This window comes from Perca fluviatilis, chromosome 18, assembly GCF_010015445.1.
Source record: "Perca fluviatilis chromosome 18, GENO_Pfluv_1.0, whole genome shotgun sequence".
Classification (NCBI taxonomy): Eukaryota; Metazoa; Chordata; class Actinopteri; order Perciformes; family Percidae; genus Perca; species Perca fluviatilis.
Window position 1 is genome coordinate 17880192 of NC_053129.1, and position 139126 is coordinate 18019317.

The 139126-nt window shown below is 38.7% G+C and overlaps 6 protein-coding genes across 12 annotated transcripts; all 6 read left to right on the forward strand.

Annotated features, from left to right (window-relative positions):
• The first annotated feature begins 8449 nt into the window (after positions 1-8449).
• mtmr9 (myotubularin related protein 9) lies at positions 8450-24322 on the forward strand. Of its 3 annotated transcripts, none has more exons than XM_039781823.1 (11): positions 8450-8511; positions 8882-9071; positions 10923-11031; positions 11191-11316; positions 11425-11598; positions 11744-11961; positions 12171-12332; positions 12540-12681; positions 13411-13631; positions 13959-14110; positions 21497-24322. In XM_039781823.1, the coding sequence occupies exons 2-11, from the start codon at positions 8890-8892 to the stop codon at positions 21658-21660; spliced, it is 1650 nt and encodes a 549-aa protein (XP_039637757.1). In that variant the 5' UTR covers positions 8450-8511; positions 8882-8889; the 3' UTR covers positions 21661-24322. The 3 variants fall into 3 exon arrangements, with proteins under 3 accessions (XP_039637757.1, XP_039637755.1, XP_039637756.1); XM_039781821.1 differs by having other exon boundaries at positions 8454-8511; positions 8863-9071; XM_039781822.1 differs by lacking the exon at positions 8450-8511 and adding an exon at positions 8666-8737 and having other exon boundaries at positions 8863-9071.
• A 2227-nt stretch (positions 24323-26549) lies between these two features.
• Positions 26550-32839, forward strand: tdh (L-threonine dehydrogenase). 2 transcript variants are annotated; one of them, XM_039781825.1, is made up of 9 exons: positions 26550-26703; positions 28454-28648; positions 29009-29051; positions 29276-29346; positions 29985-30134; positions 30240-30412; positions 30625-30715; positions 31079-31348; positions 31726-32839. In XM_039781825.1, the coding sequence occupies exons 2-9, from the start codon at positions 28462-28464 to the stop codon at positions 31863-31865; spliced, it is 1125 nt and encodes a 374-aa protein (XP_039637759.1). In that variant the 5' UTR covers positions 26550-26703; positions 28454-28461; the 3' UTR covers positions 31866-32839. The 2 variants fall into 2 exon arrangements, with proteins under 2 accessions (XP_039637759.1, XP_039637760.1); XM_039781826.1 differs by lacking the exon at positions 26550-26703 and adding an exon at positions 27496-27641.
• A 6547-nt stretch (positions 32840-39386) lies between these two features.
• pinx1 (PIN2 (TERF1) interacting telomerase inhibitor 1) lies at positions 39387-69254 on the forward strand. Of its 3 annotated transcripts, none has more exons than XM_039782197.1 (7): positions 39387-39518; positions 40280-40389; positions 40480-40572; positions 44045-44126; positions 45646-45738; positions 50300-50382; positions 67883-69254. In XM_039782197.1, exons 1-7 carry the CDS (start codon positions 39500-39502, stop codon positions 68588-68590), a joined length of 1188 nt encoding a protein of 395 aa, XP_039638131.1. In that variant the 5' UTR covers positions 39387-39499; the 3' UTR covers positions 68591-69254. The 3 variants fall into 3 exon arrangements, with proteins under 3 accessions (XP_039638131.1, XP_039638132.1, XP_039638130.1); XM_039782198.1 differs by lacking the exon at positions 39387-39518 and adding an exon at positions 39528-39646; XM_039782196.1 differs by lacking the exon at positions 39387-39518 and adding an exon at positions 39861-40008.
• Positions 69255-72367: 3113 nt separating this feature from the next.
• sox7 (SRY-box transcription factor 7) lies at positions 72368-75407 on the forward strand. Its single transcript, XM_039782812.1, has 2 exons — positions 72368-72599; positions 73668-75407. The coding sequence occupies exons 1-2, from the start codon at positions 72368-72370 to the stop codon at positions 74642-74644; spliced, it is 1209 nt and encodes a 402-aa protein (XP_039638746.1). The 3' UTR covers positions 74645-75407.
• Positions 75408-95921: 20514 nt separating this feature from the next.
• Positions 95922-113807, forward strand: LOC120546768 (mucin-19). 2 transcript variants are annotated; one of them, XM_039781950.1, is made up of 6 exons: positions 95922-96081; positions 97337-97381; positions 98322-98952; positions 102126-102291; positions 102490-106463; positions 108021-113807. In XM_039781950.1, the coding sequence occupies exons 3-6, from the start codon at positions 98458-98460 to the stop codon at positions 113805-113807; spliced, it is 10422 nt and encodes a 3473-aa protein (XP_039637884.1). In that variant the 5' UTR covers positions 95922-96081; positions 97337-97381; positions 98322-98457. The 2 variants fall into 2 exon arrangements, with proteins under 2 accessions (XP_039637884.1, XP_039637882.1); XM_039781948.1 differs by having other exon boundaries at positions 95928-96081; positions 102490-113807.
• An 8071-nt stretch (positions 113808-121878) lies between these two features.
• On the forward strand, positions 121879-131760 carry blk (BLK proto-oncogene, Src family tyrosine kinase). Its single transcript, XM_039782801.1, has 14 exons — positions 121879-122250; positions 123489-123575; positions 123744-123837; positions 123983-124013; positions 125618-125711; positions 125811-125909; positions 126028-126131; positions 126233-126382; positions 126866-127018; positions 127114-127293; positions 128219-128295; positions 129164-129314; positions 130617-130748; positions 130935-131760. Exons 3-14 carry the CDS (start codon positions 123745-123747, stop codon positions 131135-131137), a joined length of 1467 nt encoding a protein of 488 aa, XP_039638735.1. The 5' UTR covers positions 121879-122250; positions 123489-123575; position 123744; the 3' UTR covers positions 131138-131760.
• Positions 131761-139126: the final 7366 nt, after the last annotated feature.

Genomic DNA, 139126 nt, shown 5'->3' on the forward strand with positions numbered 1-139126 from the left:
ACGTGGTTGCCATCTAGTGTCTCTTTTGAAGCCCCAAAATTTGCAGGAGAGGACTGCATGATATAATGCAGCATGCCTCATCACCACCAAATGAAGTCTTTCCTGTTGTTTGAACATTTGAATCAGTCACAGTGACACAGTGTGGGGTCATTTTTGTAGGATAAAGGCGGAACAAAAACACAGGCCTTCCTATTGATGAAAAACAAGCATCCCACAACGACTTTATTGCTCTATAAAGAGTTTATAGTGGCCTTACTGTGCTTTTTAGTATTTGTATCACCTGGTATAAGTGTAATGGCCCTCTGTGATATTGTCAGTATGGTTGTAAAATTATACTATACGTATATTTTTCGAAAGAGAATAGGCATTTCTACCTGCATCAACAAACAATTGGAAGTTAAAATTGGAAGTTTTTCTGTATACAGTAGTAATGGCATTACAAAAGAGTCCATGTCCTCCGGGTAAAAGACCTAATGGATCTATAGATTAATCTATAGATGTCTAGAATGGTTGCTAAGAGACATGTTGGGATTTTTCTCCTTTATGCAGCATTTTATTTCGTAAACATTTGCTGAAAAGTGACGTTTCCCCCTTCGGTAACATGTGCGAACAAAGAGCTGGTGAGTCTGCGGCATGCTCAACAACACCGTGATTAGACTGAACCCACAGAGCTGCCATGCAGGGTCATATCCAGTGTGAGATTGATCGGATCATGTCTGTTTTCACCCACTACTGCTCTGCTCACTTGTTTGGATGCTGGATTTGATGGGAGCTGTCCAGTGCTGAAATAGTGCTGAACCCACACACTCTTTTTTTTCTCCCTCTCTATCTCTCTCTGAGGACCCTCATTGATACATTTAATTACATTTAATTTATAATGTCAAATCACAACAGGAGTTATCTCAGGACACTTTACAGATAGAGTAGGTCTAGGCCACATTCTATAATTTACAAAGACCCAACAATTTCCCCCCCAAGTGCAAGCATTTGGGGCGACAGTGGCGAGGAAGAACTTCCTTTAAACAGGCAGAAACCTCTGACTGACCCGGTTGAGACACAGAAAACACTGTAACAGGTAAACAGAGATGGAGAAATATGATTCATAATAATTATAGTAGTTTGTATGATGAGTACCGATAAAGATAATATAACTATGACTAGAAGTAATAGTAGTAGCAGTGCAGGGAGTAGCAGGGCATCGAGCAGGATCATGGCAGTAGCTGCAACCACCACGATTTAGATGGAAAACTGTAAGGCGAGAAAACATAGGGACTCTGGGGAATAAGTTAGTAACAAGCATTACTGGGACATGTATGCACACACATGGAAATGGAATGCATTCCCTAAACCTCCAGGTGAAGTAACATGGAGCAAAACACATTTTTGAGAGGAGTGAGACTTTAATATTTTCATCATGTTCACCTCTGCTGGTCTTGTGACTAATGACAAATCACATTGGATCAAAATGTCAACACATTACGGAGAGGAAAAGCATGACTAGTTTGCAGGCTTTTCTCTCTCTGTGTGTACTGCCAGGGTATGAGATGCCATTGGACCAGTGAGACGGAGCCCAGAGCTACATTAACTCACTTAATTATTTCTGATTGGGTTCATTGGACCAGGTCTTGTCTGGTTTCACACTAAAACACCCATATGTTTACTCACATTCATAACCTTACAAGCCATCAAAAACACTTTTTGTGTGTACTTAATATGATCCGTTAAAATAAATATTTTTATTTTATAATATATATATTTTTTATATATTTTTTTCTTTTTAGTTATTGTTAAAAGCTATCACAGAAATGACCACAATCTACATACATGTGTTATGTCCTAGCATGTATGATACAAATACATTCTCTAAGATTAGATAGTTTTCAGTTTAAGGCTACTACCTGTCATTGTGAATTATTACTATCTATCAAGATAACTGTATAGCTGTTGCTCCGGGCCAGATAACCAGGGGAAAAAAATATTTGCACACATGAGAGTAAGGTATCATCAAATCTGTCTCACCTGAGTAGCCTTCCTTTCTTCTCCTTCCTCAGGTCTGTTAGGTCTCTTCAAAATTCCCTTTTGAGCAGCACACCAGATGCACACTCAGCTCTAATATCCACAGGAGATGGTAGGCAGTTTAATGCAACAAAGGCCTTGCAGCAATAAAAAACAATCAAATCAGATGACATCAGTTCAAATTATAAAGCACTTTTTAACCAATTTGCCACAAACTGCATTACAGGGCAACAAACAGGCATTAGTCATTTTAAATAAAAAAAATAGAAGAAGCGGCAAACAGGCCTCACATGAGTGTGTGTGAGACAGAGAGAGTGGGTGAAAATAAAAGCAGAAAAACTCAGATGCCTCTCGAGGAAGAGATCAGGATGAACGATGGTCAGGGCGGCGTAGGCTAAATAAATCAGACAATGTTTGTGTGATTTCCACACATGGAACAGGGATCCGCAGAGGAAGGGAGCAGTAATACTTTCTAGCCAGCTATACTTCAAATGTAAATCTAGCATCCTGTGAGCAAAATATTCAGGTGGAGAAAATCAATGATGCACTGTGTGCAAGACTGTTTTATGTTTTGTACTTCAGATGTGTGACTGTGTAATCAATACAAGTAGCAATAAAAGGCTGATGACAAGTCTATGGTTGTTTTTTTCCAGTTTGTCTGAGTGTCCCTTCTGCTGAGGCTTATTTGTTCAGGTCAGTATGTCATACAAAGACTTACCACAACACATGTAATGTATAAAACAAGCAATGTATTGTGTGCTCACTTCTGTGTAGAGTCATGTCAAAGAGGGGCGGCGATGCTGTACTATATAACATTTATCAGGTTAGTGCTCATGTGAAATCTCATCAGAGAGCACAAATTTACATTTGTGCATCTACAAGTGATACATTGAATGATTTTAACCCAATGAATTATGAAGTGAGTATATTGCAAAAGACTAAAAACTAACTAGGCTTTTGAAAAAAAAAACTTAATGCACTTTTCAATATGGTGCAAGACATCCTAAATATTTTTATCCAGAGATAAATAACAAATAACTACTAACAGTAAGCAAGGTATAGCTGGGGGCTATAGTTATCAGTTTAATCTCAGTTCTTTTATTTGAATGTGCAAATCTAAGGCAACAAATAGGTACCCTGCTCTTTTTTTATAAATGCTCTCTGCATATAAAATACTATGAACAAGGGGTGCTTCTTGAAAAGAAAGAAAGAAAGAAAGAAAGAAAGAAAGGAATAAATAAAAAAAAGGACAAAAGGTAAAAAAAGGAAAAAATTAAAGGTGCCGTAGGTAGGATTGTGAAGATCCAGGACTTAGACAAAGAATTTGAACATCAACAACTTATCAGTCCCTCCCCCACTTTCTGCTGAAGCCCAAACGGTCTCCTAAGCCCCTCCCCCACAAGGGAAAATGAATGCGTGTGCATGAGCAGTGACTGACACCCAGTTAGACACCCCCCCTGGCCTGTGCAAATCGCACTACAGGCTGTAGGTGGTGCCAGATGATCCGGATTATTTTTTAAATTACCTGCCTAATGTAGTTCTACTTAAACATAGGGTCAGTTTCAGCAAATATGACAGAAAGTTAGTTTTATAAGTCTTACCTACTGCATCTTTAACATGACATGAAAAGAAACTAGCTCACAAAACATATGAAAATTTGATGAAAGCTAACAGGAAAGCATATTGTTCATGCTTACAAGGTTATCAGCAGCATACATGTGCCATATGTAGTAAATAATGCAAATAAGTAAGTAAGTAATTAGTGATGAATCCTTCAGGAGCTTTTACACGTTTTCACAGTTTCTTTCTCTTTTAGGTGTGAGATGATAACTGTAGCCTGTAGTACATGTACATGTCTTAATGCAAATCTCCTTCAGGTGACTCAGACAACAAACCTGGCCTAGCAATGACTTAAATTTACAACACAAAAAGAAAAGTATTACCAGTTCCACAGCCAATACAGCTACATTCAAATAAAAATCTGAACAAAAACAAACAAATATTATTGTTACTATTCATTTCATTAGCTTGACAAGATATAAAATACCATTTCTAAACTTTCAGCAGCAGTAGGGCTATTGATGGAGCTATGAGTGAATAAATGAAGACGTTTCTCACAGAGTTTACACAACTAATTTTGGTAGTAGACTGTGCACCCACGTTTAAGACATCATTATCTGCCATGACACGCCATTTTGATTCACTGGATAAGCCCAAAATACCATCACAAAACAGAACAAACACCAAGCATTTAGAACAGAAGGTTGGATGAGATATTGTCTTTATGGTGAGTAATGGTGTAGGTTTGTGTTGGCACAAACTGTTAATCCCTAAAATTTGCCAGATGATGTTCCATAATGCTCAGAGCACGTCAAGAAATGTCCAAATCTGATCTGTGTGACGTAAGTGAGCATTCAGGTTTGGAAACAATGTGATGACAGTTTGACAGTTACTGGTTGTAGTTACTCATCCAGCTCAATCAATCCGTCCAGTCCTTTTAATGGAACATTTAGTTTTGTGTTTGATATATTTATTAAATATTTTTCCGTAAATTCCTCCAAGGCACACTGAGCAAAGTGTGTTTCATAAAGTGTTATGTCTTCAAAAATTCATCTGCTGACATAAAAGTTAACATATTATGACTGAACCTTTTATAACAGATGCTAAAGTAAATCATCTCCTCCTGCACCAACACATTTGTCTAAGCATCCTGTTAAATAAAACATAGAGGTTAGGCTTCTCTATTGTATCCTGCATAGGGCTGTGAAGTGAATATTTGCTTTGAAAGCTATTTTTTATCAGCCCATCTTCTTTTAAAAAAAAAAAGCCACAGCAAAGCATCTTTTCCTCAGAGGAGGAGCAGTTATTTGGTTTGTAAAGCAACACCAGGTTTCACTTTCAATTGAGCTCTGGCATCTGTACAATGGATTCTCTATGATGTGGGCTGGAAAGGCCCAGAGCAAACCATCTATTGTGAAGCACAGACAGGCTGCAACTGAAGCAAATACTGTGCTGATTTACAATACATCTCACACACACACACACACACACACACACACACACACACACACACACACACACACACACACACAAAAACACACACAACACACACACACACACACACACACACCACACACACACACACACATACTGACAAAGATGCATTTGAAACAAACAGGCCTACTCCAGCCTTTGAAAAGCCATCTGCTCAAAGAGGCAAGAGTGACCCCACTACTCAAAAAACCAACACTCGACTCGTCTGAGATAAATAACTACAGACCTGTCTCCCTTCTACCATTTCGATCCAAAACTCTTGCGCGTGCCATTTATAATCAACTCTCTACCTATCTCCATCTGAACAACCTTCTTGATCCCCACTAGTCTGGCTTCAAGGCTGGCCACTCAACAGAAACTGCCCTCCTTGCTGTCACGTAGCAGCTTCACGTCAGTAGAGCAACCTCTCTCTCTTCCGTCATCATCCTTCTGGACCTTTCTGCTGCCTTTGACACAGTAAACCACCAGATCCTCATTTTGATACTCCAGGATCTGATTGTCTCAGGCTCTGCGCTCTCTTTGCTCACATCTTACCTGACAGACCGAACCTACCGGGTAACTGAGGATCTACCTCAGAACCTTGCCCACTCAAAACTGGGATTCCTCAGGGATCAGTCCTGGGTCCCCTCCTCTTTTCTCTGTACACCAACTCTCTCGGGTCTGTCATTCACTTACACAGCTTTTCTTATCACAGCTACACAGATGACACCCAACTAATTCTCTCCTTTCCGTAGTCTGAAACTCAAGTAGCAGCACGTATCTCGGCCTATCTGACTGACATTTCTTCTTGGATGTCCATACACCATCTGAAACGTGTGAGAATGAGTTTATTTATCTTTTTTTTTTAAACTAACCCCAAAAAACAAAAAAAAAAAAAAAAAAAAAAAAAAAAAAAAAAAAAAATAAAAAAAAAAAAAAAAAAAAAAAAAAAAAAAAAAAATAAGAAAATCTTACTAAAACACCCCCACCTTCTTTCCTCCAAAAAAAAAAAAAAAAAAAAAAAAAAAAAAAAAAAAAAAAAAAAAAAAAAAAAAAAAAACTTTAAAGAGAGGAGGGTTTTTTTTTTTTTTTTTTACTTTATAATCATAACTTCTTCTCTTTCCCCCTTCTTTTCCTTTTTCTTTCTCCCTCTTCCTAAAACAAAAAAAAAAAAAAAAATTTTTTTTTTTTTTTTTTTTCTCCTTTTTTCCATTTTCCCTCCCTCCCCTCTTTTTCTTTCTTTTTTTTTTTTTTTTTTCTTCTTCACTTATACAAAAAAGAATTAATTGTAGCTTAAACGAAAAACCACAACCCTTATAAATAAAAAAAAAAAAAAAAAAAAAAAAAAAAAAAAAACACCCTTCCCTTTTTCTTCAACCAACCTTCTTTTTTTTTCCTTTTAAAAAAAAAAAAAAAAAAAAAAAAAAAAATAAAATTGTTTTTTTTTCTGGCTCCTAAATAGTGGAATGAGTTCCCTATTGACATCAGGATGGCTGAAAGCCTATGCATCTTTCACTGAAAGCTAAAAACACATCTCTTCTGACAAAAAAATTATATATATTTCTTGAAGCTGCACTTTCATATAGCTCTTTGTAGTTTTGCTTATTTAAAGCAAATATACTTGCACTTACTTCTTGTTGTTTGCACCTTCAGGGTTGAAAGCACTTAATTGGAAGTCGCTTTGGATAAAAGTGTCAGCTAAATGACATGTAATGTAATGTAAAAAGCTTAACTCAAATTGTTCTTATTATCTCTTTTCTATAGATTTTATTTTTACCTGAGATTGATCCAATAATTACTTGGGTTTCTATAATGCATAGAAGTGCCATTTACACTAAGCCTTGTCAGTAGCTAGGCAATAGTGGAGTCTAGTTGATGGAGTGCATTGTCCCGCTGTTGGGATTCTACATGATTCACTGCTAAGGTCATTCTTCTTCTCCTTCCTTTCTGGGGGCATATGTGTGTCAGGATACTAAAGTCTGCTCTGTCTGGTCAGCCATTGTGTTAGGTTTTGGATCTAGGATTCTGTACTTCATCATGTCCTCCATCTTTCAAGTTATCCTGCCCTCTGCCTCACCAAACTGCCCAATCTGTCATCCTCCAAGGGATTCCATCCACTGACCTCCCGCTTAACCCCACACTACACCACCCTGGCACCGTCTGCTTGGAACGACGTGAAGAGCGGACACTGGACTTGTTTCATTGGACTTATTTTATTGGACATCTTAACATTAGATTAACTGTTAAAACTCTGTTCATTTCATCCCCAGCCATTCAAGAAGGGATGGGTCTCTCTTTGAAGTCTCCCTCAAGGTTTGTTTCTTTTCCCCCTTATGTTGCTCTGCAATTGCTTGTTAGTCTAGTAATACTGTAAATACACTACAGATGGCAATTTATTGTCAAAGTAGCCTGATGTTGTGCCTTCTAGTGTCCAGTCTGTTCATGTACCTGGATGCTGTTTTTATTATATTTAGGCCACCTGGTTTGCTGTCTGTCAGTTATTTACAGGTCAGAATCACCAGGTAGCCAGTCTGTCTAAAGAGTCTGCTTTTGAGTCTGGGGCCTATTTACTCTCCTTATAATCTATGATTTGTTTATCAAAGCAACACATACACACACACACACACACACACACACACACACACACACACACACACACACACACACACACACACACACACACACACACACACACACACACACACACACACACTGTTCTTACTATAGTCCTATAATAATAATAATTAATTTTTCATGATCATGCAGAATGCACCTTTAAGGCATCTCAAATCTATGTTATTGAAGTATGGGTCCATGCAGATAAGTATCACAATGTCTTTCAAAACTCTTAAAATGTCACCACCTAGTGTCCCTTTTTGATATTGTTAGGTGTTCCATACAACAGGGGATGAATAGATGATACATGGATGAGCCCTAAAAAAAATAAAAGCAGCTTCACATACAACATGAATGTGGAAAATGTGGCAATGCCATGGAAGAATGTAGGCCTAGGCTAGTTTTTCATTTTATTTCATAGCAAATCTTAAACAAATATTTCCTTAAACTGAAGCAACTGAAATTAATAAGTTACCAGATTATTGATGAAAAGTATTCAACTCTTTAAGTAAGTCCAGTGGGTAGTTTCATTTTGACTTTACTATGCTTACCACCTGGATGAATGACATGAACCTTTATTATAGGCCTACATTTATATGTAATCCCATATGTTTTGTCCCATTGATTTCCAAGTTGGCGTTATAAAGTCACATTTAACTGTAAAGTCAATGTTCAATATCATTGGAAAGCACAGAATAAATTATTTTTCATTTTCAAAGAAGAAATTGGTAATTTTCTATGCAAAAAGTCCTGAGCCGAATTTCACAACTCAGTTGTTTCCAGTCGGCTTGTTTATGTGAACGTACCAGTCTCGCCCAACAACAAATAAAACGGAAAGATAATCAGGTAATTGTACGATAAATAATTTTATGTCAATGAAAAACGTAAATTTTTGTTCTGTACTTTTACAGTATGTATTTTGTTAACATATTGACGTAGATGTTAAAATGACGGGCAGTTTATGCGGCCTGTCACGGTTATCTTCTTGCTAGCTAACGTCAGCCACTTCATTTCCTGAGTCAAGCTAACTTTAGCTAGCTGACATATTGTTGCAGAATTTATTGGTTTCAAGGTAATCGACTTGCACGATATCTTTATTTAAAAGCAGCATAGCAGGGCTTCAGTTACTCTGTCTTAGTAGTAGCACTTTAGCTAACCAACAGCGTTGTCCATATGCTTTCTCCTGCATCTGGGCAGTTTGTTGTCTTTTCTTCAGGTCAGGTCATGGAGTTTGCAGAGTTGATAAAGACACCCAGGGTGGATGGAGTTGTCCTACATCGGCCTTTCATGCCCACTGTGGAGGGGACCCTGTGTTTGACTGGTCATCACCTGATTCTCTCCTCCAGACAGGATAACACAGAGGAACTGTGGCTGCTTCATTCAAACATTGACTCAATAGAGAAAAGGTGATGAGATTCTTAATAACTGTTATGGGGGATTTTACACCTCTTTTTGTCGTTTTTCAAGTCAGTGTCACTGTCACTTTGCAGTTTCTTTAGTTATGTTAAAAATACAATGACACATGAAAAGGGTATGTTGTGCAGTGTATTTTTGCATTGGGTGCCCTTTTTATGAAACCTATTATGAACATAGAGGCAGATCAGCAGGATGTGTGTTTGGTGAAATCATTTTGAGGTGAAATAATTTAGAATATCAAGGGAGGAAACACACAGTTACGGCAGAGTTGTGTTTGATTGTGGTTACAATTGTCTTTTCATTGCACGTCTGTGATTGCATGCAACGGATTTGAGCATTTCACTGCTATTATTTTCTTTAGTACGCTTTCGCCTGACTTTTACAGTGGAGTGAGGATCTGAAACTACCGCGACAGGAAGTCACACAGTGTTTTCCACAGGTTGAGCATTTATTTTGTGTGGTTGAGAAGGGTGGTGAGCTGTAAACAGCATTGAGGATTAAATGTTGGCTGTAAAAAAATCACAAGCAAACAAACTAATATTTGCACATGAATGCACTCGGCACAAAGTAAGTGTTAGGTAAAACTCAGGAGCACCTTGACTCTGTACATGTAAAGGACTTTGATGACTTGCACAAAAGCATTTAATAAATTACGATCAAGGAGATTTAGGATTAAGCAGTACAGTTTAACCACAATCTTGTGTCATGTCGTGCCATCATAACTCTGAGGATTTCCGCCTTACCACTGAGTATTTAACTCATGCTGGAGGTGTTCAGTTGAGCTGTTTACCGAATACGCGCTTTCTCCAACATTCAATTCAAACAAAGTTATTACTGGTGCCGTAAACACATTTGCTTACCTAAACTATTAACCCAAACACTTCAGCATGGACTTAAAACAATGTCAGCCTGACCATACTGCAGTAGAGCCTAGTGTGTGCAATCTCTCAACTGTGTCTTCCCTGTGTGTGTTGGCGTTATCTAATTCCAGGGACCTTGGGAGACAGATGCACATTTTGTTATTCAGCTGCTCAGTGTTTTCGGAACATGTTGGGTTTTAACCTGTGACTTGACTGTGACCTGGAGTAATACTTTTCAGCAGAGCTTTTGGCTGATTACTTACCCATTACCCATTTCCTTGTCCTTTTGTTGTTTCTTTTAGTTTTAATATTTTTTTCTCCCTAGCATTTATCCGTTATTTCTTATGTAGCCCTTTGAGATTTTTCAAAGGTTATTTTTTTTTTTTTTTTTTTTTTTTTTTTTTTTTTTTTTTTTTTTTTTTTTTTTTTTTTTTTTTTTTTTTTTTTTTTTTTTTTTTTTTTTTTTTCTTTTTTTTTTTTTTTTTTTTTTTTTTTTTTTTTTTTTTTTTTTTTTTTTTTTTTTTTTTTTTTTTTTTTTTTTTTTTTTTTTTTTTTTTTTTTTTTTTTTTTTTTTTTTTTTTTTTTTTTTTTTTTTTTTTTTTTTTTTTTTTTTTTATTTTTTTTTTTAGCTGAAGTGCATTACAAATACAATGTTTTTATAATTACTAGTCTCAATTTAGCACTATGAGTGTGTAAGCTCTACCACAGTTAGCCCAGACTTATTGTGGACATTTTTTCTTTGCATTTTCCCATCATAACTAAGTAGCAGCTACTGGATCTGTGAGTAGAGCAGGCACACATATACTTGGAGGTTTATGCCTTGACGCAGAGGTCCAGGGTTCAAATCCGACCTGTGACAATTTTCTGCATGTCTTCCCCCTCTCTCTCTCCCCTTTCTCACCTAGCTGTCCTATCAAAAAATAAAGGCTGAAAAGCCTAAAAAATAATCCAGAATAAAAAATTCTTCCACTTCCTTCTCAGATTTGTGGGATCTCTGGGAAGCATCATAGTCAAATGCAAAGACCTGAGGGTGATCCAGCTCGACATCCCTGGCATGGAGGAGTGTCTCAACATTGCCAGCTCTATTGAGGTAAAAAAGAAAAGAAAAAAAAGAAGTCAAATAGCCTACACTTAACTGATTTTAACGGCAAAATGTTCCCTTTTACCATCAGAAAGGTTGTCCTATTTTGTATGTCAAATGAAATCTACATATGATTTACTAATATATATATACTTTATTCCTCTCTAGGCTCTGTCCACGCTTGATTTACTCTCCCTGATGTACCCTTTCTTTTACCGGCCCATGTTTGAAGTCATAGAAGATGGCTGGAATTCATTTCTTCCAGAGGATGCATTTAAAGATTTGGAGTCCATGGTATGGACTTGATTACTGACAAATAACGATGCCACTTAATATTCTCCCAGCCCTCTGTTGTACATGCCTAACACCCCTTTTTTAACATGTCACCATCCCTTTTATCAGACAGATGAGTGGAGACTGAGTGAAGTCAACAAGGACTTCAGTGTGTGTCCATCATACCCCCCTCTAGTGGCAGTGCCCAAATATGTTGATGATGACACGCTGAGGAAAGCCGCTACTTTCCGTCACGGTGGCCGTTTTCCAGTACTTAGCTACTACCACAAGAAGAATGGCATGGTGATTACCTGGGGAATGGAGTTTATATGATATATGCCGCAGAATATTCTTTGTAGATTTACTGTCTGTCTGTAGGCAGTGGTTTAGTTTTATTTAAATGGACTGTTTATTTTTAGAAAATCCAACAAATCCCTTCCACTTTCAGGTGATGATGCGAGCAGGGCAGCCTCTGACAGGCACCAACGGGCGCCGGTGTAAGGAAGACGAGAAGCTGATCAATGCCACCCTGCGACCAGGCAAACGTGGCTACATCATCGACACACGCACCATCAATGTTGCCCAGCAGGCCAAAGCTCGAGGAGGAGGATTTGAGTCTGAAGCTAACTACCCCCAGTGGAGGAGGATCCACAAGGCAATCGAAAGGTGAGTGGTCAGTAAGGGCTTCAGTGGATCCATAACGCAATAACTAATCTTTGTGCTATCTTTTGATAGAATGTAATACTGATACTATGTGTCAGAAGATTTGTTTTTCAACTTGTATTTGTATGAATGAAATGTATACTCAATATATATGAATAAACCCAAATTATTTTTTTTTTTTGTGTGTGTTGTGGCAAATCTGTCATTTCCAGGTCAAACATCCTCCAGGAGAGCTTGATAAAGCTGGTAGAGGCGTGTAACGACCAGTCGCACAGTATGGACCGCTGGTTAAGCAAGCTAGAGGCTTCCAACTGGCAGACTCATGTCAAAGAGATCCTCACCACTGCCTGCCTGGCTGCCCAGTGTATCGACAGGTCAGGGAACAATGTTTGATTTGCTTGTCATACTAATCCTGGATCAGTACATAATAAGCAATATAAGCAATACGTTCACAATTCATCTGCTCAGTACATACTGCATTAATAAAATGACAGTGTTCACAGTGGATCTGTGTTACTTGTCTGTGTACAGTAGTAGCTGGTGACACACTGATAAATTGTAATCATGTGTGTTTGTCTCAGGGAGGGAGCGTCGGTGCTTGTTCACGGTACAGAAGGGACAGACTCCACCCTGCAGGTGACCTCGTTGGCTCAGATCATCCTTGATCCGGCCTGCAGGACCATCAGAGGCTTCCAGGGCCTGGTGGAGCGAGAGTGGCTCCAGGTAAGCTTCTCTAACCTTTGAAGCACAGTCTTATGCTGTGTCTCACTTGCAAAAACGTACGCTTGCTAGTTTGAGTACATAGTGCGTTCACACTGACGAAGTGTGGTCACATGCACTGCACTACGAGTACCTGGATGCTGCATTCAAAGCAGTCCAAATTGTCAGTGTATAGCTGGACGCTACTCGCACTCAGCGGTCGCCATCTTTGCTATGGAGCAGAAGCAGACAGGTCCACCAACGTATTTTCAAACTTGTGAATGTGGCACGAACACAAACTATACAAATGTAATATGTGTTTTTTCTGATAAGTACTGCTATACTGCTGCCAGTTAGTGAGAAAACCGGTATATGTTTTGGCGGATGACAATAGGTGGCGGTAATGCTACGCCCGACTTCAATTTTCCAATTAAACAGAAGAAGAAGAAGAGCCATTTCCGGTCAGTGCATAATTCTACCTTGTAGAAATGTACGCACTACACAAGTGAATACATAGTGTAACAGACACTTTGTTTTTAACATACAGTTAAGTATTTATATGTTGGTCATACAAGGAACAATGTGGACACAAATTAGGTTACAAAAACATTTATAACCTCATATTAGCTGATGTTAATAACATTTCCATGCAGGTACAGTTATCAGTTCCAGTAAGCATTTCAATATAATGATGGACATGGTCTTTGCATTTCTCCTCATGACACCTCTCACATCTTTGACCATCTGTCCCAGGCGGGTCACCCGTTCCAGCAGCGCTGCGCCCAGTCAGCCTACTCCAACAGCAAGCCTCGTCAAGAGGCTCCTTCCTTCCTGCTCTTCTTGGACTGTGTGTGGCAGATCCTTCGCCAGTTTCCATGCTCCTTTGAATTCAGCGAGGGCTTCCTGGTGCTGGTCTTTGAACACGCCTATGCTTCTCAGTTTGGTACATTTTTGGGCAACAGTACAGCTGAGAGGTGAGTCTGAAGTCTGAGTGTTGATTTTGTTTTGCGTTGGTCTGTAATACACACGTATAATGTACAATCATATAATCTAATACAATCAAATACAATATCCCCACAATACAGTGTTCCTGAACATTTTTATAGTATGCCATTACCTGGTATTAGTATGGTAATGTCCCAGTAATGACTTTGTTGTCAAGAGTTCCAAATGTTCCAAGATTTTCCTTGTTTATTCCGCTAGTGTGTCATTGTACAAGTTACAATGTCCACTTTGACAAACAATGTTAGGCAACCACTGTTTTTATTGGATTACCTTACACCCTCGTACCCTTTTGATAGAACCAAACTATCTCTACCTGAGAAGACTGTGTCCCTTTGGTCATGGGTTAATCGGCCCCAAGAACTGGAACGTCTGACCAACCCGCTCTACGAGGCTAACAGTCTTGTGATCTGGCCCTCCGTTGCCCCTCAGAGTCTGCTGCTGTGGGAAGGTAAGAAACTAACAGAAAGACATGCAATAACTGAGATTATATACAGTAGGTGACCTGAAAGGTTCTGTCTGTTGGAGAGAAGCTAATGTCAGTCCATTACATTTGTAACACCCCGCAATAAACAATGTGTCTCTCTACACTGAATATAATTTTACAAAGCAACCACATTGGGTTTGTGTCATACTGGATAAGGAAAGTAAACTGTTAGCAGTACATTGAAGAACAGACTAAGCAAAAGCAGACTTGACTTGTCTTTGTAATGAAAATGTTGAATACTGATCACAATAATCCCATAATGTCACACATACAGTGCCTTGCGAAAGTATTCGGCCCCCTTGAACGTTTCGACCTTTTGCCACATTTCAGGCCTCAAACATAAAGATATAAAACTGTAATTTTTTGTGAAGAATCAACAACAAGTGGGTCCCAATTATGAAGTGGAACGAAATTTATTGGCTATTTCAAACTTTTTTAACAAATAAAAAACTGAAAAATTGGCGTGGCAAAATTATTCAGCCCCTTTACTTTCAGTGCAGCAAACTCTCTCCAGAAGTTCAGTGAGGATCTCTGAATGATCCAATGTTGACCTAAATGACTAATGATGATAAATAGAATCCAGCTGTGTGTAATCAAGTCTCCGTATAAATGCACCTGCTCTGTGATAGTCTCAGAGGTCCGTGTAAAGCGCAGAGAGCATCATGAAGAACAAGGAACACACCAGGCAGGTCCGAGATACTGTTGTGGAGAAGTTTAAAGCCGGATTTGGAGACAAAAAGATTTCCGCAAGCTTTAAACATCCCAAGGAGCACTGTCAAGCGATAATATTGAAATGGAAGGAGTATCAGACCACTACAAATCTACGAAGCCCGGCCGTCCATAAAAATCAAAATTTCAGCTCGTATAATGAATGATCGGGAGGGGGGTGAAAAAACGGGGGGGGGAAAAAAGGTGGGGGGGGGGGGTGTGGTCAGAAACCAAAATCGAACTTTTTGGCAACAATGCAAAACGTTATGTTTGGCGTAAAAGCAACACAGCTCATCACCCTGAACACACCATCCCCACTGTCAAACATGGTGGTGGCAGCATCATGGTTTGGGCCTGCTTTTCTTCAGCAGGGACAGGGAAGATGGTTAAAATTGATGGGAAGATGGATGGAGCCAAATACAGGACCATTCTGGAAGAAAACCTGATGGAGTCTGCAAAAGACCTGAGACTGGGGGACGGAGAGATTTGTCTTCCAACAAGACAATGATCCAAAACATAAAGCAAAATCTACAATGGAATGGTTCACAAATAAACATATCCAGGTGTTAGAATGGCCAAGTCAAAGTCCAGACCTGAATCCAATCGAGAATCTGTGGAAAGAACTGAAAACTGCTGTTCACAAACGCTCCTCCAACCTCACTGAGCTTGAGCTGTTTTGCAAGGAGGAATGGGCAAAAATGTCAGTCTCTAGTGTGCAAAACTGATAGAGACATACCCCAAGCGACTTACAGCTGTAATCGCGCGCAAAGGTGGCGCTACAAAGTATTAACTTAAGGGGGCTGAATAATTTTGCACGCCCAATATTTCAGTTTTTTATTTGTTTAAAAGGTTTGAAATATCCAATAAATTTCGTTCCACTTCATGATTGTGTCCCACTTGTTGTTGATTCTTCACAAAAAAATTACAGTTTTATATCTTTATGTTTGAGGCCTGAAATGTGGCAAAAGGTCGAAAAGTTCAAGGGGGCCGAATACTTTCGCAAGGCACTGTATTTGATAGGTGAGCAGACCTAGAAGTGAAAACACCCACAAAGGTTTTAGGCAGAAACTGGCAGCCGGTCACACGGCTTAAGCTTTTGTCACCTTTGCATGACAAAAAAAGGTGTTGGGTTAAACGGTAAATGTGTAAGCTAGGCTTCTTGTATTCTTGTTTGACACGGAAAGCCAGTTTCTGTGTGCATCAACCAGTGATCCTGCAATCAAAGCATTAGCATTCATGACAATGTTGGTTTGACTTATGCTGTTGTTAAATGCTCGGGCTGAAGACCAAAAACCTTGGCCAAAAACCAAGTTTGACTAAGATAACCGCTGAAACCCATGACTAAAGCCTAAAACAGGTACTGCTGTTGTAGCCTGCAGCTGCCATACATTGTTCAGTTTCCTCCCTTGTAACATTTTTACTCATTCTGTAATCCCACCAGAAGGGGGCGCCGTAGATTTCACTATTTGCACCGCTGATAAACTGAGTGACACTGTGAGCCACTAGTCAATTCATTAATGCAGGCATGCATATATTATATTTTAAAGGGGAATCTGTCACAGCCACTTGAGATGCAATTATCAACATGACAGGCCATCATATTCCTCTCATCCAATTACAGGACCTTTTGACACAATATGACATAACCACTGGCAACACCTCCCTCTGTGAAAATAAACCTTCAGTAAATAACATACTTTATCTACAGTTCAAGTAATATTGTAAAGTGCAAAGCTATAATCAAATAATGTGCATATGAATATCAACAACTTTAAAAAAATAAAAATGTGGTAGTTAGTCTGAAATACTGTGCAACCAAACCTTTCAACATGACCTCTCAGCAGTGAAGGTCCACCTCAGATAACCCGCCTTATGAACCATGTTACAGGAAGAGGTCACACTCTGCATGTGGCCATTAAGCTCATATGACTTTTTCTCCGTCATTTAGCTTTCAGCACAACACATTTCCGACATCGCTCAGATTGCTTCGCAGGCATCTGGATGATGTGTGCGGCTTGCGTGTTTGTCTTATTATAGGTGGCGCAGAAGGTACACTCACTGACATCTGAGCCCAGTGACGCTGGACAGTGGCGGTCACTGGTGGAATGTAAATAAGTACATTTACTCAAGTACTTAAGTACACATTTAAGGGTACTGTACTTTACTTAAGTATTTTCTTTTCATGCCACTTTCTACTTCTACTCCACTACATTTCAGAAAGAAATATTGTATTTTTTACTCCACTATATTAATCTGACAGCTTTAGTTATTTTACAAATTAAGATTTTTGCTCACAAAACACATATAGTTACATTTAGTATAAAATAGATGTTTTATTATAAATTAAACTACCCAACAATATATAGGCCCACAAGTACAGCTGAAATGATAAGATGATTAAACATTTAATGATAGAACTGTCTTGATCGTTTCCAGTTTCTAAAATGTGAGGCTTTTTCTGCATTGAGTACTTTTACTTTTTATACTTTAAGTACATTTTCCTGATGATACTAACATACTTTTACTTAAGTAACATTTATACTGCAGGACTTTTACTTGTAACACAGTATTTTCACAGTGTGGTATTAGTACTTTTACTTAAGTAAAAGATCTGAATACTTCTTCCACCGCTGGTGGCGGTTTACTACTACGTAGTTATCAATTAGCAGTCACATGCACGCTAATCCACTCACTTTTCTACTTGTCTGTAGCAACAATCTCAAATAGATCACATATGAATTTAAGGCTTTTATTGAACCACAAAATATCAATTAGAATGACTTGTTAACTGATTTCAGAATGTTACAGATACTGCATAAAACTACTTGATCCCTTCTTCATTTGAACAGATTAAGAAGCTTTTTTTATTTAAACGGCAAATTTGATGTCTGAATTATTTTTTAAACACTTCTGCCACCTTGTTAACTTTTTTACATTTCAAAGCACCAAATGATGGTAAACAAGATGAGCAGTGATACAGTAATGCTTAAGAAAATGTGTGTGGGTGCAGTGAATGCATTCTGTGCTTTTCTTTCTCAGTGCCCTTGAGCATGAAACTTAACCTCCGTATAACAGTGTGAGACTGAGATTGGATCAGGCTGCTGTCTTTCCCAAACCCAGCCACTCTCTAAAGACTTGAGATTGTTTTCTTGTGATTTATGGTCATTGTGAATCAAGGATTAAATGGAATAAATTAGATGCCACCTTAAGTATCTACTGCTGAAAATGCATTTTCATTCATTTAGGGATACAACATGATTTTGTTACATGCAACAAACATGTTAAATAATTCTGAATGAGTAAGTACTTTTTCTTTCTAAGTGACTATATTTTAAGGACCTTGGTTTGGAATATGGTAGACTTTTTTTTTTCTTCTTTTCAGCACAAACTTAATGATTGGGATAAAAATGTAGTTGTTTTTCTTTTAAATTGTTTCAAATAACAAGGATTAAGTTGATTTCAATAATTATGGGTTCAATATCGTAAACTCCAAAAATGTCCCAGGGAGGTCCATGCTTAAAATTGCTGAATCTCGAATCCACTCAAAACGAACGCCATTCATGAAGAAAGTAATGGGAGGGGGTCTATAGACAGAAGAGGGGTCAGTAGGTTCAGGCGAACCTGTTTGAGGGGCCCCTTTCCTGACTAAGGCCTCAGAGCCACTCCCTCGTTCTATATGAGAACTACTGAAGCATGTGAAATGCAACAGACATTTTGCTTACTCAACCCTTTTATAGAGAATCAGGCGCACTCCTGGGCCAATGTAAAAAGACCCCATGGATGTCCAAATCTGTAGCTATTGTAGAAAATGTAAAAAATATTTGGGGGACAATTTTTACTTTCTAAAAAAATGGGGTATTTACATAATCTTGGGGGCACTTTATCCAATAGTAATTAGTGCATAAAGATGCTGTTTTTATGTAAAATGATTGCAGATATAAAAAGCATATACTATTGCTATTATCAGTGCATTTATATATAGTAATGCTGTTTGTGTGAGTGTATGTTAGAGAAAGAAATGGAAATTAAATGAATTGAATGAAAATACAATGATGGCTTAATGTAGGATTAGGATATTGGCCTACGTTGGTAAATATCATTTGTTTTCGAAATCTTGAGGGCAGTTTTTGCCCTTGGATGATGCTTTTTCGGGGCATTCTAAGATTAATCTTATTAATTAATTAGAAAAAAGATTAATTTATATCTCATAAAAGTGAATTGTTTAAAGGTTGCGAGAACAAGAAGAGGAAGTTGCACCAGACAGAGGACCCAACCATGTGCGTGTGTGTTTGTGTATGCGGCAACAGAAGATTCTGCCCGTTGACAGGAGGATTACTGACCTATCGGGTTACATTCCTTTACAGTTGTCTCCTAATGGGTTTAGATACTTGGGAATTAATATCTGTTGTAATTTCGATGATATGGTAAAAATGAATTTAGACCCAGTGGTGAAGGAAATTCGCAAAAATCTTCAAAGATGGAGCCCTTTGTTAATATCATTACTTGGTGGAGTTGCCATCATTAAGATGAATGTCTTACCCAGGCTATTATATCCATTGTAGATGCTACCCAATTATGTTCCAGTTAAGTTTTTTAAATCACTACATAGTTTGATAAGTAAATTTATATGGAAAAGGGCAAGTGCCCAAGATTTAAATTGGAGAAACTGCAGTTACCAAGGGACAAAGGGGGGTTAGCACTGCCAAATATAATGTATTATCAATCTCACTACAGGGAATGAAAGATAATTTTATTGTTAGAAAAACCCTTAAAACATGGAATGAAGTACGTAGACACTTTGAGATTAAAAATAAACTCTCTGTTCTGCCGCCTATTGTTTGCAATCCTGATTTTGAGTTGTCTTGTTTAGATGTGGGTTTTAAAACATTGAATGATGCTCTTTGTATCTTTCAAATACAAGACCAGACAGAGGACCCAACCCTGTGAGTGTGTGTATGTGGCAACAGAAGATTCTGCCCGTAGGCAGGAGGATTACACCCACCTAGGAAAAGGATAAAGGTTGAGGGATATTGCAGAACGGGGCTCACAACTTGACAGAGACTTTGCTAGCCTGAGCTCCGACTCCTTTGTCTGAAGCTAGAGATACTCAGTGTCTTTTGTGAACCCACATATGTGATTGTAACTTATCTGCTGGACTCAGTAAACTTTTCTTAACCTGAATCTATCGTATCAGAGTTGATCCTTGAGTTTTGGTAACCATACGTCCTATCAACGAATACGCGGGAATTAGAGTAATTGAATTCAGATATCTCGGCCTTTGGGCCTGTGTCTTTTTCGCCGAAATTCCCTTTCTTCACTTTATAGAACACCAATTACATACTATTTCTGAGGGCACACTTGTTGTGCTTCAACATAAGTTTTTGTGTCATTTGTTTAGATTTGGAATAAAGTTTGATGAGTTTTTACTAAAAATGCAGAGCAGTGTTGATTGGATAAACCATCTGTCTATCACCTATGTTGGTGATAGACGGGCCAAATCAACCAATCAGATCCACGAAGCGTATGAAAATACAACCACAAGCCCGCCCCTGCTGCTGCAGGCAAAGCATAGCTCGTTAGCTCAGCAAGCAAGCAACATGTCGGTAAGGGATATTTGCCGTTTGTGTAACGAGAATTTAGGAATAAAAGGCACCATTTCAGGTTCCCGGTCCATATTCCAAAAGAAGGATCCAAGAGAAAAAAGCATTAGCGAGCGGCTAACAGAATTAGGGCTACCGCTGTCTGAAAATCCTGGTTAGCTGATTGGATAAACCATCTGTCTATCACCACCTAACCTGCCTCAAAACCAACGCTGATCGGCCCGTTCGTTTGGCGAACTGCTCCAAATTTTCTCTATCTCAAGATGCCAGACTGATCTGCGAGTGGAAAACTGGAGCTCACGAGATCAGGATGGTCTCACGAGGCTAAGTCTCCCTGCCCTCAATTTATAGTATGTGTATTCTGCTCCTCCTAACAGGTTAATAGGTTTATTAATTCCAACAGGAATTTGAAGGTACTTTTCTATTAATTTATGTTGCCATAAACTATCATCTACACACATATAAATATATAACGTAACAAAATAATTGAGATCTCATTCCCTGTTATGTGCAGGTGTTTTACTGTCTTGTCACAGTGCTTCGTTTTAAAAAAGCTCCGGTAACTGCCGCACTCTCTGTCATCATGACCGGCAAGTCACCTCCTTCCTGTGTTGTACATTCCAGTCTTCTGTTTCCAGTATATCGGTTCCACAAGTTCATCTACAGTACCAAAGTCCCCCACCTCCATCATAGAGAAAGTATAGAAGAGGAAGGTTTTGCAGTCAGCTCATGAATCAGTGCTCTGCTTTGAGTCTACTGATATGACATTGAGCCTCAAGAACGTCTGTGTGTTTATTACTCACTGCCAACATGCTAAACCATAATGGTGAACATGGTAAATGTTATACATGGTAAACATCAGCATGTTAGTATTGTGACTGTGATCATTTTAGCATTTAGCTCAAAACCTTGCTGTGCCTCAGTTTCACAGAGCCACTAGTAGGCTGTAGACTGTAGAGCATAAAAGGAAAAACTGCTTCCTTGTAATATGTTTTGTTCCGTATAAATTACTCACAGTGTTCTACCCCATCTTCTATTACAGGAGTGTTCCTTCGTTGGAACCGCTCCTCCAAGTGTTTGGACGAGGCCTATGAGGAAATGGTACATATAATTGCTTACAACAAGGAGCTTCAGAACAAAGTAAACAGCCTGCGCAGGCAGCTGGCCCAGCTGGAAACTGAAGATCCTCTGCTGCAGACGCCATAGAGAGAGAGAGAGATGAGAAAGGAAGCGAGATGGAAGAAAGAGGTAGAAAATGTGAAAAAATACATAACTAAATACAAAAACAGATCAATGTCAACCCAGTTTTAGGCTTCGGTTAGGTTTAAATTCCTTTCAGATGTTTGAGAATATATGATTCTAACAATTATAATTTGGGATTTTGTACCTGATTGATGATGACACATTTTTGAAGATAAAAATTGAAATAGAACGGCCCTAAGCGCAGAACAACTTTAAAATCAGCCTCTTTTCGATCTTCCATTCACGCAGTTGTCTTTCACACAGTTTACATGACCGAATGGACTAAACCAGTGATAGCAATGCCATGTTGTGTCATTGAAACTAAGCAGGAGTGAGTGGGAAAGACAGCTACTTATTTCTCAGAGTGCTGCTAAAAGCCCAACACTTACTCAACACAACATCTCCTAGTTCTCCAGTATAGATCGTCCAAAAAAATAATTGACAGTGATGTACATAATTCAATTAATCAATCATTTAGGTAATTTTTCAAGCAAACATGCCTCTGTCTCTCATGTGAGAATTTGCTACTTTTCTTTATGATAAATCACTGTAGATTTAATATCTTTGTGTTTTGGGACTGTTGGCCAGACAAAACGACCAATTTGAAAATGTCCTCTTGAGCTGTTGGACATTAGGATGGACATTTTTTCACAATTCTTTGACATTTCATAAACTGAACGAATAAAAATAGTCGTTACATTAAATGATCATTCAAATAATTGTTAATTGCATCCTTATTGTAGTATTAGTGTGCACGTGTGTGCAGAAAGAAAACTGTTCAGTTCCTCAAATTACACTTTGGCATTCTTCAACTGATTTCACAGCTGCGAAGCCTCATCAAACCCCCACGTCTCACACTCGCTGACTCTCATTTACATACGCAGATATCTAACCATGCAGTGAGAGAGTCCATTTTCATGTGTTTTCATAGATTCCTATGTATTTTTGGGCATTGATCTTGTTCACTAGGGAATATTGGATGTTCATTTACTACAGGGTACACGTTTTCACCAATCATCCTGCTGAATGTATATATACCACTGAAGCACTGCAGAGTAACTATGGCAACATATAGGCTACTATAAGGCAGCATGTGACTTTGCTGCACGACGAGATGATATAATAAGCGTAGGTAGGGTCAGCACCTACTGTACTGTACTGTACAATGAGAGGGGAGGCTTGTCTAATGGGGATCTGACCAAAATATCTTGTATGTTTATTACTTGACATTCCAGTAAGGAGGTATTAAGAAAGACTTATTTAACAAAACTTTACAAAATGTTAGCTTGCCTCGTTATGTTTGGTCAGTATTTCTTTTTCAAACTCACTATGAATAATCAAATATGTTTGAGTGTATGATGCAGAAAAAATAAGGTCTTGTTGCTACAGTAATGTTCGCCATGTAATTATTAGACTTTACAGAGTTGATGGAGGTTTGAAAATAGAATGTTAATTTAAAGACCAATATATATTTTGGTTATTAAACTTGTATAATAACTGTTGTTCAAGTACATTATGAAACAAAAAGCATATCTGCTGTTGTAGTTTAAGATCCAAAACTAATGCACTGTGTGAAAGGCATATACAATATCAGAAACATATAATTATAATTCCTATAATTAGCTTAATGTTGTTGTCAGTACTCACCAGCTGTCTTCATATTAGACAATAAATGTCTTTATATTAAATGTGAAAACATGCCAATTTATCAACAAACGTAAAGCTATTAGACTTAATGCTGTGCAGGTGACACAGATGTTTTTGTCATGTGGACATTCACTTTAGTATCAATGTCTTGCATCCAAAGTGATCATTTTCTCACCAATGCAGGACTCATGTAGTAAGTCCATTACCAGGAAGGTCACAAAAACCATTACACACCTGTAATTTCACTTCATGTCGTTAAGGAAGCAGCTAAATGTGTTTAATACAACATGACCTAAATTCAGTTGGCATAGTGACATTGAAGCTCATCTTTCAATCCTATTCATGGGCAAAGGTAGCTCCCATTATCATAATATTGTAAAGAAAGCTTAATGCTGCACTTTAAATACAAAAAGAAATGGTAGTTGTGGGGTTAAATTAAATCCGTTGTGGTCATCCATAGCCAGTTTTGTTTGTTTTGCCAGTAGGAAATATCATTTTCTCTGCTTGTGTCCATGTCGTCTTCATACATTGAATCTATTTTACTTCAAGAATGATGTAATAATCACACTAAACTCAACTGATTCCAGCCACTACATTAAACTGCTTTATAAAGGGAAAGTTGTTTATAGCTGCACTATATACACGTTTTCCTTTGCAAGAAATAGAGACACCTTACCAAGCGTTGCTTTGTGTGTGCATGAATGGAACAATCCATTCAATCAAGGTAATGGCGTGATTTACAATTGTGCAAATGTCCTATACTTGCATTATGAATAATGTTATCCTTAAAATGACCGTTGCTTTGTCAAAGTCAACAAAACTCTACTGTGTTGTGCAATGCCTTGCTGCAAAATCTGAATTCAAAATAATCATTGTACTTTTATCCCTGCTGATCAGATGTTTGTAAAATTATTATTATTGTTCATAATATGAAATGTTTTTTTTAAGTTTTCAAGCCATTAAAATGTATAGCACAGAAGATGTTTGATTTTGTAATTATTTAATGAGGTTTTGTTCTTACAAGATTTGTGTAAGTCCCAGTTTGATTTTTTTTCAGTCTTAACATTTCATCAGCTATAAACACATTATTAGATTTACTTTGCTAATGTTATAGTGTTAAAACCCCTAACTTACTTGTTTTAACCCAGTTTCTATTCGCAGCATGCAGCTGTTCTTATGATAAAGCTCTAAATAACCCACGCTACCTGCCCAGCACCAAGCGGCAGCAGACAGTTAGTGATTACCTGGTGAAACATTGTGGAGCATTTCACAGCTAATGAGCTAGGTATGCTAAAACTTTCATCATAACAACTCTATATAAGGTGTTGATATGTCTATAACTTCAAATTTGATTTCTCATACCATCCCCTTGTCCAAGAATTGGTAAACAGCAATCTAACCACCTCACTAAATATGTTGCCATCGCTGTGACAAAATGATCATCTGATGAGGCGAAGGGGGAATAAATAGCCAGGGATCAGCTGCTTCGTGGAGGCATGTGATGGCAGCCAGTGTTTACAGTGCTACTGTCCAGCCGTCACTCTTCTCTCCATATCAATGTGGCCTTGGGTCTGTCACCACTCTAATTTCACGGTTGGAAGCCTTGGTAGCCTCTTGGAACAAAAGGAGGACTGTGTGTGCCCTCACTTAGGTGTCAAGTGGAACCCATGTGGTTTTTTTGTCTTTGCTGCCCAGATGTTCTTAGCCGGGGTTTGGCCTTACTTCACCATACTAACACTAAAAACAAACAAACTGTGTCATCTCACAGTCATCAGGTATCATTTCCTTCTCCTGTTCCCTGGGAATAAAGAGTTTTGTTTTTAGCAAAAGTGTGTCCGTTTACACATTAGCTTGTTTGTCTTCCTGGTGATGACAGGCGTGGGGGTGTGCACCCGTCGACCACTCACATGCCAGCACAGATCTAAATCCCACCCATCGCTCGCTCCCCTAGGAGACGTTGTCAACCTCTTTGGCCCTCATCTTTCTACTGCAAACACAAAGTCAAACAGACTGTGTGTACACATCATATCTTTCCCTTGATAAACGTGAATGGATTCTGTTACATTCAAATCAAAGATGCTGTAGAGTTTCACCCCTCCCTTTTCCTGTATGGTCACAAAACCCTGCAGTTGCAGCCACAATGATTCAGTGTTAAGTCCTTTTACAAACACTATAATCTGCCAATCATGTATAGTGTTTCATGCATTAGGTTAATCTTTTCTTTTGCTTCATGTCCAGATACTTTTAAATTACTCATTGACTTGTGTCAGTATTTGTACAGACCTTTTATATCTGCAGCATAGCGAGGTGAGGTAATATGATCTATATGACAAAAGAAAGTTTGGCTAGCTGGCTCAACCGCGACCAAGAAAATGATAGCTCAGTGCTGGCTCCCCCCCCCCCACACACACTCGCTTTGTATATAACAGTGGTTGGCATATTTTCTAGAAAGAGTTATTCTTGAGCTCTCTACAGCAAGCATTAACAAAGCCAAATCATCGGCTATAGACCTATGGAAAAACGCAGCAGCACAAATATTGCATAAATATAAAATTCTGTTTTTGTTTATTTGTTTGTTTTTATTTTCCTTGAGACCATGGAGGGTGGGAGAGGGTTTTTGTTCTAGTTCAGTTGTATTTATATGTTCTATATGTTCTAAATCTAAAAAAAAAAAAATTGATCTAAAATGCAATACATTCTTTGCATTCAGCATGACAAATGTGAACATTTGCTGGTTTTCTAGTATAGGAAACTGTTTGGGTTTTAGACGGTTGATCTGATTAAACAAGCTATTTAAATAGGTATATTCGGGCTCTTGGCAATTGTGACGTCACTTTTTCCTGACATAGGCTAATAATCGAAAAAGTAAAGGGGCGGCTGAATAATGAAACAATCAATCATATATCATAGAATATAGCCTAACTTAATCCTCTCCCTCTCCACCAGTTTTATATCAGGGTATACATCACTGATAACCTACACTTAAGTGCAAATCACTGCGCTCACATGTCTCCACATGTGTAGTGTTTGGAGACATTGCGTAAAACAGCACTCGTGGCCTCAGACTTGACCGCCAGTGAATGGATGCACAAAAAGGATTTGCAGCCATGCTGAGGGCGGGGTCTGTGAGGGGGACCGCACCTTCGGGCCTCCACCAATCGGAGAGAAAGCCGGCATCCCCTGAAACCAGATGGTCGCTGATATATAGCTTGAAGACGAAGCTGATGCAACACCGGCCGGAGTTAACACGGACATCGCGTCAGAGCGCTGAAGCTCAAAGGAGGAAGCCGCATCTTATCTTATTCTCAGAAAGCCAGTCAGACAGGAGTTTGCGCAGCTTATAGTCCTGAAGATTAACTGGTAAGTAAACTGGTTCCATTGAATTGTATATATTAGCTAGCCTTGTCCGCTCAGATTTAGAAACTGAAATGTGTTTAAATAATTTGAATCTGGGTTACCAATATGTAGCCTACAATCCTGTATTTAATTTGTCTACTGCGTCAACGCGTTGTCTCTATTATTGTGCTTCTTTTTTATATATTTTATACAATTTGCTTTTCTGGTCAAAGCAAAGACCCCTTCTTAATTATATTGTCAGGCTGTAACAGTGACGTATTGAGCTAAAGGCCGTGTGCCAAGAGACGGCTTCACTCCGGCGCACTGGCCTTGTTTCATTTGACTGGATTGCTGACTGCGTCTCACCGATCCCCATTTATAAAGATATGTTATATGTAAAGTAGTATAGTAGACTGCTCACCACCACCACAGTCCACGTGGAAAAGCAGCCACACTAAAAGTAGATCAGCAACCCTTTCCTCAAGGAATTAAATTATAAGATCCACCACAACGCGCCGCAGCAGGTGCCAGAGAGGGGGACAGCTCTGAGCCCCCTGTTACACAACTGCCTTACAGGCACGTAACCATGTTGGCACAACAGTGGATAACATGCTGTGAGTAGGGCAAAGGGTCAGTGCCACATGCAAGATGGAACAAGAGCGCACGTTTTTTTTTCTCCGCGAAAAAGAGTCTAAAACTTCAGCTGTTAATGATGCTTATCTATGATCGCCCTTTAAATAAGAATAGGCTACTCTTCAAATGAGATTTAAAAAGATCCCAAAAAAGTTCCAAAGATATTTAAATGCTGTCCCATTAACGGTCAACCTGTTCTTGGCACTAGTTGTTTTCGTCTGCTTCTGTACGCCCTCTTTCCCTCATTGGCTCTCCCTGAAGGCAGGGTCGTATATATACTCTCAAGTTGCGCTCTTCCTTCCTTTTTTTGGAAGCTCGCAGCTGTCTCGGTAAGTAGGCTACACTTCTGAAATGATGCGTTACGCTAAAGTCGAGGCGACTCAGTGAGGGACGAATCAACAAAGGCTGCTTTTCATTAGATTAATGCTGCTGCGCTGTTCTTTAAATTATGCACATGCCGTTTTGAGAGCTGCTTTCATTGTGCTGACTCAGTTTTCCATCTTTTGCGTAGTCGTGTGCGTTTCTACTTAATGAAATGCATGATGGAATATATATCTAGAGTAATGTCCCATAAGAAATAAATGTAAAAGCTAACGGGCTGTGAGTGGGGTTGCTAAACGCCGTTGCGCCTCTTTGGAAACAGCCTGCCGTTATCATTTGCATTTAGCTGAAGCCTACGTGTCTTCTGTGCTGGCACATTTTCTCGCGTCTCAGACCGTTTTTCAATGTTAATTTTCTGTAGATGTGTAACTCTTGCGAGTTCCACCATTTGGCCGCAGGTACATTTATAACAGTAAATTAAATCGTCTCACTCAGTGCCAGTTTTGTCGTCTAGTCCTCAGACTGTCTGTCTCTCGGCGCCTGGGGTCTGGAGAGGAGCCAGAATCTCTTGACACAGAACTTAATGCCTTGACCAAAAAATGTACTGAAAGAGGCCACCAGATGATGGCAGTCAAACATATTAAAAATATCTAGGTCTAAAGTGGCTTTCAATAGATTGGTGGGGAAAAAAAGGCAAATTTCCCTGCTCTTTAAAGAAAAAAAAAAAAAAAAAACCTCATGACACATTGAATTTCACTCATGCCTGTGGAATTTGACAGATTTTACCCTAACATGTGATCATACTTTTTTTCCTCCGCAGGTACCAGCATGCCTGTCATCAGAACCCTCAGTAAGGTGGCCAAGCAGGCCCTGCTCAGCACCCCGGGGTGCAGCTGCCAACCCCTAACAGTGGCTGTACGCAACATCAGCTTCTCCCCCCGGCAGGTGACTTCTGATGCCAGCTTCCACTCAGTGTCCTTCTCAGAAACAGACCACCCCAAGGTGCTTATCACAGGTACGCAGCATCTGCTTTTTGGTATTTAACAACCCTGTTAAACAAAGTAGAGCACAGTCCTTTTTGACAAAAGGTCCAACAGCATTTTTTTTTAGAAAAGTTGTGAGCTGGTAAAGATTCAAAGCCAGTAGGATTTTTAACACATTTGGCAATGAAAGCAGAATGGGATGACAGTTAAAAACAAAGTGTAGGCGTCAAGTGCTATGAACTTTTTTTTTCTTATGGCGCACTCTCCTTCTTAGTTACTTCAGTCTCCATGGAAACGGGTACTGATGATTATTAACTGTTGCTGATTTGCTGAAGTGTGCAGAGTCCTCTGATGACACCTAGTGCTTCTGTCTCTCTCTCTGTCTAATGCAGGTGGCCTTGGGCAGCTCGGGGTGGGGCTCGCCAAATTGTTGAGGTAAGATTTCGAATTACAGTTTAATAATAATAATAATAATAATAATTTATACTTTATTAATCCCGCAAGGGGAAATTCCAATGTTTTTCACTCTGTTGTTTTTACACACATTACACACAGGTCCGAATTACACACACATGCTCAGAACAACTGTTTTGATACACTGCAACAATGTGAGAACTGGTATTTTTCAAGTTGTATAACATTGACTTCTTGCTTCACAGAAAGAGGTTTGGAAAGAACAACGTCATTCTGTCTGACATCAGGAAACCTCCAAGCAACGTTTTCCACAGCGGTGAGTCAACTCATATACTGTACTGTATAAGAACTGAGTTCAGCAGTCTGGAATTATTCAGATTCTGACTTTTCAGGTTCTGAAATTTTGGGAAAGAGACTTAAGATACAGTTTTAGGGACCACTAAGGCTTATATAAAGCATCCAAAAAGGAGCATGTCATAGGACCTTTAAAAATTCAGACATTTGGCAATGAAGGTTGTTAATGTGTTACAAATGTACCACAGCTGTATTGCCAAATAGAACAACAGTCTTATCAAATAAAGCCTATTTAGTTCTTATTGATTAGATTTCATTGAAGCGCAAGAGGAAGACACATTTTCCTGACAATGTTGGTAATAAATTCCGCCGAATCAATATGTGACGTACGGTGACGCATGTTCTACCAATGTCCAGGAATGAGCTGTCCAAAGACATAATTAATGTAACAGCTTTGCGTTGCAAACAAAATTAAACTGGAATACATGTAACAGAAAAGAAACATACATACATACAACAAATTAAGAGCTAGTTAACTGCTGTTTGAAGGAAGGGGAAGGACAGATAATCAGTTTATTACAAGCTGGTATTGACCCTGAGACACACAGATGAATTGAGCAGTTGATTTATAAAATCTTTAATCCTCTCTTTCACCATCAGGCCCCTTCATCTACTCAGACATCCTGGACTACAAGAACCTACGGGAGATTGTGGTGAACAACCGCATCACTTGGCTGGTTCACTACAGCGCCCTCCTCAGTGCTGTTGGAGAGGCTAACGTGGCCCTGGCGCGCTCTGTAAACATCAACGGTGAGCACTTGCTAACTTCATCTCATTGGGTCTAAAGATTGACGTCCCCTCAAATGTGGGTGAAGTGTGGTGTCCTAATGGTATGGTTCTTTGTCTGTTTCTTAGGGCTTCACAACATCTTAGACATCGCCGCAGAGCACGGATTGCGTCTGTTTGTCCCGAGCACCATCGGTGCCTTTGGTCCCACTTCTCCCCGCAACCCTACGCCAGATCTCTGTGTGCAGAGACCTCGCACCATCTATGGTGTTTCAAAAGTCCATGCTGAGCTGATGGGAGAGGTTAGAGTTCAGATTTCTTTCTTTTTGTCATTCCAAAACCAGACCCCACATAAACCATACACTGGATATATTGGCAGTTTAACATTACATTATTCTTCTCTTCTTATATTTAAGTTGTAACATGTAAAGTAGCATATTGGTATAGGCTATAAAAACCCATTGACATTTTTCAATGTGTTATCAATAATGGATTCCTGTCTGTTCTTTGACAGTACTACCACCATCGTTATGGCCTGGACTTCCGCTGTCTCCGCTACCCTGGAATCATTTCTGCTGACTCCATGCCCGGGGGTGGCACAACAGGTGAGAGAGATGAAATTCAGATCCTATACCAGCACAAGGTTTCAATTTTAATGGACATCTATTCCTGTACCTCTCCTGTCATGTCACAAGTTTGTTATGTAACTGACTTACTGCAGAGAGCTGTCGTGGCCTGTTGTATTTTTAGGCCAGCAGATAACTCAATGCAATATTGCCATGTTTTCACTTGTTTAAAAAGCTAACACACCCAAAATCACTGTCATAACAGCAGTTTCGTTGAATATTTTGAAATTCAAATACTTCTGCAGTGTTGCACTTGTTCCTTTTTTTATTTTATAGTTCATCAGAGAGGGCTTATTTCAGAATTTGTTGAACCATAATGTTTTTATTTCTGCCTCTGACCAGACTATGCTGTCCAGATTTTCCACGATGCAATCAAAAGTGGCAAGTTTGAGTGCAACTTGAGACCCGACACACGGCTGCCCATGATGTACATTGACGACTGCCTGCGTGCCACGCTGGAGGTGATGGAGGCGCCAATTGACACGCTGAGCATGAGGACCTACAACATCAACGCCATGAGCTTCACCCCCGAGGAACTGGCCCAGGAGCTCCAGAAGCAGATGCCCGAGCTGGAGGTCACGTATGACGTTGACCACGTACGGCAGGCCATTGGTAAGTCCCCTTTTTGATGCATACTGACCGATGTGGCCACAACTGCTAAATACTAGACAATTAAACATTTTTACCTTGATTTCCTAAGATTCTCTTGAGTCAGCCGCTTTACAGACATCATCGTTTATCTGACATGCTAAAATATAGAGAACGAAGTTAACCGTAAGCAAGTGAGCAAAACCTCTGGGTGTATTAAGCTGAGCAAGGGTGCATTTTATTTCTCATAAATTGTTGTGTTCATTTGCAAGAGGAAGAGTGTGTTGTTTCTTATTTCAAAAGTTGCATAGTCTTGCTTTAAGGCTATTGGCAAACACAGATCTGAAGTTAGTTAACTTTTTAAGTTAAATTCTGTGTCTCGCTTATGTGTTTCTTACCAGCTGACAGTTGGCCAATGAACTTCGACGACTCCAATGCACGGAAGGACTGGGGCTGGAAGCACGATTATGATCTTCCAGAGCTCGTCCAGACGATGCTTAACTTCTTCGGCGCCGAGACGCTCATGGCTCGTGCTAACTGATGGCGGACAGCGTTTGTTCTTTGTACATAATGTAAAGACTGACCAAAGAGAATAGAGTAACATGGCCTGTACATAGTCGTTCTCTCACTACTCTGTAAAATAAGAAGGGCTGTGCTTGCCTGGCATAAGGCTACCATTTCTCCAGAATGTAAAGGTCAGTGCAGGCTAGACAATCCTGCCTGCTCCTGTCTATCTACCCCTGATTTGCTCTTTTTGCTCATCCTTCTGCTTGGAGATTTGGGCAAAGAGCAGTCTGTCAGCAGTATCGGGGATAACAAGTGGCCTGTGAAAACTTGTTTGGATGTAATACAAGATGACTTGCATGTAGATCAATTGTGCAAAATTGTGCACTGTTGCAAAAATCAATTTAACAAAGTAAGAATGTTGCATTGTGTATTTGTGACCAGTTTTCCTTTGGAGATCCAAAGTTTTCTGCTACATTTCAAAAGGTTGTCCTGGGGCTTAAATCAAGTAACTTTGTATTGAGAGGTGTACAAACACACAAGTTGGGTCCTTGGATGCACTTTAGACAGATTCATATCTTAAAAGTACTGACAGGTAAATGAGTCTAATTACCTGTGTGGCGATTTCTGATACGGTGCATCTGTATTTCGAGCAGTGCAGAGCGATAATTCTTAAGAATTGTTCTTCTCTTTATTCCACGTTAACATTATTTATTCTGTCTGTTGGTGTTAAAACATGTGGGAGCTTCATCAAGTGAAAGCATTTCTTAACACTTTTGTTTCTAAGCGTTCCTCTCCACTTTTATGTTATTTTATTTTTTCATCAACTCTAGTGGGATTATTTTTAACACAAAAGGAAAATGTGAAGCTGTATGCCACATTTATGTTTGGCCACATTTGGCGGTTTCTGTATGTCAACATTTTGTATAAGAAATGCTGAAAGTGGTTTCTATGTGAAAGTCTGTCCTTCAATAACACAATAAGCTTTGACAATAAAATATTTTCCACATACCTCTGCCAGTTTCTGTTGTCCTTTTCACACCCTCACAACATGAAGATAATTTAATCTAAACGGTTCATGCAGACTCTCTTTCATTAATATACCGCATAGCAAGTTACCTTAGTTGTTACCCTTTGAGTGGTGGAGAATGCGTCGTGGCAAATATTTGAATACAAAATGTCCTCACTGTAGACCCTTCACTCCTGTTAACAGGGGTCTGTCTGTCTTCACTTAAAGAGTAACATTTTGAAAGAATGAACTTCCATTTGTTTTAAAGCATAGTATAGCGAAGCCAAGCAGTCTTTCCAGGTTGTGAGTTACGCAAGCTTTCGAGCATTAGCTAGATATCACTTACAGCATTACTGGCAGTGTGTAACCCACAGCAGATAATATGCAGAGCATGCATTTAGTGATCTTGATGGGCATTCTGTAGAGTAAAGCTTACATCTAGTGACATGCAGGATCCCTCTAATATGTGATACTGCATCTAATGCGAAAATACCATGTTACGCAAAGTGAACACGCTTTCCTTGTCTTTCTCTTAAACTGTGCAGCTGTAAATATACACGTACTGCCATTTAAGGTTAAAGCTTTGTCTTGTGCAATTTTACAGTTGGCCTCAAACTGAAATTGCTATTTTGTGAAACATCAATACTCAGAATCATTGTGCAGCTGCAGCCATAATTGTGACTGTGTTGTTGAGTACAGATTAAATTACATTGGCGATTTTAATGATATATTTGTGGACTGTTTTAGCATGGAGTGTAAAAAGGAAAGTTAATGTTTTAATACTGGATGTGGATAAACCGTGAATATGAGTAACAATATTTATAGGGTACACCATACAACACTGGGTAAAACAAATCTTACCCTATGCATATTTTATATTTATAACAAAGTGAGGCGCACATGAGCGGTAAGACAGACTGAAAATGTAGCATGAAGTTTCACTGAACTGTCTGCTTTTGGTTTATATTTTCTCCTGTGTGTGTCTAACTGATACAAATATCCAAATGTATTTCCCCAAAACGACTGAGTAGAGGGCAGTAGGGTTAATATTGCAGGCATATTGATATTCAACCATACTCTAGTTAAACTGACCCAGATGAGAAAAGTGTCCTTCTAAGCACATCAATAAATGCACTAAAGCGAAGCTTTATTTTCTTCACCGAATGGGATCATAAACTGTAACCCTGAGGACAGCAATGTCCTTCACTACACGCTTGATAGCCTTTCTTCAATTTCTCTGTGTCAGTAATTGGAGCTGTTCCGGGTGACCTTGGTTGGTTTTGTTATGCAGTTGTGCTGCAGAGAGAAAAGAGTACAGCGGGAAGATAGACTGAGTGCAACGAGATTTGCTTCATTCAGCTGAAATAAATGATTAAGTAAGGTGAGGTGCATTTTTCCATTTGATCTCAATCACGAACAATTCAGACTGAAGAGCACTCAGGCTTTCATTTCTACCAAACACTACACAAACTCTCATCAATAATTAGCACCTCTCCTCTGTGAATGTGGGTCAATAAAACTGCAGGTGTGCTCTCCGGTTTGGATTGAAAAATTATAATTTTATTCATAATTATTAACAAGTGTATGCAGACATTTATTTACACACCTCCTTGTAAGTAGGAATGATTTCACACCGTTCTCACTTCCAACAGAAGTTCTACAAATAATATTATCTTTGTTTTCCTAAGATTTTGCAGCTCGTATAACGGGGGAAGACAAAACCATGGAATTGGACTCCAAAGTATCTCAATCATACTTACTGGCATGCCTACAAAAGTGCATCATCTTCCTTTGAATGCAAAATAGATCAATAAATCATAAAAGGGATTAAGTTCACAAAGAAAGATGAGACAACAAACAGGGAACTTATTTAGCCATTCCAAATGTTAAAGTCCTTTTTAAATAAGACTATGTAATTTCTGTCCTCCCTCATATGAAAGATTGCAATTAGTATACCTTCAGGAGTTTGGTAGCAATGTGGAATTGCAAATAAAAGTCAATATTTGCATTGGATTTGCTATGTTCCAATGTACTGCTATATTTCAATTTCTGCCATCAGGAACAGAGTGTCTTTTTCCAGACATAATAGCGTAGAGTGTGAGATGGTCTTTAAGAACTGAGAGTAGCCTACAGTGGACTAATGCAGGAAAATAAACATACATCTTTTAGGATTTACAGCACACACAGGCACATGTGCAAGCAAATGTAATGCATACATGCAGACCTGTTTCAGAGGAAACACATTCCTACATGCAAACTTTGTTTGTTTTGCAAGCCTGTGAATGTGACTCAACATGTGTGCCTCCCAGACAAAGCTTTCCATTGGAGGGTGGTGGAGGAAGGTGTTTTGAAACAGAAATAAAGAGGCACTTGTAGGCACATTCTACTGTTTGTTCTCTTTCTAGTAAGGGAAACCAGCATCTTATGTAACAGTCTCCCTGGGTGTGCACATACACCGGCAGGCCCACCTCCCGCCAGCCAATCAGGAGGCTTCCTCGGTCCCCCGGGCCCCTCAGTGTTTTTTCCGTTATCAGTTTAATACGATTCACACAGTATAGCATCTAATGTTGGACCGGAGCAGAAAGTGAAGGACGAAAACATAAAGAAGGCCAGGGGAGGGAGCTGCTGGGCAGTGGGCCAGAAACGCCATAACACTCTGTGCCACAGCTGTTATTCCACATTGAGACCTGTTGCCATGGTAATATAGCCCAAGGTCCCGCCACCACCACCACCTTCCTCTCTCCCTCTCTCCCTCTCTCCCTCTCTCCCTCTAGCCTCAAGAGAAATGTCAAAGTGTATTTGTACAGTAGCTACTGTATACATGTTCGTTCTACAGTCATTTAATTACAGACGGACAGAAGTGACTTCATCAAGAAGCAAAAATCTTTTGGCACTTACAGTGCCTTGCGAAAGTATTCGGCCCCCTTGAACGTTTCGACCTTTTGCCACATTTCAGGCCTCAAACATAAAGATATAAAACTGTAATTTTTTGTGAAGAATCAACAACAAGTGGGTCCCAATTATGAAGTGGAACGAAATTCATTGGCTATTTCAAACTTTTTTAACAAATAAAAAACTGAAAAAGTGGTGAGTGCAAAATTATTCAGCCCCTTTACTTTCAGTGCAGCAAACTCTCTCCAGAAGTTCAGTGAGGATCTCTGAATGATCCAATGTTGACCTAAATGACTAATGATGATAAATAGAATCCAGCTGTGTGTAATCAAGTCTCCGTATAAATGCACCTGCTCTGTGATAGTGTCAGAGGTCCGTGTAAAGCGCAGAGAGCATCATGAAGAACAAGGAACACACCAGGCAGGTCCGAGATACTGTTGCGGAGAAGTTTAAAGCCGGATTTGGATACAAAAAGATTTCCCAAGCTTTAAACATCCCAAGGAGCACTGTGCAAGCGATAATATTGAAATGGAAGGAGTATCAGACCACTACAAATCTACGAAGACCCGGCCGTCCCTCTAAACTTTCAGCTCATACAATGAGAAGACTGATCAGAGATGCAGCCAAGAGGCCCATGATCACTCTGGATGAACTGCGGAGATCTACAGCTGAGGTGGTAGACTCTGTCCATAGGACAACAATCAGTCGTATACTGCACAAATCTGGCCTTTATGGAAGAGTGGCAAGAAGAAAGCCATTTCTTAAAGATATCCATAAAAAGTGTCGTTTAAAGTTTGCCAAAAGCCACCTGGGAGACACACCAAACATGTGGAAGAAGGTGCTGTGGTCAGATGAAACCAAAATCGAACTTTTTGGCAACAATGCAAAACGTTATGTTTGGCGTAAAAGCAACACAGCTCATCACCCTGAACACACCATCCCCACTGTCAAACATGGTGGTGGCAGCATCATGGTTTGGGCCTGCTTTTCTTCAGCAGGGACAGGGAAGATGGTTAAAATTGATGGGAAGATGGATGGAGCCAAATACAGGACCATTCTGGAAGAAAACCTGATGGAGTCTGCAAAAGACCTGAGACTGGGACGGAGATTTGTCTTCCAACAAGACAATGATCCAAAACATAAAGTAAAATCTACAATGGAATGGTTCACAAATAAACATATCCAGGTGTTAGAATGGCCAAGTCAAAGTCCAGACCTGAATCCAATCGAGAATCTGTGGAAAGAACTGAAAACTGCTGTTCACAAACGCTCTCCATCCAACCTCACTGAGCTCGAGCTGTTTTGCAAGGAGGAATGGGCAAAAATGTCAGTCTCTCGATGTGCAAAACTGATAGAGACATACCTCGCGACTTACAGCTGTAATCGCAACGCAAAGGTGGCGCTACAAAGTATTAACTTAAGGGGGCTGAATAATTTTGCCGCCCAATATTTCAGTTTTTATTTGTTTAAAAGGTTTGAAATATCCAATAAATGTCGTTCCACTTCATGATTGTGTCCCACTTGTTGTTGATTCTTCACAAAAAATTACAGTTTTATATCTTTATGTTTCAGGCCTGAAATGTGGCAAAAGGTCGAAAAGTTCAAGGGGGCCGAATACTTTCGCAAGGCACTGTATTACAGTCTCACTGGGTTTTATGCTCTTTATGTTTATCATTTTGTGTTTTTATGCTGCCTTGATACGAAAAAGAACATCCTCTTGTGAGACAATAAAGAACTGAAATCCTTTTTTGTTGTAGAGGAAATGCGTTTGCAAACCATTTTAATGGCTGTTTCTCTGCTCCAGCAGTCTGGAACAGGACTACGATGGTCAGAAAATCAATTTTGCCATTGGGATCATGGTCACATTTATGCGCTCTATGATTCAATGATCCCTGAACTGTACATTTTGAATGACGTTTCTGACCTGATCTGACCTTTTCATAGCGAGTGCCAGAGTGATAGAGAAATGGCTCTGGCGAGTGCATAGTAAAGTGTTTTTTTATCCTTTTAAATCAGGACAAAATGGCTGTAACATACAGAGAACTTTCTCAGGCTCTGTTGAAAAAAAGAAGGAAAAAAACAGGAATGACAAGGTCAAATGCAGCGATATCGCACGGTATCAGGATTCCTTTTGTTAGCTCCTTGTAGCACACAGTCAGGTTGACAATATTCACTGTCACTGACCCCTTTCAGGCTTCTCACCCTGTTACACAACCACACCTTAATCCCATGCTTCAAGTGGTAATTTTAACCACAGATTTGGGGGCAGATTAGAGCTTCACAGTACTAAACAAACTAATTATGTCTGTCAAACTGTCTGACTCTTCCGCAACAGCTGATATGATCTTGCTCACTTTATTAAAGATGTGCAATAGGATGAGATGTTGTGTCATTTAAGATTGTCATTCCCATGGAACTAAAAGTTTGTTTAGTAACATAAACATTTTAAACAGTGGTTCCTTCCTGAGGAAAACAACTCCTGGAGGTGACCCAAGTTGACCCTTTTTCAAAGAACTACACGCACAACTTATTCCTGGGGATTCTAAGTATGAATAAATATTATGCATATGTGTTGTATCCTTAGGCACACAAGATATGTAAACACACCCTCATATCAAGACTAAAGCTTTTCCCTTTGACAGGGCTGATAAGTGTTCCCAGAAAGCTTTTATAACCCAGAAGTTGCTCAAGGACACTCATTTTTACAGTGTTTAATTGTAATCAGTTAACTTTAACACATTATAACATCCTAACAGCTACTTTAAGGTGAGACTAAAGCAACCACCCAGTAACATCCACTACCACTGTCCACTTATGATTCTGATGCTACTATCTGGTAGCTATAGCTTTCTACTAATGCCTTGGTTACTGGTTGTTTATTTAGGTTAGTATGTTGTCTTATATCAGAAGGCAAGTGTTTTTGTTGGCAGTAAAATAAGATTTAGTTCAAATTAGTATTTGGTGCCATGTTCAGAGAGGACAAACTGATGCTTATCTACTTATTTGTTCCCTTCAAAGTAGCTTCATAGCTTTTTGCACTGTATTGAGATGTTCATGATCGCGTGTGATTGTGATATTTGTCTCAGTACAAAAAGAAGCTCAAACACTGTGATCTTGTACAGCTGAGACTTATGTGCATCACATGCATCAGCAAAAACATTACGACATTGGCTGTTGTAGCAAGAACACGTTAAGCAATGGTTTGTTTGAGTTGGGCAGATCATAGCTAAGTTTTGGGTGGAGCTTGCAAATAAATTAGTGGACTGATATCAGCTGATTGGTTGATCAAAAATACATATGTTGGTATTGCATAAAGCTATTGAAAAATATGTTAATATTGTTTCAAGGATAATATATGTTTATTTTATACAATGTTATTTGGAATTGTTACATTTCTGTTGAATGCTAATATTATATTTTCAATATAATATACTGTATGTACAGTAATATTATTGGGCTGTCGTTTTGGGTTCATTGAACTTGCGTGACCCAGCACACGTAGCATGTTTTATGCTGTGGCTGTGGCTGTGGCGCTCTCTGTTGGCGAAGATAATCATTTGCAGTGATATAACTTTAATAATAATTGTTAGAATAATATACAAATCAACATACTTTCATCCGTATGGATTACGACACAGGAAAATATTTTATAGGGATATGTTTACGACATACACAACCAGCGTGGTCATATTATCCATGGGTCATATTGTCTTCAGGCATTTTCTGGGATACCCTACGCAACTTGCGTCAAGCTGTTTAAGGACCACAGAATGTCCATGCTTGCTGAACGTACGTACATTTCTTTTAGAGTTTTGACGGATATTTCCCTGTTTTTTTCACTGTAACAATGTTAATTTATATGTTTTGTGTTCGCTAAAACCCGCCGCAACCAGCTATCGAGAGGCTTTCTTCCGAAAGTATTCCGTATTTCGTACTTATTAAACTATTCGGGTAGCTAGCATTAGCATTGATACAGCAGTCTGTGTAAACACGTGCTTTCTCTGCATCTCACTGCAGTAACATTTCATTAACTCAGTTTAGCTAACTTTATTGTGCTTAATTGCCTAACATTTGTATTTATGTATTTACTATTTTTTAAATACATTTGATGTAAGCTATGGCACATTGTTCTCAGTTGTTCTCAACATGAGTTTAAAACATTGCTTCTGCTCTGATTTCCGTAATATTGACAGTTGTCAGCCGTTGTTTTTACATGCACACGACACCTCATTGTCATGTGCACCCCGATGTTTTGACCAAGTGACCATATCACTATACTGTAAGGTTTTGAAATATGTGTATTTAAATGATTAAATGCTCAGGACAGTACCTCACTGTGATAGGGCTAAGTTATATCTGATATATGTGTGTTATAAAATACGTTTCATAAACGCATTATCTGTCATATTTCGATACTGCGTTGTAACAAGTTGTGTGTGTACACAAGGTCTAGTCGGCGTCGCATTGAAGTGCGAGTTGCTTGTCCTGCTTGTTTATGTCATGTTTTGTTGGATGACTTTGATGTTATGATTTTGCTGCTCTCTATCCAGCCCGGAGGAAACAGAAGTGGTCTGTTGACCCCAGGAACAGCGCCTGGAGTAAGGATGACTCCAAATTCGGTCAGAAGATGCTGGAGCGAATGGGCTGGTCCAAGGGCAAGGTGAGCTGGATCTTCCTGGCTGGGTCAACAGTGTATGAATGAGTTGGTGAACATCTGTGTCAATGTTATGTCCTTTCTTTTCATGTCAAGGGCCTGGGCAGAAGTGAGCAAGGCTCCACTGACCATATCAAAGTAAAACTTAAAAACAACAACTATGGTCTTGGAACCAGTGCCAGCTATGAGGTGAGCACACACTTTGTAACTTAACACTAACATTCAACATCATTTTGTGTCTCTGTTTTTTTTTCAAATTTTTTTTTCACAATTTGTTAATTTTAAAGGGTAACTACTGTTTTTTTTTCCAACCAAGACCATATTTCCCTAATTTTTTGTGTGTAAGTGACTGATAGGAACAACAATCTTTGAAATTGGTCCAGTAATATGAACACTGTAACTGGTAGCCACAGAAAGGGCTGCAGTGTAACCCTGTGGGGCAAATGTGCATCGTCAATTTGGTCTAGAGCTTGGCAATATATCAATATTATATTGATATCGTGATATGAGGGTAGATATCGTCTTAGATTTTGGATATTTTAATATCGTAATATGACACAAGTATTGTCTTTTCCTGGTTTTAAAGGCTGCATTACAGCAAAGTGATGTACTTTTCTGAACTTACCAGACTGTTGTAACTGTTCTATTATTTGCCTTTACCCACTTAGTCATTATATCCACATTACAGATGATTATTTATCAAAAATCTCATTGTGTAAATATTATGTGAAAGCACCAAAAGTCAACATTACAATATCGTTGCTGTATCGATATCGAGGTATTTGGTCAAAAATATTGTGATATTTGATTTTCTCCATATCGCCCATAATTTGGTCCACTAAAAGTAGGGCTGGGACGATTCGTCGACGTAATCGATTACGTAAATGCGTTGACACAAATAATTTGCGTTTAGAAATCTAAAAATAACATGGCTTCCTCCAGCAACAGCGCAAGTATGGATTCCTTGCAAGTTCAACAACACGTTGAGAAAAGGGCTCGCACACGGTTCTTCTAAAGAGTATTTTACTCTTAATGCCAACAGTAACGTGGTAGTCTTTTAGACTTTGTAAAATGCATCCCTGAGTCAGGATAACAGCAGCAAAACACCGTAAGTTCTGCTCACCTTTTTGTCCCTTTCCCTCCCAAGTAGAGTTTAGATTCTCTGCCCGAACTTGACCCACGGGCCGGGTCGGGCCGATATTTCCCGCCACTATCCTCGGGCCGAGCCTGACACTTGATCAAGCATTTGTGTTTTTTTAATCATTACTTTATTAGCCTAATTGGGTGGGGAGAAAGCTATACCTCTCCAGCTTCTCTCGTAACTCTAGATATGTCCTGCACTGACTTGAGTGTGAGGTAAACTGTGCTAAATCGTGTCTCCGCCATCTGTAGCACGTAGTCTTCGATAATTGCACAACCAGGCCAGATTGTTTCAGATATCTCACGAGTCCTTTATAACATCAGTTATAATGGCCCACGTATTAAAAAAATTGTCGGGTTTAAATCGGGCTTGGGCTCATAATTCCAGTTAATGTATCGGGCCGGGCTTGGACACAATGTGCACGGGCTCGGGTAGGGTTGGGCTTGATTTTTTTTTTGGGCCTGATGTAAGCTTTACTCCCAAGCATGTGCGATTATCAACATAGTGACATGGAATGTGTTCCCAGTAGTAGCCAAACGGTATGTTAGTCCGTTGATTCTTTTTAATTCCCCGCTGTGATTTAACATTAAGCATCATCAAATGCTTCAGTCAGTCGGCAGTGTTATTTTTTTGGTTTACCACCATCATGAATGACCCAATCGATTACAGACTGTTATATTAGACACTCTTCAACTTATGTTGGATTTATTTGATACATCTGATTTCATGTTGCTAAAATTGCACTTTTTTACTGTAAGATTAAAGGGACGAGCTTGGATGTTAAACAAGAGCTTATTCATTATTTTACCTACTACTGTTAAAAAAAGCAAATACAGGCTACTCTTTGCAATTGTTCTGTTTACTTTAAGTTTTTATTTTTGTATTCCTCCTGAAAGTGATTTTATTTTGTTGTTGGATTGATAGCCTACATCGGACTTCAGGTTGCACTACAAATTCATTTTACTTGAACAGTGTAGTGTTAAACAATTTTAATAGAGATTTGAACCTTACTGAAATTTGTTTTGTGTAAATTGTTAATAATTGAGCAATGGGAAAATAATCGATAATTGAAAGATTAATCGTTAGACGAAAAATGTATTGTTATATTAGTCGACTAATTGAAAAAATAATCGCTAGATTAATCATTAAAAAGTAATCGTTTGGGACCGCCCTAACTAATAGTGCTTTTTGTGCCGCTGAAAGGCTCAGATTAAGTGTCTAAGTGATGGTATCTGACAACATTATGTAAAGGATCCCTACAGAGAGAGGCCTTTTTAAACCCTATTCAAGACCTTTCTGTTTAAAAAAAAAAAAAAAAAGAAACGAGGAAGAAAACAAAAAAAAAAAAAAAAACAACAAAAAAAAAAAAAAAAAAGAGGCAACATATTTTCACATGTAAATCGGTAAACTATGTGTTTATTTCAACCAAAACTAGAGTTGCGATTGTTGCAAAAGGGGAAAGACGACCCAAAACAGCTTTACATAGTTGTATTTTGTTTCTGTCGACTTTGAATGAAGTGTATTTTCGATGCTAAAATAACTGTTTATGGCTTTAGCGAATGTAATTTTGCGGATGTTTTTATGTTTAAAAAAAGGATCTTACCCTTTAACAGAAAGGTCGTCCTCCTCCTTAAAAATCCTTTCTATAATGTTGTCAGACACTTAGAATATTAATCTGAGCCTGTCAATGGCAAAACAAGCCCTTTTGTGAACGTAAATACAAGCTGCACAATTGCCCTATTAACTTACATTGCAGCTTGTTTTTGCCGCTGCCAACTGCAGCAATCTTGCTTAATACTGGACCAATGTCAAAGATTGTTGTTCCCATCGGTCACTTAGACACAAACACCTAGGAAGATTGTTTCCAGGTTGAAAAAAACAGTAGTTAGCCTTTAACACGTACAAAAAACAAATGAGTCTCTTTTTGAGTGATTTTTCCAAGAGAACCTAAATGTTATTAGAAGAAAAGATGTTATTAGATCATCATAATGATTACATCACTCACAAGGCTGTTTGTAGATGTAGGTTTCAATGCATGGGAGCAGTGTATTTTTATGTGCCTTGAGGGGGTTTATGTAAACTACTTTAATTTATCATTTATCTTTCTTGAGGAATATTAGTCTCTAAAATTACATTTATTTCAGTTTAAATTTAAATGACTACACAAATACTTAGTCTTACCCCTTAATACTGGAAAAAAAACAACATAATATCATTGCATTATACAGAGAAGTTTCTGCTATAAGACTACCTTCTTTCATATAAATGGGCTGTAAAAAATAAACACCTGTCCGTATTACATCCTCCAAAATGGTCATACAGTTAAAATAACACCTAAACCATTATAGCCTTCATGAAAGGAGGATTTATGGCAGGGCGGTTGTATTAGATTGCATTAGTTTTAGCTAGGTGTACCTAATAATAAACTGGCAACTGAGTATACAAATCCATAATTATCTCCTGTATTACTTTTGTAGTTAATTGACGGTTCTGTTGTGTTGACATCTGGTGTGTTCACAGGATAACTGGATTGCCCACCAAGATGATTTTAATGAGCTGCTTGCTCAACTGAACAACTGCCATGGTCAAAACAGCGGCACTGGTATGTACTGTTTGTAATTAGAGATGTTCCGATGCTGCCTAAAACACTGGTATCTGGAAGTACTGGAGTTTATGCACCGATCTGATACCACGTAATAAAGCCCCAAAGAAAATCTACGTTAAAGTAGTTTATGTTCTTTTCCGTTATAACTGACTGTCAAACTAGATAATAAAAGAAAGTTCTGTGGCATTCATTGTTTGTGTTTGTTCATGTTTTACAAAGAGTTTTTCCTGAGCCGACAGAGAACAAAGATAGAAATAATATCACATCCGTACAGGGATAGTGGTATACAGTTGTTAAAATATATGACACACTGGGATCGGTACTTGGTATCGGCCGATACGCAAGTTCAGGTATCAGAATCGATATCGGGAAGCAAAAAATGGTATTAGGCCATCTCTATTCATAATGTGCATATATTGCACGGTTTACTAACGGGTTGAGAATTTATTTGTTGTGGTCCAGTTCTGTGTACTGTTCAAACCAGTGTCCCTTGTTCTTCACCTACCAATTACATTAAAGAATTTTTTTTTAATTGATTTCAGTATGAAAACAAAAACAACGTCCTTAAAGGAATACGCCACCGTTTGTTGAAGTAGTGCTTATCACCGTCTACCCTGGCTGTAGATAGGTGGGCCAACGCATTTTTTTGTCTCAGTGCAAGTAATTCCTTTTTTTTTTTTGTCTTTTGTTGGCTCACTTTTACTCACAACATGCTAACCGGCAACATAGGATTCCATTCACTATGCTAAGCTAACTAGCGGCGGCGCTGCCAGTGTTGCACCGGACTAAAACAATGCATGCACAAAAAATGCGTTGGCCCACCTATCTACAGCTAGGGGAGACCGCGATAAGCCCTATTTCAACAAACGGTGGTATATCCCTTTAAAGTTTACTGCCCCTGCAACACCACAATGTAATCATGCACTTTGTTGGCTCTGGTTGTGTAAAAATGTGACTTTAAATAGTTGATTAGATCTGGCCAAAGGATATTGCCTATTTTATATGTATTTGTGATTACATTTCTATTTCTCTTCAACTAGTGGGTAGTAATATAGAAATGTATGTACTGACACTGACATGTGATACATACATATGATATGACTGACACTACATTATCTAAAGTTGATACATCAATGTATACTTAACTCCAGCAAGCATTGAGTGACCCATCACATGTAATATGCAATATATCTATACTCTTCTATACTTACTTTCAGTAGTAACCTTCTCAACACTGTGGCTCTGTATTAAACTACACAACTACACCAAATTACAGTGCAGTTATTTCCGGTTGGTTGGTCCATCTATTGGACAGTAGAGGGTGCTGCACTGCAACATTTAGAAGAGAAAACGGTCACTGTCATACAATAAACATCTTTATCACTGTTCTGGGAAACCAAGCATATATAGAATACTGTTTTGTTCGAGTTGGTAAAGATGTGCAATAATGCTGAACATGAATCGGTAATTACACGTGGCCATATTTTATTTTTTATTTTTTTGTAATTATCTATAGAACCTCCACCACCAGAGGAGCCGAAAGGATTCAGCTTGGAAGAGAAGTCCAAGACCTCCAAAAAGAGGGTCCATTACATGAAGTTCACTAAGGGTGAGTTGATCTTTACAGCAGGAGATCAGAGGGGATAAACCTAGCTCAGGACAAATATGCACGCAGGGTTTTCCTTTTCTCATTCTCAAGTCATTACATTGATTAACTTTAGTATCATGTAACAAACTCTGAATTACATGTTCAGCGTGTAGACAAAATTTCACATTTCAACCCCCCCCACAGCAACAACTTAAAGCAACACCAAAGATTCTTTTGTACCTTTTTAAAATAATGTTTCCAAAATCATTTCGGTGGTTCATCAACTCGTAACAGGGTGAACGGCACTTCTGCATTCGCTTTGCGGCCCTCTATCTGCTACAACCAGACTTTACTGTAAGGTCACACTATTGATATCTTCCTTTGTATTTTGGTAGTATGTGTGCGTGGATGTCATATGTCTGTGTGCCTATGTGTGTGTATGTTGTGTATAAGCTATTGGACACCTTAATTTCCTTCGGGATAAATAAAGTATCTCTATCTAAAACGAGTGCAAGTTTGCCAGATCGGGTAGCCGATCTGTAGTTTGAATGAGAATGGTAATGGACAATTCCGCTTCCAACCTGTAGGGCGACCGAAGAGGAAAAGTGCTTTGGTGTTGCTTTAAGTGCGTGCCTCTACTTTTTTAGTTTTCTACCTTTCATACAATCAACCCAGACAGACAAAAAGCCTCCTTAACCCCTCGTTGAGCCTTGTGCACTTGGCTCAGACCACAGATGCTGATCAGAGCTCTGTCAGCCCGTGCTGGGTCACTTGGCCCGGTCAGTTCTCGGGGAGGTTATTAATAACTCTTCTTTCTACTTTCATTACTCCTTTACACGTCAGGAAGTCAAGATTTGCTGGTCAAGGCCAGTACACTGAAAGGCACGAGGAGGAATTTGGTGTTCAGGACCACTGGAAACCAAAATGAATAACCAGTAGCCCATATTTTACTGCTGAACTGCTTTACTTGAGCATGGGGCATAGTTGAGCGATATACAATTTCTTAAGATTAAGAAAATTGTCAGTTTTCATTAATAATTAGTGCTTTGTGTTATATTTGCAAACTTGCAATATGTAGTAATATTAGTTAATGTGAGTTCTTTTTATTACAGTAATTCCGAATGCAAGAATAGAGGTGCAAGCTCATCAAATATTGTGTTAAAGTAATTCCTATATAATGGTTTTTGTTATTGAGTTCAGATGTACTTCATCAGGTCAACATACATGGGAAAACAAAATATCTCAACTTTTGCCTCACCTGGAAGAGCCTTTAATATTTTACGTCATTCAATAGCAACTTCCTGTTTCCTGTTTGGGGCATCTGGCATGTCCATTTACTGGCCCCCCAAAACACCTCCCAGAGGCGTTAGATGACCCTGCCAGATAAAACCTGGCCTCAGTCTCTTCCCCAGACCCTCTCACCCTGTTTTTGTGATCTTAATTTTGCAGAAGCCAGAAAAAGTAAAAAAAAATAAATAAAAAATTAAGACATGAAGCAGGAACATTAGGGGTGCGATGATTATCCTCCAGATGCTCTCCTTTCTGCCCTCACTCTCTATACATACTTTATTGAAGTCATACAACTTGGTGTAACAGCAAATTTGTGCAAAAGTTGAGACTTTTCTGACTCGTGAGGAGGAATGTTGCCTCAGTTGATGTCCCATATTGGGGGTCTGCATACGTTTGCTGCTTTGATTATGAATGCATCCCTTATGAATGCATCCCTGCCCCCTCTAACTATTACTAGTTTATAGTTTCTTAATGACAGATTAGCATAATGAGAATGTAAGATGCATTATTAGCATTTTGCACTGAAATCTTTTTAGTAACATTTCATCAATATCTCTAGTACTGTGAATCCCACCAAACTGTGAGCCTATTGAAATGCTACACTATTTGGACCTCTGTATTCTTACAGCTATATTCCCCTCCAAAAAAATAAAAAAATTGACCCCATTTAAAAGTGAAAACAATACCTTGCTCAGGTGTTGTTTATCAGTGGAAATTACTGTTGACTCTGAACTTGGGACTCTTTTCAGAAACAACCCAACTTGTCGTCATCTAATAAAGTCTGATCCCGTATGACTTTAAGTTCTAATCCATTTGAGAAAATCCTTTCCATTATCACCACCAAATGTTTATAAATGTCATGGGGAAGCTAAAGAGCAGGTAGCACCTGACACTGCTACTGTTTGTTACATTAAGACATTTGACACCCATTCTCTTTCACTATCTTTATTTTCTCAGGCTGTCAGAAAACAGCAGGAGGCAGTTTAGGGCAAAGTGTGTTTACACTGGAATTCAATCTTGAGCCAGTTTGTGGCTCTGTAGGTAGTAGACCCGTTTTTGGCAACTTAACACCACTTATACTCAAAAGAGGCGGCAACCGTTGTCGTGCAACAGACGGGACGCTGACGCTACTTGTTTGTCCATAAACGATTCATAACTTGATTGGAAACTTGAGAGTTGAGTGCCCCTCCTGCCTTAAGTGGTCTGACAGGCATAAACTATCATAAACTGTGCGTTGACTGTTAAACTGTCATTTTTAAAATGGATGTCTATATGCAGGAAATATGTATGGTCCTTTCGCCATGATATTAGACAGCTACAATCTTGTTTTATTAATGAATTTTTACTTTTTCTAATCATCTCCTTCTGTTGGCATTGCCTTGTGGTCTGGATTGGCATGGGCAACCAAATGGTTACCTGGCAACATATAACCAGCCTCGCCTGTTTGCATGCTTCCACTGACTGCTTCGATGCCAGCTCCCCTCCCTGCGAAGCTGTTGCCAAGTTAAGGCTTAGTAATAGATTTAGTGTTGCTAAGCATGTTACATGAGAGGTTGAAATGTCAGATACTACTTATAGTTCTGGATGTGCAGAGATCAGGCAAAGGTCAACCATTGAATTTACCATTTTTTTAAAACCTGATTTCATATCCAGTCATAACAAAATATAAGATACATAATTAGCTTAGTCTATAATTTGTTAATTCCATGCATTCCTGCTTAAGTACTAGTCTTGTCTAGTAATTTATTATTAATTAATTTGTATATTTGATATAATATCTGTAAAATCATTGATGCAAAAAATGCTGTGGCTACATAAGCATCTAAGAACCTCCCAAACATCTCCCTCTCTGTCTCAGCGCAGGCCTCCTCCTTACTCTCTCCTACTTTTTTATTGATATCCTGTTCAGGCTGGTTCCCTCACTGCCAGCGCTGAGGATTGATGTCCTTTGTTTGTGGGGAAAGGCACCAAAATCTCCACTGATGAGGTCTGTGGCCCACAGCATAAACTGGTAACCCAGTTTTAATTGCTACCTCCATCTAGCCCCTGTCACGGCAGCAAGGGTGGTTGATGCAGAATTTAACTACAGCTCTCCATCCGTTGCTCTGTGCGGTTGGCTTTAACGTAGTCTTCGGGCTTTTAACAAAACAAATATTTGCATTTCAGACCGTATGGGTCTGAAAGGTTTGAGGAAAAAATGACAGACCGTATGAACTATAGCATATCATCAGGCTAAAGAGCTCAGGGCCACAGGTAGTAAGTTGTGTTATTTGTTTCCTTAGAAACATCACATGTACCTCCAGTACATGACTGGACGCCATCAATCAATTTTATTTTTTAAGTTTGTGGATTTCTCTGTAGAGCCTCAGTGATCTGTTGGTCTGGTTTGACTAGTTATCTGTACTGACAGTTGTTGCCATTTCAACCGTGTCCTTGGAAACCAGCATGTATTCACTAACACTTTCCAATGCACCACAGCAGTGCACATGCTTCATCCTGCGTAATGGCATTTAGCCACCTTTCAATGTTTTAACTCCTTTTTTATCAGAACATTGTTATTTGCACTTTCACCTAAAAGCCTGAGAATTTTGACAGGTACTTCCTCATCCAAACAGCGAAAGGTCAGATTGGGCATAATTTTACATTTGACCTGAGTTCACCAGATGACAAACAGCACAGGCACACCCCTCCCCTCCTCCCATTTATTTTAGTTTTCAACATACTTTCTTGGTTTTACTTCTTAGACCTGCATATGCAGTGACTTTCAAAGCTAAGAGTAGGGGAGATAGAGGTTTAAAAGCAATAAATAACCAAATGTTATCGGAGCCCCGCTGAAGGAAGAGGATGCAGCTGTACGAACAGGACCTGGTCTTGAGACAGACGACTGTGTGCTCCAGGAGTCTTTGAGGCCCGACTTGAAAATGGGAATCCGGAGGTGTGGCGTGGCAGACCTTGTCGTCTATTTATTTTTCTTTACCGTTTTATCCCTGGAGCAAAAAGCAAACAACGCAAATCTCCCCTTTCTTTGCTCAAAAGACCACCTCTCCCTACCTTTTTAGCCCCAACACACACACACAGATTTAGATGTCTGCATTTCTAAATAAATAATTTTGCAAATGTAAAAACTCACTAGTTTATGCCGTTAATACTTTGCCTTGTGAATTGGTGATTGTGTCATTTTATCTTGTTTTAATTAGTCTTGTTTTATATATGCCAAACATTTCTATAGTTTTAATGATTTTTGAATTGCAATTGCTGTATGATTTTGAAATATTTTGTTCCCCCTTTTTAGGAAAGGACCTGTCCTCCCGCAGTGAAACAGACCTTAACTGTATCTTTGGGAAAAGAGGAAGATCTGCCAATGACAAAGAGCAGGTAAGAGGCATCAAATTTACTTACATTATCCACACTGAGAAAATACTGTCTGGCCTTATAATTTAGGCAGATATTTCCTCTTTTGACATGATTACATTTTCTTTTTTTTTTTAAAGATTTTTTTTGTTTGGCCTTTATTTAATACGACAGCTTAAGACTTGAAAGGGGAGAGAGAGGGGGAATGACATGCAGCAAAGGGCCGTGGGTGGGAATTGAACCTACAACCGCTGCGATAAGGACTGAGTTGCTGTACATGGGGGCACACACTCAACCAAGTGAACTAACCAGGTGCCCCAACATAATTTAATTTATCCTGAAAACAAAGGTGCGTACAACCATTTTAAAAATCCAAACAAAAGCCTGTCGATCACTTTACAACTTCGGAATTAATGTTTGGTTTGGCTTGCTTTCATTCTGTCATAAAACGACCTAGATATAAAACGTCCAAATATTCACCAAAAAAAACATGTATCCAAAATGAAACATGGACCCACAGAAACACAAAACAAACTATAAACAGCATAAACAAGTGCAAGTAGTGCATATAATTGAAGCATGACACATAAAATAAAAGTGAAAATAGCTTATTTCCATAGTTCCAAAGTGTGTTCAAGTGATCGACTTTCATCGTCTTTCACAGGCAGTTTATGATCAGATGCACTTGTCTCTAGGACTTTCTTGTGTAGTAATTATATCCAAAGTAGGAAATACGGTATGACTAATGCCTGTAATATATGATTATTCATTAGATCCAGTAAGTCTCTTAAGTGCACAATATCCAGGTTCAAAAGATCGGTAGAGAATACTCCTAATCCAAACTGTAAATTACTATTTTTGCAGTGAATCTAGTTTTCTAAACCAAGGCCTGTGATCTCTGTTAACCCAGTCAATGTCAAGTATGCACTGGGGGAGGAGATGGCATACCTCTGGCCAGGTGGCTCGAGCTTATCCGCCTCTGTCTTGGTAATTAAGGGTGACCACTGGTGCTGATGCCTCCATCAGTCGCTGCAGTATCATGTGATCCTTGTGCTTCTACAGCGCCAAGTTCCTGAGCAGCCTGTGGCCCTAGATTACCAATGTCACATCGTGCAGCTTTAACACTGCCAACAGGCCACTGATGCCGGCAAGAGCACCTAAATCCAGTTAAAGGATTTGCACTCTTACCCCCTACTCCTCTCTCTGCACTTCCCCTCTTCTCTACTTCTGTCTTGGAGCGCTCACATCAGGTAGTTATAATGCCAGGGGGCATTATTAAAGGCAAATCAAAATTGGGGTGATGTGTGCAGAAATCTGAAATAATGACGCTTGCAAAAAAGTTTTTTTTTTTGCTTCTGGCATTGGTGTTAGGTCACATCAAACGTCACTTTACCATTTGGTGTTATGCTGGCTCTCGTGCTTTTTGAAATGTAGCTTTCAGGCTTAGACAGGTGCAAATTGCATTTCAGTCCTAGTAAGTTCCTTTGGCTTATTTATCTAAAACAAAACCTTAAATACATTTTCAGATATTACATGTTTTGGATACTAACAAATGGGACTTTTTTCTGACTTTCCATTAACATAAACTGTGATTGTCATTGTAAAAACATGAGTAGTGATACAGGCAGACCCAGAACTTTCAAGTCTTTTGTTATAAATTAATAAATCTTCATTCAATAAACTGGTACTTTTCGTTCTGCTGACTCCATACAGAGCCAAAAGGACAATGACAAATGTAGCTTTTGGACTCAGACAGAGAAAAGCCTCTTGTTGGCTTCCACCTGTTTATCTCAAGCATTTGGCTTGAAGAAATTGGCATCTTAAAATCCATAAATTGCACGAGAAAAACCTTTTCTATTCCCCCGCAGGTGTCGAGCCATAACATCACAATGGCTACTGCTCCCTGGCTGATTAACATTGGAAATGCAAGCAATACACACCATCATTTTCTCCCTAATCGTTTGGTTATGGGTTGTTATTTTTCAGCCAGGAGGGACACCATTGACCATATCGAAAACACTGAACACAATTACAATGGCATCCCATGAGGCCTTGTGTTGAAGCCCAGCAACATCTGAGGTTACTGGGAAGAGGTAAAGAGGGTGATGTACCAATCAAGCTCTAGGCATTGTGCAGAATCTCCTGTGAGTGTGTCAGTGACACTGCAAGTGACCCTCAGCGCACCCTGATCTGTGCTTACAGTAGTCCACCATCACTATTACAGCACAAATTATGCTCTACTGTGTACATGCATAGAATAATCTCAGTACCCTAAAGGGTTATACTCCTAACTAGTGACTATTTGAACATTAGGGGCTTTGGTTTAATGGTGAGGCCAGGGGACCCAACCAAATCTGGATAGGCTAATCCAGAACTGCCCTCCTTCCCACTCATGAATCTTCCAGTACCTCACCCACCACCTACTGCTGTCTCTCCAGCCTCCCTTCCACCAGTCCCCCACTGCTGGGGTTTTCCTTCCTCTGCAGTGATGTGCTTCCTGCTCGCCTCTTATCGCTGCTCACAACGCTCCCTGAAACGCAGACAGGCACACACACACACACACACACACACACACACACACACACACACACACACACACACACACACACACACACACACACTCAAGCTGTCCCTGTTTGTCAAAGGCAGGACTAGATGTGTTTAAAAAGACCAAATGAGCACATTGCACAGATTAACTCCCTTCATAATAATTGGTTGTGTTCAATTAGCCATCTGTGTTCAGTTTCATGTGTCTTTTTAAATTATGTGTTTGTTTAATCATTCTGGCCTGACAGTGGAGTTGTTTTTTGGTTTAAAATCACCCTCTTTTCTTTTCCTTTTTTTTTTTTTTTTTTACTTTCAAATTTGTAAAATGTTTTCATGATTTATTTTGTATAAAAATATATTTGGGTGTTAAAACTAAAATGTAGAAAGAGAGCTTTTGATGTTTTTCAAACAAACCACAGATGCACTTGGATGCACAAGGGGAAAAAAATGTCTAAGACCACAGTACAGTAGGTGTGTGACAACAAAACAAGCCCATGTCCCATAAGTCCCATAATGCCATAAGTCCCTCAAAAGGGACTTATGGCATTTATTGAGAACATTTTTAGGATGTCATCATTAGATATCTGATAAGATAGAATAATTGAGCAAGCGTATCACTGTCAACTTTAGATAATTGACACTTTTTAATCATCAATGATAGACAAATTTCAGACTTTATTTAAAATGTATTGAGGTTCAATATCCAACCCTACTTAAAAATGGAAGAGTAGGTACTGAAGTAGTAAAAGCATACCAAACGTACACTTAGTGTCCACTTTAGTAGGTACTCCTGTACAATCTAATGCAATCCAAAACAACTGTTCTGCCATAAAGTTTACTTTTATGATGCCTATCTATCATGTTCAGTTTTTTCTTGAAACTTGTCATAGACGTGTTAAGTACGACACGACCGCTATGACCTTAGTGATAAACATAATTGAAATTACACGTTTTCGAACAAATTAGTTTTTAAATGCAAACCATGATCTACAGGATAAATGGATGACCACCATTTCACCCACAACCTCAGTCCACCTTACTGCGTAGCCACCTGCAAATGTATGTTTAAAACCCTTATTTACACTCCCTGACCAGTGAGGGTTTATCAAGTTGTTGTGGAGCACCTGTCCATCTACGTGGCTCTCGGTTATCCATCACCCATCCCACGCTTTCAAGCCCCCTCCATCTCCTGCTTCCTCTTGCGCCCCTCAACACAATTACTCACAGTATGACAAACGACAGGCTCTCTCTGCCGAGATATCAAAAAGCCCCGGCCACTTCTAAATGAAGGCACTTTGGCAGCCCTGTGCTCCCTGTGCTTATCGGCGGGCGAGCAGTGCCCCTGGCCGTCCTGCGTCCCCATCTCCTTCCTTCTCCTTCTCCACCACTGTGCCCTTCTCAGGGGGTTTAGTTAGGGGAGCCACATGGAGGGCCAGCCCGGCTTGATTTATCTCCCTTGCCCCTCTGCCCGGCCACTCAGGCAGGCCGAAAGAGCCGACGAGGCTCCAACGGGCCTCAGCTCGAAAGCCCGGCATTAGCTGAAATAAACCATTCTGCCGCCCAGTGAAAAATGTCCTCTGATTGGCTAATTAATCAGTCAAAGGGGAGCGACGCGGCTTGTGACTTGAGGGACCCAAGCGGGCGACCGCAAAGGGCCTGCTGATAAATAGACTCCTCGCCGATTCATACATCAACAAAAGTTAGTCATTTTTTAAAGCTGCCAGCTCAGATGAAAGGTGGAAACAAGCCATAGTTTTTATTTTTCCACCTACATTTGCTTCTGTGTTTCTTTTAGGGAGTGGGGGTGTTTAAAAAAAAAAAGAAGACAAAATTCAGTTTTTCTTTTTTTTTTTTTTTTTCCTTTTACTGCTATTTAAAAAAAACTATTTCTAATAAAGTATATTTACTATAAAATGGCCATGCCTTAGGTACAGACATTATAATAAATGTTAAAGAAAATGTTAGATTTCAGTATTTCAGTTTTTTGATTTAATCTACCAGATATTGATTTTGTTATTTTATAATCAGCAAAATTTTATTTTAAGCTTACTAATTCAGCCTCTTAATCCGTACAGTAAAACAATTACATTCATATCTATAAATAATTAAGTTTTACAGTCGACAGATACGATATTAGAAGCATCGAAATTGTTACAACATCAACCCGTTTGTTAGTTCTGTACTCCCTAAAAATGTCAGGGAAGAATAATGGTTGAGTATAATTTGGTACAAGGCTTGTTTTGACGTCTGAACCCTCCAGTCAGAAAGTCGGTATGGCTCACCCCGCTCTCGGGTCAGCATGACCCCTGCGGCCTCTCCCACTCCCACTACTGCTCAGGCACAAAGGGCCGAGGATCAGGCCTCATCGGGTGGCACCTGTTGCACGTTTTGCCTGCCCACGCGTCTTCCACATGAAAGATCGCACGTCAGCGGGTGCTCCCCTGATACCACCGTCTTAAGGAATATGGGGCAGGGGCGCCGCGGGTTGGGGGCTCGAGCGTTTGGCAGATGCGTCTGCAAGGCGCCAGGGAGTCGATGGGCGGAGTCGGCAGTGAAACTTTGCTGACAGCGCAGAGCCAAAATGTCTTTTCAGTAAAGAAATGGTCTTCAACTCTAGAAAGTGTTTCACAGGTTGCTGCTGAAGTCTGTGAACAGTGAAGTGAGGTAGCGATGAATTATTTTGAAAGTTTAAAATTATTAGTAACCGGGCTGGTTTGTCGTAGATGAGGCAATGGTTCCATTAACATATCTTTAGTTGCTATGATCATTTGATTAAAAAATCTGTTTTATTACATCTTGACTTCATGCGAGTAAGCAGTCTGTTTTTTTTTTATTTTTTATCTTCCATTACTGTTAATTTAAGTATCTGTTTCATCATTGGGGCGTAAACTAGTAAAGGCTGGCATAGATGGCTTTACATATGGCAAGTACTGTATGTATTTGAGTATGTTTGTATCAAGCAGTTTTATTATTAACTTATTAACCTATTCTTCACAGGGTTAAGTGTCTGACCTGTTGGTTTACACTTACAGGAGTATTCTTTACTTACTGCTGACAGTGTGAATAGGAATACGGCACTAAAGCAGAGATTTTCTTTTTTGCTCAGTTGTCCCATCAACCTCAGCATTGATCTGTTAAAAGGGGATGCCGGTGTAAACGTGCGTTGTCGCAGTTTGAATGGGCCAGTGCACTCATGCAGGGAGCTAAGCTTATTGTGAAGCCGAAGAGCTCTAATGCGTTCTCAGATAACATCTAATTGCCTCAAGCAAAAGCTCTCCCTTTCTTGAGCATGTTTGTTGACGGGCCCGTTTGCTTCTACCGCTGAAAATATCGAGACCCGCCAAGCGACCCCCCCCCCCCTCCCAGCCCCTGATGCGACACACACACACACACACACACACACACACACACACACACACACACACACACTTACCACCTACCTCCCTGGCAGTTCTGTGGACTGCTCCCTCCTGGCCATGCCAGCTCGCTGACACTTACAGATTAGCACAGAGAAAAAAGAAAAAGAGGGTGTCCGTCTCTTAGTTACGGGCCTAAGCTAGAATACATGGGGCCGGGGTAATTACCGCCTGGTGAAGCTAACCGCCCAAAGATTTCCAGCCCTCTCGGCTGTTTACAGCAGCCGACTACCGTTTAATCACTGACTCTTAAATCTAATAAATCACAGCTGGGGAAAAAATAATCACTATCTTCCCTCTCTGGGGTTGGGGTGAGGGGACCCTATGCTCTTGAGGGGGGCATTGTCGGCAAGCGTTTGCGATGTTGAACAAGCACAGGGCAGTCATGCTGCATGCATAATGTTGTCTTCATTTGTTACTTATGATAAACGTTCTCGCACTGGGCACAAAGTGCAATTTTTCAAATCCCATTTTTTTTGTTTTGTCTTAACTACACACAAAAAGTGTGCCTTTAGCAAAAGTATTGCTTTATGGAAGCTTCCATGTGTGGCGTTTAATGTACTTACAGTACACAATTTTATAGTTTTGAACTGTTACCTTGTGTAAATATAATTTCTGCAGAAAAGGAGAAACATTTTACAATCACATTGGAGGCAGTGACATTACTTAAAAAATTGATGTTCAACCGAAGGGTTTGCTTATTTACCAGGGAATAAGGTATCCACCTGTTTTTCTGTCCACCCACATCATGCTCATGAAGGATGGCCTGCTCGACTTGTGTGCTCATCAGGGAGAGACAGCTGGCTAATCAGGGCCTGATCCATAGACCTTGAGTATCGCCAAATTTATTATTGTGGCAGGACAATGAGGGCACACTCATGCAATTACAGACCCAACCAGTATTGGCTAGAAATTATTGGAAAAACAGCAAATAATGCAAACAGGCAGTTTTAAGAAAATAAATGGGCAACTGCAGCTTTGCCAAATGCTAATTAACATTTGAGCCAGAAGGTGACTTTATACTCTTTTGAAAAGCTGATCAGTAAGACATAGTTGTTTTCATAACTTTTAATAAATACAATGGAACTACCACCAGTCACCATTTTTCATAATTTTTTAGAGGGTCTAAAGGGCTGGTTGTTCGAGGAAATGCTGGCCTGGTTACAGTTTGTTTTGGAGCTACCATGAAATGCCCAATTAAAAAAAAAAAAGGTCAACGAGAAGTATCACCTTCTTTTAGTGGGTGGGGTATTAGCCAGGTTTTAATATGAAATGTTAACAAATTAATTATTTGACTTCTTTTCCCTTCAAGGGTTAACAAAACATGTTTTACGTGTAAGTTGTCTTATGCATAAAAACATTACATGTCATTTAGCTGACGCTTTTATCCAAAGCGACTTCCAATTAATTGCTTTCAACCTTGAAGGTGCAAACTACAGACAAGTAGTAAGTGCAAGTACATTAGCTTTAAATAAGCAAAACTACAAAGAGCCATATGAAAGTGCAGCTTTATATATATATATATATATATATATATATATATATATATATATATATATATATATATAATCTCCGAGGTGCAGTCGGAAGAGATGTGTTTTTAGCCTTCGGCGGAAGATGTGTATGCTTTTGGCCGTCCTGATGTCAATGGGGAGCTCATTCCACCATTTAGGAGCCAGGACAGCAAACAGTTAGGATTTCGTCGAATGATTAGTAGGGTTTGACCATGTCCTGGATGTAAGCTGGGGCTCATCCGTTCGTGGCCCTGTTTGCAAGTACTAGTGTCTTGAAGCGGATGCGGGAAGCAGTTGGTAGCCAGTGAAGAGAGCGGAGGAGCGGTGTAGTGTGAGAGAATTTGGGGAGGTTGAAGAGAAGTCGAGTTTCTGCCTTCTGAATGAGCTGCAGGGGCCGGATGGCACATGCAGGCAGGCCAGCCAGGAGGGAGTTGCAGTAGTCTAGATGTGAGATGACTAGAGCCCTAACCAGAACCTGAGCCGCCTTCTGCGTTAGAAGGGGACGTATCCTTCTGATGTTATGCAGCATGTATCTACACGATCGGGTAGTTGCAGCAATGTTGATAGTGAAGAAGAGTTGGTCGTCAAGTGTCACAACCAGGTTTCTAGCGGTCTGGGTGGGGATTAGCACAATGTTGTCAGTTGTTATAGTAAGGTCCTGGGTAGGAGAGCCCTCCTCTGGAAGGAAAAGGAGCTCAGTCTTGTCAAGGTTGAGGTAGGTCAAAACCTACTGCAACAACATTCACTGGTTTGAATTGTTTCATCATGGAAACAGAGGTGCCAAATGACCTTTGTGGTCATGATAACAATTGGAAGGAATGTGATTGTTAAATTGGTAATACCTATAGGGCTGCTCGATTATGGAAAAAATAATAATCACGATTATTTTGGTCAATATTGAAATCACGATTATTTAACACAATTACTCATTAACATTTGGATATAATGGATAGTGTCCAGGGTATAATCTGTTAGTGTCCTTTATCTCACAGAAAGAGTCTTTGGATCAGAATAACATCTGTTTTACTACTGTTACAGATATCACACATAACGTTACACAGCTAATGAACAGTTCCACAGACATAACACAGTGTGCATCTCACATCACATGTTCACTCACAATGACCACTACTACTGTCATTACTTAACATTGTGCCAAAATATCAACAATAATGTCGCCGTCAGTGGGCTTATTTGCTAGCTAACCTTAGGAAAAATCCAGCACATAGACGGTACCTTAGAGTAACGTTACGTGAAACAGGTGATTTAACGTCCTTGCTCATTTACATACAGTTTAACAACAAAACTAAATGCTGAGGGAACATGACTGTTTTTTCATGTTGTTTTTGAGCAGTATGCCTATGCACCCCCACTAAGCTGGAACAAGTTTTAAACAGTAAGTGAATACAGCGTGTCGGGGGAATACAACGTCTATAGACAGTATACTACAGCGGGGGGGGGGGGGGTCAAAGGCAGAGGGACCGCAGGGTTAGCTAACGTTAGCTGTTCCCAGACAACTGAGTTGGTTTTGCCTTTTTTTGCTCACCAAACGCTGCTGCCATCTTTACTCGAGCGGAGTTTTTAAATTCCAGCGGATGATATGCACACGACTTGCCTCCCTGACTGGCTTCGGGAGGGGCGGATGTGCGCGTGCAGATGTGCGCATGCACGTGTCATTCAGAACACAAGACAAAATAAGAGTGTTCTTGCAAAACAGAACATGGAAAAATAATCGTTTTTTCGCGATTTATACTATTTTGGTGATCGTTGGGCGCCGAAATTGAAATCGAAATTCAATTAATTGCACAGCCCTAATACCTAGAGCTGCAACTAACCATGTAGTCCATAAAAGTCATGACAAATGCTCATCATGACTAAGATGGATGTCTTCAGATTCCCCATTTTGTCTTAACAGTTAGAAAACGCAGATACATAATGTGATTTGAAATATAGAAAAGAATTAACCCTTTGAAAAGCTGTAACCAGCAAATGTTTAATGTTGAGCCGATATAACGTCCACTCGTTAGCATTAAGTATAGGGCAAATGAAAATACGAGGCAGCCACCATGAAATCCACCCTAACTGCAAGGGTCACTAAGTTGTTATATTTTGCTATATTTCAGGGACATGTTGCAGGTTAAACTCCTGTCCAAACAATCCTGCCACAAGGGCTCCATACCACTGCTTATCTCTACAGATAATATATGAAACTATAGAAACACTATAGGAATCTACTCAATGGCGATGTTTTCTAAATGCAGAGCAGTTAAGCTGTCCCAAAATCCGAATTGTTTACTGATTTACTACTTAGGACTACTTTCCTGTAGTCTAGTACTTAATTGTGCCCTATGCAAGGTTATTATAGTTTAGCATTTTTCATTAGTTTTCTTTTTTGACTTTTTGTTTTCAAATTCAGTTTAGTTTTAATTTAGTTTTAGTTTTTTTGGGGGGTTATTTGTCGGGGGCAAGATTCAAAAAGGTCAGAAAAAAGTGTTGTGTAACTCAACAAAAACATCATACAATTTTAGACATATGTATTCAACAATAACACCAGTACATAAAATGTATATATGATGATGAGCACAAATATGTAAACAGTCTACACAAGATGCCGCAGTAAGTGCAAAATGTGTTAGTAACTGTGCCAGGAAAAAACCTAAATAGCCAACAGACTAAAGAAGACATACATCAACGGGTGTTTTGAACTTTGGTTCGAGTAAAGTGGCGAACGTTTTGAAGTCAATCGACTCACATTGTTGTGTAGACATCCCAGTATCAATCCACATATTAACCCACGCTCCCCCTCTTGTGTTCCTGCATATTTACTAACCAGCAGCTATCGGGTCGCTGGTGAAAGCCCTCCTGTAGTGTTCTCTGTCCTGCCTTTGTCGTCGTCATGCTGCCTGGCCCTGTATCCATACACCCATGCCCTGTACCGTGGTTATTTTCTGTTTCAGGGGAAGGGGGCTTTGCGTTCTCCTTTACCTTGTTAAGGTAATCTATGTTAGCCTCCTTGTGTGTGCTTCTCAAATGTACTTTCAAATTTGTGGGATTTTTCCCTGTAATAAATTGTCCACCTATTTTACCACCTTCCACTGCAAGACACTTGCTTTTATCTGACACAGTCATAATCAAATAGGACTCTGCCGCATTCTTCCGACTTTAGGTACTGCCATGATGCCATGCGAGGGGCATGGACTATGTTGTGTTTAATTCAACATGGAATGTCGGAATTTCTGGGTTCTCAGTCGGAAACTATGTACGTCTACGGCATAGACTGAATAAAAAAGGTCTATGGTCGGAAATGTCAACTCTGAAAGATATAACGTTGTTTGCTCTGTGAAAGACATCAACAAAAAGAAAACGTAAAACTATTGACTGCCTGACCGTTGACAGAAAACCCCGCGATATGATCAGTCGTGGTCCCCGAGGTCCAAAAACTGCCACAGAACAGATCAAAAGACGAGAGGAGACGGAGAGGTTAATTACATCTCTATAACAGCAGGCGGCGCTAATCTGTAATGTTGCCCAAGAAATGAAAACCGGCATCTGATTGGACGAACGCGTCACATGGGGGGTTTTTTTCACCGGAAATTCAAAGCCTGACTGTCATGGCGGCCGTTCAGAATACGATCTCATATTGTACTAAAATAGTTCACTGAAACATGTTTCTGAAAACATTTTAAGCGAGAAATAGGCCGTGCAGTTGCTGAATCTGTCTTCATTTCAGCTCAACAAAGGTCAGTTTAAAAGATTTTCGTCAGATTTTGAGAGACTCTAGTCACCTCATTCTGCTCCCCATTTCCGGGTGAGTCCCGACTGCCCTGCCGCCGACCAAACATGTCAGGTCGGCCAAAATGAACGCCGACAGCCCCTCAGAAGGACGACGGCACGGGACACACCGAACAGATTTGAGTCACTGACCTCGCCAGACTGTCCCACGGCCGATAATCGGTCTTGTGTGTCAGCGCCCTTACTTATCGTTCTTTTGTAATGCCTCGTTTTATTTTTATTTCAGTTAACGACAATGATTTTTCCCACCTAGTTTTCGTTAACTATTATTACCTTGGCCCTATGTAGCTCAACAGTGTATGGGAAGATTAATAGAATATTGCTCTGTATTAGCAAAGTCTGTTAAAAAACATTAGGACATGCCTAAAATTATTGATAATGGTTTCTCTGCTGATCCTGTTGGGTCAAAAAAGTTTCACATGCACTCTAGTGAATCTTTTCCACCATCCCTCTGCTGGCTTGATTGACTCTCCTCCTGAATATGTTGGCCTCAGTATCTTGGCACCTTGGCACATGTCTTACCATTGGCTTTCCATGGGTTACATTAGCAGGGAGAGATAGAACTGGAGTGTCTTGAAGGAGGCGGCCTGTTGAATGTCTTCCCACCCTCTCCTTTTCTCTGGGACCCTCTGCGGGGCCCTCCCTGTGTTCCCTGCCCAGCCCCAGCCCCCGCCTGGGGAGAGCGCGTAGCAGGAAGGGCCCGATAGCCAGCCAGGCCGCTCCTCTGCCGAAGGAGCCTTATCTCAGAACTGCACACAGTGCACTGAGCGCATCCTTTTCCTGGGGTTCTGGGCGAGGGTCGAGGAGGAGGAGGAGGAGAGAGGAGGAGGAGGGAGGAGGAGGAGGAGGAGGAGGAGGAGGAGGAGGAGGAGGAGGAGGAGGACACGACACGACACGGCTAGATATAGGTGTGTTCTCCAACCCCACTGTGTTGTATCCTGGGACTGCCTTTTTCAATCATTCTTCTCTAGTTCCAGCAATTATGTTAACTGATTTTATAAATTATAAACTGGTTGTGTCCCTTCTTGAGCTGGAGCTGTTGGTTTCATGCAAATTCCTTTTGTACATTGTAGGACAAAAATTCAAAATTTGGTTGAGCGTTTAAATAGCAAAACGCGTTGTTAAATTTTATTTTTCTCTTTAAGGATTGGCATTACACGAAGAAAAAAGCTAAATCACTATGGCATTATTATCTTATGGCATGAGAAAGTTTTACGTGCCTTCATTATGCAAATGTATATTGACATTTTAGTATTTTGCTGCAAGGGCTTCACCTAATAGTTCAATGAGTAAAAGTAGTGACTGACAAACTAAGGTCTGCAGTCCATTCTTTTTTTAATTTTAAAACTAAATGTAGCTACCACTGACTACAACGTAAGACTTTCTGTAGTAATTTGACTGTCCATTATTCATCCATTCAAACCCATTTTTTTTAATTATTATGTAATAAGCATTTTCAAATTCTTAAAGAAGAAAATGTCATTGGTCTTGAGGAAAAGTGTACATTTTTGTTATTAATACTGCACACAAAAAAAATAATTTTTGTAATGACAGGTTTAGAAAGGAAATTAGGAATCTTAAAGTTGTGATACTGCAGTGCTTACATTTTGGTATTATAAATTTGACTGGCCTTGTGTGATTGCTATTTTGTGTCGTTAAAATATTTTATGATAAAGCTTGTACATGTATTCTGGTTTGAGGGTTTGTTTCATGCTGTACACTATATACTATGGCATTAATAGAAATTGTGACTGATAATATCCAGAGAAAATACACATTCCTGGAAATAGGGAAAGAAGATCTCAAACGTTACTGCCGAGTCGTTTCTTAGTAACATGTTGCCCTCAACACTCGGCAACAAAAATCTCCAGGGCTGCCAGTAATGCTGACTGGATCTGGTTTATATCCATACTGTACACATATGTGTCCTGTCGGATCAGGGTCTAATGGAGATCCCCAGGCAGTGAGGACGAACCACGGACCAAGTTCCAGCCACTTCCCTGATGAAGGAGATGTTTCTCTCTCATCACTCTCCTCTCTTTTTTCCCCTCGCTCATTCTCCCATTCCCTCTCTTGAGAGTAATTTCACAGGCAGTTCTAAAGTGGCCCCCAGCCATCTTCCCAAATCCCAGTTACATGTTGTTTGGCGCTGTCAGCTCTAAGCCCCATCTCCTCTCTCCCAAGCAGAGAGGATGCCATTGTGCAGTAACAGGGAGTATAGATTTTCTCTTGGAAGTTGGAAAGTTTTGTTTAATGGCACCTCACCTGAAATTGTTAGAAGTTGGGGTTCTTGCTGCTCGAGGTCTGAGGTGACGGAAAACTTTGTAGTCCGTTTAAACACATGCCTTGTCATATAGCCTCAATCATGTGCTTCATGACTTTGTGAAGCTTCTGAATCCATCCTTTTTAGATGGAGTACAGTCAACAGAATATGCAGTAACTCATGTTATGTTAAATAATGATTGTACACGTATGTCATTTATACAATTTAGAACCTTAAAAAAAGTATTGAACCCGGGGTAATTTACGGAGCAATCATTTGTTATATTAATCAATATTTTAGGCCACAAAACAACGCTCCTATGAAAATATATGATGAAGAGCCTTTTAGCGGGTTAAGACTAATAGCTTGTAGGGTTTCACTGAAGTCCCCGGTGGCTAGTTTGGCACTTTTGGTAATCCTAAGAAACCAAATATAGATACAATGTACGAGGAAGCCCACCATATGTAGTAACGTCACTTCACATTTTTAGGTCCCACAAGACCTGTTTGGATCTACATTAATATTGTTTTACCAGCCTATCAGTTAGGTTGTCTATCTCAATCAGTGTTAAGGGTCAAATAATTGTAATCTGAATGTAAAAGCTTTAAGGCCAAACCATGAGGTGACTCGACACAACACTGTTTTCAATTCATCTCTAATCTGTTAGGGTTTGAAAAATGTCGTCCACTTCACCATCTCTGAGGCAGGTAATACACAGAGCTGCATTGTTTAGTGTGATTCTCAAGAGGAGCTCTTGTATTCTTCTGGACAAATCATTATGCATTGAGTAGGCCATTAGGAAAATGAAGACGAATGGGTGGCAGGGGTGAGGTGACAAATTGTTCATGCTGTAGAGTTAAAAACTAGACCGTGTTGTACCTCACAGTTGTAAAGTAGTCCCTGTTTAATAATGTCAGTGACCAGGCTGACTCACGTCCCCAAATTGGAAACCTTTGAACCTAAACAAATAAAGGAGTACTGCTCTTTTCTCCTTTTTATAACTATTTTCAGTGTTTTTATAGCAAAGGGATCACCTTCTGACTGCTTCTCTGGAATCAGTTGAAGCCTTTTTTTGCTCCAAGCCAACATGGCATCATGACTTTGTGTAAACATGCACGCCACTTTCCTAAAGCCAAATGGCGTGTTATCTGTACGCATTTTGAGCTATCCACATGTATGTCTACGCTGTATACAGCGGATGTAAACATACACACTGCGTGGCGTCGCGAGAATGTGCCGTGCTATCGCGAGAACGTCACCCGTCTGTTTAAAAAAAAAAATAAATAAATTAGGAAAAGAACATTGGGAAAGGCTTTAGTAACAAAAAAACATGACGTGACCAACGTCACATGCTCAGGAAAACAAACGGTTGGGTTTAGGAAAGAAACATTGGGGAAGGCTTAAAAAAAAAGAAACTAAAAAAAGTTGAAAAATGCCACACGTGGGACGCGATCCCGGCTCTCCTGGGTGAAAGTCCTGTGCTTTACCCATCCACCACTTCAACCAACCTCCCTCTGCAGACTTACGTCCTTTCATACTACTCGCTACGGCAAAAATTCACACGTAATTTAGGTCAATGGCGACTGAACAGTGTTGATAAACACGCTAAAAAGCGATTATGCGTCTTTATAACGCCAAAATGGCATACGAATTGGCGTGTCATACATGCCATGCCACTTTATGAGATCAGTCTGTCCGAGCAGCTTCAACTTTGATCCCAAAATGGGTCGTTCTCTGACAGAAATCTGTGTATCTGATGCTGCTATACTTTTTGACAGACGCACGCCGAGGAGGTTCACAAATTAACAAACACTGCCTACATTGTTGCACAAACATTGCACAGTTATGTCATGTTGCAGGGGGAAAAGTCTTGTCTCAGGATCAAGATGACATTATGCCAAACACCAGAAACCTGCATTAGCCAAGAATAGTGGTCACAGATACTGTAAATCAGGCGTCTGCAACCTTAGGCATGCGTTCCACCATGGGCATGCGGGACCTTAACTAATGGCACGCTGGCAATATGTGTGCAAGAGAGTTATTGATGTTGAAATCATGGTTGAAATGCTGAAGCACTCTCTCATCCGCATGCCAAATTACAACGTTCACAGTTGCGCGACCTGTTATTTACAGTAGTTTGATTGACTCATATCTCTGACTGGGAACAATACAAAGAGGATTACCAATGGCCGCTGTGGCAGATGAACTAACGCTAGTCTTGTTACTGTAAGTAGGCTACATTGAAACCTTCATGAGTTAAAAGCCAATACTTATCAATGCACTCACCTGTGTAGACCGGCATAACATGTAGAAAGTGATATTTCAATATGCTCTGGCTGCTCAGTACACTCTTGTCCACTGCGCTGTTTTACGTAAACACCGCTCTACTCTGCAAATAGCAAATTTTTACAAAACAAGCTAAAACAAAAGCTGTCGGTTTGTAGTCCGTTTGTCTTAGTTTGCAGGGAATCTTGAAATTTGGAAAAATTCTTATAAACTTAAGCTGGCTGAAGAAACCATCCTCTCCGCTGGAGCGGTAAATATGGACGCATTATAAGACGAAAACAAATACATGTGGCTACTTAATATGCACATGAATGACTCAATCGTTATGTTTGTGTTCTTCATTCTTGATAATGATGCTGGTTGTGTTATTGTTTTTGCCATAGCATCCTTTCATTGAAAATGAGGCATACAGGACCTGCTTATTCCCATGCTTATACCATTCATCATTAAAGCTGGGCTTTTCCACTCAACTTTTCGCTTCAGGCTCTTTGACGGTGATATTTTTGTCAGCCCATTTTCCACCAATCAGGACGCTGCATACTAAAACCGTGTTTCCATAATCATAATAATATACAATAATAATAATTACAAGGTCCTGATTATGAGAAATAAATGTTATGAAATGTTGCTATGGAATAAAATGACAGATTCCCTGGATATTACATTTTGAAGTGATGTCATAATTAAACTTAATGTTGACATGGCACACTAATAAACAAGAAATTTTGAAAAGGGCACTTCATATCAAAAAGGTTGCCAACCCCTGCTGTAAATTATTGCCACAGTTGCCTGACAGATATTTGAGACAATAGCTTAACAACTCTACAAAACAGTGTCCTGGCTTCCTAGGGTTTATTATCACACGTCCTACCATCTCTTGCTCTACATTTTCTGTCTGTATCTACAGTGCCACTGTCTATACAGGCAGAATGCCAAAAACGTGATCTTTTAGAGAGAGAAAAATTAACATTGAATTAAATAAACACATGACAGTTTCATCAAAAACTAAAATCACCAGAGCTATTAACTGCACATTTATTGTATGTTGTGTAATTACATTTTAGTGTGAAAGAAGCGTAGTTACTTCAAGCTAACTATAAGCATGTCTAAGTATGTAATGTAACTGTCCGATTTTATAAAAAGCAGCTTTAAGTCACATTTTTCAGCTTTGATTCACACATTGAACTTGCAATGTAAATATTTCTTAACCATCTAAAATGATTTCCGAAAGTGGTATGCTTTATATTTGATGTGAACGCAGTTCTATAGTGTTGCAATGTGAACTGAAAAAATACATCCTGTACACTGTCAACCCTTAATGGTTTATTTATTAAAGAAGGTATGTTTTGGGTCAGGCTGAGAGATGGCTGTTATTAAGGACCTGATTGTGCAAGGACACACAGCTGGATGTGTGGAGCTACATTGTGTTGTAAGAAGATGATGATAAATGTCACACGTGTGACAATTGGATCCAGTGATGCTTATTTTAAGATGATCCTTTAACACCTATTGTTACCGCAACATCCTATTTGGGGCTCTTTTCACTCACTAAATCTTAAAAAATCTGCCTGGTTAATCTCTGCACGATGATTGACGATCACTTAAGCTCCTAGGTCCACCATTGTGTGTCTGTCTATTTCTGTGTAGATCCCCTAAATGCTGCATTATATCCTAACTGTGTCTTCTCATGTGTGTTTTTGGTCCAGGAGAGCAACAGCAATGATTCTCAGGGTGAGACAGAGAGTTTTACTCCTGCTGCCTTTGAACTGGATACAGAGTCAATCACCAATACTGTGAAAAGTACTCTAACTATGCAGGAGTATTTTGCACAGCGAATGGCTCAGTTGAAAAAGGCTCGTGGACAGGACCAGAGTACAGCTCCCTCAGTGGAGACCAACGAGACATCTGGTCCATCTGAGGAACCCAGTCCCATCCTCATCAGCGACAATGAGTCGGAAGAGTCCAAAAAGAAAAAGAAGAAAAAGAAGAGCAAAAAGTCATCTTATGAGCTGGAAGTGATTGAAGAGAACAGTACTGCTGCTCCTATCATAATAGTGGACGATGAGGACGAACAGCAGGAGCGTTCGGGGAAAAAGAAGAAAAAGAGGAAAATTGTAGAAAGCGAAGGAGCTACAAATGAGAACTGTAGCTCCACCTCTGGTGTGGAGCAGAACTGTGAGGAGTTGCCTCCGTCGAAGAAGAAGAAGAAGAAGCTTAAAAAACACCATAAGGAAACTGAGCTTCTAAATGGACACGGACCAGCTGAGGATCAAACTGTAGAATCTGAGGTTGTTCACAAAAAGAAGAAGAAACAACGAGAGGAGGTGAACGATGTAGTTAAAGAGAATGAGGAGGAGCTGGTACAGAAAAAATCCAAAAAGGACAAGAAAAAGAAAAAGAAATGTCATGAATAGGATGAAATTAATAGAATGGCATCTAATGCCACCCATGATCATGGGGGCACATGTGTACCAAGTGATTGCCTTAAATGTCTTGTATACATATAGTCTAATAACCTTAGACATTTGATCACATAAAAAAAAACTGTCTACAATGTATTCATACAGACATAAGTTGGCATTCTTTCTTAAATGATTCCGTTTTCCATGAAATTTAGAAATAATTGGATGAGTGCTGCCATGTGTCTCTTAATGAATAAAATGTATCCAAATTGCTTAATTATTTTTGTTGTTTTGAAAACTATATTTTTTTTTTCTTCAAATGCCATCATTTATGTCTTACCACCTTATATGCATCATCATTACTATTTATTTAGCATTCAAAGTGGATTTTACTTTCTTGCCAGCAATTAGTTTAACCATCTTATTCCAGTTCTTCAGACAATGGATATCTCCTATAATGAAAGTGACCCAGAGACAGTTTTGTTAGTTTTGCAAAAACAACAGAAGCCCACAGACATTAGTGGTCTTCTTGATGCGATAAAACTTGACAAATATGAACAGATGTCATTTCTTTGTCTGACAAATTTATGAGCCGTTTGAAAACTGACAAACTCTGGTGCTTTAAATCAAATCCCTTCTTTTTTTTTTTTTTAAATAAATCCAAAATTTCAATGCATGTATGTTTGATTGTTGTTTGTTCCCTTCATATGTAGGTTAATTTTTAAGGAAAACAGATTGTTGATGAGAAATAGATTTACCTTTTGTTGAGCAGTAAGTACCGAGTCTGAGCTGTAAAAGTAATCTAAAAACGTATACCGATTTATGCCTTCAAAAATGGATGGCTTTAACAACAGTCACCCTTTCCACTTCTAAGGTTATGAAATCTTTTCTTTGACCTAACAAATGAATTCTCAACAAGCCAGTTTTGTTCAGCGAGGTGGCATGAGGAAAAAGGAAACTACAGATGTCACACCGTACGCCTCAAAGCAACATAGCATTCCTCGTAAATATTTGGGGTTTGTAAGTTACGAGAAAACTGCAATTTGATTGGTTCATTTGTAATACTATGATGTAAACAGAATCTGCCTAATACTGTAGGTATGATGCACAGGTGTCTTTTTTTTCTTCAGTCTGCTTTTACTGTAAAATCATGAGATTAAATTAAGTTTATTACAAAGCCCATTAGTCTATACGGTTCAAATTTCTTTTTTAAATTAAAGATCCCTTGTTACAAAAAAGAATTTGGCTCTAACAGATGAGGCTATCATGTTTTATGTTAAATAAAACAATGTTTTTCCTTTTTAAAAGTCACATCAGTCACTATGAATATATTGTAGTTGTTAAACCACCATTTACTGACACGTTTGCACATAATAGTAAGTAAAATGTATTTATAACGTGCCTTTCACAGACATAAGTCACAATTCTTTAAAGGGGCAAACACGAGAAACCGAATGAGAACACGATACAAAATTGGTATTACATTAAAATATTGAAAGTGTATACTGGTCAACCAAACGCCTATCTGAACAGTTTTGTCTTATCCGATTTTATTTTTAAAGAATCCACTGAAACGGCAGACCGCAAGGGAGGAGGCAGAGCATTCCATAGTTTAGGTGCTATGGACTCAAAAGCTCTATCACCTCAAATCTTAAGTTGGGTTCGTGGGACAGACAGTACATTTAGCATATTAGACCTAAATGAGCTAGCTAAGGGTGACAAATAAGGGTGCAGTAGCTAAGCCACGTGCAGGAGAGGACAGTGCAATGCTCTGCACATAAGCATAAGAATTTTAAACTGAATTCTATATGCAACAGGGAGCCAGTGAAAAAACTTAAGTACCAGGGTAATGTGAGATTGTCTACTTGAGTTAGTGAGTAGTCTTGCAGCAGCATTCTAGACTGACTAAAGACAATCCAGAGCAGACATACAAAGTGAGGAGAAAAGTGGGTAACACTCAAATCTTCAGTAGCCACATGTCTTTTACACTGACAGGGTGAACAACAGCAGGCTGATACAGCTCTCACCCACACCTCGGTTACCACATAGAGCTATTAGTCATTTCAGAAACCCCTAACTCAGAGTTTCATGTGCTTAAGTCCAAATTGCAATTATGAAAAACCTTTGTCTTTCACATTACTGTCTGGTTGTACTGTACATGCACTCTCACTCACTTATTTGCCTCCATCAGCTTACACTTGTTATGACTTTTACTGGCACACTGACTTCACATCAATGTGGCCCATGTCAGAACAGCACGGCCCTATGTATCACTAATGTGCCTGCTCTACGCACTCACATCTCCATGCACTATCTATGGCTTCATGTGCCATATCCTGTTCCTGGGGGGGGGGGCTGACACTTCAATTGGATTTATGGTTGGAGAGGCACGACTGACCAAAAGATGTGTATTACAACTTAAAATACATGTTGCCTGTGGATTAGCTCAGTAGGATGGAAGTTAAAGAATAGTTAAAACCACAGTATCTGTGGTGAGTTTATCCCTACTCCATAAAATACAGTATTACAAACTAATATACTATCTGACCTGTGATCAATATCTGTATTAGGTGTGTGTGTGTGTGTGTGGGGGTCCTTGTGTTTGGGTCCTTGTGTGTGAGTTTCTCCATGGCTGCAGCCCAAGAGTATCCTGTCAACAGGAACTCCTGGATTTGATATGCACCCGCCTCTGGCCACAGAAGGAAACTGATTTGTTTGTAGTGTGTGTTCAGTGGTTTTATCTCTTCTGTCACCCACAGATGTGCTCAGAGGCCCCACATTGATTTTCACCCAAAGTTTATAAAAAAAGAGGGCCTTTTTTTTGTCCACTGAGGGAATGTAATTTTAATATTGGCATCTGCATTTAGATGTTTAACAGGAAGTCTGTGAAAAATATATTTATAAAGCTAGAACATTTCTGTCAAATGCAGCTGATTATAAAAACATGGGAAAAAAGTTATTTTCTTTTTCTTTAAAAAACATAGTAGTGCTTTGATTTGCAGGACCCATGACACCCTGGCACACTTAGGAGTTCAGTGGAAATCTAAAAATGCCACTTCAGTTTGTAATGTTGAGTATACTGCTGAACAGGTTAGATGAGTTTGTCAGGTGAGTGTTTCCTTGCTGGCTAGTCACAGCACTATTACAATTTATTACATTATAATGTAAAATTTTAGAAATTGGTATTCTCTAATGGTTGCAAATTATTTAAGCCCCCGTTTGACAAACTTTGGTCCCATATGTGATGCAACTGTTAAAAACAAATAATCATAACCTGGACAGTGACTTTTAGAACCATTGTGGGATTAGTTTGTTCGTTATCTGTCAGTGGAAAGTGTTTTTTGTTGAGACCAGTTTAAGTAGTTAGTAGTGTTGAAATGCTGCGCTCTCTCTCTCTCTTTCCTTTCACGGGGCTCAACTTGCAATCGAGGAGGAGCCGAGAGTCCTCCGGGGCTTCTTCTGGAACCTGCTCTTCAAATATAAAGCGCTCCCCCATCCACCAGGAAAGACTGAATCATAACTCACAAGGAGGAGCCGCTGCTTGAGCATATCTGTGCTTTCTCCTAAAACCAGCACTGACATCTGTAGCCTGTAGCTCTAGAAAATCTAGTCAGTGTGAACACCGCGGGGTTTATTTAAAAAAAACTATATATATATATATATGTAAAGAGCAGTTTCTGTAGTTGTTTAGCTTTTTAATCAGCCTCCAGTGTACCTCCACAGAGAACGCAACTTGTCAGAGAGACAGTGAGAAGCGCATCTTAAGTTTGGAGAGGAGAGAGCGCGCAGATGGCCGCCCTCATCAGCGCGTACTCGTCGTGGCCAGAGTCCTTCGAGTGTCCTCCAGGAGACGGGGACGTGCCCGACGGACATGGCCCGCACAGGACCCCCGTGGACAAGGCGCCGGAGCCGCGGATCAGACGGCCCATGAACGCGTTCATGGTGTGGGCCAAAGATGAGCGCAAACGGCTGGCCGTTCAAAATCCAGACCTGCACAATGCCGAGCTCAGCAAAATGTTGGGTGAGATTAAGTTATTTAAAGTTTTATTCATTTTATTGTTTTAATAGCCTATATTTTATTATTATTATTGTTATTATTAGTGCTACGTTTTAACTGTCCACACACTTATAATCCCCCAGGCCTCGGCTGTTTTACTAAAGTTTTAGGTTGTTTCCGACACCAAAATGATAAGTAAATTAAATTCTAAAAAAACGTCTGAAGGTATTAAAGAAAAGACAACAAATCAATGCGTTTAATCGCAATTGGTCATAAATTAGACCAAGTAAATTACTCACGTATTTTCACAGCCATTTTAGTAATAGTCTATGAAGCGCGTCGCCAGAATCCCCTGAATTTAAAAGTTGATGTCTCTGTAAAACCGTAAAATTCGTTAAGACTATGGACAGAATGTATGATTTTGCGTTGCATTTAGGCTACTTGGATTAGTGCTTAATGTTAAGCTCAAAATCTGGCACTCTCGCACACGGGAATCATCTTAAGCCAGTTCCAGAACAGCAAAACCTCATGTAAAATATGCTTTAATAAATAAAAATAAAATTGGCCCTTGTGTTTATCTTAAAATAGGGTATGCATTAATTGAAAGAAAGACCCTTAAAACAAATACAAACTTGAAAGGAAGCCAGTGAAAGTTTTAATATACGGTAGATGTTTTTCTTTCATTTAAAAAAAACCCCTGATAAGTAAATGCCGTTATGAGTTGTTTTAAAGTAAAGAAAGACTTATTTTATTATTCCTCTGAAGACTTTTTATAGTGCTATTTATTTAACTATAGTTTAATTTTGGAAAACATGTTGTATTCCCATTATTATCATTATTACCATTATTCACATGAACTCAATATCTTAATTATCCAATAAAGGAGTATACGCCATACGTCTAAAACGGATTGAGAACATATGGACGTTTTACTAATTGTACAAATTGCTAGTGTGTGAGAAAATACATTCAATCATTTTAATATTGTATAGTTTTAACAGACTTTAAACATGAAATAAATTGCAAACTAATTTGTTGAAGCCTATGATTTGTAGTTAAAATTAAAAAAATAAATCTGTCTTTTCTTTGCAGGAAAGTCATGGAAGGCCCTAACTCCCCCTGATAAGAGGCCCTATGTGGAGGAAGCAGAAAGGCTTCGGGTGCAGCACATGCAGGACTACCCCAACTATAAGTATCGGCCTCGCCGCAAGAAACAGCTGAAACGCATCTGCAAACGAGTGGACCCTGGCTTCCTCCTGAGCGGGCTGGCCCCTGATCAGAACGCCCTGCCCGAACAGCGAGTCCTCTGTCACCCCCTCGACAAAGACGAGGGCAGCCCTAACGGTATCAGAAGTGGCTTCTCCAGCCCCAGCCCTGCTCTGCCCAGCGTCAGAAGCTTCAGGGACCCAGCCGGTTCCAACAGCAGCTTTGACACCTACCCCTACGGCCTGCCCACTCCCCCTGAGATGTCCCCATTAGATGCCATGGACCACGAACATGTACCCCCCTCTTATTATTCAACATCTGGTAGCTCCTCCTGCTCTTCCTCCTGCCCAGATGAGCACCACCAGAATCAGACACACATGGGCAGCCCACCCCCTTACCACACTGACTACACTCAGACCCAAATTCACTGTGGGGGCGCACACATAGGTCACATCTCTCACATGTCCCAAACTGGTGGCGCTGGACTGATCCATGGCCCTCCGCTGTCTTACTACAGTACCTCATCTTTCCACCAGATTCACCACGGGCTCCACCAGGGCCACCTGGGTCAGCTGTCCCCCCCACCAGAGACACAGGGTCAACTGGAGACTCTAGACCAGCTGAGCCAGGCAGAGCTTCTGGGTGAGGTGGACCGCGATGAGTTTGACCAGTACCTGAACTCCACTGGGACTGGGTTCCATCCTGAGCAGGGCAGCAGTATGACCGTTACAGGACACATCCAGGTGGCGTCGGCCGCCACTGCTTCTGCCACTGCCTGTCCAACCAGCACCACAGAAACCAGCCTCATTTCTGTGCTAGCGGACGCAACGGCGGCCTACTACAACAACTATGGCATCTCGTAAGCTTGGTCACAGCACCCGTTATACTTGTGGCTGATCAGAGACACTACAGGGGTTAAAATGGGTGAAGAAATTTGGGATAATTTTGCACTTGGGTGCCAGTAAGGGAAAGATTTCTGTGCTCTCATCTGTAATTTTTAAAATCCTGTATTAGCATCTATGAGCAACATCATCCCACCATGATTAAAACCTGAACTGATTACGGAGCAATGTGATTGTCTGGAGCCGAGGAAAAAACAAAGAGCAATTGGAGGAATACGAAGAAAGGGAGATGGACACCTCAGGGATGCAGACACAAATACTATAGTATGCCACCTCCAGTTGACATGACGCTTCTAAACCAGAAGAACAATCGTAAAGACTTGTTGTCCACTTGTAAATGTCACCAGTTACTGTTGCCACTGCGGCATGTACAGATGCTCTTTAGAAACTAATTTAAGTCCTTTGATGTTTCGCATAAATGCTAACTGTAATGCTATTATCGACGCTTTCCATTCGAATGTTTGTATTCTATGTTCTCGCTCTCATTAGCTTGGGAGTCTTACCTCAGTAGTTGTAATTGAATGAGGTTTTAGTTGGACATTTCTTATGCAAATTAACAAAATGGTGTATAATGAAGAAAAAAGGCGTTTATACTTCTTCTCAAGTACTTAATAATATATAATCATAACCTCTACGATGAAAATAATAATGGTAACTATAACTGTATGCTGATTTAGGTTTGTGAAAGACAATAATTTAAAATAAAGTTCAATTTTTATATTAACGCAGTTGCTACTTAATGTGCCCACAGACAACATACCACAACAAAAGAATTATGGAGTATGAGGTATTGGTAATAACTGATACACTTAAAGCTATTGTGCAGTAGACTTTCACATTTCTACTTATCTATACATACCATCTAATTATTATAATCAGATTCCTGAATTAAAACAATAAAAGAAATAAGGACTCCACTACAAGTGTTCATACGCCAATGGGAGAAAATGGTGTGTGCTATTTGTCCATCTTTGAATTGAGTGTCGCGCCACATGTTCTTCTATTTATGGGCTCTGTCTAGCTGTTGTACTGCATGTGGCCCATTCTGACACCCACTCCCCTGCTTGCTTTTTCCACCCTCCATCACATCATCCTTCTCCATCCGTCTCCTCTCGCTTTCATTTCATCCCGGTTCAGAGGATTAGTGTACAACAGGCACAGCCGCCTCCATCTCAACCGTCCTTTGTTTTCCCGGAGTCTTATTCTGGGTGCCATTCTTAGGCACTCCGGACCCCACGTCCACCCCCACCCCCTCACCCCGTGTTCTATCTTGCTGATGCAGACCTTTCGTAATCTGTGCAGAATAAATAAAAAAATAAATCCCAGGGCTATGTTGACTGTTTTACACCCTCCTCATTTTTTTTTTACCCCCCTCTCCTCGACACTCCTCCTCTCTCTGTTGTCTTGAATTTTCTATTTTTTTTCTTTTTAAAGGAATTCAGGGGGCTTTTGACAAATCCTGGAGTCTGGCTGGTCTTCCTGCATTTTTTTGGGAACGGTTGAGTCGTGCTTCTTGTAAAGAGGATGTGGCGGAGGAGCGGTGTTTCCTGACTGATAAGGGAAAAGCCTCTCTCTGTCAGGATGTTTGGACCTGGCTGGGCCCGGCATTAAAGAGCCAGAGAGAGGGAAGAGAACCCGCTGTTCAGCAAGCGGGAGGAAACACTGCCGTGCTGATTAGCATCTTACTTACTCGTCTTTACTTACCCGCCATTTTTCAGGAGAGGCTTGGTCAACCTGGTACCTTGACCACAGACACACCACAAACATCCACATAGCAATGAGCAGTTTTCTTACTCTGACACCAGAAAACAACACTTGTGGTGAACATATGTACTTAAAATGACATTTTTCTGTACCCATATTCAACTGTGATCGTGTGGTTTTGACACACCTTGCTGAGAATATGATTAAACTGACCAGAATGACAACATTCATCAAGCACCAGTGTTTGCAGCTGGCCGATGTCATGTTCATTTCTTTGGGGTTAGATCATTACCCTTTGTGCCTGCAGGGGTTCAAAACTCTGCGGAGGGTCCATTTTAGTGCGACCATATTTTGGATGTGGGAGCCAGATGGGTGTTGCCCCAGGCATACGGGGTGAGAAAGTAGTAGTCTTTGGTGCGCCATCAGCCCCAGAGTTGTCAGGGTCAGGCCAGCTCAGGGTGCTGCTGCAGACTCCCTTGGTAAAGACGCCCTGCAATGTCTCAACAATCACATCCACCACCTCAGGGTAGGACAGTGTAACACGGACAAGGACAAAGACTTGAGCGTCAACAAAGCATCAACACATTAGATTATAGTGCAAACAAGAAGACGATACTTGAGCATAAATTGCAGAATAAAGCAGTACTTACATCATTATATCATATTGTTCCCATACGCTTTGATATTTTAATAGTGTTTCACGTCCAAATGACTCAGAAAATCATTGAAGCCTCTACAGAGATTAAGGAGAGAAATACAAATATAAACAAGATAAACTAAGAAACATAGTCCTCCTGTTTTCAGCTTGCTATAGCTTTGCATTTTCCAAATAATCCAATGTTCCTTTTTAACGTTTTTTTTTTTTTAGCTGATGGAGGAGAAGTATTTTCTAAAAACCGTAAAGGAACACTTACATTTTCAAAATCAAAATTAGAGGTAGATTTGGTTTTCACTGGAAAGCAGGGCCTCACATTTAAATTGTACACATTTACACAGTGGCTACTCCAATAAGCTATTATATATGCATTTCCTACTAACATTATATATAATGGTGGTTGTCTTTTAAAAGTAAACGTGATCAACATGCAGGTGCCTTTGCAGTGATAAGTAAACAATATTTTGAGTCTAACCCAACAAATACATAGTTTACAATGGAACAAAGCACTGACCACTTCATATCTCTTGTAGATAAAAAACACTTATCTTCGATTCATTATTACACCTACATCCCTTCTGGGAAATGCCCAGAAGAGATCTACAGGAGTTTTTACCGAGATATGTAGAGCCTGTGACTTTTAAATTTTCAGGAAGTGAGGGCAAAACACTCAACTTGTCAGCCACAATCCTTTCCTCCTTAGAAGTAGACTCATTGTCATTGTAACCTTTAGTCAGAAGCTTCTGCTGAAAACCTGATACAGCCATTGATGCTGTTTTAGCTGCAATAAATCAACAGGAAAGAAAAGAGCAAATAACGTGTCAGCAAACACTGGCATGACATTGTTGTGAACAGCATAAACTTTACACTTTATACACATAGGCGATTGCAGGAATTATCTGTAAAGACCCTCCTTCTGTGAGAATGATCTCTTTAATTTCACTAATTGGATCTTTCACACATTTGCAGGATCACAAGATTTACAATATTTGTTAATATAAGGATATAGGCTGAACAAACAAAAGCGCCTCTTCTTGTTATTTCTCTCTGATTGCTGACTGGCTCAGTTCCAGTCTCAGGTCAAGCCTGTGGAATGAGTCTGTCAGGTAGTCTGTTATGTTTCCTATTTCCTCCTCTGCCGTCATGTCACTTCCCTGGGCAAACAAACAACTCGGTGGTCTAACTTAACACCAACTGTCAAGGTAACAACATAGGGCTTGGTGTGTGTGGACGGGGCGCAGAGCTTGCACAGCTGTGTAAAGTATTATCCATCTGTTGGGACCAAGGTAAGCAGTGATCACTTTAAATATCGTGTCCTCCGGAGCCACGGAGGAGGCTCACTGTCTGGTTGGTCCAGCATCCATTGTGTAGCCGGCGAGGGAACGTCCAATTACGTCACATTTGGAGGTCAACCATTTATCCTATGTGACGTTATTTGCCTATTAACTGTTGGTCAAAAGGAAGTGGCTGATTTGAACTACGTGACTAAGGCATATCAATGTTCGAGACTGAGATGGCCTTTAAACCTACATACTATAATTCTGTATGTTATGCTGTGTCTGAGTTGCTTTTGTATTGTCGCTGCATGAAGAGAGTGGGCTTACTCTATTATTTTAAAACCTCATATGCATCTGCACATATCACAAGTAGTTATTTGCATTTGAAGAAAAGCTATTATTCCAAGGGATTCTGGGGTGATAGTCATGTCTTTCCTGTTAAGCCTTTCAAATAGAAAACAACAAACCCAATGTAACATCGTCATCGCAGTAAATGCAGTGAACTTTACACCAAATGAAACTACTCTGTGCGACGGATAAAGACACACTTACATCAGTAAACACTAAATGTTGTCGGAGTGCATTTCCAGTTGGAGTGTGTTACAGCAGCATAATAACCTGTTTACAATTTGTTCTTGGCCCTAAATCTGGCCAAAGGACGAAAAAACAACACACACACACACACACATCTCACAGCAAGGGATTATGGGTGCAGCTATTCTTCATCTCATTGTGGCTCAACAACAGGCAGAGTGTGGGGTGGCAGGCAGGCGTGTACGTCGCCGGACGAAGAATGGACCAGACTCGTCGAGGGACAGGTGCCATGTGGCAGAGGATGCGCAGGGACACAGATGGGGACCCCTGGAAAACTTGGGGGACTGTACGAGCAGCCAAGGGCCTCCCACCCGTACCTGTGCTGTGAATGCTGCAGCTGAACGGGATCCGGCACCTGTTCTAAGCAGATACAGGCGACCAGCAAAAGCACAGAGGGAGGCCAGCACATGGCTGCCAACCCAGGGAAGGAGAAGGCTAGATTTCCATTTACCCATAAACGTGGCCTGATTACCACATCGGTATAGGCGGTAAAGCTTGTGCAGGATGTACAAAAAAGGATTGAGAAATGTCTTCCAAAACTATGTGCATTTAAGTAAACTCCACACTTTAATAAGAGCTTTGTCGTTGTGTATTAAAACGTTTCACTCAAAGTAGAGTCAGCATTTTTAAGTCAAGAGGTTTAAAAACGTATACAATACTAGCACATACAGTATGTAATATTTTTTTTAAACAAGTGATGCAAAATTGCAGTGTATGTCCTATTTTTACCACCTGGCCCGCATTGGTCTCTCTCTCTCTCTCTCTCTCTCTCTCTCTCTCTCTCTCTCTCTTCTATCTCTCTCTCTCTCTATCTCTCTCTCTCATGGCTTGCACTGGTGTATGTATGCTGCTGCGCTATCTGGCTTGTTTTTGACTGCTGCAGATTCTCCCAGGGGTGGTGTAACTCTTCACCTCAATGTGGAGGAGGATGTTCCTATTGTGCTTCCTAATTGCAATGTGGTTGTTCCATTTAAGAGATAGAACATCCTTATCTGTTCCGTGTGTGATCCTGTATTGTGGGAATAACTGGAAGAGGCATTACATATTTTTGATTCATATTTTAATTGGGATAATTATAATATTTTGTGCAGTGTTTTCATTTTCTGACAACTTTGTTTAATCAAGACTGCGATGAGACATACAGTTAAACTGTAAGGGGTATGGCTAATTCCTGCAAAGTTTTGGAACGCTTAAAATTGGTCATCGTTTGAAATGTTGCTGTTTTCTCTTTACATATTTCACAGATAACATAAGCTAATACCATGTCCTGTCATGAAGGGAATTTGGACATTGCTCTTGTAAAGGGCAAGGACTACATGGCTTTGATCTTAAGTCACTCCCCATCTTTTCCATTTTAGTGCGCCCACATGCTGCCATCATGGCTCTGGCCCCGTCGTCCTGCACCAACAGAGTTTACTCAGCGTGCATCCTGAAAGGCAGACGCACTAATGATTTAGATGAGTGATGTTATAAGTCAAGCGGTGTGAGAGAGACCTTTTTAACAGCTACTGTGGAGGACAGACAAAGCAAACCACCGGGCTGCCTGATGACAGCTTGTGAGAAATTCCGAGAGCCGTTAAGTTTGAAATATTTCAGCAAATATCATTCATAAATTTTGCACTGATACAATTTAGCAGTTATATCAGATTGTGAAGCAGATGTGATCAGTCTCTATACGAGTTGAATTGAGTTGAATAACTTTATTGTCTTACAGTGAAATAGATTTGCATTGCAGCTGGCTGATTAAGTCAGCAGCTGGTAACGGCCAAGAGCAGGCCGGTGGTGAGATGGTGGTGGAGATTGTAGTCATTCCCTGGGTCTGTGTACACCCCTCCTATGCTTGAGCTGTTCAGAACAGATAAAGAACATGTTGGGGTAATGCTGATCATGTAATGTTGGGGGTTTTATGTTAATGGCGTAGAGGAGAGGAGATGTGTGTCTGTTATGTTTGATAATGTTACTGTCTGGATTTTTTGGAGCTTCTTTTATTTTCATCTTCCTCATCCCTTTCCCTCTTCCTGGATACTCCTGGAAGAGGGTCTTCCTCTTCCTCCTCTGTGACTAAATCATCACCATTACGGTCCTCACTATCAAAGCAGCTGTCACAGTCGCTGTCTGCCAATTCATCCCACCATCTAAATCTTTTACTTCTACTCTCCTCATCCTCATCATCTTCTTCTCGAGATTGCTGCCCGGATCCACCAGGCAGTGGGTCTTCTTTTTGTTCCACATGCTGGTTGATTCCTATGTCAACCTCAGCAGCTGGACCAGCATCCTCAACATCATGGTCGTTCATGTTGTCATTATTGCCATTACGATCAAGATGATCTAGATTCCTCCCAGGGAGGTGTATGGCATCTGGCATAACTACTCCGAATACCAGCTGCCTGAAGTAGATGAAGATGTTTTGCAGCGGGCGCCCGTCACCTTGTTCGTTCATCTTGATTGGTTAGCTGTTGTGTATAGAGTGAACACAAGAGAGCTGGTCTGTAAAACTGCAGAGCAGTTGTGCAGTTGTGGTTATGAAAGAAAGTTTTTCTTAAATATGTCTCTACTTGGAAAATGTACTGTCGCTGAAGTGTGTTTTATCTGGTTGTAATCTTAGTGAGTACAGAGTAACTTAAACAGTCTTACTGTCTCCGTGATTCTATTGTAATGTCATCAGAACTGTTAGAATTCTAACAGAGAGTTTAATTTCAAATGGAACCTTTCAAATTCACATAATAATAAGCTTAATTAGCATGAACACCCTAAAAAATGCAACACTGGGGCAGCCTCTAGCTCACCCAGTAAGAGCATTTCCCCCATGTTGGCAGAGTCCTGCAGCGGTGCAGGGTTCCTTTGCTGTGTGTCATCCCCCATCTCTCTCCCCCTTTCATGTCTATCCACTTTTAAAAATAAAGGGAAAAGCCCCCAAAAATTATCTTTAAAAATGCAACACTGACGGACCACTGCTCAGTTTAGAATGCTCAGTGACGTACAGCTAGTATATTCAGAGCTAACCAGCCATGAGAAGCTAGTGTCTGATTTCACTTGTATTCAGTATTAGGCGACTTGTTTCAGTGGTTTATTTGTCTTGGTGGACCTTTGCACTGTAAGGGTTTTAGTGTCACTGGTGTATTACTGTATGCAGACCTTAGAATGTTTTTTTTGGGGGGGGAGGGGAAGAAATACTTTCATTGCAGACAAGAAAATCAATTTGAAGATGTCTTAGATGTGTTTTCCTGTCAGCAGGTTAATCAAAAGTGAAAATGATTATAAGCCCTAATTAATATGCATTAGGATTCATCAGTACAGAAAGAAGCAAGTGCTATATATACAAAGACATCCTGCCCACATCTCTAAAATTATAATTAAGTCTCCATCACCCAGGGTCCTGAAAACTGTAAGTAAGTATAAGAGTCATGTAAGATGACTGATCAGTGATGCAAGTTCCTACATACAGGAACAACAAACCATTACAGCTGCTTATTCAGAGATAAAGTACGTCAGTCATGACACATAGCATTTCCGCTGCTTTGATGTGCGCTGTTTACACTTAGAAATTCTGGGTAAGAAAGCTCCTGACTGACCTTGACAACGGGTCACTCTGGCATCATTTCCGTGCTCACTCCCATTCCTCCAAACTTACGTTATGGGTGTAATATTCGGGATGTTGTTGATGTCTGAGCTCGGAGGAATCCTTTCCTGCTGGATGCTCAGCCCGGTTTCCTTAAAGACTCAACATCAAAAATGAGACACATGGAAATGACTCACTCACTTGTCCCCAGAGTTCAGACACTTCAACTGAAGTACCATGTTGACAGGTTCAAAACAGGATATGAGCTGTATAGCTCTATGTTTATTACACATGTTGAAATACTTAAGAGTAGTGATAGCTGAAAGCTCTGATAAGCAAATAAAGCAGTTACAGTCACGTATCCAGTGTGACCTTCGAGTACTATTCATTTTCCAACACAGAAGCTACCAAATATACTATATAATATAAATACACAGGACTAATATTCATACATATAATATATAGGCTACAGTCATTTCATGTTTAGGTTCCCTGGACACTTCAAATGCTTCACTCCAAAAACAGCAGCACATGTGGATAAATAAGCCATTTTTCACAATCACAAATCTTTAAAGCACACTGTACTAACCGCAAGACTTGACCCTGTAGTTTGGTGAATTGTGCTTTTGTAAAATATTACACAGTTGGCACTTTCACAAGGCAGTTTTCCCAAGGTGTTTGGAACTAAGATCACTAAAAACCCATTAATTACAATAGCCCATGACCTTATAGGCTAACTTCAGGCTAACCAATTTCTGCTTAGTAGTGGGATAATAATTCTGCAGACAAGAGTGCCTCTCAGACATATAAATTAAACATTACCATATGCGACATCTACCAGGCCCGATGTCAGGGAAGGGCCTCCAATACAGGGCGATACATGCACGCCTCACAAGACTGAAAAAAAGCTTCTTCCCTAAAGCTGTCAAATTGCTGAACATGGCCTGACATCTGCCCCCCCACCTCCACCCACCCATACACCCACTACCACACACACACACACACACACACACACACACACACACACACACACACACACACACACACACACACACACAGATTACAACCATTTTCCCAACTGAATGAATTCTCTTTCAATATGTCCATCTGCTATACTTGTTTATATTCCTTTTTTAGTATTATTGCATCGTAGTACAACCACCATAAATGGCATGTGTACAAGGGATGAAATTATTCTCTAACTGGCTCTAGCTGTAATTACTGTAACTGTAACAACAGATAATTCAGGAGAACTGAAGATAAAGGTAGATTCACATGAAGAGATAGATAGATAGATAGATAGATAGATAGATAGATAGATAGATAGATAGATAGATAGATAGATAGATAGATAGATAGATAGATAGATAGAAATGATTTGTCTGGAAATGTTGCTTAGCTACAGCTGCAAATTGATTTTTCTGACATGAGAAACGGACTACCTGGTTATAGGATTGATAGAGAAGTTAAAGGCTTCTTCAATTGAATTTACATTGTTTTCTGGGAGTTAGCATCTAGTGGCCATAAGAGAAGTTGCAGCCTAGAGCCCTTTTGATGTTACATCACATGAAATAAAGCTACTGGCATGTGTTGCTGACTTTCTCCCAAGGTGTTCAGGTCACAGTCTGCTCTGGAGGTGTGGGTTTGAATCCCACTTCTGACAGACTAAGATCACTAAAAACCCATTAATTACAATAGCCCATGACCTTATAGGCTAACTTCAGGCTAACCAATTTCTGCTTAGTAGTGGGATAATAATTCTGCAGACAAGAGTGCCTCTCAGACATATAAATTAAACATTACCATCTACCAGGCCCGATATCGGTGAAGGGCCTCCAATACAGCACTTTAGTACAGCTTGAGTGGAGAAATGTATCACCCACCTCACTAACAGTGGGGTTATTTAACAGCCACCTCATTAATGGTGGGTTCAAGAAAAATAACCAAACCATGTTCTAAACAGACAAATTACAAAAAATAATATTTGCATTTTGGAACATAAATTTACTACTACATAGAACTACTCAGCATGATGGGAATGATGTGATGTCATGTTGGGCCATCACTACTGTACATAGGCCTCGTTTTGATCCGCTCCCATCTGCCATTTGTGTGTTGTGATATACTATACTATGATTATTACTTTTTATGACATACTATACTATGGCTTTTTTATGAATTTTTATGAAATTAATTAATTCACCATTCACACACCGAGGCTGCCGTACAGGGTGCCACCTGCTCATCAGATAAACATTCACACACATTTGCAGCATCGGGGGAAAATCGAGGCCCAAGGACACTTCGGCATGGAACTGCAGGGATCGAACCACCAACCTTCCAACCTTCCGTTGGAGTTTGCATGTTATTTACGTGGTTTAACTAAAAGTTCCCTAGGTCACCAAGTTGGTTGCTACACATTTTCGTGACATACTATGACTTTTTATGATGTACTATTCTATGACCATCAAACTATAATATTACCTTCTTATGACTTTTTTATGACATGCCTTTTTATGATCATTTATGACGTACTATACTATGACTTTTGACATACTATATTATGACTTTTTAATGACTTTTTATGACATACTATACTGACTTGAAATACCATACTATGACTTTTATGACATACTACATTTTTATTATATCTTTTTTTTTTTCTGTCCATGATAAGGTACTCCCTCAACTGATAATTCATAATCAGAGGTTAAAAGATCAAACCATACTTCTGTCTTAAGAGTTTTTCCATTTCCCGGCTTCAGTGATATGAACGATAAATGCATCTTCGAACCAGAGTGTTAGCAGCTTTGCAGATAGCTCAGCAAGATTAGCTTTGGAAGATATGAAGTTGTGGGTTCTATCCCTTTAAAGGACCTGCACATTTTAATGTTGAACACTGAAGGCGAGGAAGTCAAATACACATTAAAATAGATGAAGTGTGTCAGAACAGATAGGTCAGTGTGTTATAATGCAGCAGTGAAGAAAACTGGTTCAAATGAAGTGACTGCCATTTAATGATGTTTTTCAACATACTGTACTATGACGTTTTTTGACATACTATCCTATGACTTTTATTTATTAATTCAAAACACTATACTATGACTTTTTATGACTATTTTTTGACATACTATACCATGACTTTTTCATGACTTTTTTTCAACACTATACCTTGACTTTTTTTGACATACTGTACTATTACTTTTTTCGACATACTATACCATTACTTTTTCATGACTTTTTTTCAACACTATACCATGACTTTTTTTGACATACTGTACTATTACTTTTTTCGACATACTATATTATGACTTTTTTCGACATACTATACTATGACTTATTTCATGACTTTTTTTGACATACTATACTATGACTTTTTTAATTACTTTTTTAGAAATACTATACTATAAAAAAGTATACTATGACTCACTTTTTCCACATCATAGACTACAGTACTGTGGCTCAGTGGTATGCACTGTTGTACCATTGAGAGTTGACATTTAAAAGTTCCTGGTTTGGTTCCCAAACTGGGCATGGTGTTTGTGTTGGTCTCCTCCCACCACGAAGGTGTTTTGTTTGTCATACTTTATCCTTTTTAATGACATTTTTGACATATTAAACTATGACTTTTTTTTCTATGACTTTATTCAACATACTATACTATTACTTTTTCATGACTTTTTTCAACATGACTTTTTTATAACTTTTTTCGACATGCTATACTATGATTTTTTTTTAATGACTTTTTTCGAAAGTATACTATGACTCTTTTGTCACTTTTTCCACATCGTAGACTACAGTACTGTGGCTCAGTGGTAAACACCGTTTCACCATTGAGAGTTGACATTGGTGTTTGTGTAGGTCTCCTCCCACCACAAAGACAGGCATACTAAGGTAATTTTTGACATACTACACTATGACTTTTTAGTGACTTTTTTAGACATATTACAATATGACTTTTAAGTGACTTTTTTCTACATACTATACTATGCTTTTTTGTCTTTTTTCTACATAATATACTATTACTTTTTTAAGACTTTTACGATATACTATATATATATATATAACATTTTTCATGACTTTATTTTCGAAAGTATACTATGACTCTTTTGTCACTTTTTCCACATCATAGACTACAGCACTGTGGCTCAGTTGTATGCATCATTTCCCCATTGAGAGTTGACATTAGAAAGTTTCTGGTTCAGTTCCCAGTCATACAAGGACTTTTTCGACATACTAGACTATGACTTTTTTATCACTTTTTTCGACATACTATACTATTACTTTTTTATGACTTTTTTCGACATACAATACTATGACTTTTTTGGACATACTATACTAGGATTTTTTAAACTTTTTTTGACATACTTTACTATGACTTTTTGCTGACTTTTTTTGACATACTATACTATGACTTTTTTTATTACTTTTTTCGAAATACTATAATGTGACTTTTTTCGAAAGTATACTATGACTCTTTTGTCACTTCTCCACATCATAGACTGCAGTACTGTGGCTCAGTGGTATGCACTGTTGCCCCATTGAGACTTGACATTTCAAAGTTCCTGGTTCAGTTCCCAGTCTGGGCATGGAGTATTTGTCGGTCTCCTTCCACTACAAAGACATGCATACTATGAGAGTTTTGTCATACTATGACTTTTTTATAATTTTTTTCGACATGCTATACTGTGACTTATTACAACTTTTATCGACATACTATACTATGACTTTTTTCGACATATTATACTATGCTTTTTTATGACTGTTTCCGACATACTATACTATGACTTTTTTTGACATAGTATACAATGACTTTTTTCATGACTTTTTTTGACATACTATAATATGACTTTTTTTGACATGCTATACTATGACTTTTTATCACTTTTTTTGACATACTATACTATGAATTTTTTATCACTTTTTCAGCATGTTATATTATGACTTTTTATCACTTTATACTAAACCTTGTAATTTCCCTATAGTATAAATTATTATAATTATTATTATAAAAATGTTATCACTTTTTTCGACATACTATATTATGACTCTTTTCAACATACTACACTATGATTTTTTAAGACTTTTTTCGACATACTAAACCATGATATTTTTTACTTTTTTCGACATACTATATTATGAATTTTTTATCACTTTTTTCGACATACTATACTATGACTCTTTTCAACATACTACACTATGATTTTTTAAGACTTTTTTCGACATACTAAACCATGATATTTTTTACTTTTTCCGACATACTATACTCTGACTTTTTTCGACATACTATAACATATTATACTATGACTTTTTTAAGACTATTTTCGACATACTATAATATGACTCTTTTATGACTTTTTTAAGACTATTTTCGACATACTATAATATGACTCTTTTATGACTTTTTTCGACATACTATACTATGACTCTTTCAACATACTACACATTTTTTTTTTCTTTTCCTCAAACCAAATTTTTTCCCGAATACTATACCTGCTTTTTCGACAATATAAATATTATACATTTTTAAACTATTCATACTATCTTTTGACTTTACTATTTTGACATACATAAATTTATATTTTTTTCGGATACTATACTATGACTCTTTTATGACATTTTTTTGACATACAATACTATGACTTCTTCTATTACTTTTTTCGAAATACTATGCTATGACTTTTTTCAAAAGTATACTATGACTCTTTTGTACTATGATTTTTTAAGACTTTTTTCAACAAACTACTATTACTTTTTTATGTCTTTTTTCGACATACAATACTATGACTTCTTCTATTACTTTTTTCGAAATACTATGCTATGACTTTTTTCAAAAGTATACTATGACTCTTTTGTCACTTTTTCTACATCATAGACTACAGTACTGTCAGTGGCTCAGTGGTATGCACCGTTACCCCATTGAGAGTTGACATTTGAAGGTTTCTGGTTAGGTTCCCAGTCAGGGCATGGCGTTTGTATGTGGAGTTTTTGTGGGTCTCTTTTTAATGACATTTTTTGACATACTATACTATGACTTTTTGTGACTTTTTTCGACATATTACACTATGACTTTTTTGTGATTTTTTTCTACATACTATACTATGACTTTTTCAACATACTATACCATGACTTTTTCAACATACTATACTTTGACTTTTTATGACTTTTTTTTTTTTGACATACTATGACTTTTTAATGACTTTTTTGACACACTATACCATGACTTTTTTTGACATACTATATTGACTTTTTTCGACATACTATACTATAACTTATTTCGACATACTATACAATGAGTTTTTTATAATTTTTTTCGACATGCATACTGTGACTTATTACAACTTTTTTCGACATATTATACTATTACTTTTTGTGACTATTTTTCATAATAAATAAGACTTTCTTCGATATGCTATCTTTTGATTTTTTTCAACATACTATGCTATAACTTTTTTTTACTTTATTCGACTTACAATACTTTTTCAGGATTTTTTTGACATGCTATACGTATATATATGATTTTTTTTTTTACATAATATGACTTTTTTCGATATGCTATACTATGACTTTTATCAACATATTAGACTATGACTTTTTATGACTTTTTTTCTACACTATACCATGACTTTTTTCGACATGCTATACTATGACTTTTAATTACTTTTTTCAAACTTGCTATACTATGACTTTTAATTACTTTTTTTAATATACTATTCTATGACTATTCCTATCATGCTATAACATGATTTTTTTCAACGACTTTTCCATGACTCTTTTCGATGACTCTTATGACTTTTTATGATTTTTTTTCGACACACTGTACTATTACTGTACTACTACTTTTTTCGACATACTATACTATGACTTTTTTCAACATACTATATTATGAGTTTTTTTCGCATACTATACTATGACTCTTTTTATGACTTATTTCGACATACTACGCTATGACATTTATGACTTTTTTGACATACTATACTTTAACTTTATATGACTTTTTTTCGACATACTATACTTACATGACTCTTTTTTTCTGACTTTTTTCGGACATACTATACTATGACTCTTATGACTTGCCTATTACCTAAACTTGAATTTTCCAGCTTTACTGATTCTCTTTTTATGACTTTTTTTGCACATACTATACTATGACCTCTTTCAACATACTATACTATGACTTTTTTCGACATACTATAACATATTATACTATGACTTTTTTAAGACTATTTTCGACATACTATAATATGACTCTTTTATGACTTTTTTAAGACTATTTTCGACATACTATAATATGACTCTTTTATGACTTTTTTCGACATACTATACTATGACTCTTTTATGACATTTTTTTGACATACAATACTATGACTTCTTCTATTACTTTTTTCGAAATACTATGCTATGACTTTTTTCAAAAGTATACTATGACTCTTTTGTACTATGATTTTTTAAGACTTTTTTCAACAAACTACTATTACTTTTTTATGTCTTTTTTCGACATACAATACTATGACTTCTATTACTTTTTCGGAATATACTATGCTATGACTTTTTTCAAAAGTATACTATGACTCACTTTTTCCACATCATAGACTACAGTAATTGTTTCAGCTGCTCAGTGGTATGCAACCGTTACCCCATTGAGAGTTGACATTTGAAGGTTTCTGGTTAGGGTTCCCAGTCAGGGACATGGCGCTTTGTATGTGGAGTTTTTGTGGGTCTCTTTTTAATGACATTTTTTGACATACTATACTATGACTTTTTGTGACTTTTTTCGACATATTACACTATGACTTTTTTGTGATTTTTTTCTACATACTATACTATGACTTTTTCAACATACTATACCATGACTTTTTCAACATACTATACTTTGACTTTTTATGACTTTTTTTTTTGGACATACTATGACTTTTTAATGACTTTTTTGACACACTATACCATGACTTTTTTTGACATACTATATTGACTTTTTTCGACATACTATACTATAACTTATTTCGACATACTATACTATGAGTTTTTTATAATTTTTTTCGACATGCATACTGTGACTTATTACAACTTTTTTCGACATATTATACTATTACTTTTTGTGACTATTTTTCATAATAAATAAGACTTTCTTCGATATGCTATCTTTTGATTTTTTTCAACATACTATGCTATAACTTTTTTTTTAATTCGACTTACAATACTTTTTTCAGGATTTTTTTGATATGTACATGATATATATGATTTTTTTTTTTACATAATATGACTTTTTTCGATATGCTATACTATGACTTTTATCAACATATTAGACTATGACTTTTTATGACTTTTTTTCTACACTATACCATGACTTTTTTCGACATGCTATACTATGACTTTTAATTACTTTTTTCAAACTTGCTATACTATGACTTTTAATTACTTTTTTTAATATACTATTCTATGACTATTCCTATCATGCTATAACATGATTTTTTTCAACGACTTTTCCATGACTCTTTTCGATGACTCTTATGACTTTTTATGATTTTTTTCGACACTACTGTACTATTACTGTACTACTACTCTTTTTCGACATACTATACTATGACTTTTTTCAACATACTATATTATGACTTTTTTTTCGCTACAACTATACTATGACTCTTTTATGACTTATTTCGACATACTACGGCTATGACATTTATGACTTTTTTGACATACTATACTTTAACTTTATATGACTTTTTTGACATACTATACTATGACTCTTTTCTGACTTTTTTTCGACATACTATACTATGACTCTTATGACTTATTTCGACCTACTACGCTTATGACTTTGACTGACTTTTTTCTCGACATACTATACAATGACTTTTCGGAGATACTATACTATGACTCTTTTATGACTATTTTGACATACACTAGACTATGACTTTTTATGACTTTTTTTCCACATACTATAATTTTTTTATTACTTTTTTCCACATACTATACGATGACTTTTTCATGAATTTTTCGAGATACTATACTTTGACTTTTTATGACTTTTTTTTGACATACTATACTTAGAATAGAATAGAATAGAATAGAATAGAATAGAATAGAATAAATCTTTATTGTCCACCGGGGTGGAAATTTTTCTTTGGCTCACCAGACATACAAAAAATAAACATACAAACATGTCTTGACTTTTTATGACTTTTTTCGACATGCTATACTATGACTTTTAATTACTTTTTTCAAACTTGCTATACTATGACTTTTAATTACTTTTTTTAATATACTATTCTATGACTATTCCTATCATGCTATAACATGATTTTTTTCAACGACTTTTCCATGACTCTTTTCGATGACTCTTATGACTTTTTATGATTTTTTTTCGACACACTGTACTATTACTGTACTACTACTTTTTTCGACATACTATACTATGACTTTTTTCAACATACTATATTATGACTTTTTTCGACATACTATACTATGACTCTTTTATGACTTATTTCGACATACTACGCTATGACATTTATGACTTTTTTGACATACTATACTTTAACTTTATATGACTTTTTTCGACATACTATACTATGACTCTTTTCTGACTTTTTTCGACATACTATACTATGACTCTTATGACTTATTTCGACCTACTACGCTATGACTTTGACTGACTTTTTTCGACATACTATACAATGACTTTTTCGAGATACTATACTATGACTCTTTTATGACTATTTTGACATACTAGACTATGACTTTTTATGACTTTTTTCCACATACTATAATTTTTTTATTACTTTTTTCCACATACTATACGATGACTTTTTCATGAATTTTTCGAGATACTATACTTTGACTTTTTATGACTTTTTTTTGACATACTATACTTAGAATAGAATAGAATAGAATAGAATAGAATAGAATAAATCTTTATTGTCCACCGGGGTGGAAATTTTTCTTTGGCTCACCAGACATACAAAAAATAAACATACAAACATGTCTTGACTTTTTATGACTTTTTTCGACATATTATACTTTGACTTTTTATGACTTTTTTCGACATACTATACTATGACTCTTTTCAACATACTATACTATGACTTTTTTCGACATACTATACTATGACTCTTTTATGACTTATTTGGACCTATTACACTATGACCTTTTATGACTTTTTTCCACATACTATATTATGACTTTTTTATGACTTTTTTTGACATACTATGCTATTACTTTTTATTTTAAGATTATTTTTTAGACAGGAAAGTGGAGAGAGAGGAGGATGACATGTAGCAAAGGCTCAGACTTGAACCCGCGGCGCCTGCCAAGGGCTCATCCTACATGGGGCTTACACTCTTCTGGTTGAGCCAGAGGTTTCCCCTTTATGACTTTTTATATGACAAACTATACTATGACTCTATATGACTATAGTGCATACTGTAGTACACATTGTTGGTGTTAAACACAGCAGCAATATTGTCTGTTAACCAATGATGTGGTGTCAATCTTATTAAGTAAAAGAAAAATAGTGAAACGCATGCAAATCTGTTACCACCACTTGGCTAAACCCCAAATTTGTACAGTTTAGAAATAAAAAAAACAAAACAGCAAATGGATATATATAACAGGTAAGTTAGCATTCTCCAGAGGTTTTGTCAGGATTTGTCCAGAGCGTGGGCCTGCTGTAGGATTGTGGAAATGTGCTTTGTGTGTAAATGTGTGGTCAAGACTCCTTTCCATGGTTATATAAATATTCCGCCCCCTGTGATCCTCCCTGTGACGGAGTGAACAGAGGTAACGCCTGTCTGGGTACTCATTACCATGATATTGGCAGTGCCTCAGGTTTGAACATTGGTATCAGATAAACACACTTGAAATGCTATAACTGTGTTGTTTGCATTTAAATTTTCTCTTTTTTGCTGTAACAATCAGAAGTTAGTAGTATTTGTTGTTAACTTGTATGTCGTAATTATAATGATTATTTAATATCTCATTATGGAAGGTGGACTCTAATTACTTTTAATGTGCAATGTCTTCTTGTTAAGCCTAAATGCACGCAATTATGTAACAATGTTAGTATTTGTGGCCATCATGTGTACCATTTAAGTGACAGCATTCATCACATCTTATATTCAACCTTGAACTTGGGTTTAAACCTCCAAGTCTTACCCTTTAACTGGGGCCGTTAATCAAGGCTTCAACTTCCTGGGTGTAGAGCTTTAGAGTCCTGTTGCACAGCAGGCTGCACACTAATTAGCCCTGACATTTTAACTGCAGCCAGGAGGGGGCTGGGGGGGAGGGTGGTGCTAAGCCTGAGCATCAGTGCTCATGTGTGAGCTTGGCGGATGATGAGCTTCAGGGTGCCCTGCTGTGACTGTGATCCAAACTGCATTGGCATGGTGGAGGCTAGACTGCTGACTGGAGACTAAAATTCCTGCTAATCCTATTGAATTAAATTGAATGGAGACTACAGGTTCTGGGAAATCATTTCTTTGTGGCACTTTAAGCGTTGCATGGAATAGTTTGATTGATTGATCACAGAAGAGTAAAAGCCCTTATGCCGCAAAAAAACTATTTACTTCAGAATACAGACATTTAATGAAAAGATAAATAATCGCTTCATGATGACTCCATTAAGCTGACTCAAACTGATTGTAACCTCTTTCAATTGACTTTAAGGAGTGAGTGGAGGTGTGTTTCTCGCACAGGAAAGCCCACAGTGGACAAAACCACGTTCTCAGCATTTACCGTCATGACTCAGCAGGGGGGTCTTTCTGCTATTTTCATCCCATGAGTCAGGAGACAATAAATCTGCCCTCCTTGAGTCAACTCCACCCCACCATGATACATCAAGCTCTTTAAGACTGAAGACAGATGGCAGCATGGGGGCTTGCCCCCCTGTGCATGTGTTTGTGTAGGCTTTGTGGGAGTGGGTGCTCCTGTGATGAAGCATTTCTTGAAACTCCTGGCATCATAGGGAGGGACCGGGATGACGTCTGTGAGCTTCTGATAAGGGTAACCCTCTCATGTATTCTGTGGCAGTTCTTTTGTCCTTGAAAAGAGCGAGCTGACCAGAGTGATATTTAGACGAGAAATGTACAGTCTCTAAAACAGCTTCACATGCTGTACCAACAAATGCAGGTGAAGCATTTATTACATGTTTTTGGACTTGTGACTTTAAACCATTTGAGCATTTCTTGCTCTGTCATTACAAACTGTCTGAGGAGGATTTGCCAACCAGGCAGCTGGTCGGTGTAGGCCAATTAGGCGGGGGCAGTGCCTCTTTCATTAGTGTTACAGTGCCATGGAAAATAAATAGTTAAATTAAACTCTGCCATCTTTCACCATTTATCTTGATATGGCCCGTGAGACAACTCTTTGTTTTCTGTTTGTTATATGTACATTTGTATCCGCTTTGTTTTTGTGGTGATGTTTACACGGCATGACACAGCAATTGGGAGAGCTGGTGTGAAATGGGCTAGTGAGATTTTGGCTGAATATCACTGGAAAATCTGATGGCTATACTATTGCTCAGGTTGCTAAATGTAACACATTTAGTGAGCTCTTTTTAAGATATTCAAAGATGCTTTACATGAAAACTTAAATAAAACAATCTAGAACACTAAAAGATGACACACGTGACATGTGAAAATCAAACATTAAAAGCTTAATTTTAAGTTTTGTGCTGTGACAACATCATGTCACAGAGATATATATTGAAGCACAGATACAATGGAGTTTAATAAGTGAAAGACTGAAACACCAACAGAAAATGTCAGGTTTTGAAGAATGGAAGAGCAAAGGTTTCCCTTTGAACTTGAGCCACACAGGGAGCTGAATTGAAAGCTCTGCCTCTGACAGATTTCTCTTTAAGTGACATTTTGACAGACCCATCACTCAGATCATAACATAATATATAATGTAACATAATGTGTGAAAATATGTCTTCCTCAGGGGAAAAAATGACACCAATTTCAGCTAGATGAGTCAATTTCATTTGTATAGCCTGAAGTCAAGATATTTTGATGTTTATGTTTTGTCTCATTATTGACATACCAAAATTTATATATATATATATATATATATATATATATATATATATATATATATATATAACATACCAAGTTATTGTAACAAGAATCCTTTCACATTATAACAATTCAAGTCTGTGTATTAGTTTTATCCTGCTCAGGTATAACTCATAAAAAAGTAGCCAAACCAATTTGTAGAGTTGGAGACAAAACCCAGCAGAAACTACAGCCATAGAATCATAGAATCAAAAACTGAATGGACAATAGGTGGCAGATAAGAGAATGAACGTATTGCCTAGTCATAGATTGTCACAGCCTTCAACTGCTTTCTAAAAGCGTGTTTAACTCCCTTTATGCAATGGTGAAGTCCCAGTCATGTGTCCAAAGCCTCAGCAGATTTCAGTCCAATCTCAGAGTGATTAGCAGGGCTTTTCATTCTATCCTTAGCTTCCCATGTATGTGATTAGCAGGTATACCCGCTTCTGCAGGGAGGCTTTTGAATTGGTTTCTCACTTCTCTGCTTGCAATAGCTCTAGTGTTTCTTTGGCATGCTGTGGATTGGGACTATTTATTTCCAGTCTTTTATGGTTGTGGATCATGTGAGTATACATACTTACTGTATATTTTGGCCAGACTACTTTATCTTGTGTACATTAAATGTTATTTGCGCAGGAACAGAAATATGCTCTGATGACTAAAAAAAATAACACAGGAAACTGCACTTGCAAAAGGTCAAATTAATTAAAGTCATGTTGGGTAATAATTTGTTTGTGTGATTTGCACAAAGAAAGGATGTAATAATCCATGTTAAACTGGATAACCTCAAAGTGGCCTGTATGCAGGATATGCTTTTTATTTTCCTTGTTTGTACTTTTTTAGGAGCCTCAGTTGGCAAACATGACACCTTAGGGATAAATAGCATTATTCTAGGGATCCAAGGCCACATATGTTTCCTGGTCATGGTGAATGAAGAAAGGAAAAAACTCTTTGCATTTGTTATCCGCTGAGTAGCAGCTAGTTTGCAGAATAATTGTCTCTGCCATTTTTTTTTTAAATAACTACTTTCTGCAACTTTGCAAACTGTAGTATCTTTACATACAAGTATAACCCTTCTCTGTTCCTTTGTTTTATCATGATCACAAACCCTCCTGTGGGACCTGTAATATTGGCATCCTGCAAAAAGCAACTCTAGAATTATATTTCTAAAGAAACATCTGTGGCATCCATCAGTAGCCATACTGTATTTGTGAAATTTCATATTGGATGCGTTTTGCTTGTTCCTGAGATCATGAAACATATGATGGACCATGTCAGCATCCAGTGTCAGAAAAAAGGGTGGCTGTGTAAGTCTGCTCTACTGTCGGACACAGATTACATGATTGTTATTATAACATCAGTTAGAAGAATGTATTTTAAACTCTAAATTCAGTTAACTGAAATAGAATTAACTCTCCTAGATTACTGAAGACAAACGGTTCTACTCAAATTATATTCTATGACAATTAAAATGCCTTTTAGGCTATAAATGGATAGGTTCAATCTCAAGAATTGAAGGCCGAGGTTGGCAACATGACACATAAGAGAATTACCAGCAACCAATTACTGTTCTTTCCTCTGCCAAAATGTTCAGCTAGAGGAAATACTACATTGTGAATACAAGGACAACAGCAAAACCTGATCTTTATATGTGCCAGTCAAGCTTAGCCTATTTTATTGCCACAGAATTTGACTCATTTTCAGTTGAATTTTACAATGAATTATCTTTACCTCCTCGTATTATCACAGTAAGAAAGCATTGTGCTTATTGCAGATATTGCTTATTTTTATAAATAATCCTTGTGTTATTGATTGCAGGAAAAGCTGGATAAGGATGTATTTTCTTCCGTGACAATCACCAAGGTAATGTCCACTTTCACTGCTAGCAGAGACTTAAGCTTGTTATTTAATGTCACTTGGAGGATTTATTTGTGGCTGGATCCCCATTATCCCTGTCCTTGTTTACTCTTTGATCTTCTCAGCAGTCTGCACATACAGTACAGTATGTAACGACCCTGTCATGTGTATCCTGCTTTAAAATGTAGTAGATATTTGCAATGGTGAGTGATTTCAACAACTGCTAAACTGTAAATAAATCTATTCTTAGTCTGGATATAATTAGTTCTTATCAATATAATAGCATACTGTACTTTTTTTATAGATAATTTAGCATTTTTGCCTTTATTTGACAAAGGACAGAGTAGAGAAGCGGGGAGAGAGAGAGGGGTATGAAATGCAATAAAGGTCCCAAGGCCGAATTGAACCCTGGGTGTTGCAGTTATACGGCATGCACTGTAATCACTCAGCAATCATTTTAGCATACGTACATTAAAAAAAGTGAAAAAAGTGTATGAAAGCATGTCAGTCTCTGACCCAATGCTAAATCTTAAACTGAAGAAGATTCTTAAATCAGTGGTCAACTGTCTTCCACTTAAAGACACAAGATAACTGTATAACAGTGTTGCGCTGATTACACCTACAGCCTTAAGTGGTGTCTCTTTGTAAAGATTTTCTTCTCAGACGAGCCTTATGTCAGCCCTCATCAAACATGTTCAGGTACTGATTTAGACTTAAGTACTGAGGAGCCCTGCTGGGTTAGCAGGAAAAGCTAAAATGGGTATGAAAGTACAAGTTCACTGTCTGCATGCAGGTTAGCCGGAAAGAAAGTTGCATGTAAAGGAAACAGGAATTCATCTTTTTGTTTCTTTTGCTTTGCCTTGAACATTTTACTCATCAGTTTTAATTGCATTCTTGCTTGTTCTTTAACCTGTTTTTTCACCTTTTGTTTTAATTTCTCTTTCAGCCTGGGATGAGTGGGAGCCGCGCAGATGTGTGGTGCAACACCTTCCCCTAGGCAGGGCAGGAGAAACATGACCTGTCCTCTTCTTCTGCTCACCTGAGACCATTCTTCAGCCACAGCAGAGAGACTACCACCCGAAATGTCCTCCCACAAACGCAACTTCCAGTGCTTCAATGCTGTAGGTGGAGAAAGCTTCCACAAGTCTTCTCTCCCCTTCAAGTACCACACCAGCCTGCTCCCCAGAATCCACCACCATGGCATGGTGGCCCATCAAGAACCTCTGGAGGAATGCTACCTTTGCTCTGAGTATAGACATGCCCAGGCCATGGAAGCGTTAGAGACTCAGGTCACACCTCTGTATCACACTCATACACCATATCATCACCATCATCCACACGAGTATGTTCTCAGGGGACCGACCAGGCCCGAGGAGCACCCTGTGGCACATTCAGGCCACATTCATCATCCCAGGTTCAATAACAGGGTGGTGCTGGTGAAGAACAGCGACCCCTTATTCAGGAAGACCATTGTCTTGCACCCCAGGAGTCTACGCAGTTTGGGGCTTTTCTTAGAGGAGGTTTCTGAGCTCATGCAGTACCACATCAGGAAGTTGTACACTGTGGAAGGACACAAGGTAAGGTCATACACACTAGGAACTAGACGATTATAAAAAATATGTGTTTAGTTTTAATGTTCTTTTTAACTTGATACTCTCTCATATAACCTGCAGAGTTTGGGAGTACAGGGGTTGTATGAGATTTTATTCTATTGTGTGTTCAGGAAATGAGAGGAAGTTTCTGTGCTTGACCTAAGTGAATACAACCCTTTATGTAATTACTGAGTTGAAAAGGAAGGCTGAATCTGAAATAAACCTTAGTACCAAGACTTGCATTTGGCTTTAACCCTCTGACAAAAGACGCACCGGCGAGTCCAAGTGATGTTTGACAACACTCCTACTCAAAAAGGGATATTACAAAATAAAATTTTAGACATTTATTTACTATTTATTCATATATTAAACTACTTTTGTAAACTCATTTCAAGCACCAAAACAATTGAGTGTAGGTTTTTTTTCACAAGAGATTTGATATATTTCCACTTCTCTTCACACATTGCTCTGGAACAATTTAGAGAAAGCTGAGTTTGTTCTGAACATTTGGAACATATGGGGATCAGGTTATATTCCAAAACCCTTAAAAGGAGAATTCAAGAAGATATCTAAAAATGCCCGTAGACCTCAGAGGGTTAAAAAGTACTCTCAGAAGTATGTTGGTTTATAGTTGTTACACATTGCAGTAATTCATGCCTGAGATCAAAAACCAGAGTGAAAGAGAGGCCTCTAGTGACAGGATGGATTCCTTACTAGTTCACAGTTGAGAGTGTTGTCAACCATAATCCCCACTGCAAACACACAATTTCAAAAAGTCATTTTACAACAACATTCAATTATGAAATATATCTCTTAACTGAATTTTAACGTACTGGGTGTGTTTCATTACTGTCTCTACATTGAAAAAAATACACTTGCTCTGAACACTAAATTTAAAAATAGATTTAATCAGAGTACTGCATCTTTTTCCATGGAAATAAATAATGACATTGGATTGTTAAAACCTTCTAAAAGGTGCACCCTGTACATTATTTATTTTTACCAATAAGAGGATGATTTATGCTTACTTCGAAATCCTGTGCCATCTATCAGAAACTATTTCATACAGTGCCAAAGTATTTCTGAAATAGATATGTCTACCGTGTGCTCTAAAATCCCACTGAAATGTATAAAATCATCCAATAACTGATGTTATTAACATCCAAATCTACATCATATTCTGCTTTATTTGTGTTTGACTGTTTAGTTTCTTTTACCAGTATGATCATTTCATTTTGGGAGGAAATGCCTCTGTAACTAGATATGTGCAATTTTTTTACCATTCACACAACAAATATCAATATCAGTTTAATTTGGTTTGAACTTAGTTTTGTTATAGTGGGATAAATATTTTGAATGTGTGCATTAGTGACTGAAACGGGGATATTCCCTCACACACACATTCAGATTGTGGGTATCGCTCCAAACCCCATTAATCTTGATCAAATCAGAGCTATTTTTGAGAGAGGAAAAACAGGTCAACGTTAAAACTCCACTCCACTACTTTGATACCAGAGGTGTCTCAGAAATATGTCTTCCACAGTGGCAATTAATTATCTTCACCTGGGCTTTGTGGGACCACGGATAAAGCAATTTATTTGCCTTCACCAACATCGAATTTAAAATTCAAAACTGCACTTTCATCAAAACTGACTGCTTACAAGCAAAATAAAATCAACAAAACTCTCAATATTTTAGTCTACATTTTTCTTGGAGTTGCCTAGCTGTCAGTATTAAACAGAGGCAGACGGTCATATGTGTTTCAGTATGGAAGCAAAATACAGTAGCTGCTTTTATTAGGCCTTTGCATGGAGATGCAGGGGAAAACAGGTCAGTACACAGAAAACACCTTAGCATTCAGCCATTCAGGCTAATCACCTGTGAAACAGAAGACTTACATTTGAATTTACCACACTGTGATGATAAGAAGGTGATTACACTTGTATGATGTTAGCCATCCACGTTTGTTAATCACGTTGCAATACCAACAGGCATAAATAGAGTGTGTTTCTGTTGCATTATACATTTTAGGAGTAGGAGGTGTCCTAAAGAAAAATAAATCAAATTATGGATTACAACGCTCACACCACTGTGTTTGCTTGTCTATATAATTTAGTCTACTACCTTCTCACACTCAGCAAGCTTGGAGTACTGCTGAGCATTACCCATATTGACGATGGCAGCTCACCATTGCAATAATACACCGTCATCTTGTGACGTTTCCCTGAGATCATCCTGGATTAGGATGCTTAACTTCTCTTTAACTCATAGCCTTCTTTTGCAGGGATTTAGAGCATTCAGTTGCCCAAAATAGGGGACAATGTATAGATGTAATTATAATATAATCGTCATAACGCTTGTGAAATGTTTCCCTATACATATTTCATATTTGCTGTAGTCCTACATGATTGGTAAAAGAACAAACATTTACTAAAATCATGACTACTATAAATACAGTAGTAACATCAGACTAGTTCAAGTTTTAAAACTTGGTTACTGGAAAAGTTAAATATTAAACAATATTAAAAACATAAAACCCATACTTTGAGTAATAAAAAGGTCATAAGGAAAGGCCACAGAAGCTTCAATATTGGTCAAATAAATATATATCAAATATGCACTCAGCTATAGGGTTATAAATAATAATAATAATAATAATAATAATAATAATAATAATAAGAAGCACAAGGCAACAGTGTTGTCCCTGTTAATGCAGGAGGCCTCTTTACAGGTACAGTAGTAGGTGCTAAGGTGGTAAAACTCTGCACTAGATACGTCTTATTCTACCTCTTTAAGTGTTCTGCATTCAGTTTGCTCCCACCTACAGTGCCTAGAAAGGCTGACAATGACAGGCTGCCAAAAGAAAACAATACATAAAAATGTATTTTTCTTGTTAGAAATTGGTATAAGAGTGTCTCTGTAAAAAAGAGAATCCATCTTGTGCATAAAATATGGTGAGAGATTGAATCAAAACAACGCCAGTCAGAAATCTGCCTGGCAAAATTCCCCATCTACTTGAAAATTTGGCTTTTCCATGCACTTTAATCCAAACTGTTTCAAATCAAACATGCTTGTAATCCCTCTGCCTATTCCCTTTTATTTTTCCATGAATGTGATTCGGTAAGCAGGCTCACTCACTTTTTGTTCTTCTGCTTCAGATTGACAATGTTCAGAGTCTTATGCAGTGCCCCAGCGTGCTTGTCTGTGTGGGACGTGAGCCTTCTCACCCATCCATCGTGGAGAATTTTCAGAAAACATCTGATGACAAACTTCCGAAGCTGAGTGGGAGGTCTCGCTCTAGTGGCTGCAATGAAGGACACAAGGGTATGAGAAACAGTTAATTGTCACAGACTTCATCTGTGAATTTTGTTTTTAAAATGAATTACAAATTATATTCTTAGCAGTGTTTCCCTGGTGAAGGACCTGCAATATACAGTATAATTGTATTGCACAAAATGAGCTATGTCATCTATTTTGTATTTTTTTCTTCTGTTTTGTTTTGTGTCTTGATGGTAAACCAAGGACTGCCAACAAAGAAAAGCGTCATACATCCACAACTGGAATCTGACAACAGAGCTACCAGGCAGTCAGTGTCATCTGACAAGTCATTACCAGATGAAACCGACTCTCCAGATAATGTGGACTTCTGCCTGCACACTGGGGATGGTATGAGAGATGATGATATAGAGAAACGGGTTCGTGTTAATAAAGATGGCAGTTTGTCTATGGAAATGAAAGTGCGCTTCCGGCTGCAAAATGACGAAACAATACATTGGTCGACAGAAGTAAAAAAGACAACAGGCAGTAATTCTGAGTTCCTAGAAGGACACAATGACCCAGATTTTGCGCAGGTTAGTGATAGAAGCTATTCAGAATCAGAAAACATATCTACTGGTGAGCAAGTTGAGGCTTACATCAAAAGACACTATGAAAGACACACAGAGGAGCCTCACTGTCCTCACTGCTGCAGTCACTGCCAGGATTACGTCCCGGGGACACCTGGGGCAACTCGCTGCATTCGAACTTCCAGCTCAAGTGCATCTTCACATACGATGGTCTTGAGAAAGACAGTGGTTGGAAGGCAAACTAGCGAAGAGCATACAAAAGAGCATACAGAACAAGTGGTGGAGAGAGAAAACTCTGTGAAGCAGACTATTGAGACATCTGAAATTGTAGAGTACTGCACCATCAGGAGTGAGACTTGCTCACCAAAGTGCAAGGTGCAGTCCTCCACACCGGACAACTGTGAGGTGTGTGTTGACAGTTCCCCAAATGATCAGGATAATGTCAACACTGCTCAAATACCAGAGCAAGAAGAACGTACAGGATCTGCTACTAGTGCTTTGTCTGAGGTAATAACAGAACATATAGAGGATCAAAATGGTGAGGATGATGATGTTCCACTGAGTGCTTCGAGAGCATTGTCTCAGAATAGTAAACCTGAAAGCGAAGAGACCAGCGGAAGTGCAGTGTTGGATACAGCATCACCTATACAACATGTGTCCCTGAGCCCTACAGAGAGAGCATCCAATGCTTCAGGGCACTCTAGAAAGTCAAGAAAATCCCCAAAATCACACACTTGTAATTGTGAAGTGTCTAAGGATCCTAAAGATGACACCAAAGGGCAAACCAAGGCCGATTCCGAAGAAGAAGGTGGGATGCAAAGAGATCAATCAAGTGCCATGTCTGTCAAATCAAATATGTCTGGCAGAAAAGATAAATCTGAAGAAATACAGAATACAGAGTCTGAAGATGTAGAGGAGAAAAGATACAATAGTGCCATGTCAGTTCATTCAAATGCCTCTACAAAATCGAAAACCGATGTTTTCAATGTTACAGATGACATACTGGCAGCTGAACAACATACATCTAATGAGGATGTTGATAATGAACAAGCTGAGGAGGAAACTGAGCAAAGGACGTCAAAAAAAGCTGATGAAAATGTTGAGGAAGAGGAGGAAGCTGAAGAGGCTGGAGAAGATCAAGAGAGAGTGCCAAGTGTCATGTCATCCAAATCAAAAACCTCTGCAAGATCTACACATTCAAAAGCATCTCAGCTTCAAGATGAAGAAAATGTTAAGGAAGATAGTCAAGAGAGAGCATACAGTGCCATGTCAGCAAAATCAGCAAAGTCTAAAGTATCTGAAATTGAGAATGTTGAGGAAGTGGAAGACACGGATGAAAGAACACCTAGTGCTTTGTCAGGAGTGTCAAATAAAGCTGACAGCGAGGAGGAAACAGGGGAAACTGTGGAGAGAGCTCCAAGTGCCATGTCAGTGACATCCATGAAGTCAAATGCATCCGCAAGGTCCAGAAAATCAGAAAAATCAAATGCATCTGAAAAATCAATAGTGTCTGATCTTTCACCTGAAGAAAAACAGGCTGGAAATAAAGAAAGAGCATTGAGTGCAATGTCAGCTAGGTCTATCAAGTCAAATGTATCTGCAACATCTAGAAAGTCAAAAGGTTGTGAAGAAATGAATGAAGTAAATGCTGAAGGACCAGAGGAGAGAGCAAGAGCTGACTCTAATGCATCTGCAAAATCTAGAGCATCAAAGATGTCTGGCCTTCATTCTACAGAAAGTGCTGACATTTCAGATGCTGGAAATGCTGAAGAGGAAAGTGAAGGGAGACCACAAAGCACAATGTCAGTCATATCAGCAAAGTCGGTGAAGTCAAATATTTCTGCAATATCTAGGGAATCTAAATCATCTGAAGCTCCTAATAAAGAAAGTGATGACAATTACGGGGATGGAATTGATGGAGAGCAAACCAGAGATGATGAAGCTGAAGGGAGAGCATCTAGTGTCATGTCAGAAAATTCATCTGCAATATCCAGTAAGTCAAAAGCCTCTAAAGATAGGTCTGAAGAAAACAATGATGAAGAGGAAATTGCAGAAAGAGCATTGAGTGCAATGTCAGCAAAATCTGAAAAGTCAAATGCCTCTGCAGTATCTACAAAATCAAAAGCTTCTCAAGTTCTTCCTAAACATGATGGTATTTGTGATGAGGGAGAGGCTGAAGAGGAAACCAGCGAGAGATCACTAAGCTGCATGTCAGAAAAATCCAGCAAGTCAAACATTTCAGCAAGATCAAGAAAGTCAAAATGCTGTGATGGTTCAGATAGAGAAACTATTACTGAAAATGATGAAGAGAGGGGACCTAGTGCACTGTCAGTGAAATCAGCACGGTCAAATATTTCTGCCAAATCTAATATGTCAGAACATGGAGAAAGAGCTTTAAGCAATAAGTCAACTACATCCACTAAATCTGCAAAGTCAAATGCTTCAGCAATATCTAAGAAATCAAAAGGTTCTGCAATTCCTTCCCAAAACTGTGATGATGAAAATGAAAAAGAGCAAACTGAAGAAAGAGCAGCAAGCAGCATGTCAGCCAAATCAGTCCAGTCACACGTATCTGAAATATCTATAAAGTCTGCAGAGAGAGCTCCAAGTGCTTTGTCAGCTAAATCAGCAAAGTCACATGCTTCTAGAAAATCTGTCAAATCAAAAGCTTCTGAAGCTCAGACTGGCAAAGGTACTGGAACTCCTGATGAAGGAGATGATGAAGAGGAAGCTCAAGAGAGAGCACAGAGTGCCACGTCAGCCAAAACTGCAAAGTCAACTATTTCTGTCAAATCTACAAAGTCAAAAGGACTTGGTGGTCCAGCTGAAGAAAATATATCTGATCATGAGGAACATACAGAGAGAGCTCCAAGCAATATATCAATCAGATCAGCAAAATCAACAAAGTCTAATGTTTCTGCAACATCCGAAAGATTGAAAAATTCTGAAGTTCCCTTAGAAAATGGTGTTGACAATCCTGAGGAAAGAGTTGTTGAAGGGGAGAGTGAAGGGAGAGTAATGAGTTCAATGTCAGCACAGTCTGTTCAATCAAACATTTCTGCAAGATCAAACAAGTCAAAATGTTCTGCTCATGTTGCAGCGGAAGAAAGCTCTGAGAGTGCTGATGATAAAAATGACAAACAGCAAACTGAAGAAAGAGCACCAAGTGCTTTGTCAGCTAAATCAGCAAAGTCACATGCTTCTACAAATTCTACCAAATCAAAATCTTCCAAAGTTCAGTCTGACACAGGTACTGGCACTCCTGATGAAGGAGATGATGAAGAGGAAGCACAAGAGAGGGCACAGAGTGCTACGTCAGCTAAAACTGCAAAGTCAACTATTTCTGCAAAGTCTGCTAAGTCAACAGGACTTGATGGTCCAGCTGAGGAAAATATATCTGATTATGAGGAACATGCAGAGAGAGCTCCAAGCAATATATCAGTCAGATCAGCAAAATCAACAAAGTCAACTATTTCAGCAGCATCTAAGAAATCAGAAGCTTCAGACAGTCCTACTGATCACGTTGCTGATTCTCCTGAAAAAGCAAATGAAGAGGATCTTGATAAAAGCAGATCAGTAAGTTCAATGTCAGTCCATTCAAACAAGTCAAATGTTACTGAAAGATCAAGTATGTCAAAATGTTCAGCTGATGTTCCAGTTGAAGAAAGCATCACCAGACCTAAGTCACATGCTTCTACAGTATCTATGAAATCAAAAGCTTCTGAAGTTCCTCCTGATACTAATACTCCCGAGGGGAGCAATGATGAGGAAGACATCTTAGACAGAGCAGAGAGTGGAATGACTGCAAAGTCAACTATTTCTGCAAAATCAAATATGTCTGAAGTCTTGGCTGCCTCAGCTGAAGAACATTTTTGTGATTCTGTGGAAAGAGCTCCAAGCATTATGTCAACTACATCCGCTAAATCTGCAAAGTCAAATGCTTCAGCAATATCTAAGAAATCAAGAGGTTCTGCAATTCCTTCCCAAAACTGTGGTGATGAAAATGAAAAACAGCAAACTGAAGAAAGAGCAGCAAGCAGCATGTCAGCCAAATCAGTCCAGTCACACGTATCTGAAATATCTATAAAGTCTGCAAAGAGAGCTCCAAGTGCTTTGTCAGCTGCATCAGCAAAGTCACATGCTTCTAGAAAATCTGTTGAATCAAAAGCTTCTGAAGCTCAGACTAGCAAAGGTACTGGCACTCCTGATGAAGGAGATGAGGAAGAGGAAGTTCAAGAGAGAGCACAGAGTGCCACGTCAGCCAAAACTGCAAAGTCAACTATTTCTGTCAAATCTACAAAGTCAAAAGGACTTGGTGGTCCAGCTGAAGAAAATATATCTGATCATGAGGAACATGCAAAGAGAGCTCCAAGCAATATATCAATCAGATCAGCAAAATCAACAAAGTCTAATGTTTCTGCAACATCCAGAAAATCGAAAGTTTCTGAAGTTCCACCTGATACTAATACTCCTGAGGGGAGCAATGATGAGGAAGACACCTTAGACAGAGCAGGGAGTGCAATGACGGCAAAGTCAACTATTTCTGCTAAATCAAATACGTCAGAAGTCTTAGCTGCCCCAGCTGAAGAATGTTTTTGTGATTCTGTGGAAAGAGCTCCAAGCATTATGTCAACTACATCCGCTAAATCTGCAAAGTCAAATGCTTCAGCAATATCTAAGAAATCAAAAGGTTCTGCAATTCCTTCCCAAAACTGTGATGATGAAAATGAAAAAGAGCAAACTGAAGAAAGAGCAGCAAGCAGCATGTCAGCCAAATCAGTCCAGTCACACGTATCTGAAATATCTATAAAGTCTGCAAAGAGAGCTCCAAGTGCTTTGTCAGCTGCATCAGCAAAGTCACATGCTTCTAGAAAATCTGTTGAATCAAAAGCTTCTGAAGCTCAGACTAGCAAAGGTACTGGCACTCCTGATGAAGGAGATGAGGAAGAGGATGTTCAAGAGAGAGCACAGAGTGCCAAGTCAGCCAAAACTGCAAAGTCAACTATTTCTGTCAAATCTACAAAGTCAAAAGGACTTGGTGGTCCAGCTGAAGAAAATATATCTGATCATGAGGAACATGCAGAGAGAGCTCCGAGCAATATATCAATCAGATCAGCAAAATCAACAAAGTCTAATGTTTCTGCAACATCCAAAAGATCGAAAAATTCTGAAGTTCTCTCAGAAAATGGTGTTGAAAATCCAGCTCATGTTCCAGTTGAAGAAAGCATCACCAGACCTAAGTCACATGCTTCTACAGTATCTATGAAATCAAATGCTTCTAACGTTCCTCCTGATACTAATACTCCCGAGGGAAGCAATGAAAAGGAAGACACCTTAGACAGAGCAGAGAGTGCAATGACTGCAAAGTCAACTATTTCTGCAAAATCAAATATGTCAGAAGTCTTGGCTGCCACAACTGAAGAATGTGCTTGTGATTCTCTGGAAAGTGCTTCAAGCAATATGTCAATCAAATCAGCAAAATCAAACGTTTCTGAAATATCTAAGAAATCAAAAGACTCTGACATCCCTTCTGAACACAGTAATGAAATCGCTGATGCAGAGAATGAAGGGAGAGTGCGCTCAATATCAGCTCAGTCAGTCAAGTCAAATATATCTGCCGGATCAAAAAAGTCCAAATGTTCTGATGTTCCAGCTGAAGAAAGCTCTGAGAGCCCCACTGAAAAAAATGGCAAAGAGCAAACTGAAGAAAGAGCATCAAGCTGCATTTCACTCCGATCAGTTGAGTCTCATGTTTCTGAAAGATCTATTAAGTCAAAGGCCTCTGGTGTTACAACTGATGATGTGGGTGATCATGAGGAAACTACAAAGAGAACCCCTAGCGCTTTTTCAGCTAAATCAGCAAAGTCTCTTGCTTCAGCAAAATCTTCAAAATCAAATGTTTCTTCTGTCCAAACTACTGCCATTTGTGATGAAGGGAATGATAAAGAGGAAACTCAAGAGAGAGCACAGAGTGCAATGTCAGCCAAATCCACACAGTCAGCCATTTCGATAAAATCAAGTAAGTTAAACGTCTGTGATGTTCCTTCAGTACAAAACATGTCAAATAATGAGAACACTGTACAAAGACCACAAAGCACCCTGTCAGCTAAATCAGCCAGATCTTCCAAATCAAGACAGTCAAATATTTCTGCAAAGTCTAGTAAGTCAAAACAATCTAATACTCATGGGGAAGAGAATCATGAGGAGACTATGGAGAGATCACCAAGCAGTACCTCCATCAAATCAGCAAACTCAAGACAGTCAAATGCTTCAGCAGTATCAACGAAAGCAAAAGCTGTTGAAGATGACACTAACATTGCAGATGAAAACACTGAAGAAGACACAGAGGTGAGAGCAACAAGCTCAATGTCAGCCAAATCAGTGAAGTCAAATGTCACATCAGTATCTACAAAATCAAAAGCTTCTCACAATCCTCAGAATGTAAACGGCGAAGAAGATGGTGGAAATGAAGAAAATGAGGCTGACTGTGAGGAAACTAAAGAGAGAACAACAAGTGCCATGTCAATTAAATCATTAAAGTCAGATCGGTCTTCGAGGTCAAGGAAATCAAAGGTTTCGGACAAAACAGCTGAAACACATACTGAAGAGGTAGATCAAACAGAGAAGACTTTAAGTGTTTTGTCAGTAAAGTCAAATGCTTCTACAAGAACCATGAAGTCCAACGTATCTGAAATTACCCCTAGTGAAAGGACTGCACAAGATGAAGAACCTGGAGTAAGAGTGTGTAGTGCGATGTCAACCAAATCAGCTAAATCAAATAATTCAACAAAATCTAACAAATTAATAGCTTCTGAAATTCCTACAATAGAAAGTTCGGACACTCCTTATGAAGGAAATGCTCAAGAGAAATCTAAGAGAGCTCCAAGTGCCATGTCAGCAAAGTCAAATATGTCAGTAAGATCAAAGAAATCAAAAGTATCGGATGTTCCCGATGACGTAAATACCAGTGAAAAAGAAGAGAGAACACTTAGCACTGTGTCTGCAAAATCCAATCAATCTGAAATGTTAGGGACATCTGAAATCCCTGCTCTGACAGTTGAGGAAAGTGAAGACAGATCACCTACAGCCATGTCGTCAAAGTCTAAGGTTTCATCACATAAGTCAACAGCATCTGGGGCTAAAGAAAAGAAAAGTGAAGGTCAGCCAAAAAGTTCTTTATTTGTCAAGTCAAATCGGTCTGTGAAATCTCGGAAATCCAAAGTAACCGATATTTTAACAGATGAATGTATGGAAAATAAAGAGGAATCTGTTCACGTTCCTGCTGAGGAGAAGACCAGTGTTTCTCCAATAACTGCAGGTGAAGTTGTGAATTGTGTCTCAGAAACCTGCCAGAGTGCACAACAACCAAAAGAAAATAAATGCCATGTGATTTGTCATGCAGAGTCGAATGAAAGCGATTTATCACAAACTCTGTCCAGTTCAGATATTGTTAAAGAGATTGAGATTTCATCCGTGGGAGAATCAAAATCCAGTGTGTCTAAGAGGACAACAAATAGTCCACTGAAAGCTACAAACATTGGTAGGAGTGTCAAGGATAACAAAAGTGACAAAAGCAGCAAATGCAGATACAAGAACACAAATGCTGATGACTTTAAGCTGGTTCCATCCAGCCTTCCAAATGCATCCCCTACTGAGGTTGTGAATGAATGGCTGAATTCAATACCAGCAGATGGTGATATGTATGGCATGGAGGAATTTAATGAAAACTGTGATGGACAAAAACAAGTCCACACAACAGAAGAAATGACCAGAATCGAGGATACTGGAAATGATGCCTCTGCAGCTGAGAATACAAAAGACACAAATGAAGGAATTATGGTAAATAGTGTCCCTAATGATGACAGCCAAACAAGCACAGAGGCACCAAATGCTGATAATAGTCCTGCCTGTACTCAGAGAGATGATGCCGCAAAAATATTGAATTCCTCCGTACAGGTGATGAAAGTACTTTTAAATCCAAAGTTCGACAGATCTAACAGTTTACCAGAAATTTCCCCAGTGTATGGACGTAAACTAAGCACTTCAGCTAGAGGACTTTTGGATTGCCTTGTGAAGTTGCAGTTAATAGACAAGAATCCTAAAAATGCAAATGAAAAGGATGCAAGATACCAAGAGCTAATGAACATTCTTCAGTCTCTTTGGCTTTGTGATCCTCCAGAAAATGAACATGTGTTTAAGAAGGGTGATCACCATTCTGTGGACGATGAATTCATTCATACTTCATCCTCTGGTGTGGATGTCAACAGTGGCTCCACAGGCTCCGGGAACAGTAGTGATGGTGTGAATGGTAACGTGTCTCAAGCACATACAAGTGCAGATACATTAAGGAAAATACCAGAAGTCTGTGAAGGTGAAGCAGATGCTGAAGCAGAAGCTAAATGGACATCTGAGAGAGAAGTAGAAGCAATGTATGAGGAAAAACAAAAGGAAGATGATCCAGATCCAGATGACACAATTACAGGCAATGATACTCCAAGAGAACTACCTACAACACCACCCTCCTCAAACAAGAGTTCAAACAAGAGTTCAGAAAATGACAACAAAATAATTTCTCAAGATCCTGATCCTGTTTGGGTCTTAAACTTATTAACTAAAATAGAAAAGCAGTTCATGACGCATTATATCAATGCAATGAAAGAGTTCAAAGTCAGATGGAACTTGGATAATAATGAGCAGCTTGATACGATGATAGGTGAACTTAAAACTGAGGTCCACAAAAGAATCCAAACAAGTATAAACAGGGAACTGAGGCACATTCAATGTAAGGCGGGCCCACCACGACCTCCTAAAGAAGCGATGTCCCGTGCTTCAACCACGCAAACAGAAGAGAGACAACAGAGGCTGAAGATTATGCTCAAACAATCAATTGATCACCAAGCAGAAAAAAGTGATTATTCAGCAACAGAAACATCCTACAGTGACCAGCGCAGTGAAAACGACGACGAATTCTGTCCATGTGAAACATGCATTCAGAAAAAAATGACATCTAGGCCGCCACTTCCTGCAGAAGTTATGAATACTGCACCTGTTGTCATGGACTTTGACCTGAAGAGGATTCTGTTGATGAAGAACAGTGGTCCTTGCAATACACAGACAGTCACCTGTACATCTCACTCTGAAAATAAGACTGAAACAAAAGTGGCAGAAACACTTGTAGAGAGTGTTATTTTCAAAGCTGTAAGAGAAATGGAAGGGCATGACGTACACCACAATACTGAAGATGACTTTGCAGTTGTAGAAGATGATGTGTGTCAAGATGCAGGTCAAGATGACAAGTCTGAAAACAATGAAGCAGAAGACGTACATACCATATTGGCTGAACAGACTGTTGCTGAAGAAACAGTTAATGTCTTTTCTGTAGATAACAATGAGGAAAAAAGCAAAACAGAAGATGAAATGACAGATAATGAGAGTGGAGACATAGGCATGGTTGAGGATGAATCCATTGTAGAGGATGCATGCACAGCTGAACTGATGAATGCAGAGGAAGACGATGTCACAGCCACGGCTGAGGAATTGTCAAAGGAACCAGCTGAAGAAGCAGAAACTGAAGATGAGATGGATGTAGAAAGAGAGGTTGCTGTGGATGAGTTGAAGGAAGAGACTGCTGAAGCCACCACCGCTCAAGATGAAAATGCAGGAGAAGAGGATGATGTGGCAGCCACAACTGAAGATGAATCTGACAAAGATGACGCTGTGGAAGAAGGGACAGTGGATGAGGAGGAGATTGCTGCCACAAGTGCAGATGAGTCTGCATATGAGAACGATGCCACAGCTGATGAATCATCAAAAGAACCACTTGAAATACCAACAACTGAAAATGAGATGGCTGTAGAGGAAGAGACTGCTGTCACAGGCAAAGATGAATCAAAGGATGAAATTGCTGAAGATGAAATTGAAACAGAGGAGGCTGCTGTGGCAGCAACAACTGAAAATGAATCTGACAAAGAAGAAGCTGTGGGTGCAGGGACGGTTGACGATGGAGCAAAGACTACTGCCACCAGTGATGATTCAGCTGAAGATGCTAACACAAATGATGATGAGACTGCAGAGGAGAATGATGTCACAGGTGATGGATTGTCAGAGAAACCAGCTGAAACAGCAACAGCTGAAGAGACTGCTACAAGAAATGAAAGAGATGTCTCAAGTGAAGATGAATTAAAGGAACAGACTGGTGAAGATGAAATTGAAGCAGAAGAGACTGCTGAAAATGAATCTGACAATGAGGAAGCTGTGGAGGAAGAGTCAAAGGAAGAGTTTGCAGAAACCACTAAAGCTGAAGAAAATACTGCAGAAGAGTCTGATGTGGCAGCCACGACTGAAGATGATTGTGACGAGGATGAGGCTGCCATGAACGATGAAGAGGAAACTGCAGATAATGATCAAGCAACAATGGCTGAAGATGAAATCGCAGTGGAAAAAGATGATGCCACAAGTGAAGGTGAAGCTGAAGATAACAATGCAGCAGAACAGGCAGATGTTGAAGCTACAAATGATCATGAATCTGACAAAGATGCAGCTGTGGAAGCCACCAGTGCAGATGAGTCTGAGTCACAGGTAAAGGACACAGCTGACAAAGCAACAAGTGAAGATGACATTGCTGAAGAAAAAGAAAATGCCGTCACAAGTGAAGATGAAATGAAAGAAGAAGAAGAAGAAGAAGAAGAAGAAGAAGAAGAAGAAGAAGAAGAAGAAGAAGAAGAAGCTGGTGATGCCACGACAGCTAATGAGGAAAATACAGAAGATGTGGCAGACACAACTGATCATGAATCTGACAAAAATGCAGCGGTGGAAGCCACCAGTGCGGATGAGTCTGAGTCAGATGTAAAGGACACAGCTGACAAAGCAACAAGTGAAGATGAGATTGCTGAAGAAAAAGAAATTGCCAGCACAGGTGAAGATGAAATAAAAAGAAGAAGAAGAAGAAGAAGAAGAAGAAGAAGAAGAAGAAGAAGAAGAAGAAGAAGCTGGTGATGCCACGATAGCTAATGAGGAAAACGCAGCAGACACAACTGAACACGAATCTGACAAGGATGAGGCTGAGGAAGCAGCAATTGAAGATGATGTTGCTATGGAAAAAGAGGCTTTTACCACAGATGAGGATGACACCAAAGAGGAGACTGCTGAGGTAGACACAGCCACAGAAAAAGAAAATTCAGGTGAAGAGGAAATCAGTAAAGCTGATAATGAATCAGAAGAAGAGGAGGTGGGAGAAAATACAGAACTTGTGGAAAAGGATGATAATGTAGAAGCTGAATCTGCAATAGAAGTAAGCTCCAAAGCTGTGACTGAAAATGAATCAGAGGAAGAGAACGATGAATCAGCCACAGATGAAAATGAATCAGTAAACAACGCAACAACAGACGCAAATGAGACCACAGGAGAAGAGGATTCTTCACAAGTTACAAATGACGATGAATCAGGAGAAAAGCATTCAGAAAACAAGCCTGAGAATGAGACTGTCGATGAAAGTGCAGAAGATGAAAATGCAGAAAATGTCACATCATCAGCTGAAGAGCTCCATGACACAAAATCATCTGCAGAAAGCAGTGCCGCTGAAGATTCTGTTGAAGAAGAAGAAAAAGTTGAAGAAGACGATAATGAATCTCACAATAAGGAACTAGAAGAAGGTGAAACAACTGGCGAGGAATCAGAACAGGCTGAAAATGAAAGGCGGACAGGCGCCGCAACAACAGGAGATGAGATTGAAGAACGTGAAACAGGAGAAGAAGAATCGGGAGAGGCTGAAATGGCAGAGAATGAGATTACTGAAAGTGACGCTGACGAAGAATGTGGAGCAGATGGTGTATCGGCAGGAGAGGAGGATGGAGAGGCCCAAACAGGAAGGGAAGAATGCACCGATAACACAGAAGATGAATCTGCAGATAACACACAGCACCTTACAGACGGAGAAGAAAAAGGTGACATGACTGAAGATCACCGAGAAGATGCTATAACCGAGACAAATGATGAAACAGAAGGGCCTGATGATGTGGTGGAGCTGAAGCCAGTTGAGGAGGAAATATCGGAAAACAATGACGAAAACAAACTAATAATGGAAGATGTAGATGATAATGATGAACAAGGAACAAATTTAACCGAATGTGAATGTATTAACATCCCAAATGAAAGCCATGATAATGACGAAGATGTTGAAGCCTCCGAAAGAGAGGAGGAAACTGAGACAGCCAATGAAGGAAACCAGGGAGATTCAGCTGACGGAGAAGATGAAGCAGAAGAGTATTCAGACGAACCGGAGGAAGAAACTGATTATGAAGAGAAAGATTTTGTTCCAAGCAAAACAGATCAAGATCAAGAGGCAGCTAAAAGAGCAGCTGCGAAAACGACATTAATCCCACTTGATACTTTGATCCAAGTGAATGCAGAATCTGAGGATGGCGCTTATGCTGATGTTGAAGATTCTGAAACTGACACAAACAGCCAAGAAGAAGTTACAAGCCTTGAGGTAAAGGCATTGAAAAATATTTCATCCTAAGTTAACTGGGACTCTGCAAAGGCTTCGGGGACCTGAGTGAGAGTCTGAGGTCATTTTAAGTCATAAAGTCGGGTCTTCTAGAGGAGATCTAACAATAACTGTAAAGTAAATTGATCTTAATTATTCTAATTTCTATCTTGATTTTAAGAACTTGATAAACAAGCACTAAAGAAACACAAGCACTTTGTTCTGGCATTTTGAAATGCCAAGACTGAACACATGTACAGCTGCTGCAATCATGCAGTTGTGTGAAAAAGCAATCATAAAAACTTGAATGTATATATATGTATAGTGTATATGTAGGAGGTTTTAATGCAAAACTAAATGAGACTATTTGAATGCATTATGAGTGTGGTACATATAACCTACTGCAACTCTGAGCCTCAGACAGACCCATGGCACTGATATGCTTTATGGTAGTTGATAGAAACTATAACTGTTAAATTAATTACATAAAAATGTCATACATGTACAAATACTGTAGGTTTGTTTCTTCAAATTACTGCAGTATATTTAAACCATTTTTGCTGCTCAACATTTACAGTATTTGCATATTAAGCAAGTCTCTGAATGTATTTCATCTAATCAAAAGTAATCTTTGAAGATTTAAAAATAATAATATTCAATTTGATTGTTTAACTTACTATATGTGCAGATACAGTACTGTGCACGGCAGTATTTTAGTGCTGGTTTTAAATAGCTAAACTGGATGATGATTAACATCAGTGTAAGCATCTTCACTATCAGGTAACCACGTTATAGCTTTATTTGACTTCTGTATACAAGAAGTAGCAAAAGTCATGGCAAGGTTTTATGTATCATGACAGGCTCTCCTATTGCTCTGTATTTTAGACAATTCAGTGACAAAACAGTGTTTATCAGTAAGACAATAAACTATTCTCTGTGGTACAGAGGTAATTACCTCTGCTGAATGTACTGTACTTATTGTATCTGAAATAAAAAGTACTTTAAAGTAATTTCTTTTATTCTTTTTTAAGAAAATTAAAATTCTAAAAACAAAAATCAACAGGTGACATTGACATGTCACGTCATAAACCGAGGCTTCATACCTCTTTGAGTTAAAGTGTGAAAGAAAAGAAAAATTATATTTTACAAATCACTTATCTGCAACATGATACTGTGCCACTATGCATGTAACATTACTGGGGGAAAATATGTATGTATTGCATTCATACACAGAGTAAATAAGTTAGTCACGGTTTCAGTATTTTAAAAGATCATATTGAACACTACTTTAAATAACACTCAGTCCATTATGGCGAGTGATAAAAAGAATCCCAACCCCATCAAAATCATAATTAGTGAAAATGTTATGCTTACTTAACAGCGCATGTGTGCCACAGGGGGGTTATAAGATACTTGAAAACATAATATGTATGCCACACACAAGTATAATGAATGAGTGCGTGAGACTCTATTGAGAATTCATTCACTCTCCTTCTACTGTGAGTGCTATTAGATAGAGCTGATGGATGTGCCACTTCCATTTGCAGTCTCTTGTGGTCATGTGACATACATAATTGGTGTCACTCTGATTGACTACATAGCACTACAGTGAGGGCCAGGCCACTCCTCTCAAGCTTTTGTATGGACACAGGAACTTGTCATGCAGCCTCTGAAGTCCTTTTATGGCATGTACTACCTGCATGCAGCAGCACTCTTGGGAAGTATGCTTATTTCCTGCCACACCAGTCTTTAATGGAAAAAAAATCAATAGGGTTGTATTAAGCTTAGCTTGGCACAAACCGTGAAGGGTAAATGTCTAACAAAATTAAGGCTCACGAAACTCCAAAACTCCTCCTGTTAGGAAACACGATACCCATCAATACATCTAAGAATCACCTTGTCAGGAAAGAGACTATTAAGGAGCCACTGCTTTTCAACAAAGTTTTCAAACCATGTAAACTCATTGTTTAGTTTTAAGGGCCAACAATTTACTATATGGTTGAATATTACCTGTCTCATCAATATATTCCAAGCAAGGGCAGGCAGCTGCAGGGGCGGGGCTAGAAAGGGGGCACGGGATGGCATCCGCGCCCCCTGAAATATGATTGCCCACCCTGGTGCCCCCCGAATCCATTGGGCTAGAGTGCTGTCAATCTGACAATTGCGATTTCCATTGGATCAGAGTACTGTCACTTGGCTGCCTGTTCTGCCAATCTTCCCAGCCCTTGTCACATGACCAATTCATGTTTCCATGACGACTATCCAAAGATACCATCTTGATACCATGGAACCAGCACTGGACTTGTTTTTGAAACAAGTGGCAGACTGAGCCTATAGAAAATGTGTATTGTATTCGGATATACAATTTGTTTAAAATGAAAACAAGTGAAATTAATTATGAATGTGATGTCTTTTATTTAGCAAAATTGCATTGGGTAGTTACAGTTACAGGCTCAAGATGCTGGATGACCACATTCATGTGAAAGTAGTGATTGTCGGTTGTGAGTGTAATGTGACATTGTGATAAACAGCACTCAGTAAGACCTGTTTTAAAAGTAAATGGTGAAAAAGCCAAGCAGTTTCTTAATGAAATACAAGTATACTATTCCTCTAATCAATATTTATCATTACCTCTTTCTTATAATAATGCTGCTCTAATGTTGACTTGATGAATTCAATCCTCAAATCTGGAAAAGCAGAGTTTTTTTTGAGGAAACACCTGCTCGCTGGCACAGATATATTTCCACGGTAAACACTGGAAGAGTGAGGAACGTCATCCGGAGCACAATAATAAGGGGCTTTCCCGTAGCCATGTTTACTTCAGAGCAATTTGCCTCTTGAACAGCTGCACAGACTTGCTCCCAAATGCAGATGTGTCATTTCAACAAAGAGTGTGACAGGTACTGGGGAAAATTGAGTTTTGCTACTTAAAGGAATACTTTACCCTCAAAATGACCATTTGTATATCAATTACTCAGCGAGTGTTGCCTTGAATTTGTGAAGAAAACAATATTGTTGCATGCCACCACAGTTGATCTAAACATGTCTTAATGTCTGTTAAATCATTGATATAAAAGGGGACAGCCTTTGACAACAGCGAATCATCAAACTCTGCCACAACTTGTACATTCCAACTCGCTTTATACAGTCGCATGCTCAGTACTTCTCAAACACTTAACACGCTAAAACCGTACTATTTTACATCACTTCCACTACTAGCCTAAGAGGCTTGCGCAGGCGCACTGCTCGTCCTTGCGAGTACAGAGGAGTAGTGTGCCTGCACAAGAGGGAGATTGTTTATGCAGAAGTGATGTAAATATTAAGGTTTTAGTGAAATGCATGTGTTTGGTAATGCATGCAACAAACTTTTATTTCTCTGGTTTTTGATTCTCTATCCGCCATGGAGAGACTTTCTTTTTTCTCAAATTCCAGGCAACACTTGCTGAGTAATCGATATACAACTGGTTTTTTGAGTTTTCTTTATAATATCATAGTAACGTACCATATTAAAGTTTACACTAAAATAAGAAAATGAAATCAGTATGTATACATGCACTAAAATGCCTTTACATTACAGTAAACCCCTCAAGTGAGCTTGATATCTGCTGAATAACGGAGGAAAAGCAATAGGAAAGGTGAAGCTCTCCCAAAACTCATACAGCAGAAGTGCCTGTTGAATGCATGGGGGAGTTCAATTGTTCCTTGTTTATTGACAATCACTTTGTCTTTTTAAGGCAAATGCAGGAGCGAGACCTTCTCTCACTCTATGTGTGACAGAGGATAGAAATGGTTCCCACACAGACAGGAAGTCAAAGAGGGGCCTCTTGTGATGTGGAGGGGGATCAAAAGTGAGGAAAGTGTGTCCCTGTGTGTTGATTTGTGTTGATTTGGGTGTTGATGTGTGTGTGTTGATGTGTGTGTGTGTGTGTGTGTGTGTTTGTGCGTGTGCATGCGTGTGTGCGTGTCTAAATCAAAGCTCTGATAAACACTGACTGAGCACTTACTGTGCAGCTTCTAGTAAATATTCAATTTATAATAGTTTTATATAATGAATGTCCAGTTTAACCCCACACTCTCGAACACATAAATCTAAAACATGCACATCAGCACATATTTTCAGTCACATGCAGTGTAAACTCACATTGATGACGGGAATTGAAATGCTCATTGGCAGCATGTATGCTTTTGGCCAGGACCACGTTAGTAAAAGAGACCCACGCTCCCTTTCTTTCCCACCGTTGTTCAGGTTATCCTGTGGGGCCACTTATGACCCTTCTGCAGGCAGGATGCAATGTCTGGGGACTCCAACAGGGCTGTACACAAGCATCCGCCAAGCCCTGGGAAGAAAACAAGGGCTGATGGAAAACCAGGAGAAGGGAGCATAAAGAGAAACAGCAGTTAGCAACCAGGACGCACTCAATGACACTCACCATGCACCTGCAGCCAGTGTGTGTATATATGTGTGTATGTGTGTGCGGTGAAGTGAGGTTGTTCCTTTAGAGAACTACAGCAAAGCACAGTCCCCACACACAGCACAGGTGGTCCAAACAAAAACCTGTGAAGTGTTGCCCGGAGAGTAATATCCCCACGTTGCGTGTTGTATAAAGTCCCCCATAGGAAACAAACACTTCCGGTGCTGTAAGATTTATTGTTCCCAGCACTTATAGGTTACAACAAATTCTGAATGATATCTTCCTCACAAGGTTCTTTGATTCATCCTTAACAACATTTGATAGTCATTTAGCATGCACACCAGAAACAAAAGGGTCATAATTACTGCTAGATAACTCAAGGACATATTGTTTTGTGTTGATTGTTTCCATCACTGAAGAAGAGGGGTGAATTCCCTCTTCAGTGCATTGTGTGGTGAGAATAGGAAAGATCTGGTTAACTGTGCTGTATGGTGTGAAAACCCAAAGCATTGTTATACTTTGATAGATTGACCGCACATCAGCAGCTTGCGTCACCCCCACCACCACCCCACCCCCTCCCAATGCCACAGACTTTGCATCTGTATTCACATCCGCACTGGACAAGCATTACACAAAACAAATCCACAAAGTTCAACACTCTATTGAATCATTTCTATGTACATGTAGGAGTTTGTGTAAGGGTTATCTATTCATAGAAATGGCATACATTTAGGGAAAAGTGTCTTTAAATAGACCTATTGTAGGAGAGTCAGGGTTTAAAACATGACTTTCTACCCCCTCTAGTGTCAACAGTGGGGAACATTAACAAGCAGACCTCAGCCACGGACTGTTTTATGTGTGAATGCAGAATCGGTACATAGACTTTGAATACATTTTACAATTATAATCCAAAGTAGTGTTTATTGCTGATTTATTTGCACAGAAAAAACTAAAAAAACTAAAATCAAGTCATTTGTGTACCAGAGCTTATAAAAGTCCTCCTCAAAAAGCACTAAAAGTAGGGTGGGTGGATCTACAGTATACTGATACTAAGTATTGATACTAAAACCGGAAAGGATCTGTCTTGAACACTCTTTAAAGTGCAAACACCTTTTTCCTCTGCTGCTGTTGAGTTATTTACCATTAAAAACGGTCTTGTGTTTTAAAATGCATTTAACTAAGAAAAAAAAGTAAAAAGAAATACTCCATGCTTCCCAATTTATTTGGGGGTAATAAAAAAGAACGTATGCTGAAGTAGTCTATAAATTATGCCTTCACCTTATAATAGCTGTCCTACATGACAGTACATAAGTTGCTCTAAATGTTAAAAGTATCAGTATCTTTATCGATTTTAGTGATTCTAGTCTCTTACTTTGGATCAAAACAGTTATATATAACTGCAATATACAATCCTATTTATATTATGTTCCAATTTCTGGTCAGAAGGCCAAAGGTAAAAGGCGGGTTGTAATGATTAAGAAAGGAACAAAAAAAAGAACTTTAAACTGTTTAAGTAGAAAAATGTATACTTTGAAGATCTAGAACAATATGAAGAATTAACACTGCAATAATACTGCTGCACCATTAAAAGATTGTGCCAAAACTGTATGAGTTTATAATCAATACTTTTTTAACTTCAATTTTACCTTTAACCTTGCACCGGTATATGAGAATAATATGTCCATTCTTCCCATGAACCATGTTTGTGGATTCTCCAATAATGTTTCTGAATTGGAGGGTTTCAAGACCAGCTCACCCCTCCATCTTGTGGCAAGAATGTGTACTGCTTTACTAAAGTACTGTACACATGCATTGCAGTTTCCTAAACTGCACAGATGAATTGTAGAGATAAACAACACAGCAGCTTAAACCACTAGAGGAACTGAGAAATATATCATGGAAACTATGCTTTCTTTTATTTATAATACCCAGCACTCAACCACACCTATGTATTACTCAATACTAACCACCCATGTAGACACATAGAGCACAAGCCCTTTTCCACTCCAGATCTCATTTAAAATATATATACTAGTTACATATTACACATTTTGAAATTCAACCGTTCGTATTAATTACTAAACTTCCTTCTCTTTGTAATTTGACCTTGGTTGTGCTGTGAGTCTGAAGACTAAAGATGAACTGTATTCATCCACTTCGTTCATTAACCAGTTTTACCAGAATTTTTGATTAAAGTGAACCAATTGAAATTTAATCAGCAGGTGAGGTGATCTTAGTACTGGTTTGTTAGATGATCTGCAGAGGCAAGGAAGGGAATTATGGGACAAAAATAAATAGACAAACTGCTATCTATTTACGGTAAACTCAAAGCATTTCCCCAGGGGAGGCCCTGGTCTTCACTGTGAGAGAGAGAAACAGAAAAGAAAAGAGGAGAGAGAGCAAAAGAGAGAGAGAGACTCTCAGAAACAAAACGAGCCAGTGAGAGTGACACAGTGACGTACAGTTGGTTTTCAATAAGGAAATTGAAGACATATTGCATCTGGAGTACTTTTGAAGACACAAGCCGGGGGACAAGTTCAAGGTATTTATCTGCTTATCACACTGCAGACTGCTAACAGAAGTGCACGTTATATTATGATGGTAAAATGAACAATCATACCAAATAGTGTAAAATGTACAAGTAAAAAGAATGAATTTAATAAACTGTTCTAATGACAAATGAACACTAATAGTTTTACTGGTAGGCCGTAACAATGACAATCATAAGAGAACATTTACAGTAATTATATGGAGACAAAAAATGTACGTTAAAAAATGTAATGTATGTTAACATAGTCTTAATCACACAAGCGGTTACAAACTATCATGACATTATATGTGAAAATACATTTAGGCTAGACAAAGAAAAACACAATGCCTAGTGTGTGTGGAAAATGTGTGCTGGAAGTATCCATAAGGTACAGAAAGGTTGCAAAGATCAGTGAATATAAAGATAATTGTCCTTTAATTTATCACATGAAAACAGATTTATACTTAAGCTAATAAAGTTACATTTAAATATCAATAAAGGTTATAGAAAGTTCCACTTATTGGATATTTTGCAGGCGATAAAAGCTCCACGATTGTCACCATGACAGTTGTTTTCTGAAAGTAAGTTTTATACATGAATTCATGGCAACATTAAAGCATATTTTGGCAAAATTCATGTTACAGCGCTGACACAAATATGCTGACATCAAAAGCCATTTAATGAACAGCAAGCCAAATAATGTGTGACTGCAAGTCCAAGCTCCTACACTCTGAGGTTTTGGTTGTATATAGCACATATTGTTACTGTATGTGTAAGTGTTGCTATTTAAACTTGCTAATTTGCATGTACAAACTTTCATTTCTATGATAAACATGAATTCATTCAGGTTATTTAACTATTAGTATTATTTTTTTTAATTCATCATCTATCTAAAAGTTTTAATATGCACATCAGATAAAACCGTGTCCTCGAAAAGATTTAGAAACAGCTGTAATAATTGCGCCTTAAATAATGCTTTCACATTGACGCAAATAGTTTACTGTAAATGTTTGCATCTGCTTCTTATTTGCTAATTTAAGCTCTTTATTCTTCTCTATTTTTAACTCTGACATGACAATACAGCTGTGTCATAAACTGTACATGCAAATGCTACTACTGTATATGAAGACTACTTCCTCTTATAAGAAGCAATTTGCTTTAGGCGCAATTGTAACCAAGATATAAAACTAAATAGAGTCTCTCCACTGATGATTTAGCTAGTTTTTGAGTGACTTTAATTCCTTTTTCAGCAGTGGGTATGAACTCACAGACCAGGCCCTACAGTGGGAGGAGAGGAGAGTGAAAACAGCTTCAGTAAAGCTCATCTTCTTTATCAGGTGAGAGCACAGAAATGAACATGTTGTAACTATCTCTCTGAGCAGGAACTGGTGGCATTTGATCATGTAAAATGAACTGCACGGCATTATGCAGCATTGTATTGTACTATTACATTGAGTAAATCTTGTTAGTAGAATACAGTATAACTGAAGGGTGTATACATGCAGGATGGGCTGCAGTTGCAGTGGCCAGAAACAAGTAAAAGATGACAAGTACAAAGGAAAACACAACTCTCAGGGCTTCAGCTCGTCAAATCACATAGTAAGTAGACCACTCAAAGGAAAAAAGCTTTATTTTCTTGAACTAAGTACAAAGTATAGTAATTATTTCAAATTATTTGCTAGTGTTTTTCACTGACCTACTACACATTTTGAATATTAAGAAAATATATGTTTGTGTTCTTTAGGCACGAAGTGGAAACACCGATTTGGATAACGGTAATCACTGAACACAACGCATATAAGTGTTAACGCAGTCAACCGCTGCTGTGCAGAGAGACTTCAGTAGCCGTGAGAGGAGGCTACATTTAGCGATTGAAATCTTGTTTGTGTTTCCTCTGGTCTCTTCTGGAGAAACGATGAGATTGGTAACGAAAGAAAGTCGATTTCGTGTCACAGAATCATACAATGTAAAAACTATGCTGTAGGGGAGAGCGGGGTGGAATTGAGCCAGTTTTTGCTCAAGGCATCTTTAAAATGAGAGCATGAAAGTAATGTCTCCAACTAAAATACATATATTTTTCAGGATATAGTATAACCTAGTAGTATATAGTATAACCTGCTTTTTCCTCTCTGATCCAGCTTGCATGATGGTTTTTGTTCTAAATTCAAATGTCACATCATTTCAGTGATAGAATGTAAGAATGCAATGTAGAATTACGGTAAAATAATCCTTTAATAATAATCATTATAACACTTTATTTAAAAAACTACTAAAGTGCAGCCACAATTTAGAAAATAACATACATTTAACATTCTAATTCGTACTGTAACAGCATACTTTTTTCAGTGTAAAATATTGAGAAATTGCTGACATTTTGCTAAAGCTAGCTCTGACTAATGTTACACCAGAGACGGTTTAAAAAGAGCATCTTTGGTTACACCAAGGTTACACTGTCCGCTAGAAGACAAAACTGGAAATCAATTCTTCTTCACCACTTTAAAAACAGCAGTATGGTGTCAGCACAGCAAAACTTGCTGTGTAGGCTACAGTGTTTGAGCGGCAAAGAAGAATTGATTACCGGTTTGGTCTGCTAGCAGAGAGTGTATACCGTTAGTTAGAGCTAACTTAAGCAAATGTCCGTTTAATCCGAGTGACACTACTTTAAAGTAGATTTCAGTAGTAGGCAGTATCGGAGGCATTTCCGATAGCTCTAGGTTAGAGCTAACGTCATGCCTTAAGTTGTAACTTCCTAAAGCACTGACACGTGTGAGATTTTTCCAAACCTGTTTGTAATTGTTAAGACACATGAATAATGACCCCTTGAACATAAAAAATCACTTTGAATGGAACATTTTTTTTTTTATTATACCTTATTCTATGGACCTAGACTGGGTAAACCCAGCCCGATCTGCCAGCGATTTGATTTCGCCCTGCAGCTTAGGTTGGAAACCTGTACGTGTATCTATCCTGCTTCTGTTACAAATCTGCGGGAGCCAATCACAAACTGGCTTATCCACCTGGCACGCTATATAAAAGATTGAGCTTGGTCTGCTGATAGCCAGACTACTATAGACTTCTATTCCTCAAATTCCTTCCTAAAATAAGTAAAATGGATGACTCCTGAAAAATGTATGGTCACCTGACCAATTTTGTCTATGGTTGCCTAGAAACAAGGGTGACTTAACTTACCCACAGGCTCAAACCACCCCGCTCCCCCCTACTTTTGCTTGCGCTATACTTCCACTATATTAACTTTTATGTCCAAAGCAGTCAAACAAAAATACAACAAATAGTTCACATTTGCAATAAATAAAGAAAAAACACTATTTTTATTAGAAGATCACTTTCTTCGAAATAAGTTTTCTTTACTTGTCTTTAGATGATGTTGTGTTTGTGGCACAACATGACTTCAAAGCAGCCAACGACAGAGATCTACCTTTCAAAAAGGGAGACAAACTTCACGTTTTACAGGAGTAAGTAGCCTCGTCCTATACAGCATGTATCCAGCAGTAGTGAAACAAATGACTTCTAACCTGAGGACATGAAAAATGATCTGACATGTTTGTTTGTAGAAACGGAGAATGGTGGGTGGCTAAATTGTTGGCGACTGGACAGGAGGGCTTTATACCATGTAACTATGTAGTCAGAGCAGATACACTGGACATTGAAAAGTAAGAGACAAGTTCATACACTGCGTGGCAGATCAAATGTTATAAACCATTAAACACATATGTATGTATGTTATTAATTAGTTATATAAAGTGAGTATTGTGGTTCTCTCTTGTGCAGATGGTTTTTCAGGGACATGAGTAGGAGAGAGACTGAACGACTGCTTTTAGCCCCCGGAAATAAACCGGGTGCCTTTCTAGTTCGAGAGAGTGAGACCTCTAAAGGTGACTGCTATAATTTTTTTTTGTGATCATGCCACATATCTGAATTTGTTCAAGTATTAAACTCTACATGTAACTGTACGATCTATTTGTTTTCCCCTCAGGGTCCTTCTCACTGTCAGTCAGAGATTGTGTACCAGAACATGGAGATGTGGTAAAACACTACAAGATCCGCTGTCTGGACAAAGGTGGCTACTACATCTCCCCCTCCAACGCGTTCCCATCCCTACAGGAACTGGTCAAATACTACACCCGTAAGTAATGAAACGGAACGCATTTTATCAATTTACAAAACTTTGATCAAATTCTGCTTCATTTTGAAAAGTAGGTCTGCAAATATGTTTTGAAATGGTTCCTAATCAGTAAATAAAAAACATACATCATGTGTTGATATGCATTCAGATTTGATTCACTGCTGTGAAGTTTAAGACATCTGCACTGACTTTGAATTGAATGAGGAAGTTAGACCCTTGTGAAGGGTTGCGCATTTCCTGTGTAAGAGATGTGATAGTCATTCCACTCCTGTGACTAAACCACAAGATAGGAAGGCCAAACCTCTAGAATGGCTGCCAATGCACAGCAACGTATAAGAAAAAGAAGTACTGACAAACAAGCGTTTAAGATTATTCAAGGAAACAAGAGCTCATCAGACTGTTTCAGTAACTAAATTTAGCACAACAGCAAAGAAAAAATTAAATATTGTTTATTACATCTGCAAGTTTCATCTTTGGGTTCAGGTACAGCAGACGGGTTGTGTCAGCGGCTGTATGCCCCCTGTAAGGCTAAGGCACCCGAGCAGCAGTGGGCACAAGACGAATGGGAGATTCCCAGAGACACCCTGAAAATGGTGAAGAAGCTGGGGGCCGGGCAGTTTGGAGAAGTGTGGATGGGTGAGAGAAAGCTTACAATTCATCCTGGGAACATTTTATAAGTCAAGGCGGTAGAGTACAGTGAGGTAAGCGCCCCTTTTTAATTCCCACTGCAGGTTATTATAAGAACACCCAGAAGGTTGCTATTAAGACCCTAAAGGAGGGAACGATGGAGCCTGAGGCCTTCCTGCAAGAGGCCAACCTGATGAAGCAGCTGCAGCATGAACGACTGGTGCGCCTCCATGCTGTGGTCACTATTGAGCCCATTCTTATTGTCACTGAATTCATGATCAATGGTAAGACAACGAATAAGAGAGGAGATCTGTGATGATTGGGCTACAATACATTACTGATTAATCTGGCAATTATTTTCTTAATTTATTGTTTGGTCTAAAAATTGTCTACTTCTTTTAATGTCGGAAGTGACATCTTCAAATGTCTCATTTTGTCAACAAAAAAAAAAAAAAAAAAAAAAAAAAAAAAAAAAAAAAAAAAAAAAAAAAAAAAAAAAAAAAAAAAAAAAAAAAAAAAAAAAAAAAAAAAAAAAAAAAAATTAAAAAAAAAAAAAAAAAAAAAAAAAAAAAAAAAAAAAAAAAAAAAAAAAAAAATAATAATTTTTTTTAAAAAAAAAAAAAAAAATAAATAAAAAAAAAAAAAAAAAAAAAAAAAAAAAAAAAAAAAAAAAAAAAAAAAAAAAAAAAAAAAAAAAAAAAAAAAAAAAAAAAAAAAAAAAAAAAAAAAAAAAAAAAAAACCCACAAAAAAAAAAAAAAATTAATTTTTTTTTTTTATAATATTATTTTTTTTTTTTTTTTATTAATTTTTTAATAATTTTTTTTTTAAAAAAAAAAAAATTAATTAAAAACTATAGACTTAATAATAACCTGAGAGCTCCATCAACTAAAATATAACACCAAATGTTTTCACAAATATATTTGTTGCGCGGTTGTTGTATTGAATTGTATTGAGCAGGTGTTTGCGTTCATGTACTGTATATAAAAGCAATAGTTGTACCCTTATCACTTAGTATCATGCAACACTAAAATGGCAACAGCATCATGAACATTTGGTTGCTTCCAGTAAAAGACACCACAATATGACTGTTTACCCTGTTTAATTGTGAGAAGTTTCTACGAAACAGCAATTTGTTTTTGAATCATTGTAATTATTATCTTTCATTTGTTATGACGATGGAGTTATCCTTCTCCTTTTCTCATTTGCAGGGTGTCTTCTGGACTATCTGAAGTCAGACAAAGGGAAAGAGCTAAAGCTACATAAGCTGATAGACATGTCAGCGCAGGTTGGAAACCTTTAATTGTAACTGCACAATGATCTCTGTGATCATGATCTATGTGAATGTGCAGAGTTATATCTTGTATGTGACCTTTTCATCACATTGCTAACCCCCACCTCTCAAAGATCTAATTAAAGCTTTTTCTCAGAAATTTTGAGAAGTACAGACATTTATTTTCCACTGTGCTTCCCATTTCTTATAATGCTACTTTTGTTTACCATACTATAACATTCACAGATGCTTTGCCTTTTCTGACAAAAACACTAGGCTTCTCAACGACCTCAAAGTCTATTTATACACACAAGCTGCTCTGTGTCACGTCTAGTATATGTGCTTTGACACCAGCTATGATGGGTATACACGTCGAAACTGTTACCAGTAGCTGTGTAGTTTCTGTGGTGGGTTTTTGGCTCGCCTGGCTTGAAAGCCTCACCCTACGTCAATTATTAACATCCGGACAGGAAACCATGTTATTTTTCCATTTACAGTGAGCTCCCTCAGAACTCTTTTGCCCCTCCAAAAAAGCATTTTGACTTCCTGAGAGTTGGCACATCCTGTTAAACCCACTTTGCTGCTATTATCATACACGCAAACACAAGTATTCACACATAGGCCTACATGTACCTGCACGATTGCATGTGCTCAACTGAGACTACTGTAAAAACTGACCAGACGAACCAGACACGTGCAGTACGTCTACAAAATCTCCATTTATTCTATGGGTTCATTGTGCTGTGAAACATACCTTTCAACTGCAATCAACTGTCCTATTTCTTGAGACAAATGAATGCTTCATTTTCTGACTCTGCATTTAAACTGATAATTCTCTTAGGAAGGGTTTTGCAATATGCCTGTCTTTCTCTCTATACCACAGATAGCTGAAGGCATGGCATACATTGAGAAGAAGAACTACATCCACCGAGATGTGCGTGCAGCCAACATTTTGGTCAGCGACAGCCTGCACTGCAAGATAGCAGATTTTGGCCTGGCCAGGATCATCGAGTCAGAATACACAGCTCAAGAAGGTGTAGTATGTGCAGTGTTTTCCCACATTGGACAATAAATGCATCCAGGGCCGTAGCCAAGATTTTTAGAAACACTAAGGTCATAAGTTCAAGTCAACCAATGCACCCCCCCCACCCTACCCTACCCTATTAACTAGACACCAAAAAGGTTTCTACATTTCCTTTTAATTATTTGTATTTTTTATATTGTATCTTGAGTTGACTATTCATTTTATTTTTCTGTAAGGTTTACAGCAACATGAAGGTTTAAATTACATAACATTCATTTGGCAGACGTTTAAATTAGTGTATTCAAACTGAAATGTAACAAGAAATGTATGCAGGAAGTACAACACACGCTTTGTCGCAAGTGCCTTTTTTTCTTTTAAGATGGAAGAGCTAGTGTGGCATTCAGAACTGTAATGCTGTTTTTTCCTCATTTCTCTGAAAATACTACAATTAACCCAAACACCCAACATGTGTAATTTGTCATTGTAGAATGTTAAGTCTCCCCATGTTGCTAAAACCCCCAAGTTCCCGGAAGAAATACATCAGTGTCCTCAATGGTGGCTGTGACCCTGAATGCATCATTCAAATCCTTAAATTAGATGCACATTATCTCAACTAATTTGCTGATAACATGCTATGGTTATGCGATCATCTGTCCTATGCTATAGTGTAGAGGCCCAGCAGTGGGCGATGGGTGGATCACAGTAAATGTAATTTTGCATTGTGATAGCAATATAATTTGTGATGTGGTAAATATTTGAGAAATTCAATTGAGAAATCTTTTTTAGGCATAATGCTGATGGAATGTTCATTTTTGACTAATCCAGTGATTTAAATACTACCATTTGAAGTCACTGTTCCATTATTAATGTGACTATTATCGCCACTGTTCATCGCATCCCCAACCGGCACCGTCAGACACCGCCTACCAAGAGCCTGGGTCTGTCTGAGGTTTCTTCCCAAGAGGGAGTTTTTCCTCGCCACTATCGCACTGGTCGCACTGCTTGAATTGAATTGAATTGAATTAAATACCAAACAAATGTATCACACTGATGCAAAAATACCCTCAATATAATATTTGCAATCATTGCCAGAAAAGGACAAATAAAAGCAAAGATATTAAAGAGACTGCCACCTCTGTATAAATGCTACAGTTATATCTCTAACGGTAATCTCATCTCAGGGTACATGTCGTCATATCGCCCCACATTAAAGGGGAAAAAACACATGTTGAAACACCTACATATTCTACATACAGTTATCAGCCAGTAATACAATTTCCCCACTTTTTTTCACCCTCTCTCTGAAAACTAGGCGCTAAATTTCCCATCAAATGGACGGCTCCAGAGGCCATCAATTATGGCACATTCAGCATCAAATCGGATGTGTGGTCCTTTGGGATCCTCCTCACAGAGATAATCACCTATGGTAGAATACCATACCCAGGTACGAAAGTGAGAAATGCATTTTAAAAAAGAGAGAGAAATATTTACTAATGTACAAATTACTTTTTATGATATTGTTCAGAATGCAAATGTTGCATTGTTACTTTGTAGCTAAGTAAATTGCACAATATGATGACTAAAATATATTAAAAGCTCACACTGCCTGCATTTTCTTTTTCTTAATCAGGGATGACCAACCCAGAGGTGATCAGGTGCCTGGACAAGTTGTACAGGATGCCGTGTCCGGACGGCTGTCCCACGGAACTCTATGACATTATGAGTATGTGCTGGAAGCAGAGGCCTGAGGACCGGCCGACTTTTGAATTTCTGCAAAACACTCTCAACGACTTCTTTATCGCCACAGAGGGACAATATGAGATGCAGCCGTGATTAAAGAAAATGTTTCCTGTTGATAAGCAGAAGACAGCAAGATGTCCTAAAGAGAGAAATGAGACTTGAATGGATAGAGGATGAGGACCAACTAGACATCTTTTTTTTTATTTTAACTGATACAATCTTTTTTTTTTTAAACATTTCAAATGGACACATTTCTTTTACACCTACCTTCTAAGTGAATGTAAAAGCTAGTCATGGCTTCTTCTGTCTCTAGCAGCTAAGAGTGTCTGAAACATGTTAAAGTCAGAAAAGAAAGGAAATGTTTTATTATATCGACTGTACTTCTGCTTTTGATGGCTTCCATTCTTGCCATGGAGTATAAGGAGACATTATTAGGACTGATATATGATGGTTAAAAGAAGGAATATGGAAATACAAATACAGTACATGATGTATTAAAGGCCTTTGGAGCCGAGGAAGTTGGCACAGGTAAACTTACAGATGAAACATTTGCATGGTGCAGATACGAGCAGCCTGAGATTACATGCACAATACTTTGCACTTTTTTTAATTTTATTCCTTAAGTTGTTCATACATAAAAAAGAAAGGGGCTTTCTAAAGATAATTAATACTTGGATACATGTTTTTGTAAATAAAAATATTTACATTATTTAGAACGTTTGGTTTGTTCTTGTATTTTCTTTGACTTGGTTTATTTAAAGTGCCATAAAACATTCTCCACAGGTATTTTAAATCAAGTTTATAGTGGCTACAATCACTTTTTACTGACTGACCTACTCTATCATGCACTGAGTATGCTTAACATAAAACTTTAAAGGAGAGAAATGTTTAAAGGTTTTTATTTTTTTAAATGTCACATTTAAAAGACGATGGCACTCGGAACAAGGCTTTGCATAAAAGGATTTCCAATATAAACATAATAATCACACATAAACATTAAGTTATAAAGTCTGGAATTTTAATTTGAGTTTGAATCATGTTAAAACATTGGTGCATGGAGGAGAATGCAACAGTGATGAGTGATAACAACTCAAAGGTAAAACACTAACTTTATGACATGTGTGAGAGACTAGAGTTGCCTACAGGAAGCCTTTAAAAGTAACTGACTCTCCTAAATTACCGCAGTTATGATCCTCTAGCTAAACCATCCCTTGGGGGCCCAGACAGTATCTTAAAGATAAGAGAGTGGAATGGCCGCAGCAGCCAGGGGTTAAACATTGCTACTTCCTGAATGGACAGGAAACAGGAAGTGTGCGTCAGCATTCCTCAAATGCCACACAGCTAAAACGCCCTCACATGCCAAATTGGTCAGGTTTTTTTATGTTTAAAAACATCTGTTTAGTATTTGTTAGTTGAGAGACATTCAGCTTTTTATTTTATGGTTGATAAAGCGCCTTTGAACTGTGTGGGGGAGACTTTTATTTTGTATGTAATATAATATAATTTCTACTGTGGAAAAAAAAACATTTTAAATATTCACCAACTCTCATAAATCAATAGTACACCATCTTCACGTAAATAAATCTAGATATATTATTACTTATACTGATTATTACTACTGAGTGACTTCATATTTATGTCCCACTGGCCAGCTTTCCTGTTGTATCATCAAAACAGTCTCCAACAGCAATTGGAAAGGTTTTATATGAATGAGCTCAGGGCTTTCTAAAATAAAATACATAAACTTTGGGGAGTTTCCAACCGGCAAAACAATAGGAGACGCCTGTATCAACAGCATCTTACTTTAATTCCATTAAATGCATGCCAGCATCAGATAGCTGCCACATTAGCAGTCTGTGTAAAATCAATCTTTCTTATGAATGCAAGCAAAGACAGTTTAATGGCAGTTTGGACTGTTCAACACCTGTGGTGTTTTGGATGTTTTCCTTCATAAGTTATGGAAATTAACAATTCCCCATAGTCCTGTGATTACTTTTCTTTTCCTGATAATACAAATCAAAAAGTATAAAGGCATACACATTAACGCAGAAAGTGTTAAAGTCAGTACTATACTCTTGTCATCCTGCAGAGGTCAGTGTCACACAGTTTCACATGATGTGCTGTAAACTGCAGAGACTGTTGCAATACTCAATTCAATTCAGTTTATTCCAGAGAGACGAATTGAGAAAAGTCAAATTTCCTTCATTCAAAATTATCAAAAAATCTATTGAAAAAAAATTCAAAAATATATATCACCACAATGCATTGTGTCTCATATTTTGATCTTTCTTTCTTTTTTATAGCATGATTGTATTTTAATGACAGGAAATGAGGGGAAAGAGAGATGGGGAATGACCAAGCTCCCTGGCTGGATGCAAGCCATTTAAGTTTCCCTTAAGTCAGTAGTTTTTATTGACTACTGAGCTATGGGATGCAACATTTACCTTGACAGCAACGTACTCCCCCCAACTAGCATTATGTACACATTTCTTGGTCAATGCTATGGCCACACATTCCTCCATAAATCATATTTCAGATTACTGTTAAAGTGTCAAACTGTGTACAACCTCACATTTCCTATCCTGCATGGTGGTCTGAGTCATTACAGCTGTGGTCTCTAACCACTGGGCCATCCTGCCATGCACTGATCCTATCACAGTTATCTGTATTCATTTGGTCTTTATCTGTCTGGCTTTCTTTGCATCTAAAAGCAAAGTATTTTTGGTGCTGGAAGACATTTAAGACGGGCAGTTCTTTAATTTAAAATTCAGTAAACCTAGAAGGCTCAAGAGGAACAATTATTAAAATATAAAGTCTTCATTCGAAAAATAGCTTTAACCTGCTTGCCACATCCCTATAAATGAAGCCATTTTTGTGCTAATTTAACCTGCTGTTTAAGCAAATACTGTAAAACAGTGGTGAATTATCTATTATATATTATATATTTATATATATTAAATATGCTAAGAATCCATTTGTTGAGCATAAGCTGAAATATTTTCATTCCGTGCTAGATACTGTAGTTGTAATGGGACGCAGGTAATATTTGTTCACTGTTTTCTAAAGCTAGGCCACATGATCAGATCATAATAACATCAGTCTGTCAGCTGATGAAAGGAAGGAATGACCATTAATCACATCTCACACTGCCGTATGATTGATAAGCAGCGTCACCTTGAAATAAGCCATGATGTTAACACAATATGACGAGACATGTGGGGTAAAGGTTGGAAGGCCTAATCACCCTCTCCCCTCCTTCTGTTCATCACTGCTGCCTTAGAGGAATAATGATGGTAAAACGGCGGCTCACACACAGATTGATGAGTGATCCCTGCAGAAGGCAACACATCATTAGCATCTTCTGAGTGTAACCCCACACTGTCCTCTGGGATAAAGACGAGCACATCGCCACAGATGAAAAGAGATGTGCTTTCATCTTCCAATAATGTTGCTATTTTCAGTGACGTTCATTTGGGATTATGCTTCTCATAAACATGTTTTCTCTGCTGGGTGGGTGATGTCATTATGTTAATGGAGTCCATTAATCAAGAGTGTTTGGTCCAATAGATGTGAGGGCTCTTGAAACAATGACAGAAGATGTGCATTATGGAAAATGAGCATTTGTAACGTAACACAAAAAGAGGGACACTAGGGCTTGCAAACTCATATACATAACTTTAAAGTTTCACTGTTCTCTGACTTAGACTTTGAAAGAAAAAAGTGCAAAACTGTTTACTGTTGTCATTCACTCTGCAAAAAACACCTTACTTTAGGGGCTCTTTTGCTCCTAATATAAAGTTTTATTTCCTTAAATTTTTAAACACTTAAAAACTAATATTCTTTGTACACCTCCCTCTGTCAAGGCTTTCTCTTAATGGCTCCAGGTGAGTGGTGCAAACAGGCTCATTTTTATTTATTTTTTACAGATTCATGTGGTAAGAGTGACTGAAATACTATTATTTCTCTGTGAAAACATTTACAACCTACAGTTCAGTACTGTGCATGCATCCAGAGGGATCATTTAGGAAATAATAAATCAATGGTGAGGATGCTCTTTGATGGGTGTACCGTCATCCATATTTTTTTAAACTGCACTTTTTGTTTAACCCACAGAGAATTATAACCCAGCTCTCCAGAGCATTTAAGCATCTTTTGCAACTTTACCATTTTTAATCGCTCTCATCAATGTTGTTTTCAGGCACAACACGCAGCTGTTTTCAGCTAATTAAATAAGCTCTGATAAATACACTGTAAACTACCTGGTAAGCACCAAACAGCCGACAAAGTTAGCGACAAGCTGGTGAACATAGTGAAGCATTTAGCAGCTAAACAGTCTCCGACAAGAGTTGGTGCAGAGCAAAATAGAGCTAAAAAGAGAGTTAATAATGGAATGATGGTATATTAACCTCTAGGTGGCTAAACTCTGTTATGGCTCCTGCCGCTATAGGAAGATTGACAGGATAGTGGTGGTACTTACAACACTATACATCATATTAACAAATATTCTATACCTATTGACAAACAAGATAAGCCAAATGCTTCAGGCTTTAACACAAATACACCTGCAATAGGGAAACTTCTGTCTACCCTTGACATACAGAAACATGTTCATGTTCATATTTCCTCGTCATTTGGAGTAGAAACACTTTGCTCTCTCTCTATTGCTAGTCAGTAGTGTGCACTCAATGCTAAACATAACAAAAAGAAAATGATGAAGATCAAAAAAGAGAAAAGAGCCATCTTTACTTGGCTCATGTTGCATAGATCTATACAGTGGTCTGACTATATTCTCTCTTTTCTAACCAAAATGAAGTCTTAGGCTGAGGCCATTTGTACTAATGGAATTTTCTTTGGTGAAGCCAAAACAAAAGAACTCTGCACACAAGGGCACAGTTTATGGACACCTGCTACCTCTTTGTTGGGCTGATTGGGAAGGATTTAGGAAACCATCTGCGAGATTAATATTATCTCTTGATATACGAGTCTATGTCAATTAATTTACTGTAAGACGCCGTAAAGCCGTGAGGTAGCAGAAACCCCACCACCTCCTCAAATGTATCTGGTAATTGACCACCGTGGTTTTGCTCAATGTTGAATGAAGGACACCGGTAACTACAGGAAAATGTAATTATATGCGCGCTGGTGCAGTAAAAAGAAGAATACTGCAATGTGGGCTGAAATGTGACCATTCAATGTTCTCGCAGACCTTCTCTCTCCACTGTTTAGCCTTAAAGGTCAAAATTATGTGATTAGTTTTAAGAGAATGTGAAGAATCAGACTAATTAAGAATTCTGGTATAAGTGTGAGCATCTAACTCTCAGCTAAATCAACTCCATACAATCACATAAACCTTTCACTGGACAGTAAAACACTGAGTGGACATACGCAACACCTAGTACCTTGTGTCAAGGACATTCAAGGCTTTTGCTAGCTCACCAACAGGACAGCTCATCATTCCTGATCAGTATGCAGCGCTGTGCTCCTGCCCAATTTAGGAGCCCTGCTGTCACCATCTCCCTTCTCCTGGTGGTTTGTGTACCAAATGTCAACGTAAATATTCATGTATGTGGCTTTGACCTTGGATACCCGTCTCTTCCACTATGCTTTCTCTCTGTCATATAAAAAAGAGGCAAATGAAGAAAAATAAAATGTGAAAGTGGAGGTGATATGTTTTGTCAACAGGATCTGAAAATGTTTTTTTGCATTTACAATTTATTTAAGGTAAAGTATATTATCCTATGGGAGATATACACAGTGCTTTTATCCCATTATGCCATTTTACTTAATGCTGACTATGTAAGCGCTTTACCTCCGAGTCAGAAAAAGTTTGGACTTTGGAAAGTGTCATTCAGCATAATGTTTTCAATCTTACACTCGTAAGTACATGACAGTCATCAGGAGGATGGACACAATGAACTATAAACAGTTTAAATCCTTGTCATATTTCTGCCTTCTCATTACTTATAAAGTTCTTTTACTGGGCACTGAACACCAAGCAATTAACATTTTGAATCTTTCCTCCTGCCACTTTTACTTGCTTAATTAATTCATTTAAAACAAGCTCTTTAAGACACCTCCTGCATAAATTGATTCCACTGTGTTTGAGATTATTGCAACAGTCCAGTAATGGGAAGGTGACGCATTCCTTAATGTATACAGTGGCCTGACCATGTATGTTGGGAAACTTTTTTGTTGTCTTAGAGGAAATAAAAGCTAAACATTTAAGGATTTAATAAAGTACCCTGTCAGTACAAATGTCTTTTGATGCTGAGGTGATGGCAAACTGACGCCAAGAGCAAACTTGGTGTCTACTTAAAAGCAACCAGATATACATTGACAAACTGCTGGCATTTGTTTATGCAATCTGTAAAAAATTTTAAATTTACTGCAAACACAGGAAGTCGATATCTGACTCTGAATGGAAAAATGTCCAGAGAGAAACAGTAAGCATATAACCGTTGGTGCAACTGAGATGTCAGCTCTTCCATCCCTTAGCCTGTGGACACTGTCCATAACGTATTGATTTTTAATTATACAGTACCACGCTGTTTGTTATAAAGAAATTCTCTGTTTTAATATTCCAAAACCTGCAGGGATGTATGTGTTTCCAGGAGTGAAACTCTGATACAGTATAACACAAGTCATCAGTAACAAATGGTGCTCCCACACTGACAGTGAAAATCCATCCATTATGGTGAACTATGTATTTTTGCACAGAGATTGAATTTGTTAGCAGAGCTCCATGTTTTACACAGGCTACACATAAAATGAAAGAATACTGAGCAGCTGAGCAACAGGGGCTACTGGTGCAGTCAAGCAATTATGTCGAAAAACAAACAACTCGATCCAAAATTAGAATGATCCTGAATTCAAGTGCAGGAGGTGTTGAGTGCTGCAGTGCAAAAGTAAAAAGCCATAAGCCTGAGTGCTGCCTGTATGGACATCCTGGCTCCATTGTAGTATGCCCATTGGATTCCTTATAGCACACTTTCCAGTGTGATTAAAGCTTTTGTTACCTTTCCAGCATTCTGTCATTTCTTGTTAATGCTCCTATAAATCATTCCCAAGGTATCACCACTTTGATCAATTATGAAATATTGTCTATGTTCCACTTATATGAATTACTTTTATAGGCCTTGTTGAAAACTTAAAGCCCCAGTGTGTAACGTTTATACTTGTTCATTATCAAAATCTGTATTGCCCTTCACAAACTTGTCCTTTTTCATGAATATTGACCACCACCATCAATTCCAAGTATTCCTATTGGCTTGAAATTTTACATTTGCGCTTGCATGAACTGGGGTAGACGCTCCATAGTCATGCGCCATCTTGAAATACGTTAGCCGGTAAGGGACATACAGGCTATACTGCTCCGCCTTTCGCGTTTTCGACTCTTAGCTGCTGCTAATAGGTATCGTCGTTTCCCGGCCCCGGCAAGTTTGAAGAAGGAAACCACACGTATTCAAAATCCAAATTTCAGGAACAGGAGTCTTCTTCTTCACCCAGAAAAAAGAGTGAACATTGGAGCTGCTTTGGACGCACACACAAAATCCCAACTAGTTAATTATCCTCCGGAACCGCTGCAGTCTCCTTTTCTTTCTCTCTCCTTTTTGTCGGGTGGCGCACCTGCCCGCTCATGGTGTGAAGCGCGTGTCCACGCCACTTTCACACATGCACTCCAAAAACCACGGCTGATAGACGGCCTTTTGGACACCTTCGCTTTTTGAAGCGTGAAGGCTACCGTAGCTGCAATGTGTACTTTTTACAATACAATTGCAATATGTGATCTCACCGCTAGATGGGAGAAATTCTTACACAATGTTGCTTTGAATATTATGAGGTACTTCAAGCTTAAACCCTGTGTAAACTCAACCTTTAATTCCCACTTAATGCTACAGACTACAGCAGCTCTCGCGTCTGACTGCTGCTTTGGCTGACTGCCTTTAGATTGAGGTGATGTAACTGCAGAGTAAGTTTTCTCGTGGTTGAAAGATTTATTTGGATGAATGTGGGAAAAATGTGAAGCAGAAAGATATTTCCTCCATTCTTGCTCTTGATGTTCCTCAATCTGGTTATTAATGT

What these genes read in the sequence shown, in the direction of transcription:
- tdh (XM_039781825.1), top strand. Translation starts at nt 28,462, where the DNA reads ATGCCTGTCATCAGAACCCTCAGTAAGGTGGCCAAGCAGGCCCTGCTC. An exon ending in CCCCAAGGTGCTTATCACAG is followed by an intron (nt 28,649 to 29,008) that starts GTACGCAGCATC and finishes TGTCTAATGCAG; the next exon opens with GTGGCCTTGGGCAGCTCGGG. An exon ending in CCACGTACGGCAGGCCATTG is followed by an intron (nt 31,349 to 31,725) that starts GTAAGTCCCCTT and finishes GTTTCTTACCAG; the next exon opens with CTGACAGTTGGCCAATGAAC.
- blk (XM_039782801.1), top strand. Translation starts at nt 123,745, where the DNA reads ATGGGCTGCAGTTGCAGTGGCCAGAAACAAGTAAAAGATGACAAGTAC. An exon ending in AAACACCGATTTGGATAACG is followed by an intron (nt 124,014 to 125,617) that starts GTAATCACTGAA and finishes ACTTGTCTTTAG; the next exon opens with ATGATGTTGTGTTTGTGGCA. An exon ending in CACTGAATTCATGATCAATG is followed by an intron (nt 127,294 to 128,218) that starts GTAAGACAACGA and finishes TCTCATTTGCAG; the next exon opens with GGTGTCTTCTGGACTATCTG.
- LOC120546768 (XM_039781948.1), top strand. Translation starts at nt 98,458, where the DNA reads ATGTCCTCCCACAAACGCAACTTCCAGTGCTTCAATGCTGTAGGTGGA. An exon ending in ACACTGTGGAAGGACACAAG is followed by an intron (nt 98,953 to 102,125) that starts GTAAGGTCATAC and finishes CTTCTGCTTCAG; the next exon opens with ATTGACAATGTTCAGAGTCT. An exon ending in CTGCAATGAAGGACACAAGG is followed by an intron (nt 102,292 to 102,489) that starts GTATGAGAAACA and finishes TGGTAAACCAAG; the next exon opens with GACTGCCAACAAAGAAAAGC.
- mtmr9 (XM_039781823.1), top strand. Translation starts at nt 8,890, where the DNA reads ATGGAGTTTGCAGAGTTGATAAAGACACCCAGGGTGGATGGAGTTGTC. An exon ending in ATCCACAAGGCAATCGAAAG is followed by an intron (nt 11,962 to 12,170) that starts GTGAGTGGTCAG and finishes TGTCATTTCCAG; the next exon opens with GTCAAACATCCTCCAGGAGA. An exon ending in TGGAGCGAGAGTGGCTCCAG is followed by an intron (nt 12,682 to 13,410) that starts GTAAGCTTCTCT and finishes CATCTGTCCCAG; the next exon opens with GCGGGTCACCCGTTCCAGCA.
- pinx1 (XM_039782196.1), top strand. Translation starts at nt 39,876, where the DNA reads ATGAGTTTAAAACATTGCTTCTGCTCTGATTTCCGTAATATTGACAGT. An exon ending in TGGTCAAAACAGCGGCACTG is followed by an intron (nt 44,127 to 45,645) that starts GTATGTACTGTT and finishes AATTATCTATAG; the next exon opens with AACCTCCACCACCAGAGGAG. An exon ending in CTGCCAATGACAAAGAGCAG is followed by an intron (nt 50,383 to 67,882) that starts GTAAGAGGCATC and finishes TTTTTGGTCCAG; the next exon opens with GAGAGCAACAGCAATGATTC.
- sox7 (XM_039782812.1), top strand. Translation starts at nt 72,368, where the DNA reads ATGGCCGCCCTCATCAGCGCGTACTCGTCGTGGCCAGAGTCCTTCGAG. An exon ending in CGAGCTCAGCAAAATGTTGG is followed by an intron (nt 72,600 to 73,667) that starts GTGAGATTAAGT and finishes TTTTCTTTGCAG; the next exon opens with GAAAGTCATGGAAGGCCCTA.